General features: G+C 42.3%; 1 protein-coding gene across 1 annotated transcript; it reads right to left on the reverse strand.

The window, feature by feature from the left end:
• Nucleotides 1-13,730: 13,730 nt before the first annotated feature.
• On the reverse strand, nt 13,731-99,572 carry LOC141125122 (proton channel OTOP1-like). The gene is made up of 6 exons (XM_073612297.1): nt 99,149-99,572; nt 88,584-88,720; nt 32,051-32,109; nt 25,636-25,766; nt 18,913-19,766; nt 13,731-14,714 (listed from the first exon to the last, which is right to left on the reverse strand). Exons 1-6 carry the CDS (start codon nt 99,570-99,572, stop codon nt 14,544-14,546), a joined length of 1,776 nt encoding a protein of 591 aa, XP_073468398.1. The 3' UTR covers nt 13,731-14,543.
• Nucleotides 99,573-144,179: the final 44,607 nt, after the last annotated feature.

Consider the following 144,179-nt stretch of genomic DNA (forward strand, 5'->3'; position numbering starts at 1 on the left):
TGCTAAAAAAATATATACAGTATATAATGTTTGAGGTTTCAAAGTAATTTTCTTGCAACACAAAATACAGATTTTTACTTATAAACCAAATATGTTAATAAAGGCTTGGTCTTCAAGTAGATAACTTCATTTTCTGTCCCAGCCCCTATTGATTCAATACCTCTATGTAGTTCTGAAGATTACATTGCTGACATGTTTATGTTACCCGCATAAGTAGTGGGTGGCGTCCAGTGGCGGCTGGTGTTTTTTTTCTTTTGGGGGGGTAAACAAACACCACCCCCCTGGAAGACAGTCAGGACATCAAAGCCCCGCACTTACCCCAACTAGGAAGCGGGCGGGCAGAATGTCCGGCAGCTTTCTTCCTCCTCCTGTGGTATGGATCACGGTGCCATGCATTCCCCTCCTCCTCCTCCTAGGCGTCCAATAGGATCGCCTGACCTTTCAGCCAATTGGGAAACGGGTATCAGACCCGCGCTTCCTGATTGGCGGAGATGCGATTCAGTGTTAGAAAAGTGAATATTCATTTGCTTTTGGAGCATTTGCCCACCTGGGTGAGCTCTGCTCTCCGAGTCCATCCTATGGCTCTAATCAGGTGCTTCAAAAAAACACCCCGCTGCTGTAATTCAGGCACATGGCTTCCCGAAAGGGGCCGGACACATGAAAAGGGGGTGACTGTGGCGGGCGTGCATACATTAATGCTATGCGTAAATCTATCTATTAATCATATAGGGGGTAGTGTGGATAGAGGGGGCGCCGCCCGGGCACCCCTAATGGATGGGCCACCTCTGGTGGAGTCTTTGAAGAAGAAATCATTCTTGTTTGCTGCCAAATATTAGCCTCATGCACGAGTGACACCTACCTTAAAGCGGGGGTTCACCCACACCGCCAAAAAAAAAAAATATTAGAAGCCAGCAGCTACAAATACTGCAGCTGCTGACTTTTAATACATGGCCACTTACCTGTCCCAGGGTCCAGCGATGTCGGCAGGGGACGCCGAGAACCCGCTCGGTTCTCGGCAGCTGCCGCCGCCATCCTAGGTGAGGGAATCAGGAAGTGAAGCGTTGCGGCTTCACTTCCCGGTTCCCTACTGCGCATGCGCGAGTCGCGCTGCGCGTCCCTAGTGGTCCCCGCTCTCTCCTGGGAGCTGTGTGTTCCCAGCAGACAGCGCGGTCGGGACGGGAAGAGGCGTAGACTCCCATGGGAGTCTATGCCGGAAGTGGGTGCAAATACCTGTCTTAGACAGGTATCTGCACCCCCCTCCCCCCTGAAAGGTGCCAAATGTGACACCGGAGGGGGGGAGGGTTCCAAAAAGCAGAAGTTCCATTTTTGTGTGGAACTCCGATTTAATGCAGCGCCCACAGAGTTCCGACAATACATTTGGGTGTGGTAAAGAGGTGTTGACATGGTCTGTACACACCTCTCAATTCTAGGGGTGCAGTGCTTTATGAAATGTAATTTGTAGCTTTCATCAATCATTACCATACAAAAAGTTCTTCCAAGCTGCTCCCCAGCTATCATATTCTAAGAAAAAAGAAGGAAACCAAATGGTCAGGTGACCATGACTTTTAATGGATTTAGAGGTATTTATATTAGATGAATGTAGATGATTGATGAGGAGAACCCGGGTTGGTAACAATATTGCAAGATTGTTCTGCTCCAGTATACAAAACTCCATGAATTGGTGTTTGTATGTGACCGGAGTTCAGTTTTAGGTGTGATTCTTTTCACATGGTAATGGAAACCCTTTAAGCTCATATCATTGCTGACCATGCTGTCCTCTTACTGCAACTTGCACTGCACCCACATCCATATGACCAGACTATTGTGTCTGCCTGACGTTCCTGGGAGAATCGACCACACAATGGAATGATCGGGAGACATTCAATCCGTTGTACGGTCCATATGCAATGCTCTTTTATATTTCACAACATATTGAGATTCAGTTTCATCACATTCCTTCCGAAGTTCTATCAGGATTACCGTGAAAGCAATATAATAGAATGTACATAACAATGGCATTCACCCCCACCCATTTACTTTATGTGTTGTATTGTATACATTGCATTACCAAATACAGTAAAGATGGGAAACAGAGGATATATAAGCTAGGCTGTTTGTGAACTCAGGTGACTTTTCATTAATATATATCTGACATTTTATTAGCCAAAAGCAAACATTTGTTATATTGCAGCTCGCCAAATCTTAGATGTGATGGCTGCATTGGCTTTCTTTTTTAGCATTTAATTCCTTTATTTTCACCTGGTGATCTGTCCAGTAAGTCTGTTGTTTTTCAACAGAACAGGCTATTCTGTAGCTGTATCAGTTACAGGGATGAGCAAAACCATTTACCATTGACAGGGATACTTAGAATGATCAGGTTATATTTATTTATGTAAAACCTTTATCCTGAGAAAACTGTTTGCTGTAACTTCCTAGAGTGAGCTGGCATTTGGCTTCAATTTGTTAGTGTATCTAAATCTTCTAGTACATACAACCCCCCCCCCCCCCGACAATGCTACTGTTCATATGCACCTCCTGTGCTCCTTCCTCCAGAGTGGGTGCATTCTAATATAGGAGGTGTGTTGCTGGCCAGATCACCAAGTGAAAACATAGGGAAAAAGCCTAAAAAAGAAAACAAATGCAGCCGCCACATTTAATAATTTATAAGCGGCAATATATTACATTTTTGGTTTGGAGTTTAATACTGCTTTAAGGCACCACCATCATCTACACAGAGTGGAGCATATACAGTAACTTAACCTCTTCACACCAGCGGTACGCATATATGCGGTATCTTTTGGGGGGGTTGAGATGCATACCAGAATGTAAACAAAGCTGTGCCAAGAGCTCACGCCGCGTGGTTACTGGTGGGTAACGGAAAGCTCCTGATCTCTACTTGCGATCGGGAGCTTTCCAATCATGTGACCGCTGTGACAGCAAATTATGGCAGTAGCATGATCAGAAAGCCTGCCCTGCCTCCTGGCATCAGAAACCTCTTTAAGGGCCGGGAGGTGCCTAGGTTAAGGGGTTAAATGTATAGGGGTTTATTTAGAGAGAACATTTGGTGTTTTCTCAGTGAATACACATTGCTGTTCCATATTTCTGTAGCCCCAGCAAGCAGCTGACTGGGAGAGGAATGGCTGCAGTTTCACTGTGTCTGTTGCTCTGCTACTGCCCTTGCTGTTCACAGAAGACTTTCACATAGACACATCTGCAGGAGCCGCTGCTACTACAAAACATAGAGCAGCCAGTGCTAAGCCCGCCCTCCAACCACTAGGGGGCGGACTGAAGATCTAGACTGCTAGAGACTCTGGAGAGAAGTGTGGAGGGTTGTGGGAGGTGTAGTTTGATACATACAAACTAAGCCACTGTATGAGCTTAGCAAAAGGCACTACAAATCCCAGAATTAGAGTTCTGTGCAGAGAGGAGGAGTGTGGGTATTCCTGGGAGAGACTGAAGGCCAGTCCATAATGGGCACAGGAGCGCCGCCCCCCTAGTTTGCATGCGGGGAGCTGGACTCATAGCAGTCTATGAGTTTTTTTTTTCCAGCACACGATTAGAGCCTGAGGCTCTAATTGGCTTGAAAAAGGTTGGGCTCGGGGCACAGCACTTGTGACACTAGCGAATCAATGATCGCTATCGGTTTCCTGCTTCCCTGGAAATCATCAGGACAGGCGAGGAAACCGTGGCGTCATGACCTTGGAGGGGTGAGTGAAGACCTTGGGTGGGTTTGTTTGCCGCCCCCCCCCCCCCCAAAAAAAAAAAAAGTTTAGAAAAAATTTGGTGTTATCGCTCTCACTCTCTCATACTGGTCACTGGAAGTGCAACATGGCACCTCATGGCAAAGAAAAGGATCTGAAAAAATTGTTGCGCTACATAAAGATGGCCTAGGCTATAAGAAGATTGCCAAGACCCTAAAACTGAGCTGCAGCACAGTGGCCAAGACCATACAGTGGTTTAACAAGCCAGGTTCCACTCAGAACAGGCCTCGCCATGGTCGATTAAAGAAATTAAGTGCACGTGCTCAGCGTCATATCCAGAGGTTGCCTTTTGGAAATAGACGTATGAGTGCTGCCAGCATTGCTGCAGAGGTCGAAGGGGTGGGGGGTCAGCTTGTCAGTGCTCAGACCATACGCCATACACTGCATCAAATTGGTCTGCATGGCTGTCATTCCAAGGCACCTCAGGCTGCTAGCAGACGGCTCAAAGCACCCCTGAGAGGGAGAAAGGAGCACTGACGGCACTCTGGAACATCAGAGAGTGTCACAGATGTTGGTGGAGCCCGCTGTCTGGAGGTGAAGGACGCTATGCCTTAAAATATACACTCCAGTCTCCAAGTTATACTGGTTAAGCCCTGGAATGCCTAAAATAAAGCATGATTTTCCTCTTATGCTTTTGGGTTTAACTGCTGTTAGCATCTCCACTTGTGCATACCATGTAGGAATAAAAGAACATTAGGTGAGTGCAGTTATCATTAATAGAGATTGATTTGTAAAAAGCCTTAGAAAAAATGTATTGCTGGAGTTGAATCACTGTCACCACTCTAAATGTCAGGGCCTATATCGGAACCCAGGACCTCTGCTGCGTCTGCTAGTAACTCTTCTCGATGAGCCACCTGATATGCTGGACAGCATCCTGCCTGATTGCTTAGACAACTTTGCCTTTATGTCTTGTTTCTCTTAAACCTTCAACCCTTTGCTCCTCCCATGAACTTACTATTTAGGCCATGCCTTTGCACTTCCTGTTTACTAGATTATTGTGCTCTCTCCAGCCAATATCTGGTTCTTGTCACTCCTGATGCTGTTCTATCTTCGCTACCACTTATTACTGGCCTTTGCCTTGTTTCTCGACTACGCTTCTGCTTGATCCCAACCTGCAACCACTTGTAACTAACCTTTGGCTTGTTTACTGACTATGCTTCTGCTTGATCCCTACCTGCAATATCTACTACTGGACCCCGGCTTGCTCACCTTCTGATGGGGCAATCCTGAGGACCGCGACCTGGTACTAACACGCAGCAAAACCCATCTCCACCATCAGAAGCTCTGGTGTATACCGGTTAGTATTTAGACCCCGCACCTTGTGAGAGCCCTTGTCATCCACCAGGGTAACCTGCTTGTACCTATCCTGCTGGTCAATGGGAGTCTCTCTGCTGCTATAGCTGCTGGTCTCTGAGCCTGACCCCTGACTGTGACACTAAATCAGCGAGAAAAAAAAATCAAATTAGTTTCTCTCAGTTACTGCATTTTGCGCATCATCATTGCTATTTGCAGGACCTTATTAAGTCCAGAAGTCTATACTACTGGACATGAAGCCAAGGATTAGACAATATTTAATTATTGAATTAATATTGACTTATTGAATTAAGGGTTTATTATTTTCATCATTAAGCTACTGACAACAAGTTACTATGACTGCTGTAGGCTGAAACACTCCAAGACATGACGGACACCATAATTTCATATACTATAACATTTAATTTGATTTGATAAGGTATGCAACATGAAAAATATTAAATATCGCAGGTTTTATGTACACAGAGGTCTGGTTCATTTATTCTTCATCTGTTTACCCTCTGGCAAATCAGGTAATAAAGATGATTGAGTAACTGAGAATCAAAGTGGTGGGGAGTTAAGGAATGGTGAGTATGTGGTGCAGGTCAAGGGAGATATGAGGAGAACCTGTGGCTTTATCCTGCATGGTTCAAAGCAAAGAATTTCTCTAGCCCTGCTGACATCACTTGTTTAGCAAGACTTCCAGTGACCATTACTGTTTCACAGAGGGGGGAGATTTAGGCCCCTTTCACACTGGGGCGGTTTGCAGGCGTTATTGCGCTAAAAATAGCGCCTGCAAACCGCCCCTAAACAGCCTCCGCTGTTTGTCTTTCACACTGAAGTGGTGCGCTGGCAGGAGAAGAAAAAATCTCCTGTCAGCCGCATCTTTGGAGCGGTGAAGGAGCGGTGTATTCACCGCTCCTAAACCACTCCTGCCCATTGAAATCAATGGGACAGCGCGGCTATACCGCGGTAATACCGCGGCTATAGCCGCGCTATACAAGGGGTTTTAACCCTTTTTCGGCCGCCAGCGGGGGGTTAAAACCGCACCGCTAGCGGGCGAATACCGCGGTAAAACAGCGCTAAAAATAGCGCTGTTTTACCGCCGACGCCCCCTACCGCCCAGTGTGAAAGGGGCCTTACTAAAACTGGAGCACACAGAAGCTGGTGCAGCTGTGCATAGTAACCAATCAGCTTGTAATTGAACAAGCTGAGGTTAGAAGGTGATTGGTTGTTATGCACAGCTGCACCAGATTCTGCGTGCTCCAGTTTTAGTAAATCTCCCCTATAATGTATTAGTGGATGTAGAAACCTTTTAAACAATCTTACAGTGCTTGCGGTTAAAGCACCCAGATGCACAGGATATTTTTATATCCTTCACCATAAGGCCTCATGCACACTGTATGTTTTTGGCTGTTTTTACAGCTGCTGTTTTTGGCTACAGACATTTTTTTCTACAGTCAATAAACTCTCCAGCATGTTATCCTATGTGTCCATGCCCACATAGACTGTTATCAACTGTTTTTGGCTGGGGCATTTTTTGGCTGTAAAAAAAAACCCAAAACTAGTGGGTTCTGAGAGGAGTTTTTCAGCTGTAAAAACGCTCTAACGTCAAAAATCGTCTAAAAACGCCTAAAAATGCAGATAAACGCTCAAAAACTCACCAGCGGTTTTTAACAATTTTGATCCCATTGAAAAAAAAACAATAATCTAAGGCCTAAGTAAGGCTAGGATATATAGGAATTATATCACTGAAAATAGTTTACAAGGTAGACAATCTATATATAGAGGCAACTCGAATGATGTAAATTGGAACTGTGATGCAGGTGTGATGCTGCTACATGTATCGTAGTGCCGGAAAAATAAAATCAATATGTGAAAAAGATACACCAATATTGCAAAAGTATTGGGACAAAATGGCGCCTCCCGTAAAAAAAAAAAAAAAAAATTTTTTGAAATAGACCAAAAACCATATGTGAAAAGTGTTATCAGTGCAATATTAGTGAAGCTACCACAAATAATAAGAAAAATTATGAAATACAGTGAGAAATATCCTCAAAATTCAAAAATATTGTGACACTGAGCGCCTAAGGTGGGTTCAAGGTAAGGAACTATTTGTTGTGTATCTTATGCTAAATACTCTCCAGGCGTACCATACATAGTAAATAACAATCCCGGATTTCTCATACACAAAATATAAAATCAGATATTATATAAATCATAAATGGTGGTAGTTAATTTCTAGCGCGTAGGTGATTATATGCATAAACTCCGTGTAAACAAAAAAATTTTTTTAACCAAAACAGAACTGAATAAGTTCAATATTGTATATTTTTTCACTCCTTGGGAATTAATATCCGTGACTTCTGTGCTTGTAGTTCAAAGTGGTGACTTGAGGTGCTCGCCCCCCAGTGCTCCCCCACTCACCAGAATTAATCACCCCTGCAGGGGTACCGAGCGATAAAGTGGGTGCCTTGGGGTAGTTGGTGGTCTCTCCTCTTGAGTTGCTGTTGCTTTATTCAGTGCGATCCTTTATAAGTATTCCTGGTTAAGCTGTGTACTTCAGCGTGACAAAATCACTCCATATCTCCTTATCTGTAAACCTCTCCGGGAAACCGGAGCCAAGAGAGAGACAAAGAGGCTACCTTCGTGAAGTATGTCAAAAAACATACTTTGACATACTTCACGAAGGTAGCCTCTTTGTCTCTCTCTTGGCTCCGGTTTCCCGGAGAGGTTTACAGATAAGGAGGTATGGAGTGATTTTGTCACGCTGAAGTACACAGCTTAACCAGGAATACTTATAAAGGATCGCACTGAATAAAGCAACAGCAACTCAAGAGGAGAGACCACCAACTACCCCAAGGCACCCACTTTATCGCTCGGTACCCCTGCAGGGGTGATTAATTCTGGTGAGTGGGGGAGCACTGGGGGGCGAGCACCTCAAGTCACCACTTTGAACTACAAGCACAGAAGTCACGGATATTAATTCCCAAGGAGTGAAAAAATATACAATATTGAACTTATTCAGTTCTGTTTTGGTTAAAAAAATGTTTTTGTTTACACGGAGTTTATGCATATAATCACCTACGCGTTAGAAATTAACTACCACCATTTATGATTTATATAATATCTGATTTTATATTTTGTGTATGAGAAATCCGGGATTGTTATTTACTATGTATGGTACGTCTAGAGAGTATTTAGCATAAGATACACAACAAATAGTTCCTTACCTTGAACCCACCTTAGGCGCTCAGTGTCACAATATTTTTGAATTTTGAGGATATTTCTCACTGTATTTCATCATTTTTCTTATTATTTGTGGTAGCTTCACTAATATTGCACTGATAACATTTTTCACATATGGTTTTTGGTCTATTTCAAAAAATTTTTTTTTTTTTTTTTTTTTTACGGGAGGCGCCATTTTGTCCCAATACTTTTGCAATATTGGTGTATCTTTTTCACATATTGATTTTATTTTTCCGGCACTACGATACATGTAGCAGCATCACACCTGCATCACAGTTCCAATTTACATCATTCGAGTTGCCTCTATATATAGATTGTCTACCTTGTAAACTATTTTCAGTGATATAATTCCTATATATCCTAGCCTTACTTAGGCCTTAGATTATTATTTCATCTATTTAGAGGGCAGCGCCATTTTTATCTCCTTAATTATCTATTGATTCCTATAATTAGACCCTTAGGGGCACTAATTTGAGATAGGCAGCAGCCCTTAGATTGTCCTAAGCGCGGATTTTTATACATATACATTGAAAAAAAAACGCTTACAAAAACGCTAATGCTAAAAACACTGAAGAACGCAAAAAAACGCTATTGCAAAAACGCTGAAAAACGTTGAAAAACTCACTGCAAAGCTACTGGTGTTTTTATAAAATTATTATAACGTCCAGTGTGCATGAGGCCTAAGTGAAACACAGACTTACCAGATAATTATTTAACACCTGCTGGAGGCCCCTTTAAGCTGCCCAGCTGAGTGTTTCTTACTGCAGTCTGTTGATTTCTCCCTGGCATTGGACCCGGAGCAGCCCCCAAAAGCAAGAGGCATGCTGGCAAGTTAAATGGTTTTCACCCAGATTAGCCCTAGATTGTGGGTAAGTGTGATAGCAATATTTAATTGTAAGCTAAAGCACAGACTAATATTAATGGTTGAGTGTTTTTAATATCATTTGAAAAAAAAAAGCAAATAAACAGAATATAAAAAAGGAAAACATAAAATGTGCGATTACATATTTTATTAGAAATTATAGTTACCAATATGTTTGCATTTCAACTGTATTATAAGATTGCAGACACAGAAGTATATTATATAATAAAACACTGCTTGTATACTATATTAAAGAGTATGTAAACCCAACATTTCATATTCCTGATATGTGCCTGCTGTACCATGTACTTGTACGAGAAAGTTTCCTGTTCTCTTTGTATTGCTACCTTTATGTGAAATCCCTGGTGTTCCTGCCAGTCCCTCTGTTTTCCTATTAAAAACTGACCACACTAAGCAGGAGAGCGCAACGTGGTCAGTTCTTCAGCTACGCTGGGAACTCAGCCTGCTCTCCTCCAATGATCAGACTTGTGCTGACACACCACCCCCCACAGCCATTCACTGGGAAGATCAGTGTGCTGCTGCTTCTCTTCCCCCAGCTCTTATGCAGCTGAGAACAGAGGGAATGTGATCTCTTATAAAAAAGGGGGAAAAAGTATGTATTTTTTTTTTATATCTATACACAAATGTTTTCCTTTCATTTCTATTTTCAACTGAATGGGTTGTTTTACAAGGTGAGGGTTTACAATCACTTTAATAAAAATTAACATTCAACATTTTACATATAATTATATATAGTTAGTGAATAAACTGTGTTATAGTGTGCTACTAATGAAATCTAGACTTGCCACTGGGTGGTGCTATTATCACCAAGAAGAGGGGTGTGAAACCCAATTTCATTGCGGGTCATATCAGCGTTATGATTGTCCTCAAAGGGCCAGTTGTATCTGTAAGACTAGATGTCCAGAGGACCCCACCATCACAAGTCTATCACGAGTCCTCCGCCTTCTCTTACATCACAGTTCACCCTCCTTACCTTGTGCTGCTGCCAGGACGAAGGTTAAGGTGGGAAGCAGAAAGAGCAGGGAAGGGAGGAAGACCAGAAGAGGGCTGATTTCAGCTGCTAGAGTCTGCTGAATGCTGAGACCAGGGGAGGTGGAGACAGGGGTGGCCTGTAGCTGCAGGATCTGTAGGAGAAGTTCTGTCCTTCTCTCTGCTGCCGACTGCTGAGACAAAGGAGGGGAGCAGAGACGAGCCCCTCCACAGCTGCTCAGAGAAGCTCAGGATCTGATAGAGGAGTCTGTCCTCCTCTCTGCTGCTGATTGCTGAGACAAAGTGGGGGCAAAGAAGAGGGGGTGCCACAGTTGCAGGAGAGATGCAAGGGCCACATGAAATGGCCTGGAGGGCCGGATTCAGCCCACGGGCCTTCTATTTGACACATGTGGCCTAGAAGTACAGGGAGAAAACACAATAATCTTAAGGTGCAGAATTAGTGCTTAGTGGTGTCTATGATGACTCTTTATGCCAGTATTTTCCCCTTTTTGTTTTGTGGTCAGCAGCTATTACGAATGAGCTAAATTGAGAGATTTAATTTCCCCAAGATTTTGATAAAATTAAGATATTTCAGTAAAATGTTGTCATTTTGAATAAATGGATTGAAGTCTATGGGGAAGATGAAATTAAAGTGGTTGTAGTGGTTTTCAGGGGTAAAACAGGCATTAAATGTCTTAAGGAATATCCTTTTAATTATCCTGAACTTGTTCTTGTGCCAAAGCAATGGCCTCTTGTTAACCTTATTATTTTACTTTTTTTTTTTTTACAGAAAAAAAAATAGTGGAAAAAAAGTAAATTATAAATTATATAATACAATAGTACACAAAGATCAAAAACACAAAGAAGAAAAGAAAAACACAAATATAAAGAATAGTAAATGAAAGAAACTAAACTTCCCTAAACTTACTCACTAATTTTGTGGCAAAATACATGTTGTTGAAATTACTCTGCTCAGCCTAGTAACTGGTGTCCTATTTAACCACTTGCCTACTGGGCAGTTTTACCCCCTTCCTGCCCAGGCCAATTGTCAGCTTTCAGGGCTGTCGCACTTTGAATGACAATTGCGCGGTCATGTTATACTGTACCCATATGAAATTTATAAAAAAAAATCACACAAATAGAGCTTTCTTTTGGTGGTATTTATTCACCAATGTTTTTTTATTATTTGCTAAAAAAACTAAATAAGACTGAAAAGTTTGGAAAAAAAAAACCTTTTTCATAAATTATTATAAAATTTTGCAAACTGGTAATTTTTCTCCTTCACTGATGTGCGCTGATGAGGCTGCCTTGATGGGCATTGATAGGCTGCATTGATGGGCACTGATAGGCGATTCCGGTGACGTCATTTCCGAATACTGGAATGCAAATCGCGAGTTTTGGATTACATACGGATTTTATGCTTAACAACTTTGTATGATATGTAAGTGGAAAACCTATTGTTTTTAACACATTTTAAATAAAATTAAACAGATTTACACTATGGATACTTTCTAATTTCCTCCATGCTTAACCTGCTCGAGACATTTACTGGCTTGCTGGGAAGTTTAAGAAACTGCTCATCAGATTCACAGAGGAACCTTCTGTACACATTACAGGCGCTTAACCAACCTGGAGTTGGTGAGTAAGGGTACAGTAGGAGAGGAGCACATTTTCACCACCTGCACCAGGAAATTACAAGCACGGATTGCACTTTATGAAGATTGTGGCACATTGCCAATATATGGACACTTTTGTTTTGTTATAATTTTTTTCTTTTTGCACTAGTATGTTTTGTACAATGATATTGTGGTTTCACTGTGAAATATAATATGGTCAGTGAGCACATTTAAAAAAGTTTGTCAAGGATATAGACAGTGCTGTGATAACGCATATAATTTATCATTGAGAACACTACGTCTAATTTATCACAGCTGCAGACTAATAAAGTGGTGGTTCTCAACCCTGTGCTCAAGTACCCCCAACAGGCCATGTTTGCAGGTATTCCTTTATCATGCACAGGTGCTTTAAATCAAAGTCAATGGCTTGGAAAGAGAAATTCCCAAAACATGGCCTGTTGGGAGTACTTGAGGACAGGGTTGAGAACTATTGTATTAAAACATCCTTGTTATCACCATAGCACAGGAAATAATAATATACCGAGAAGCAGAATTTAGCCATGCACACCGGTGTAAAATATGTTCTATGGAGGATGTAGACTTTGAAGGCTTATATGCAAGTAACTGGGTATTCAATGGTTATGGGGGTCCGTGTACTGCCCTGGGGGACATGTATCAATGAAAAAAAAAGTTTGTAAAAAATGTTATTTTTAAATGAGCAGTGATTTATTGATGCTTAAAGGGAAAGTATAAAAATGAAAAATTCCTTTCAGTATAGTGCCTGGGGGGGTCCCCTTAGTCCACCTGTAAAGTGGCACATCTGTACTGTGTATAGAAGCTGCTGCAGCAATAATTGCATTTATAAAGCCCAAAAAATGACATTTTCCCTGCAAGCCTTCATTATTTTGTAAGCATCGGCTTGGGGAGACAGTGTGTATGATGAGGCCACAATGTAGTGCACAGGGAACAAGATTAGAGATTTCTTGGATAAATTCTGGTGTCTCTACCACAGGCTTTGGATTTCTACTTATGTAACGGTTGCGGAAAAATTGTTCTTTGGGTGTTGGTGGTGCCCTCACACCGTATCCCTATAGAGGTACTCTTGATGAAAGCAAGAATTGGCCTTGCTGTCAAAAATTGCAATGATATGTACCTGTCAAACAGGTGCCGAAAAACTGGTCTTTGGGTGTTAATTGTGCCCATGAAACTTATACCAAAAACATTCTTCCAGATGAAATCAACACCCACAACACTAGGCAGCCTAGAAGTCCTGCAGAGATTCCACATCCCAAAAAAACGTAATCGGCGACATCGGCATCAGGGGCATCATAGCTGCTGGTAATCCAGGACTGATTCATTTTGATTAGGAGCCTGGAAAGCATTGCACCTGCGATCAGCAGACATCGTACATTGTACAGCCACGCAGTTACACACTAGCGGGAAGCAATATTGAGAACTTCAAGCCAACAGCTACAAAGGCTGCCGGTCCTTGTGGTTTTCTATTCACAAAATGTTCTTTGCAGAGAGTGACAGAGAGCGAGGGGAGAAGATTCCCCACCACCTGTCACAACAGGGAGCCGGGGGGGGGAGTGCGGGGGTCAGTGGATTTGTAACATAATTCATGTTACAAATCAACTGAATATGAGCGTAACATGTAACATGTTACAAAAGGTAAACTTATCCTTTAAGGGCGGTGGACAGATTTTTATGTTAATTTTCCCCAAATATGGGTTTGGGATCCTTTGGTTTACTGTGTAGCTAAGTATTTTACCTCTGTTGTTGAAGTCTTGCTTTTAAAAATGGTGGATGAACATTACATCTGCAAATAAGACATTGGGTGGCATTTAATGGTTTTGGGAATAAGCCTAACACCTCTTCTTCCTCTTTGTCACACAACACCACTTACACAGAGATGAGTGAGCACCGCTTTGTGCAGCAGTACTGTGATCCCAAGCTGTTGTAATGATGTGTTTCTGGGGGCGTGTCCTTGTGATCCTGGGCTCATAGGAAGTTGATTGATTAACTTTGGGTATCATTTAACACAGAAGAGACCCGACCAACAGGATTGGAGGAGGATGTGGAGGGCAATGCTAGAGCATGAAAAGGGCGAGTATGGCTTTGAACCTTTTTGTTTGTTATAAGCACTATACGTAAAATGCACCTATCAATAAATAGTAAATATAATGCTGAATGGGAACCTTCCTTTGAATTGTTAAAAAGAATGTAAGACACGCACTTGTCCAGTTTAAAGTGAATCTAGTTTTTTTTTTAATGGTAAAACCCAAATCCAGATATATTTTTTAAACATTATGCTCTTGCCTGTTTTATAAAAGAACACTCTAGTCAAAAAAGAAAGAACAAATAAACTGATTTTAAATGCTTGCTATTTCAGCAACTAATCCTTTATTTCATCAGTGTTTTCTAATATGCTTACTTTACTCTAAAAGTGTGCTATTCTCTTTTCAGGGCCTAATTCACATAAATTATTTTTAACAGTTCTCAACTCTGGCTCCATATACATATATGAATATGGCCTGAATAATTGTTCTTTGAACAAATGTCCCATTCAGCACCAGGGCATATAATAAAATACCTGAGCTCCAAAGAAGATATATTGCAGATAGGGTTTGTGTCAATAACTCCCACAACTACAACTAGAAAGGTCTACTAGTATGCATGGGATAATTGTAAATTAAAATCAGGACATTTTTACATACGCATAGAAGTCACCTAAAATGCTGAAAGAATCCTGAGAATCTTTCTGTAGGGTGTTCATATGTTACAGTACACATCAAATAATGAATAGGCAGAATGCATTCTATAAAAAATGGAAAAGGGAAGAGCAACATCAATGATAATAATCCAGGGAAGGATTCCAAACACGGTAGCTTCCAGTCCATTATCATACTGCGGGCGGCAACCAAAGGCTGGTAGTATCCAGAGCTGGAAAAGAAAAGCGTTATATTACTGAGTCTTACCAATCCCCAATCTATACAACATCTATTTTAATGACCTCTGTGACAGAATATATTAAAGCTAGGTAGATGAGGAATGTCTGTGAAGACAAGGCCACAGAGCCAGCTACTGAACTCCATTAGCATTTGTATGCCCAAGCCAGAAAGTGACTTGGAACATTAGATTGACTTGACATTAGGAAGTACAGGCCTTGTTGCATTGAATTTTGAACGGAGCTCATCTTCTTTCAGCTGTCAGTTTGTAAAAATCAATTTTGGTTGCAACCTACATACACTATATTGTCAAAAGTATTGGGACACCTACCTTTACATGAACTTTAATGGCATCCCAGTCTTAGTCCATAGGGTTCAATATTGAGTTGGCCCACCCTTTGCCACTATAACAGCTTTAATTCTTCTGAGAAGGCTGTCCACAAGGTTTAGGAGTGTGTCAATGGGAATGTTTGACTATTCTTCCAGAAGCCCATTTGTGAGGTCAGGCACTGATGTTGAACAAGAAGGCCTGGCTCACAGTTTTTGCTCTAATTCATCCCAAAGGTGTTCTATCGAATTGAGGTCAGGACTGTGCAGGCCAGTCAAGTTCCTCTATCCCAAACTCGCTCATCCATGTCTTTATGGACCGTGCTTTGTGCACTGGTGCGCAGTCATGGAAAAAAGGTTGTGCTAAGTATATATTAATGAGTGATCATAGTCCAACAAGTGATCTGAATGATCCAATAAGATCAACAGTGAATTTTGAATTGAAGTTCAAAAACAAGCGGTGTGTAACGATATCCTCCACCAAGTGACGTCACCAACGTTTAGTCAAGATGTACTCTTACCCCACATGATGGGCCCTCAGATAATGGAAGGTCAAACTCGCTTAGGATGTATCTGCTGATAGCTACACATCACAGGAGTATGTGAAAAACAGTGCACAGCTTTCCTGGGAGCATCAGCCAAGTGCTTGATGAACAGCTGGAGAGTTGTGGACTGCCTGCACTACATCTTTTGGATGCCTTATCAGCAGATACATCCTAAGCAAGTTTGACCTTCCATAATCAGAGGGTCCATCGTGTGGGGTAAGAGTACATCTTGACTAAACGTTGGTGATGTCACTTGGTGGAGGCTATCGTTGGATACCACTTGTTTTTGAACTTCAATTCAACATTCACTGTTGATCTTATTGGATCATTCAGATCACTTGTTGGACTATGATCACTCATTAATGTATTCTTAGCGCAACTTTTTCTTTTTTTCCATTTATTTGTTGTGTCATGTCCCACATTACATTGTTGCTTATTTTATTTTATTTATGTAATTGATTTTTTCACTTTCACACAAGCGCATTATTGTTTTTTGTTCCCTTTGGTGCGCAATCATGTTGGAACAAGAAGAGATCATCCCCAAACTGTTCCCACAAAGTTGGGAGCAAAAGGTCTTAGTATGCTGATGCCTTAAGAGTTCCCTTCACTGGAACTACGGGGTCAAGCCCAATCCCTGAATAACAACCGCACACCTTAATCCCCCCTTCACCAAATGATTCGGACAGTGCACAATGCAAAGTCCATAAAGACATGGATGAGTGAGTATGGGGTGGAGGAACTTGACTGGCCTGCACAGAGTCCTGACCTCAACCCAATAGAACACCTTTGGGATGAATTAGTGCGGAGCCACATCATCTCGCCCACATCAGTGCCTGACCTCACAAATGCGCTTCTCGAAGAATAGTCAAACATTTCCATTGACACACTCCTAAACTTTGAGGACAATCTTCCCAGAAGAATTGTAGCTGCAAAGGGTGGGCCAACTCAATAATGAACCCTATGGACTAATATTGGGATGCCATTAAAGGTCACGTGTGTGTAAAGGCAGGCGTCCCAATACTTTTGGTAATATAGTGTATATGTAATGTACAGTAGCGATGGTCATCTCCATCAAGTGGCTGATGTGCACACTATTTAGTTCAATGTTATCCCACTAGAGCGTGTGCACAAGAAACCTCCAGAAACCTGCGAGAGGGGCCCCAGGATTATGACTGCCTAATAGCCTCCATAGAGTTTAATCTGGCACTGCTAAACCCAACCCATGTTTTATAAGCTTTATCATGCTATGAAAGTAAACATTTTGTATTCCCGCAACATTTCCTTAGCCCCGGTTCACACAGGGACGACTTGTCAGGCGACTTAGCCGCCTGACAAGTCCGTCCCGTTCTGTACTACGGAACCGTTCTAATAGGAGCAACGCAAGTCCCTCCGACTTAGAAAAAGGTTCCTGTACTATTTTTGGGGCGACTTCAAGCGACTTGCATTGACTTCTATACAGAAGTCATTTTGCAAGTCGCCGCTGAAGTCATGTGCAGGGCGCCTCGGTGAGTCGGCCTGCAAGTCGCGTTGCCCCTGTGTGAACCGGCAGCTAGTGGTCATAACAGCAGGTAGAACTTGAAAGACCACAAGGAAAGGAAGTATCCATGTTCAAAGAAACAATCTAACAAAATTGAACAGGGTTACAACTGTACATGCAATATTTCAATGCAATGACAGTAACTTGTGAAAAAAATGGTACAGTCCAAAGTTAAACTGATAATGTGGGTCTTTTTTCTTTTTTGCTTGGGCTGTGAGCACACAGCAGTACACTTGAACAAATACACTGCAAAATGTAATTTAAGGTCTTTATAAGACTACCACTGCAAAAATTGCACAGTGCAGTGGGGGACTGGCATAAGGCTGGCTTCACACTGAGCCATTTTCAGGCGTTTTAGCGCTAGAAATAGCCTTTAAATAACGCCTGAAAACCGCCTCCCATTCAATTTACATTTTCACACTGGGGTGGTAATTACAGCGCTCCCAAAAATGCCCTGCCCATTGAAATGAATGGGCAGCGCTTCCAAAGCACCTGAAAAGCAATTTAGAAGCGCGGCAACACAGGCACTTTTAACCCCTTCTTCGGCCGCTAGCGGGGGTTAAAAGCGCCCTGCTAGCAGCCAAAAAGAGCCGCTAAAGAGCTGCCCGGGTGCTGCAGTGTGAAAGTAGCCTAATGCCCCATACACACGATCGGAAATTCCCCCTGCAAAAGTCCGATGTGAGCTCTTGGTCGGAAATTCCGACCGTGTGTATGCTCCATCGGACTTTTGCTGGCGGAATTCCCGCCAGCAAAAGATTGAGAGCAGGTTTTCTATATTTCGGTCGGAAAAAGCTCCAATCGGAAATTCTGATCGTCTGTAACAATTCCGACATGCAAAATTCCTACGCATGCTCCGAAACAATTTGACGCATGCTCGGAAGCATTCAACTTCATTTTCTCAGCTCGTCGTAGTGTTGTACGTCACCGCGTTATTGACACTCGAAAGTTCCGAAAACTTTTTTGTGACCATGTGTATGCAAGCCAAGCTTGAGCGGAATTCTGTCGGAAAAACCATCCAAGTTTTTTCTGAAAATCCACTCGTGTGTACGGGGCATTAAAGTAAACCTGTTTCTTTGCCCTGATCAATGATCGTCTTACAGACAGGTTTTTGCTCTTTCTTGGGAACGATCCAAATGATCAAAGTATTACTCTGGCAGATAGTATTGTATTGGCCTCGGTTTTCAAATATAGTACCAAAATATTTGAATGTGGTTGTGGTAGCACCCATTTGTCAGCTCATATTTTACAACTGCAGTTCACAAAATAAGTGGCAGTGAGCCATGTGTGTTTGATTGGAAGCTCTTAAAACTACCAGCATCACCCTCAGACCCTAAACAAAACTCTAAATAGCCATAATCCTAAAGCCAGTTTTTCCTTTTCACCTAAATATTTTCTTTACCATATCAAACCTAATCTATAATATAAAAGCAAAAATGGGGATGCCTTCTCATTCATGATCTAATTAGTGTTGATGGTTAATTTACTATAATAAAGGCTATTATTATTATGGGGTATTTTATAAAAGTGGATCTAAACAAATCACTAAAATCTAATATCAACTTTAACATATAAATGGAATTTCAAAAGTCGATTTGAATCTTTTTTAAATCTGTAGCTTTCAATACCATAATAACTGGTAATCCTGCCATGAAGGTCCTTGTTAAGGCAGTTTCTATTATGGAATGACAACAGTTTGTCCCTTTCTCTGAATTGTGTTCCTTCAGAGTCCCCTCACACGTGCTCTTGTTGGAGATTAAAAGTGGCCATAATTTTTATGTACTTACCGATATGTTACAAAGAAACAAAAAAACGGTTATATTCTTTAGCACCGATTTCTTAAAGTCCTGAATTTTTAGGTTTGCGTGAGGCTTGTGTGTCTTGTCATTTGTAGATTGTTTATGTTGCAAAGAATCGTGCTGTTTGACCTCATGTCCTTTCCAAGTTGTGAATTCTGTGCTTTCGGCAGGCACAGAGATTTGACCCATTCCTATTGGTATCTCAATATGAGTAGCCTTTAAATCGCACTGTCCACGATGATTTATATATGTAATTATGAAAAGATTTTGTACATATTTTTCGATTATTACCAGAAGAGAGTAAGGTAAGTTGTACCATGTGTATGCTGGATGATTTTCTGCACTTATTATGGCCAAGATAGAACCCCATGAGACAATCCAAGAGCCAATGGCAGAACCTACAAGCATGTCAGCATCAAGTTTTACAGAAGGACTCTTCTCTTTGACTACAGGTTTTCTTTCAATTTTATATATGACAAGTCCAAGCAGGGACCCTATGCACATGAGGCTCAGAACTGCTATTGAATAAAAATAGTACACGCTTAGAGCCATTTCACTGCTGGTTTTAGAGACACCGATGTTCAGGAGGTAAGCAACAACTATGCCGACTGTTGCAGCCAAAACTATAAGTCCTAAGCTGGAACCAGTAAGCACACCGTTAAGTTTCAGTTTTGTTTTATGCTGTGAATGATCCGTCTTGTTCCCAATATTTTTCCATAGGACATACAGCATAGCAGATGCCAAAATCTGATATTCGATGTGGAATGGATAGATATAATAAATTCCTTTTTTAAAGTCCCCACACAGATTTGTCGTACAGTTACATTCTAAGTGTTCTATATCTGTAGAATAAAATCAGAATAGGATAAGAATGAAAGAAAAACACACACACAAACTCGCATCATAGTTGGCATTAAAAGTAATTATATATATATATATATATATATATATATATATATATATATATATATATAGCAAAGGCAAGCATTCAGCTAGATTTTTGGAGGGCCTTTAACGTATCCCTCAGTTAAAGTCAAAGAGCCATATATTATAATTCTATTATTTTTATTTTTTTTTACTAAAAGGAAAGAAAATTTGTAATGTTTATTTATTGTATGAATTGTTTTATGCCAGCACTCGCAAAAAGAACTAAAGTTGGAAAAAATGAATAGTACCCAAAGCTAATGTAGTAGCAGCACTTGTACAGCCGTGCCCAAAAGTTTTGAGAATGACACAAATATTCATTTTCACAAAGTCTACTGCCTCAGTTTTTATGATGGCAATTAGCATATACTCCAGATTGTTATGAAGAGTGATTAGATGAATTGCAATTAACTGCAAAGTCCCTCTTTGCCATGAAAATTAACTTAATCCCATTAAATAACATTTAAACTGCATTTGTGAAAAAGGTTTTAGGGCGCCCAAGAAAGTCCAGCAAGCGCCAGGACCATCTCCTACACTTGATTCAGCTGTGGGATCAGGGCACCACCAGTGCAGAGGCTTGCTCAGGAATGGCAGCAGGCAGCTGTGATGAAGCGAAGAACCTTGGAGGATGGCCTGGTGTCAAGAAGAGCAGCAAAGAAGCAATTTCCCTAGGAAAAACATCAGGAACAGACTGATATTCTGCAAAAGGTACAGGGATTGGACTGCTGAGGAATGGGGTAAAGTCATTTTCTCTGATGAATCCTTTTCCGATTGTTTGGGCGGGCCCGGACTGGCCATAGGGCAGACCGGGCATTTGCCCGGTGGGCCGGGGCCTGCCTACTCCTTGTCATGTTGATGATCAGGACACACAGTGGGAGGTGAGCGGTGACCACGGCTTGGACAGGGCTAACACAGGCCACGGCCGCCCCTCGCCTACCACTATGCGGCCATGCTTGTGTCTTTTCCAGCAGAACTAGCGGCTGCGTGGGCTGAGCTGTGTGTCTCTCTCACACACAGCTCAGTCTCAGAGCCGACGCTGACAGTTCCACTCTCCGCTCCTATGGACTGCTCCTTCTTCTCTAGCCATGGGCGTCCGCACAGTTGGGCAAGGAGGGGAGAGCTGCGTGCCTCTGTCAGGATGTTTCCCCCGCTCACCCCCCCTTTCTCATGTCGGCAGCATGGGAAAAGAGAAAGCTTCCTGCCTGTTCTTCTTCCCTCCCAATTGGCCACAGTGGAGGGCCAATCAGAAGAAACAAGAGGGGCATCATGGGAGCAGGCTACAGTCCCCAGCATGCACTCTGCTGGGGGGAAAAGAGAAAACCCGGAACCACTTAAGGACCACCCCACAAGCTGAGGAGAGCTACACTGTAGCAGCTACTACAGGAGACATGGAAAAAGAAAGAGAGGACTGTGCTGGGGGAACTAATAGCCCCAGTACCACCAGATAAAGCCACGCTGTACCCATATCACCAGAGAGACAGCCAGGCTGTACCCACACCACCAGAGAGAGCCACGCTGTACCACACCACCAGATAGAGCCACGCTGTACCTGCACCACCAGAGAGCCACGCTGTACCCGTACCACCAGAGAGAGAGAGCCACAATGTACCCGCACCACCAGATAGAGAGAGCCACACTTTACCCACACCACCAGAGAGAGCCATGCTGTTCCTGCACCACCAGAAAGAGAGCCACGCTGTACCCGCATCACCAGAGAGAGAGCCACACTGTACCCCACCACCAGAGAGAGAGCCACGCTGTATCCATACCACCAGAGAGAGCCACGCTGTACCCGCACCACCAGAGAGAGCCACATTTTACCCACAGCACCAGAGAGAGCAATGCTGTACCCACAGCACCAGAGAGAGAGCCACGCTGTACCCGCACCACCAGAGAGAGCCTCGAGAGCCACGCTGAACCAACACCACCAAGAGAGCCATGAGAGCCACGCTGTACCGCACCACCAGATAGAGCCACGCTGTACCCGCACCACCAGAGAGAGCCAGGCTGTATCCGCACCACCAGAGAGAGCCACGAGAGCCACACTGTACCCACACCACCAAGAGAGCCACCAGAGCTACGATGTACCGCACCGCCAGAGAGAGCAATGCTGTACCCACACCACTAGAGAGAGAGCCAGGCTGTACTGCACCACCAGATAGAGCCACGCTGTACCCGCACCACCAGAGAGAGCCATGCTGTACCTTCACCACCAGAGAGAGCCACGCTGTACCCACATCACCAGAGAGAGCCACACTGTACCAGCACCACCAGAGAGAGCCATGAGAGCCATGCTGTACCTGCACCACCAGAGAGAGCCACGCTGTACCCACACCACCAAGAGAGCCACGAGAGCCACGCTGTACCACACCACCAGATAGAGCCACGCTGTACCCACACACCCAGAGAGAGAACTGCGCTGTACCCGCACCACCAGAGAGAGCCAGGCTGTATCCTCACCACCAGAGAGAGCCACGAGAGACACACTGTACCCACACCACCAAGAGAGCCACCAAAGCCACGATGTACCACACCATCAGAGGACCATGCTGTACCCACAGCACCAGAGAGAGCCATGCTGTACCCCCTCCACCAGAGAGAGTCTCACTGTACCCACACCACCAGAGAGAGCCACTAGAGCCATGCTTTACCCACACCACCAGAGAGAGAGAGCCACGCTGTACCGCACCACCAGAAAGAGAGCGCCACACTGTCCAGCACCACCAGAGAAAGAGCGCCATGCTGTCCAGCACCACCAGAGAGAGCAGGTCAGTGTCACTAGGCAGTGTGGGCACAATAGAAGACAGATAGTACTAGCATTGTATGGCCACAATAGGACTGGGACACTGTAATATAAGATTCCTATGATATGTAATCATTGCAGTGCCCCTCTACAGTGCAGTCTCCTTTATATCACAGTGTCCCTGCACATTACACTGTGAAGGCTGTACAGCCACCCCCGCAAATGTCTACCAGACCCCCCCCCCCCCCCAAGTTGGCTGCTTAGTCTAAAATGCCCAGGCCTATTTTTTGTCCCATAACTTTGCATGGAGAAGAAAAGGTGAGCACTACCATCAGTCCTGTGTCATGCCAACAGTAAAGCATCCTGAGACCATTCATGTGAGGGGTTGCTTCTCAGCCAAGGGAGTGGGCTCACTCACAATTTTGCCTAAAAACACAGCCACGAAAAAAGGAATGGTAAAAAACATCCTCTGAGAGCAACTTCTCCCAACCATTCAAGAACAGTTTGGTGATGAATAATGCCTTTTCCAGCATGATGGAGCACCTGGCTATAAGGCAAAAGTGATAACTAAGTGGCTTGGGGAACAAAACATTGAAATTTTGGGTCCATGGTCAGGAAACTCCCCAGACTAAATCCCATTAAGAATTTGTGGTCAATCCTCAAGAGGCGGGGAAACGAAAGAAAAAAAAAAAACAAATTCTGTCAAACTCCAAGCACTGATTATACAAGAATGGCAGCCATCAGCCAGGATGTGGCCCAGAAGTTGATTGACAGCATGCCAAAGCGAATTGCAGAGGTCTTGAAAAAGAAGGGTCAACACTGCAAATATTGACTCTTTGCATAAACTGTAATTGTCAATAAAAGCCTTTGACACTTATGAAATGCTTGTAATTATAACTAAGTATACCATAGTAACATCTGACAAAAAGATCTAAAAACACAGAGGCAGCAGACTTTGTGAAAATTTATATTTGTGTCATTCTCAAAACTTTTGGCGACTGCTGTACTTAACACTGAGAAAGATGATGCCCTAAATGTGCATAATGTTATGGTAGGCCATTCTTTTAAATGGGTTGCCTAAAGTACCAAAAAACATAAAAAGCTGCATGCACAATTTTTAGCAACTCAGCACACCATAGCATACCATACGTGCGATAGCGTGCGTTACTGTAGTGCTGCTTTTCAGGTGTGCTTGGGAAGGTCAATTAAAGTGCCATTTAGAATAAATGCAGCATAACTATTTAACTCATAGCTAATCAAATGCATACATTTCTCATTTTCCTTATTTATGGTCCAAGTCAATGGTTTTTCTAGGGTCCTAAAAGACCTGGACCAGTCTCTGGACACCAAAACTCATCCGTCCATTTGTAGGAGTTCAGGAAGGATACATTTCTGCATGAAGGATCCAAACGTTTGGTTAAACCTGTTTGTTTTGATATTGTTTGAACTGTATACAGTACTTCTACATGAAGATATGTATTTGCACCTTGTTATGAATACTTATACAATGCATGTGTATTTTCTTGAAAAAAAAAAATTGAACCATAAAAATGTTGTAGAGTTTGTAGTATACAATGATAAACGGTGGCTGACTTCTTTTTCACCAATCAGTTCAATGGTATTAAAAAAATTCTCTTTTGAATAGATCTGTAATTTTGTAAATATGATGGTGTGACTGAACATAAAGTGCAAATATACGATATTGATAAAAAAAAAGAAGCAGTAAATGAACCACTTAAGGACTGCCCCACATACATATACTGCGGCATGGTGGCCCTTAAATGCAAAATCACCTACCTGTACGTGATTTCTTTAATCGGCTCTGGGGCGCGCTGTGACTGGACACAGTGGGAGCCAATCAGTGGTCCGCCGGCCACCCGCGATCTTTCGCTTGAGAGACAGAACGGCGGTCTGCCTATGTAAACAAGTCAGACCGTCGTTCTGTCAGACAGGAAGATAAAGATCTGTGATCCCTGCTAATCAGGAACACAGATGTGTCTCTTCCTCGAGTCAGTCCATCCCCCACACAGTAAGAAAGCACATCCAGGGAACACAGTTACCCCTTTGATTGCCCCTGGTGTTAACCCCTATCCTTCCAGTGTCATTTATACACTGTCAGTGCATTTTGTTTTAGCACTGATCACTGTATTGGTGTCACTGGTCCCCAAAAAGCATTACTTAGGGGTGGATTTACTAAAGGCAAATAGACTGTGCACTTTATAAAGTGCAGTTGCACTCTGCAAGAGTAGTTGCTCCTTATATCAGTAAATTAACAGAAGTTCTGCTGACTTCCATCATCCAATAATGTGCAAGAAAAAATGCAGTTTCTTTGTTTTTCTTGAACATGATTGGGTATTCTTTGCAAAGTGAAGCTTTAACTCATTTACTAAGCTCTGGTGCAACCGCACTTTGCAAAGTGCAAAGTCTACCTTTAGTAAATCAACCCCAAAGTGTAAGATTTGTCCGCTGCAATGTCGCAGTCCAGCTAAAAATCGCTGATCACCACCATTACTAGAGAAAAGAATAAAAAAAAATAAAAAGTCCCCAAATCTATCCCATAGTTTGTAGACGCTATAACTTTTGCGTAAACCAATCAATTTACACTTATTGGGATTTTTTTTACCAAAATTATGTAGCAGAATACATATTGGCCTAAACTGATGAAGAAATTCAATCTTTTTTTTATTTTTTTATTTATTAGATGTGTTTTATAGCAGAAAGTAAAAAATAAATATATATTTTTTTTTCAGAATTGTTGGCTTTTATTTTGTCTATAGCGCAAAAAATAAAAACCGCAGAGGTGATCAAATACCACCAAAAGAAAGCTCTACTTGTGGGGGGGGGGGGGGGGGGACATCAATTTTATTTGGGTACAGCATTGCATGACCGCGCAATTGGTTAATAAAAGAGTTGAAAACAAAATTATATTCAAGAAGGGTAATGTGCATATACTACTGTATATAAAATAATATATTATTGTTAATCAATTGTTTGGTAATAAAGACATAAGCATTGTGGTGGTGTACATTTAACACAAAACTTACTTAAAGTGATGTTCACAAAGCCAAGGGACTTCAGTCTTCCCATGTGCTCCTCCAGTTGATGTTCGGACTCTGTTGCTACCGCGCTAGCCCAGAGGAGTAAGTTTGTAAACACAGAATGGATTAAACCAAACCTAAAATAAGGTCATACAATAGGTAATTAGTAAAATGCCACCAAGAAAACGAGAATACTAGAAGATGTTCTAGTGGAGGTTAACAGAAGGCACAGGGACCCCCTGTTCACACACACAGTCCAGTAACTAAACAAAATCTTTTTATCAAGCTTCCATCCCACAGATGAACCACAGTGTATTAGGACAATTAGCTCTTGGTCAGATGATGGCAAAGGGTAGGTAGTTTCACATTGCCGCATGCCCACCTGCAGTATGGAAGCTTACTAAATGGTACCATTTATGTTTCAGTTCCAGAAGGAAATGTTTATTTTTCAGATCACATTTGTGTACCAATGTCTTTTAGACGTTAGAGGGTATAACCTAAAAACACATGTCAGTTTTTATTGCTTTCTGTGCCTCTGATAGGGAGATTTTTCCCTCTCTATTTGTCCTGTGTACCATTATCATTGAAAGTGAAAATAAAAAAAAATCACAAATTTTGGGTTTTCCCCCAAAAAGTAGGGGGGGATCTTCCAGTGGGGACCCTAGTTCTTGTGGTCCCCAAGGAATTTCCTTATTGCAGGGATTTCCTGTCACTTCCTGTTTGGCTATGGGACGGGAAGTGAAGGGAAATCTCCGCAATGGGTCACAGATGGTGAAAAACAAAACTAACAGGAGTTATAACCCTCCCTTACTTTATCCAAAATGAAAAAAAAAAGTTTTGCTTATAGTTCTACTTTAAATGAGCTAAACACATTCTGGGTGCATCAACGCAAGAAGTGTCATTTTTTTTCCTATACAAAGCAGTCACAGCCAAAATAGAAATAGCTAGCTATCGGAATACCTCAACAGTGCCAGTATCTGATTGGATGAAGTCGCAGACAACTGTCCACTTGGCTCGTTCGACTTCCTGCCTTTTGTTGCCAACAGGGAAATCCCATGGAACAAATTTCAGGTGATTCAGCATGAATGGACTGAAATTTGACTAGTATATGGCCAGCTTAAAGTGGGTTGAAAACCCACTTTAAAAAAAAAACAAAAAAAAACTAACAACTGCAAGACAAAGACATAATGAGCTAGTATGCATAGCATAGCATAACATACTAGCTCATTATGTAATACTCACCTGAGAGCGAAGCCCTCACTGCAGTGCCTGTACACAGCACGGCCGGCAACATCACTCCCGGGGGTTAAATCCGCATATCGCGGCTCCGGCGCTGTGATGGGCCTGAGCCACGATGACGTCACTCCCATGCATGCGCGCGGTAACGGCACACTCACAGAAAGCAATGGCATATACGTGCGATTGCTTCAGTTTGTGTCAGTGCACATGTGCCAAGCAGATGCAAATACAGGGGATATCTCCTAAACTGTGCAGGTTTAGGAGATATCCTGGGTAGTTACAGGTAAGCCTTATTACAGGCTTAGCTGTAGAAAAAAAGTGGTTTGTAAGGGTTTACAACCACTTTAAGTATGTTATATGTGATAAATGGAAATAGACGGCTTTCATATACTTATCCTCAAACATTCATCCTGATTAATAAAGCAGGGAGTTAAGCTATTCACATTCCATAGCAAAATGCAAAAAAGAATGAATTTCTCTGCAGGTTCCTTTAAGCATTCACGTATTCCATGTATCAGTAAACACCATTTCCTTCTTTATACAGCCTTATATCAAGTTACAATAACATTGCGTGAGTCTTTGAAAAAGCAGTTTGGGATACAAAAGTTCACATTGTGAAAGTTAATGTTCCTTTCGTCATGTTCTATCCTCATCTCTAGCCTGTATAATTTATTGCCAAGCCTTGTTCCTAGTCCCCAAAGATTGCACAAAGCACAGATTTCATTTAAGGAACCTACAATTTCTGACTTATGAGGGCTAACTGTAGCCAATTAATGACACCAAACTGTGTTGACAGAGCAACAGCAAGGAATTGCATTTATTCCCAAAAGAAGAACAGGCTTATTTACTAGCGACTTAACATAACAGGAAATTTTATTGTATGTGAGTATGAAATGTAACCCCTTAATGACAAATGCTGCATTTGCTATATACTGATTTTAACCACTTCTGGACTACCCTTACTGCTACATGGCGGCACTCCTGTGCAGGATCACGTATATATAGGTGATTCTGCACTTCTGCCGACATGGGGTGTGTGCGCTCTGCCGGCGGGCTGCTTCTGCTGTGATTAATTACAACAAAAAACGATCTGTGGATGCCAGCACCCGCCGATCGTCAGTAGAATACACAGAATTGATATCTGCCTATGTAAACAAGGTAAATCTCCGTTTTGACAAGAGAGAAGGGATGGATTTTTTGTCCCGGCAATGCAGAGAATAAAATTCATCTCTTTCCCTAGTAAAAGCAGGAATCTGTGTAGGCACACAGTTAACCCTTTAATCGCCCTAGAGGTTTAACCCTCTTCCCAGCCAATGTCATTAGTACAGTGACAGTGCATGTTTTTAGCACTGATCACTGTATTAGTGTCACTGGTTCCCACAAAGTGTTAAAAGAGTCAGTTTGTTTCCGTTTGCCCGCCGCAAAATGACAGTCGCTAATCGCTGCCGTTATTAGTATTAAAAAAAAATTCCATAAATATATACCATAGTTTGTAGATGCTCAATATATGCTTATTGGGATTTTTTTTTTACCAAAAACATGTACCAGAATAGGTATTGGCCTAAATTTATGAAGAAATTCGATTTTTTTTTTTCGTTTTAATAACAATTTTGTTATTGGATATGTTTTATAGCAGAAAGTAAAAAATATTGTTTTTTTTTTTTCAAAATTGTGAGTCTTTTTTTGTTTATAGCGCAAAAATAAAAAATGCAGAGGTGATCAAATACCACCAAAAGAAAGCTCTATTTTTGAGAAAAAAGGACATAAATCTTATTTGGGTACAGCATTGCATGACCGCAATTGTCAGTTAAAGTAACACAGTGTCATATCGCAAAAAATGGCCTGGTCATAAAGGGGGGCCAAGTGGTTAATTACAGCAACTGTTGACAAGAGATTAAATCTCATACAGTATCCCACAAAAGTAAGTACACCCCTCACATTTTTGTAAATTTTTTTTCTCTCTTTTCATGTGACAACACTGAAGAAATTACACTTTGCTACAATGTAAAGTAGTGAGTGTACAGCTTGTATAACAAAATTGGAAAAAGTAAATTTGCTGTCCCCTCAAAATAACTCAGCACACAGCCTTAATGTCTAAACCGCTGGCAACAAAAGTGAGTACACCCCTAAGTGAAAATGTCCTAATTGGGCCCAAAGTGTCAAGATTTTGTGTGGCCGCCATTATTTTACAGCACTGCTTGGGCATGGAGTTCACCAGAGCTTCACAGATTGCCACTGGAGTCCTCTTCCACTCCTCCATGATGACATCACAGAGCTGGTGGATGTTAGAGACCTTGCGCTCCTCCACCTTCCATTACAGAATGCCCCACAGATGCTCAATAGGGATTAGGTCTGGAGACACGTTTGGCCAGTCCATCACATTTACCCTCAGCTTCTTTAGCAAGGCAGTGGTCGTCCTGGAGGTGTGTTTGGGGTCGTTATCATGTTGGAATACTGCCCTGGAGCCCAGTCTCTGATGAGAGGGGATCATAATCTGCTTCAGTATGTCACAGTACATGTTGGCATTCATGGTTTCCTCAATGAACTGTAGCTCCCCAGTGCTGGCAGCACTCATGCAGCCCGAGACCATGACACTCCCAGCACCATGCTTGACAGTAGGCAAGACACACTTATCTTTGTACTCCTCACCTGGTTGCTGCCACATATGCCTGACACCATCTGAACCAAAAAAGTTTATCTTGCTCTCATCAGACCACAGGACATGGTTCCACTAATCCATGTCCTTAGTCTGCTTGTCTTCAGCAAACTGTTTGGGGGCTTTCTTGTGTATCATCTTTAGAAGAGGATTCCTTCTGGGACGAAAGCCATGTAGACCAATTTTATGCAGTGTGCGGCGTATGGTCTGAGCACTGACAGACTGACCTCCCACCCCTTCGACCTCTGCAGTAATGCTGGCAACACTCATACATCTATTTCCCAAAGACAACCTCTGCATATGATGCTGAGCACGTGCACTCAACTTCTTTGGTCGACCATGGCGAGGAATGTTCTGAGTGGAACCTGTCCTGTTAAACTGCTGTATTGTCTTGGCCACTGTGCTGCAGCTCAGTTTCAGGGTCTTGGCAATCTTCTTATATCCGAGGCTATCTTTATGTAGAGCAACAATTCTTTTTTCAGATCCTCAGAGAGTTCTTTGCCATGAGGTGCCTTGTTTAACTTCCAGTGACCAGTATGACGGAGTGAGAGCGATAACACCAAATTTAACACACCTGCTCCCCATTCACACTTGAGACCTTGTAACACTAACGAGTCACATGACACCGGGGAGGGAAAATGGCAAATTGGGCCCAATTTGGACAGTTTCACTTACGGGTGTACTCACTTTTGTTGCCAGCGGTTTAGGCATTAATGGCTGTGTGTTGAGTTATTTTGAGGGGATAGCAAATTTACACTGTTATACAAGCTGTACACTCACTACTTTAAATTGTAGCAAAGTGTCATTTCTTCAGTGTTGTCACATGAAAAGGTATAATAAAAATATTTACAAAAATGTGAGGGGTGTACTCACTTTTGTGAGGTACTGTATGTGCTGTTAGCAGCGCTGTGCTGCTTGCAGGACTTTTTTTCCCATCCTGCAAGCGCACCGCCCCAGTGTGAAAGCACTCGGGCTTTCACACTGAGGAGGCTTGAGAGGGCTTTTCAGGCGCTATTTTTAGCATTAAAATGCCTGAAAGGTGCCTTCAGTGTGAAAGGGCTCTAAGGCTGGATTCACACCTATGCATTTTTGGTGCTTTTTGCATTTTGCAGATTTGCACTACAGAACGTGTTCCATAGAAAACAATGTTAAACGGACTGTAGTGCAAATCTGCAAAATGCAAAAAGCACTAAAACTGCATAGGTGTGAATCCAGCCTAAAGCCACGTACACACAATCAGAATATCGTACAAAAAACACTGCTTTCAAAGTGATCGTACGATAATCTGATCATTAGTACACAGCTGTCTGAAATTTTCCAAAGGGACAAACACAAAAATCTTTCTCATACAATACTAGCTCATATGATTTTCATTTAATCAGTACAGTTTTCGACCGAAAATAAATTACAAATACACTGCAACACATTACATTCCGCATTTTTATTCTGTCTTACGAGAATTTTCGTATTTTAGTAATCTATTCGTTTTCGATATGGAGATTAGCATCCAAAAAAAACTAAAAATTATTTAGACCGATAATCTCATTGTGTGTACCAGGCTTAAAGCGGAAGTAAACCCATCCATAAAACAGTTACCTTTCCGGCACATACCGGAAATATAACACTCCCATTGGTTGTGCTCTCAACCAAACTGTTAAACCATCCAATGGCTGGTATCATAACTGATCACATGTGCAGCATCATGGCAGTTGTAGATTAAACAGAGGCCAAGATGGCAGCTTCCTTGGCTGAAAACGAGAGGAGGGTTTACTTCCACTTGAAGGGAGTGCAGAAAAAGGATGGCATGTGGTAATTATTGATTATCCTTCATCTTTTAACAATTCATAGTACTCATATGTTTGAATTGACCATAGCCTTGAAGTGTAGCTAGGGCCCAAACTTTTTTTTTTGTTTTTTTTTAGGTTTGAATATACAGTAGTAGGGAACTGTGGTCAGTATTCTTTCTTGCTGCCTGAATTCCCTTTGCACAGCTCAGTGTACACATGCAGCAATTCTTGGCGCTGGGATGAATGAGCTCCCATGTGCATGAGTTACGTCATTCAAGGTGGCTGAAGATCCTGAACCCAGAATAAAATTGGGTGAAGATATAGACATTGGCGAGGGAGCGAGGGAACGAGCGAGTTCAGCTTTAAGTAGTTGTCTTCACTGAATGATTCTGTTCTGGTCAAAACTATAACATTTTGGAAGTCCTGTCACTTTCTGTCCCAGTGGCCACCAGGACTATAGAGAAGAAATATCTCTCCAGAAGAGAGTTTATCCAAAACTAGAAACAAGTTTTTGGACAAGATACCACATGACATTATGATTCTGCTGTACAGTGTTCATCCAGCAACCAGTCAGATTACACCTATCATATTTCTAGTGCAGGTTAAAATGGATAGAAGCCTTCTGACTGCTATGGGCAAGTCCTTTTTTTTTTTGAGGGGGGGGGGGGGGGGGGTTCCTCTGCTGAAAACTGAACAGCAGTGCATTGTTATTTTAGTACAAGGACATTAACTTGCTCACCTTTCAAGTTTTTTGAAAGATTTGATCACATCCTTTGAATGACACCAGAGAAAATATACCTGTAATATATAAAAATATTCTCAGTTTTAGGATCTGATAAATATAAAATGAAAATATCAGTTCAAATTTTTACTTGTTAAATAATTCATCAAAAATACACATTGGGAAAATTATCTTTCTTGACTGAGTTAAATGATATGTATGTTTCTTGTATGTACATTATGATCTTTAAATAATATCACCATTGGATTATTTAGCCTCCTCCATTACTATTTACCATGTCAATGTGATCTGTGCTTTTGTTTTCATATATTTAAAGCAGTTATGGTGAAATATAAGCAGCGCACTCAAAAAAATACAGATATGTGTGCAAACAATCATCAAATAAACACTCTGCCTTCTAGCTTAGACTTATGCCCTGTACACACGATAGGATTTTCCGATGGAAAATGTGTGATAGGACCTTGTGTGTAGGCTCCATCACACATTTTCCATCGGAATTTCCGACACACAAAGTTTGAGAGCAGGCTATAAAATTTTCCGACAACAAAATCCGTTGTCGGAAATTCCGATCGTGTGTACACAAATCCGACGCACAAAGTGCCACGCATACTCAGAATAAATTAAGAGACGAAAGCTATTGGCTACTGCCCCGTTTATAGTCCCGACGTACGTGTTTTACGTCACCACGTTCAGAACAATCGGATTTTCCGACAACTTTGTGTGACCGTGTGTATGCAAGACAAGTTTGAGCCAACATCCGTCGGAAAAAATCCTAGGATTTTGTTGTCGGAATGTCCGATGAATGTCCGACCGTGTGTACAAGGCATTAGACTGCTGCTAGCACCTGCATAGAGTATGTCCACATAAACTCTCCTCGACAATATAAAGTGAAAAATATACATGCATCGCAGTCATATAGTGAAAAACATAACTATAAATGAAAAATCCAAACGAAAAATTCAAAATACAAAGTCTTGTGTATTAAAATTCAACCGCAGTGTGAACATAAAGTGACAGTTCATGTAATCTCATACATTTTTCTTCTCATGTGTTGGGTGCCCACCACCTTCTTATAAAGTGCCTGCTCATCTTCAGTATCTGACCCCACTACAGAGTCATTATAGCCTTAGTGTATTCCTCACTAGATGGTACTGGGACACTCCTTCCACTATCACCCCGTGAATCACGCTATTTCACTGCTTGGTTCCTGATCATCAATAAAACATGTTGTAAAATACAAATAGAGAAACCATAGTGCTCTCTACTTCCAGACATTTATTTAAAAGGGATTAATAACGCTCACATGGGTACATGTAAAACAAACATATGATCAGTTCACCAAAAGGCAAGAAAAAAGTAATGGGCTCCGTCCACCTATACGCATTATGCACGCATCATGGCTTCTTCAGCAGGTGGCTTTTTTTTACCTGTCTATCTTCTCCTGGGGTAGAGGGTTGTGAGGGAATATTGTTATCTCCTACTTTTAATTGCCATTTAAAAACTTTGTTTTTCTTATAATTCTTTGTGTCTCTTAAAAACTTTTTTTGTTTTTTCTCTTTGATATCCTTATCCCATTTTTCTGTTTTATTCTTTCATTCAGAGAGTCTAACAAAATCAGGGTTATCTTTCAATGACTCCACCTTTTTTTAACTCTGTAATATGGGTCTCAACTCTCAAGTAACCTCATTTTCCTCTGTTTCATTTTTAAAAGGAAACTGAGTAGATCTAAACCTTTAGAGTTAAAGAATTCATACCACTCCCTCAGAGCTTCCTCATCAATGAAACCGTCATTTGCTGGCACATCCCATCTTTCTTTTCAAAAGTGTAATTCAACCTCTTGAAGGATGTACTGAAGAAGCCCATGAGGAGGGCGTAACGTGTATAGGTGGACAGAGCCCATGATGTTTTTTCTTGCCTTTTGTGTCAGTGTGGTGATCTGATCATATGCTTGTTTTACATTTACCCATGCGATTTTTTTTTTTAATCAGATCATTTTTATTGAAAACAAACACAAAAAACAAAAAGCAGCAACTTTTTTCATTCCATCATACAGAGCAAATCCTATATTTTGTGAGGACACACAAGTGGTATAGTTGATGATGTAATTCTGCCTAGGATTCTATTGTGGACCAGGCGCAGTGGAGCTAGTCCAGGGGTGTCCAACCAGGGATCCCATATATTCTCGAATTTTCTCGGGCTACCTCGGTGTTTGTATGTGAGTTGTTCTCTAATAAAAGAGTCATTTACAGACGCAATACACTCCGTTTGTGTGGGTGCCGTTGTAGATAACCATTTTCTGGCAATAAATTTCCTAGCCAGGAATAGTGCCCTTAGAATGGCGATGTACGTGTGGGGCGTGCCATGCGATTGTTTTTAATCCCTTGTTCAATTTTAAATAAATGTTTGGAAGCAGAGAGCACTATGGTTTCTCTATGTGTATTTTACGACATGTCTTATTGCTGATCGGGAACCAAAAAGTGAAGTAGCATGATTCAAGGGCGATAGTGGAAGGAGTGTCCCAGTACCATCTAGTGAGGAAAACACTAATGCCGCGTACACACGGTCGGACTTTTCGTCTACAAAAGTCCAACGGACGCTGACGGACTAAAGCTGGCTGGTAATCCGATCGTGTGTGGGCTTCTCCGGACTTTCAACGTACTTTTTTAGCCTCAAATCCGACGGACTTTAGATTTGAAACATGCATCAAATCTTTACGTCGTAACTACGACGGACCCCGAAGTCCGCTCGTCTGTATGCTAGTCCGACGGACAAAAAAACGACGCATGCTCATAAGCAAAAACTAAACGGAAGCACTCGGTCTAGTAAAACTAGTGTTCGTATTGTAGGTAGCACATTCATCACGCTGCAAAATCTGTGATCGTTGAATGCAGCGCATTTTATTTCTTCTTTACGAATGCTCTAAAGAACGAAGGTGTTTTGCTGTTCATAACCAGAGTTCCCCCAAACTGATTTCTGGATTCTTTTTCTCTTTGATCTCATGAATGATATAGTATGCATTTTAAAAACAATGTTTCCATACTAATAATACTTTTTCCCCTTTTTTTTTTTTTTTTAGGTTTGTAGAGTTACCACAAAGAACCCATTATTCTTTTTTTTTTTTATAGTGATTATTTTTTAGTTTTTAGATAAAGTTAACCCAAAGCACCGTTTTTGGTTATGTAAATTTTTTTATTTTCAAGACTTACCACTTGAACATTATTAACATTAGTAATGTATTTTTGGTGTGTTTTTTCCAAATTCAATGAGATTGTTGTCCCTTGTTAATTTAACATTGTGTGTAAAATCAATGATTTAAAAGAAAACACATAAAGTCTTTTGCTAAACTCAAAAAAGATCCATTTATTCATGGTCAAAATAAAATAAAGAGGAAGTCAACGCTGGAAAAAGTCGGTGTACAAGAAAATTGGGATCTTGCGGAGTCCATATAAGAGGGAGCACAATCTGGTCCAAGAATCCCAGAGATCAACAGCACCAGCTGATGATCTAGATGTCCCCAGACTGTGGTCCTACAACAGCCTGCGTCTTCTGTCAGACCAGACTGAACCCAGGTCATCACTTTCTTCTCTTCCCTGCAGCCTTTCCTCCACGCTGCCCTGCAGCCTTCCCTGTAGCCTTCTTTTGAGGCTGTGGCTCTGGTGTTTCAGTTGTGGCAGGAGGAGGAGGAGGAGGAGGAGGAGGAGGGGGGGCTGCCTCATGTAGTTGGGTGTTTTGTGTTAGCGTGCCCTGCAGCCCCTTATGGATTGTTTCCCCAAATAGGCGCTCACAAATGAGGCGCTGCTCCCAATCCATCTGAAGAAGCCTGCTGGCTAAGTAGCAGCCATAGGATTCTTCCGCTTCGGGGGGGCTCCTTAAAAAACGGGTGGCCTCTTGCATGAGGCGCAGGGATGCGTCCTGTGTGACCATCCCCTTCCTGGCCCTTTTTTTGGGAAGGTGGAGGGGAGGCACTTGGGATTCGGTCAGGCTCCTACGGGGCCCAGCCACCTCACTTGGCCCAGCCACCTCACTGGGAGCAGCCACCTCACTGGGAGCAGCCACCTCACTGGGAGCAGCCACCTCCTGCCTGACACTGGGCCCAGCCTCCTCCAGGATGATGGTGAATCCGGCCTCCTCCAGGCTGTCCATGGGCCCGGTCTCCTCCTGCCTGCCACTTTCCCCACATTCCTCCTGGATGGACTCATCCTGTGTATAAAAAAAGGACAATAGTTTGAGTATATTTTTTTGGGTTCATCAATGACACACAGTTTGGCTTCTCATGAATAGCAAATTCAATGTGAATACTTCTCTTTAATAAAAGAGTCTAATCAGACACCCTAATTATTTCAAGCAGGTGCCAAACATATTTAGCCACTACTGTCAATTGATATGTATACACAATTTTGAGTGACAAATTATTTTAGACAATTATAACATCCAGTTAACATCATTAATATTAGTACAGTAAATATTTGTTAAAATAATTTACCTGACTCCAGATGGTCATATCTGGTTCATCCAGGATGGAAGACCCAGCTTGCTCCTCATCAGCCTCTGCTGGGGTGGAGGGAAGGGTGGAGGGAAGGGTGGAGGGAAGGGTTGAAAGTGATGGCCTGGCTTCATTCTGGTCATCCAGAAAACGGAGTTGATTGTAGTACCACAGCCTGGGTACATAAACATCATCTGCTGATGCTCCTGATCTCCTTGATTCCTGGATCTTCTTATGCTCCCTCTTATACATGTTCCTCAAGACCCCAATTTTCTTGAGCAATGTCTCCATTGTTGCTTCCGGGATGGTCGCCTGGACAAAGGACAGAAGTCTCTCCAGCGTTGACTTCCTCACATGCTTTGCATAATACTGAGGGTGTTTCACCTCCCACAAATTCCTCATCTCTCGATATTTCGAAATAAAAGCTGTAAGGAACTCTGGATCCTTAAATAGGGGATTCATTATATCTGGAAAAGATGAAGTCACAAGACAAAAAACACTTTTATTATAGGTTTCTGCTAACCCCTCATCATCTTCTCCCTATGTAGGCCTCATCAATCTATCAAGCCATATAGGTCGCTTGCTACAAAGTCATGACCATAAAACCCAAAAAATATATATCTAAAATTACCTTCGTTTTGTAACGTCCTGGTCCACTATCACCTAACACAGAACGTACGTACGACACGTGCGCAAGGCCCCTCTTTACACACTACGCATGTGTGAAACTCCGCCTGCGTCGCCCGCCCCTGACGTTCGAAATTAACTCATGTTCTCCGCCCCCTAATTCGACGCACAGAACGTACGTACGACACGTGCGCAAGGCCCCTCTTTATACACTACGCATGTGTGAAACTCCGCCTGCGTCGCCCGCCCCTGACGTTCGAAATTAACTCATGTTCTCCGCCCCCTAATTCGACGCACAGAACGTACGTACGACACGTGCGCAAGGCCCCTCTTTATACACTACGCATGTGTGAAACTCCGCCTGCGTCGCCCGCCCCTGACGTTCGATTTTAACTCATGTTCTCCGCCCATTTTTTGTTACGGCGCGTAGTGGAGTTAAATAATGGCGGAGACACCTGAAATGTTGACGACCTCAGGTAGTGGAGACAGCCCGGAGGCTGGAACGTCAACCAAATCTATGAGGCCTAGATTTAAGGCCTCTAATATGAGTTTTAAAGAGATGGTGGAGATGGTGGCCATTCTTCACAAAGACGACTATGATGGGAAGTATGGGCCGTACGCACGGCCAAATTTGCGCAAGGCCAAAATAATGGCGAAGGTCGTGGACACTTTGCAGGCATCTTTTGGGGTCCAGCGCTCCAGAGATCAACTGAGAAAAAGATGGTCTGACCTGAAACTCAGGGAGCCGGATCAATACCGACGTATCCGGAAAGTTCTTAAAAAAAGTAAGTACTTGTCGTGTTTTTCTCTTGTGTTTATTACCTTGTATACTGCTCCATGTGCTTTTCCTTCCTATACGATTTTCTGTTCATCGTTTTAAACGATCTTTTAATAAACCTTGTTACATATCTATAGATAGATCTATATATATCTATATATATATATATATATATATATATATATATATATATATATATATATATATATATAGATATATATAGATATAGATATAGATATAGATATATATATAGATATAGAGAGAGAGAGAGAGAGAAATATATAGAGAGAGAGAAATATAGAGATAGGTAGATAGATATAGAAATGTAAAACATTCTTTTTGAATATTTTAAGTTATCTTTATTTTTTTTCTTTACATTTAGTTAGATATTTAGAGATTTTGTTCCAGATATAGAGAGAGAGAGATCAAAAGATTATTAACTATATTTTGAGATATTGATATCTATCTATCCGATATGTCTTTATAATTTTAAATATTGAGGTAAAATAGGAACTCTACACAAACCACTTCACTACAAATGTTGGAAAATTACTATGTACTAAAATATCTGTGTGCTAAGTAGAATAATAATTTTTTGTTTCACATAGGGGAAAAATCACTCAGCCAACAAGAAGACAGTCCACCCCAAGCCAAACATGATTGGGAAATCAGCCCAAGTCCCACTGAGGATGTGGAGGAAGGAGAGGTGGGCGACATGGGCACCCCACCAGGTGAGTGTCTGACACACCAGCTTACGTTAATCTATGCATGGCTGCCTTTTGTTTAATGTAATTTGTCTACTCTATTTTAGGGGATCTGGTTGTGCTTGATTCAAGCAACAGCACCACCCCCGAGGATGTGGAGGAATTATGCTACATGGGCACCCCACCAGGTCAGTGTCTGAGACAACAGCTTTATTATGGTAAGGTAAACTATGTATGTGTGCATATTTCTAAAGACATTTTTTGGTTTCATTCCACTTTAGGTACAACAAGAAGTGACTATTTCACCTCTGAAAGTGCCCAACGGCTAATTGGTCAAATAATGGCCTGGAATAAAGACATCGATGAAATGCGTAATCGGCTGGATCGTATGCAGTAGGAAATGAAGGACATGATTGATGTTTTGGGTCGAATCTAAATGCCCTTTTTTAAACCCCAAAACATCAATCATGTCCTTCATTTCCTGTTTTGCTGACCCCATTCTGGGCCTTCTCTTTCTTTTTTTGGCTGAACATAAATGGCTGTTTAACCTAATTTAAAAAAGGAGGGCTGTTTCTCGTAAATACCTAAAAAATCCACAAAAAAATAAAACTTGATTTTCTCAAAAACCCCAAAAAAATAAAAAAAAATTGATTTTAAAAAACCAAAAAAAATAACAAAACTTGATTTTCAAAAAACCAAAAAAAAAAAAAAAAAAATTGATTTTAAAAAACCAAAAAAAATAACAAAACTTGATTTTCAAAAAACCAAAAAAAATAAAAAAAAATTGATTTTAAAAAACCAAAAAAAATAACAAAACTTGATTTTCAAAAAAAAAACAAAAAAAATAAAACTTGATTTTAAAAAACCAAAAAAAATAAAACTTGATTTTAAAAAACCAAAAAAAATAAAACTTGATTTTAAAAAACCAAAAAAAATAAAACTTGATTTTAAAAAAACAAAAAAAATAACAAAACTTGATTTTAAAAAAAAAACAAAAAAAGCCTGTTTGCGAAAATCAAAAAGCCAAAAATATTTTTTTGTGGATTAGGTAGAAATATTTAAATAGAATTATATTTTTCTACATGATTAAGATATCATTATATTTTTGTCTATGAACATTTTATACTAAATGCAGAACTGAATGCATAACAACCATTAATAAAAACATCTCCTTATAGGAATGAAATAAATGTGTGGTTTGTTATTTCAAGGCTCAGTATCAGTTTGGTTATAATTGTAAAAAAGTTGTTTACAGTGGCAATGGAGCTTATTTAGACATTTAAAATTAAAATACAGTTGGCACTACAACTGCTCGACCATAACCTAGGAGACAGCCCAAAAGAAAGGCAAGCAATAAATATAATGCAAGATTTCCTCAATATTTTTTTTATTGTAAAAAATTATATATCCTGGCCCATTGCAATGGCCCCCCTACCCATAAAATAATTAACATATTGCTGTCTAACTTGACGGGCACTTTGGGGGGCCAAGCCAGTACGGACAGTATCCAGGCCCGTAAGGTTGGCATCTATTTGTCCGGCCTCAGGCCCAACTGTGCCTATATAATTCGGAGAATGTTTGTTTAAAAAGTTGTGCAGAATGCAGCACGATAAAATGATAAAATTAAGTTTGTATTCCGCCAAATTAATGGCTGTTTGAAACAGGCGGAACCGGCTGGCCAGAATTCCAAACGCATTCTCAACCACTCTTCTAGCTCTGGCCAGCCGGTAATTAAAAACCCTCCTCTCCGGGGTGAGGGTTCTTTGGGGGAATGGCCTCATGAGGTGCTTGCTGAGAGCGAAGGCTTCATCGGCAATGAAGACAAAGGGGAGTCCTTCCACGTTATCCACATCAGGTGGCAATCCCAGGCCACCACTCTGGAGACGCTGGCAGAACTCCGTCTGGGCAAATACTCCTCCATCCGACATCCGGCCATTCTTCCCCACGTCCACATATAAAAAATCATAGTGTGTCGACACCACCGCCATTAAAACAATACTGTGGAACCCCTTATAATTAAAATAGTATGACCCCGAATGGGGTGGTGGCACAATGTGGACATGTTTCCCATCTATAGCCCCTCCACAATTGGGAAAGTCCCAACGGCTGGCAAAATGGGATGCCACAGTCTGCCATTCCTGTGGCGTTGAAGGAAACTGGGGAATCAAACAAGAAAACCAAAATCAATTAATTTGGAAGCTAACATTGCAAGAAAATTAGACAATTAAAAACATTATTCCCCAGCATCAGTATAACATTAAATAATTTAATTCTTCTGGAATAACTAATATGGAAAGGCACACTTATCAGATTGCTCACCCCCTCTGATGGAACATTGATTACATTTTAGGGGGTTGTGAAATCCCTAAAAAAGATTACTTTTAGGACACGCAGGAATTTAGGGACTAAAAAGGCTACAAGACTGCAGTTGTCGCACTCTGCAGGTGCAGTTGCTAACCAGCTTACAGTAAATGAGGTAATGTAAAAAGGCATTCATGTTGCAAGGAGTACACAATCACAGGCAAGGGCAATTAATGAAAACACTTTGAGGCTTGCATATGATTTGATGATGGAAATCAGCAGAGCTTCTGCTCATTTACTAAAGCACTGGAACAAATGCACTTGTAGAGTGCACATGCATTTTGCAAACTGCAACATATATTTGCTTTAGACAAATCAACACCACAGAACATTCAAGCAAATTTTTACGAGGGTGGGGGGGGGGGGGGTTGTGAAATCTAGATAATTGCTAATTAGCAGCACACTATTTGGAGTGAGTTTAGGTGGGGGTGGGTGGGGGGGTTGGGAAATCTAGATAATTGCTAATTAGCAGCACACTATTTGGAGTGAGTTTAGGTGGGGGTGGGTGGGGGGGTTGGGAAATCTAGATAATTGCTAATTAGCAGCACACTATTTGGACTGAGTTTAGGTGGGGGTGGGTGGGGGGGTTGAGAAATCTAGATAATTGCTAATTAGCAGCACACTATTTGGACTGAGTTTAGGTGGGGGTGGGTGGGGGGGGGTTGGGAAATCTAGCTAATTGCTAATTAGCAGCACACTATTTGGACTGAGTTTAGGTGGGGGTGGGTGGGGGGGTTGGGAAATCAAGATAATTGCTAATTAGCAGCACACTATTTGGACTGAGTTTAGGTGGGGGTGGGTGGGGGGGTTGGGAAATCTAGCTAATTGCTAATTATAAGCACACTAAATACACTCAAACAAAATACATTCAAAATGAGTAGACTAGGTGGATATGTTCCCATCACTTCATGCTGGGAAGGTTATTGAAGGAAAATATACATGCATGACAAAAAATAACAGGAAAAAAATCCAGCATGTGTGAGGATAAAAAGGGGACATTCACACTATATTGCAATGATGGTAAGTAGTGTTTGAAGCAAGAAATACATTACATTATCAAAGATTACATAAAAGAACATGTGATGCTAATAAAAGAAAAATATCTTACCTTAATATAGTCCTTCTGCAGGACCTGGATGATGGCAGAACAGGTCTCTGGGATAATGATCCCCAGAGCCTGGGGGGAGATGCCTGTCGAGAACTTAAGGTCCTGCAGGCTTCTCCCTGTGGCCAAATACCGCAAGGTAGCGACCAGCCTCTGCTCCGGAGTGATGGCTTGCCTCATGCAGGTATCCTGCCTGCTGATATAGGGGGTCAGCAAAGCCAACAAACGGTCAAAAACGGGGTCCGTCATCCGGAGAAAGTTCCTGAAATCCTCAGGATTATTCTCACGGATCTCACGGAGCAAAGGCATGTGACAGAACTGGTCACGCTGAAGCAACCAATTCTTGGTCCATGAACTCCTCCTCGCCCTGTTCATGGACTGGTCTTGGGCTGAAGAATAAACTACAGCACCAAGCACATACAATGCACGAGCTCGACGACGAGTACGTACAGGTAACATGGTTTCAAAACGGTCGGCTGGTCAGAACGCACTAAACAGAACGCACTGAAGAACAGCAAGGCCTGTGAAGAACGACCTGAAAATCAGGAACGAGCGGCCAATAAAACAAAGATTTCTCAATGCCAACTGACCAAACGCACTGAAAAGCAGATACAAACCTCACAAGCACAGACTGAACAACAGTTAAAACGAACTGAAAAATACGAGTCTCACAAGCGCAAATCGTCTCTCACCAAACTTCTACTAACACGAGATAAACACGAGATTAGCAGAAGGAGCCCAAAGGGTGTCGTACGGGCTATTGAACTTCCGTTTTATAGTCTCGTCGGACTTGGTGTACGTCACCGCGTACTAGGCTGTCGTACTTTTGTGTGGTCGTGTGTAGGCAAGTCCGTTCGTAAGAAAGTCTGCCGCAAGTCTGCCGAAGGTACGTCGGAAGTATGTCGGACAGGCTGTCGGACTTTTGTAGACGAAAAGTCCGACCGTGTGTACGCGGCATTAGGCTATGATGACTCTGTAGTGGGGTCAGACACTGGAGGTGAGCAGGCACTTTATAAGAAGTTGGTGGGCACTGAACACATGAGAAGAAAAATGTATGAAATTACGTGAACTGTCACTTTATGTTCATACTGCTATATATTTAAAGCAGAAGATGCAAAGTTTGCTTATTTCTTACCCCCCCCCCCCCCAATAAAAATCACTGATTAAGAAAAAATAAACAAATTAAAGGAAATAATAAATAATACAGAAATACTTTGGACTCTCTCTGCTCTCCTCCCATATTGACATCACTTTGCCTCATGGCTACTTCCTATTCTATCTGAGAACTCCAAAACCCATATAAATGCGCCCTGCACTGTGCTGGATTGCTCTCCCAATATTTTTTGACTATGAGAAAGAGGTGGAGGCCCAAAACAGTGGGGGCATCTACTCTATACATTGAGAGTGCAGAAGAGGTAGAGCTCCACAGGAGTAGATTGACAGGATCTGAGTTGGTCTGCTCAATATTCCTACTCTGTTGGCGCTATATAAATCCTGTATAATAATAATAATAATACTCTAAAATCCCCAGTAGCAGCTGGCTAGGGATTCTTTTGTTTACACCTACGGATTTGGTGGAGGCCATCTTTCTAACTTTTTACATGCTTTCTTCCTACTGCTATATGTAAATGTCAGGGACATTTCAAAATCACATTTTCCAGCTAATGTGCTTTACTGGATTTGTTCCTTTCAATAATTTATATGAAATTTCAGATTTAACCGCTTGCCGACTGGCTCACGCCGTTATACGTCGGCAGAAGGACACGTACAGGCATATTAACGTACCTGTACGTTGGTTGCCCTTTAAGACGCAGCATTGTGGGCGCGCGTGCCCGCCGCGAGCTCCGTGAGTGTGATTGCGGGTCCCGCGGACTCAAAGTCCACGGGGATACCCACGATCGTCTCACGGAGAGGAAGAAAGGGGTGTAAACAAGCATTTCCCCGTTCTGCCTAGTGACACTGACACTGATCACCGCTCCCTGTGATCGGGAGCGGTGATCAGTGCCGTGTCACACATAGCCCAGCCCCCCCACAGTTAGAATCACTCCCTAGGACACACTCAACCCCTACAGCGCCCCCTAGTGGTTAACCCATTCACTACCAGTCACATTTACACAGTAATCAATGCTTTTTTAATCGCACTGATCGCTGTATAAGTGTGAATGGTCCCAAAATAACGCCAAAAGTGTCCGATCTATCCGCCATAATGTCGCAATCACGATAAAAATTGCTGATCGCCACCATTACTAGTAAAAAAAAAATTATTAATAAAAATGCCATAAAACTATCCCCTATTTTGTAGATGCTATAACTTTTGCGCAAACCAATCAATAAGCACTTATTGTGATTTTTTTTTACCAAAAATATGTAGAAGAATACATACTGGTCTAAACTGAGGGAAAAAAATGTTTTTTTATATATTTTTTGGGGATATTTATTATAGCAAAAAGTAAAAAATAATGCTTTTTTTCAAAATTGTCACTATTTTTTTGTTTATAGCACAAAAAATAAAAACCACAGAGGTGATCAAATACAACCAAAAGAAAGCTCTATTTGTGGGGAAAAAGGACGTCAATTTTGTTTGGGAGCCACATCGCACGACCGCACAACTGTCAGTTAAAGTGACACAGTGCCGAATCACAAAAAGTGCTCTGGTCTTTTGCCAGCCAAATGGTCCGGGGCTTAAGTGGTTAATTGATTTCCATTTCATATTTTGATTACTACCGCTCATGTGCAGGAAATGCTGACTCTAAAGAGCCATGCTGTGGGTCAAACATAGGGAGCACAGGATAGATGTAGGTAATGTTTCTTTTTAACCACTTGACCACTGGATTTATCCCCCTTTATAACCAGGTCATTTTTTTGTGATACATCACTTCGTTACTTTAACTGACAATTGCGCGGTCATGTAGCGCTGTACCCAAATATAAATATTTTTTGCACTATAAACATTAAAAGACTGACAATTTTGAAAAAAAATCTATATTTTTTACTTTCTGCTATAAAACATATCCAATTAAAAAAAATTGAATTTCTTCATAAATTTAGGCCAATATGTATTCTGCAACAAGTATTTGGTAAATAAAAAAATCCCAATAAGTGTATATTGATTGGTTTACAAGAACGTTATATCGTCTGCAAACTATGGTATATATTTATGGAATTTTTATTTATTATTTTTTTTTATACTAGTAATGGAGGCAATCAGCGACTTATAGCAGGACTGTGATATTGCAGCAGACAAGCGGACACTGACTGACATTTTGCAGGAACCAGTGACACTGTGATCAATGCCACAAATATGCACTGTCACTGTACTAATTAAACTGGCTGGGAAGGGGTTAAACATCTAGGGCCATCAAAGGGTTAACTGTGTGCCTAGCCAGTGTTTTGTGTACCGTATGTGCTGCTTTTACTATGGGAAGAGGTGGATTTTTTCCCCTGCTTTGCAGGGACACAAAATCCATCCCTTCCCCACTGTCAAAACGTAGATCTGCCTTGTTTATATAAGTAGATCTCTGTTCTGTGTGTTTTACTGATGATCGGCAGGGGTGCCGGAGGACATCCAGTGCCCGGCACGCGCAGATCAGCTTCTGCTGTGATTTATCATAGTAGAAGCGGCCCACCGGCCGCGCACGTGTTCCTCTTAGGCCCCTTAGGCAGAAATGCAGAATCATGTATATATATATATATATATATATATATATATATATATATATATATATATATGATTCTGCACAGGAAAGCCACACTGCTACAGTAAATACAATAGGGCACTGCAGAAGTGGTTAAATTAGCTCCAATCCCATTTACCATATATTTATTTTTTCTCTGTTAATAAACTCTGTTTATTGCAAAGACTTGCAATGACAGAATACTTAGTAATTAATGCACGTAAGAAAAGTACAGAGGATGTGCCTTTTGCCTTTTGCAGTACAATAACAGTCCAGTAACAAACCAATGAACCATTATAATGTATTTACAACATCACATATAATTTAAATAACTGCAATCCTATAACAAAAGGAAGAAAGTCTAGGGCACCACACAAGCAAGGCTAAATAATAATATATATGTAGCCAGGTGCTTGGCTAGAGTAAGAGAGCAAATCTTGGAAATTGTGCTGCAGTTGCTCTCTGTGTGCCTTCCTAATATTGTTTCCCAAGACTGAATGGACTAGCACCATATCACCTCCACCCACTAGGAGATTCTGCCAAGGTAATGGAGCTCAAGAGACTTGTATGATGGCCACTTTAGATTGTGGGAGTTGAAGTTCAGAAGGTGAGCCATTCTGTGGAAGTCTATGGACCATTGGACTACAGTTCCTATAAAGAGACAGTGATAAAGAGGACAACGGAGCTGTATTTTGCCAGGCTGTGGACAGAGCGACTTCCTCTTGCAGCAAGGGGAGAGGAGTGTGCACATGTATTTTCTTGTGTGCACACCATCCAGGCACAAGCCAGTGGTCTGAGCCAGAGATCTGGGTCCTCTGTGCTGGGGACCAGAGAGAGAGAGCAGACCTGTGGGCGTAGAAATTGAAAGCTAAGCTACTGCAATTTAAGTTTGACCAACAGGAGGTGCTGTGCATAGTTTAGGATGCAATAGATGAGAAAGTAGTGTGGAGATAAAACCCTTAGGGCCCTGAGACCATAACACTCCAATAAGGGCATAAATAGATAACGTTAGACTTTGGGTCCCAAATTTGGCATGCAAACCATGCTGTAACCACAAGTCCTTGTAAAAAAATGTATGGAGAAAGTTACATTGTGGATGTAAGAAATCAAAGGGGTGTATGATCCCCTTACTTTAATACTCTAAATAATACTTAATAATCTAAAAGATTATTTTAGAAAAATCTTTAATAATCTAAAAGGGTGGCTAAGGCCCACTGTTTTTTTAAAAGGTGTTTAACTGAACTAAAATGAGGTTTTTCCAAAGAGATAATTCCAGATTGGTATCAGAGTATAGAGTGATCACCTTAGCCTCTCTCAAAACTGATTGTGCCAGTGTCAAAATAGGCAACTTCACTTATGGCCAACAAGAAGCTGGTCCACATGTATGATTGAGGCAAGATGGGCCTCTAACCCACATGGCAGATCTAGTGATACCCAGGCGTAATACCTAAGTGTTTTAGCTGTCCTGTTAAATAATAAAGGTATGTATCAGGGAGTGCCAAGCTCTCCTCATCCTTGGGCCGTAGCAGTGTAGCAAGTTTCAGCTTATTCATATCATTTTTAACACGCTAAAGAGAAGCCCGTAGCTGAGCAGGAACGTAGTCAGCGAAGGGGGGACATGACAGGGTGTTAAGGCAAGCCAGCAAGGTCAGGGTTAAAGTTGTGGCATATAGTTTTAATTAAGTGGTCATTATTGGTCAGAATTTGGTGCAAAGGGGGGGAGCTAGTAGCTAATAAAATAATGACAAGAGGGTGGGGCTGTAACAGTTCTTGAAGAACCTGTTGAGAGCATCATCCTTTGTCAGGTGGAGTCCTGCTTAACAATGAGTGAACTTGAGCAACTTTTGGCCCAGCTCAGGGCTGCTGCTGGGATTCATGGAGCAGATTGGATTCAGAGATAAGTGACAGCTTCTTTACAAGGGGTCCAGCAGAGTCCTACACAGACAGGACCTGCGCCACAGCGCGCTAGGAGGTCTAAGCCCCCTGAGCGGTTCACCCCTGACAGGACCCCTCAGGCTCTGCGCCGCATCGGGAGCCCACTTGCGGAACCTTCAGGCCCCCCTGCCAAACGCTTGCCTGTGTTGGACAGGGGTGAGCCTGGAAGGAATCCCCATCCTAGGCGGAGCCTGCAGGGGATGGGGTCTCCTAGGCGGACCGCGCCTCCCCCATCCTCCACCGACCGGATTCTGGATAGAGCGGCTGGCGTGGCTGGCGATGTTCCAGTCGGCACGCCAGCCCGGCGGGGAAGAGAGCACGCAGCGGGCCTCGGCCCGGATCGGGAGGCGGCCGATGGCTCTGGCAGTCAGAAGGAGGATCGGCGCGGAGGGATGGGCACATCTGCCCGAGGCAGAGCTCCAGCATCTGCGCGCACCTCCAGGCCACAGGTGGCGCCTGCAAGCCCAGCTAAGGCCAGGGCGCAGGAGGATGACGTCAGAGCTGTGGGACGTTCAGAGCGGCGCAGGCCGGCGAGCCTGTCGGTGGCAAGAGAGTCTACAGCAGCTGAAGGGGAGAGAGGACGGTCAGCATACAGGCAGCTTGCGGTTCTCGGGACGCCAGCAGAGATGCGGAGAGCAGAAGACAGCAGCGCAGAAGAGGAGGAACTAGAAGAGGATGTCGGTGACGCCGTGGGGGAAGTCGGTCCGGCGGCTGGAGGGGTTCCTGGCCCCATGCAGCCTGGTGAGTGCAATGCTGCTCTTCTTCCTTTCATTTCTGCCTCTGTGTTGTCAGAGTTGGGGGCCCAGGGTCAGGTTGGGGGGACTTCTGGGAGTGAGGGGACGGAGGTGCTCACGAGGGAGGTATTGCAAGGGGTAAAGGAGCTGCTGCAAAGGCTTGGCAGTGGGGGGGTGCCAGGGGGGGGCGGCTGCTGTGGGGGACACTTCAGAGAGGCAGGTGGAGCCGGTGGTAAACCCCTCTGCCCCTTCGGCAGTAGTGATAGCGTCGGATGTGCCACAAGGATCGAGTGGAAAGGCTACGGCGGAGAAGCCGCAGGAAAAAAGTGACAAGGAGGTGGACAAGGTAAGATTGGCGGATGCGGCTAAGTGCGAAGTATATGTATGCTTCGAAGGCCCTTTGGGTGCTCACCTCAAAACAGAAGTTAGGGAAAGGGTTTGGAAGGGGGAGTATGTGGAAATATTTTCCTTGCTCCCCCTCGACAAATTTAATTTGGATCGCGTTAAACCTGATGAGAGTAAAAAGGAGGACGAAGAAAAAAGGCGGTATCGCCTTATTCCTAGCACGTTCAATAATTGGTTGCAAGCTTTTGCGATCCTAGCCAGCGAAATTGTCGAGAAAGAGCCGGCGAGCTGCTTGGCCTTGTTCTGTTATTTGGACGCAATCGGGGAGGCGAATAGGGTCTATGGCGGCATGGCGTGGTTACGCTATGACGAACAGTTTCGACAGCGGAAGGCGGTCAGACCGGCTATTCGCTGGGATCACAAAGACATACGGCTTTGGATGAAACTGATGACCCCGGCTAGGAGCGGGAGTTTTTTCCAGGAGGGGCTGGCGGTGCTTCCACCTCAGGTTCGTCGGCCGTTAGAAAAAAGGGGGTTTGCTGGCAGTTCAATGACAGCTCGTGCCGATTTGGAGGGTCCTGTCGCTTCAAGCATGAATGCTCAGGATGCGGGGGCAGTCATTCCTTCACCAGGTGTTTCAAGGCAGGAAAGAACAAGGCAGGAGATGGGTCTGGAAAAAGGGAAGAAGTCAGTGATGGTGGGAAAGATGTTTCCTTTCCTAAATAGGTATCCGGACCAGGAGTCGACTCGACTCCTGTGGGAGGGATTCTCGGTGCACAGCATAGACAAAAGCATTCAGGCGAAGGCATAACAACACCAAATGTCGTAACAAGCGCACCACCGGAAGGGAGGAGGCTGACAGGTTGTTAATGGCAGTAACCACTCCCAAGTTGTCACAGTGGAAACACACTTTTTTATTCTGAAACGCCCTACCCCAAATTTCCACTGCCAGCACTATGGGAAACAATTCCAGAAGCGCTAAGTTGTGCAACCACCTGGCCTCCCTCCAAGTTTCGGGCCAACCACCGGCACTCCACTTACCCTGGAAGAACGCTCCGTATCCTCCAGACCCGGCCACATCCGTAAACAACACCATGTCCGCATTGCTAACGGAGCCCGACATCCACATCGACCTCCCATTGTAAGTTGCCAGGAAATCATCCCAGACCCCTAGATCAGCTCGGTGATCTCGGGTCAAACGAACAAAATGTCTGTGGTTGCTGACCCCCGCCATGGCCAACGAAAGCTGTCGGCAAAATATCCTTCCCATTGGAATGATTCTGCAGGCAAAATTTAATTTGCCCAACAGGGACTGCAGCTCCCTGACCCGAACCTTACGTCTGCTCCCCATATCCTTGACTTCCTGCCGTAAGGCCACAAGCTTCGCTTCTAGCAGAGGGCATTCCATGGCTACAGAATCAATCATTATCCCCAAGAAAACCAATTCCGTTGTGGGGCCGACTGTTTTTTCCAGTGCCAAGGGAATTCCAAAACGATCAGCTACCTACTGTAACGTACCGAGCAGCACCGCACACGCATTAGAATCCGAAGGGCCTATACACAGGAAATTATCCAAGTAATGGATGACGGAATTTAAACCGGATTCATCCCGCACTACCCATTCCACAAAGGAACTGGAGGTCTCAAACAGTGTGCACGAGATGGAGCACCCCATCGGCAGACAACGATCGACAAAATACAACCCTTGCCACCTGCAGCCCAGTAGGTGCATACTATCCGGATGGACCGGAAGCAGACGAAAAGCCGACTCCACGTCAACTTTCGCCAACAAAGTCCCCGGTCTGTACCTACGCACCCATGCTACCGCGGCATCGAACGATGTATAGGTGACCGCACAGGCCTGCGGATCAATACCATCGTTTACCGATGCCCCTTTAGGATGAGAAAGATGGTGAATCAAACGGAACTTGCCAGGTTCCTTTTTGGGAACCACACCCAGAGGAGAAACGATTAACCCCGTAATTGGCAGGGAAGAAAACGGACCGCCCATCCTACCCAAAGAAACTTCCTTCTGTAGATTCTCCGTTACTACCTCCGGGAAAAGGCGAGCTGACTGCAAATTATCGGAAATCGGCGGAACTTAAAGGATGTATTCACCTTTTAGAACATGTTACATGTTACACCAGTTTACAGAGTGTAACATGTTCTAGATGCTCCTTCTCCTTCTATGGGCCCTCACCCACACAGCCTCATCAATAATTCATAGGAGTCTGTGAATGTATAAATGACAAGTTCGGTCCGCCACTGCAGAAGACAGACTTGTAGTCTAAATGAACTGCAGTACACTGATCAGCACACCTGTAGTCCATCCACACTGCCTACAGCTCTGCAAATGCTGAATGCTAATCTAAGCCTAGGTTCACACTGGGCTGTGGGACTGAAGCCGTGCGAGTTCAGCTGAACTCACAGGATTTCACTCCCGCCTGTCAGTCCCGATTTTGGCCGCAATTACAGAGACATCTGTGCAGGTTTCTGCACAGATGTCAATATAAATCGTGGGCCAAAATCACAAAAAGTAGTACAGAAACTACTTTTTGAAATCGGTGCAGCGCCGCAGATGCGACATCTCACTGATTAGAATGGTGCAATTGCCGCCGATTTGACATGTCAAATCGCATGTCAAATCACACCAGTGCGAACCAGGGCTTAATGAGCATTAAACCAATACAATATGGGGGGCCCTTCTGCAAGGATGGATTTTTTTATTATGAACAAGAATTTTAGAGAAGGCAGGAACATAAATGGGGTTTGTGTGTATACAATATATATATTATACACTGCCTCTGTATGTATCAGCACATGGCTTTTTGTCTGTGTAATCTTATAAGAAAGTCAGAATAAACCTTTCTTCAACTGCAGCCTAGGAAACCTAAGCTCAGACACAACAAATTGATAAATTTCTCTGCTGTTGGAAAACTTTACTATAAACCAACCTTTCTCAACCTTTTTACCCCAGAGGAAATAATTTTCAGGTCTCGGGGAACTCTTGATAAAACCAATTCATTGGTGGTGAACAAAGTGGGAAGGATGCAACCATTACAGTGGTGGTCAGAATGCAACCCTTATGGATAGCTAAAAAAGATCATTGGCTTCATGCAACTGGCTTTACCAAGTGCTATTGACCTTGGAACTATATAAGCACCATCAATTGGGAGGTCAATCAGCCACAGCTCAAGGAACCCCTAGCAACCTCTGGATGGTTATTTATGTAGGTGTGATATTATCAGTATCCACATGAGGGCGGTGTCCCAATCCTACATGCTTAATTTATATTAAGATTCCAATTATGGTTTTTATTTTCTCACTGTGTAGAAATACACAGTGAATTTAGATTATTTAATACAAAAGCTTAGGTTGAGCAAAGGTCGTTTTTTATTGGCCGCAGAGCTGCATTTATTGCTTGGCATCGGCCATTGCCATAACAGCAGCGCAGTCGTAGCCCTGCCCCGCTGTGTCTGGCATTGGCTGTTGCCATAACAGCGGCCTTGTATAAATAGACTGATGGGTGACGGCGCAGCCCCACCCCGCTGAGGAAGTTCACAGGAACCTAACGCATACGGGGGAGAGCTGCGCATGACGTCACCCGCTGCTGCCCTTCAGAATCAGACAGACACATGTCTACATTTTATGCTGTACCTAATCGTTTTAAATGTGAGTAGTCCGTGTTTGGACACAAATAAATTTTAATATTATACAGTGAGCACTTAGCTCTTCTCCTTCTTTTATCATCTATGGTCTGGCGCCCTTACTGATTTTTGAGGAGTCTGGAAATGAGTGTGTGATTCGTTTCAACCCATTGATATATTGGGAACTGCTTGCATGACTACCTGTTAGTTCAGGAGTCTATGCTTTCAAGTGAGAGTAGAAACTAAGACCGGAGGTGGAGGGACTGTCACCTATTGTGGATTTTATCATCACTGGTGAAGGTTTTCTGGGACCTGATGTCCATCAACTCTCTGGACTTACTCTCATTATTATTCTGGGACTTGTTGTTCATCAACGTTTTGGACTGTTTAGTTTGCGCTGCACTTATACCCTGATATAACATTTGCCATTTTGGATTTTTGTGAAAATGTTATTCAGTGTTCAGCTTGCACAGCGAGGTTTAGTACTCCTTCCAGATGAGGAGTTAAACTTTGAATCAAATCAAAGGGAAAAAACGCTTAACAAAACCAACCTGAAAAGTGCAAGAGAATCTTAAAGCTGACAAAGAAGAACTGCTGCTTAATATCAATGGCTTATTGTCTAATACTGTTAAATGCATGTCTGCTCTCTCCCAACAATCTCATGAGCCATTACAACTAGAGGGTGCAATCAAGCATTTGAATGTTGGTTATGAGAGTTATCAAAGACTGTGTGTTAAATATACTGTTCTCTTTAAGGGGTACAACACTCAAGGGTCATTGGAAGAATTAAAGGGATTTGAGGAGCTTAATCTTGAAAGAGATAATTTAGTGGTGCAAACAAAGACAAAGGCAGAAGTGAGAATAACACAGCTTCATGAAACCAGATCTTATCGCTCTGCATCTATTAGATGCTCTACAAAATCTTCCAAATCCCTACAATCAAGATCTTCTGCACTCAGTCAACAATTCATAAAGGCCCGTGCAGATGATGAAGCTTCTAAAATTCAGGCAGCTTTCGCTCAAAAGAAAGCAGAAATGGAAGCTGAAGCCGCACGCCAGAAAGCAGAGAAAGAAGTTGAAGCTGCACGCCCGAAAGCAGAAACAGAAGCTGAAGCCGCACACCAGGAAGCTGAAGTCGCATGCCAGAAAGCAGAAATGGATGTTTTGGAAAAGCAATGTGAGCATGCCACAGCCATGGCAAGGTTAAGGGTCTTCGAACAAGCTGCTAGTGAAAGCGAAAGAGACAACAGTTGCAGACCCTCAGTTGTATCTTATGCCTCAGATTCTACACATACCTATCCAGAATGTTAACTCCCTGTCACAGCAACCAAAGCACTCAATCAAAGTCTCTTCTCTGCACCTACTGTACCTCAAGACAGTTAGCCCTTATATCTTCCAGTACATCAGACTTCAGCATCTCAGCAAGCAGCAGACACTGGTATGCATGTAACAGACTGTCCACCTTACTTTGGGACTAACCAAGTACCTCCTAGCAAGCACACTAATCCACAGTTACAAACCAACATGTTAATGAACTTTAAGCCAGTTCCAGCATTGAATGCCTTCGCACCAACATATGTTCCCAAGTCACTTAATGTCAATGCACCAGCCATCACAACTAACTCTGTTCCACCTGCAGTCATGCATCTAAAGTCTGAGAACAAGGACATGTCACAGTTTGCTAAATGCATGCTCCGCAGAGAGCTCACTAAGACAGGCCTCACCAAGTTTGATGACAAGCCTGAAAATTACAGAGGCTGGAAATCCACCTTTAAGGCCACAATGAGTGACCTAGACATCAATGCCACAGAGGAATTTGATCTGCTCATCAGATGGCTAGGTCCCCAGTCTACTGAACGCATCAAAAGGCTCAAAGCAGTTCATATTGACAACCCTGCTGCAGGCCTTAACACTGCTTGGGACAGACTTGAACGTACCTTTGGCAGCCCAAAGGCCATTGGAGATGCCTTATACAAAAAGTTGCAACGGGTAACCGAAACCAGGGGCTTATCCTTCTGGATAACTGGGGATAAAACACCGCCACCTAAGGTCTGCCTGTGACAGGACCTCAAGGTTCGGGCAATCCCTGGACAGGTAGGACAAGGCTTCAAAAAGTGACCTGCCTGGCCACAATACAGGCACAATTTCTCCCTCCTCCTAAGGGTTCTCTCATCTGCAGAGAGATGCGTGAAGCCTGAGTGCATGGGTTCATCTTCACAGACCGACTCAGTACCAGGAGGCATGGAAAGTGAGGGAGGCAAGGGTGGGACTGCAAGGTTTGGACACAAATGTACAGGAGTCTTCCGCATGCGCTCCTTAAAAGGAAGTCTTTCTCTGAGTCGGGAGTCAATGAGGATGGCAAACTTCTTCAGCTCAGTGGGTATATCTCGGGCTGCTATCTCATCCTTGATGGTATCCGAGAGACCATAAGAAAAAGCAGCCACTAGGGCCTCATTGTTCCAAGCAACCTCTGCTGCCAGCGTACAGAATTCAATGACGTAATCGGCAACAGTTCTCATACTCTGTTTGATGGACATGAGGCACTTGGCGGCAGCAGAGGAGCATGCAGGAACGTCAAATACCCTTTTAAAAGAAGCCACAAACTCTGGGTAACTCAAGACAACAGGTTTTTGTGTCTCCCATAGAGGGTTTGCCCAGGCCAAGGCTCTCTCAGAAAGCTAAGATATCACGAAACCTACTTTGCTTCTGTCCGTCTGAAATGCCTGGGGCAGCATCTCAAAGTATATCTCAACCTGGTTGAGAAACCCTCTGCATTGGACTGGATCTCCCCCAAATTGCTGGGGAAGTGGAGTGGAACCAGACATACCTCTTATAGACGTAATACTCGAGGCGGGTGTCTGCACAGAGACTGGAGAAGCAGCAGGGATGGTCTGCAACACAGGTTGTACTGGAGCAGCCACAGTGGGAGATTCCAGGTGAGCCGTGTGACTCGTGGATTGACTGCATCTTCTGAGTTCATGGCCTTCGCCTACTGTCAGAAACCATGAATCAGACTGAAACAGAAGTACAGTTAAATTATACTTGTTTAATAATATTAATAAAAAGTTAAACAGAGTAAAGGTAGTCAAAACATAGCCAGAGTTTCAGGAACCAGAACGGATATTCAGACAAGCCAAAACGTCAGGGAGCCATAGATAAGCGTAGTAGAACAGCAAGCAGGATCTGGAGCCAGAAGGAATGTCAGCCAAGCAAGTCTTTAACAGGAACACAGGAGAGCGTCTCTAGAGATGTGACCAAGGCGATGGCAGAGATCATCTGGGCTGGACGGCTTAAGTAGGCAGAACTGACAAGCAGGATATCATCAACAGGTGAGTCACTGTGGAGAGAAAGGAGCTGGCAATTAGCCGACATTTGAGCGGCCAGCTTTGAGAAGGAAGGGCTGAGCCAAGCCCTGACACTGAGGAACCCGCAGTCCAGCCTGAAAGTCCCCAAAGCCAACCTGCCCCTATATATATATATATATATATATATATATATATATATATATATATATATATATCTCATTATTGGTAGGCATTGTTGGCTGGATGTCTGTTTCTCTGGTCTAGTTCACAATGGGTGGGTGGTGATTTATCCCAGGTACTGATATGTATATTTATTTGTTATCAGAATAAGGATCCTTTGATTGACAGAACCATTGGATGATATGCACTTGTTGCAGGGATTACCTAACCTCTGACTGAATTTTGAGTGGCTCATGATATCTAGGTGGTTCATGTGTGTTTTCTACAATACAGCAGTGAGTTTGATGTGATCTTTTTTTGAACACATATGCATAGTGCTTTATCCTGGTATAGATATTGGATTCTTTAAATATAATGTGCTCTTCTCCTTTATTCTTCCAAGGTTTGAGCGTAAATATCATGTATCCTCTGATGTAGTTAGGCTTCCTTTCCTGTATGTTGGTGGCTGACTGGACATTTTTTTTCTTTGGTCTCCCCTTAGCTCGGATGCGCTAGACAATTTTGAGGTACACTTATAGACTTTGAGTGCTGTGGTGTTTTTTTTGGGGGGGGGCTTGTTCTTTCCTCCCCCTTTTTTTTTCCGTTCCATATTCTCTTCCCCTCTTTTGTGCGGGATAGGTAGCTATATAGCTTTATGTATAACAATGTATGTTGATAATGTTTATATTTGTCTATAGGTGTGGAGTTATACCCTATGGAATGTAGGCCTGAGGAAGCAGCCATTGCACTGAGAAACATGTTGGCAAGCTCCATACAACACCCATTTTACATTATGCTGTGACAAGTTTTTATATGATACCATTTGATGTTTTGTTACATATGTGGTAATTGTATAAATATAGGAGATTCTTTGTTAGCTCCCTTTATGTATTTGGATATGTATCTTCTATGTATATTGAAATAAACGTTTGTTTTTACGAATTTATGTGTATGCTTTATCATCAGGGAATCACCACTTAAATGTCCACTTTCTTACATTCTCTACTGTTTCCTTGTCAATTTTTAGGGCTGGGATTCCCTGTTAGAAAACAAGCCTGATTTGAGCTTGGGGCTCTGACTATATACAGTATTCCTACAGCACTTTACATAAACTATTAAAGTGTTATTAAACCCAGGACCCTGCATTCACTATATCTGGTCTCCCACAGTACACAGAACATGGAAATTAAATTATTTTAGTAAATGTAAACTGCTAAATACCTTTTCTCATCGGCAGTTAGAGCAGTCTTGTGACTTCTATCAGTGTCCAGCCAAGCACTGGTTAAAGCTTGTAGGAGGGGTTTTCTTACTGACCTATGATACTGCAATACCCCTGACCCTCTGTCTGGACAGTGCTGATTGACTCTGTGTGGATTACATGCACTCTCCCAAGAAAGAAAAAACCTCCCTAGCAATACACACCAAACTGAGCACGTGCAGCCTGACTCCATAGACTCTGAGTTATCAGGGGGCAGTGGAAGGAGGAGAGGATCAGAGAAGACAGGACCAAACAGCCTTTTTACACAATGCACAGGATTAACCCCTTAGCTTCCACAATGAGTATAACAAGCATGCTTTACTGCAAATACAGACTCATTTTACTGTTGTGGGTTTAGTGGCACTTTAACACTTTTATTTCTGAATTTCTTGATTTACAGCATTTTTTTTACACCTGCCTAAAACCTTTTACACAGTACTGTATATAAAAATACAAATCTATACTTTAAACACGATACATTCTCCTTAACAAGGTTCATTTGTGTGAAGCTGTAAGCAGGTGCCCTTTAAACATTTCTTCGCTAAAGCTAAGCTTTGCCCAGAGTACTCTAATTCCTATTCAGAGATCTAGAATTACAGCAGTTTTCAGTTTTTTCTATTCCTCCTGAAAATCTTGCCTTGAAAAGAATAAAAAAGGCTTAACAATAGTCCTTGTATTGACTCTAATATTAGAACTGGTATTCAATATAACAAAGGTGTATGCCATCATTGTCTGCATTTTATATGAAACACGATCACTTAGGAAAGATCGGCATTGTCAGGTAAGATAACCCATCCTACACTCTCAGCACAATCTTAAGTGTCTGTATATGTAGGAGAATCACTTCTACTCTTCTACATTGTCATTAAGCTTGCTAATATTGAGCTTTGTCACAAAAGATGGTTAGCCATTTTACTTTGGAACATAAACCTACAATTTTTTTTCCGTTTTATACCATTTTCAAAAAATGTCTATTCATTTCAGGTCATCATCTGGTGGGTCTACAGCAGCAAATTACTCATCTTCAAAAAGGCTTCCAGTACTCGTCATAGAGGACATCAGAGCCTCTCCTATCTTGTGAATCATCAGTGAATATAAAATATAAAACAAGAGCTGAACTAGATCTGTTATGCACATTATGTATGTGTCATTTTGTCAAAATAATTCATAAGTTAAAAAGAGAAATGAAAAAAAAAAGAAAGAATTGTTATGAAAAGTCTTTTAGGTTTTGCTTCTTATGGACAGAAGACAGCCAAGGAACACAATCGGAGAAGCACTGGTACTAAGGCACTGTACAGATGTCTACATCTAATAATGCCATGATTGCATTTAGTTCCTTTCTTACCTATACCTTTTGTAAAATGCTAAAAATTGTTAGAATGTATCTACATTTATTTATCTCCCTTTTACACGGGTGATCTGATCAGGTTCGCCTGTCAGTTTTTCAGGCGGACCTGATCAGAATGCATTCCTATGGACCGTGGGGTGTAATTGTGGGTGTAATGTTTTGCAGGCTCCTACTAAAAAAAAAAAAAAAAAAAAAAACACCATTTAAAATTGAGTTATTATGCTATTACGGTGTTTAACCACCTCAATACTGGGCACTTTCACCCTCTTCCTGCCCAGGCCATTTTTCAGCCTTTAGTGCTGTCACACTTTGAATGACAATTGCGAGGTCATACACTGTACCCAAATTTATTTTTAATCATTTTCTTCACACAAATAGAGCTTTCTTTTGGTTGTATTTAATCACTGCTGTTTTTTTTTTTCATTTTTTACCAAAAAAAAAAAGCCCGAAAATTTAGAAGAAAAACATTTTTTTTTCTTAGTTTCTGTCAGTAAATTTTGTAAATAAGTCATTTTTCTCCTTCACTGATGTGCGATGATGAGGCTGCACTGATAGGCATTGATAGGCTGCACTGATGTCACACTGATGAGGTTGCACTTATGGGCACTGATCAGGCGGCACTTTTGGGCACTGATAAGGAGGCACTCATTTGCCGCACGGACGGGCCTTTATAGGTGGAACTGATATGCAACACTGATAAGCACTCCTGGGAGGCACTGGTGGGCACTGATAGGTGGTGCGGATAGCTGGCACTGATGGGCACGGATAAGCGGCACTAATGGGCGGCACTGATGGAAAGCACTGATGGGCACTGATGGGAGGCACTGATGGGCAGCACTGATGAGCAGGCACTGATGGGCACTGAAAGGCAGCACTGACTCGCATTACTAATGGGCACTGATTGGTGTCACTGATGGGCACTGATTGGTGTTATTGATTGGTGTCTCTTATGGGTACTGATTGGTGGCACTGAGAGGCACTGATTTGTGGCACTGTGGGGCTTTACTGTAATCATTACCTGTCCGGGTGTTCCTTGCGAGGAGATGCCACTAATCATCTTTCCTCGCCACACACTCTGTCAGTGTGAGGTGATGAGAGCCGATTACTGGCACTTCCGCATCTACATGTGGCTGGCTGTGATTGGACACAGCCGATCACATGGTTAAAGAGCTGCGTTATCGGCTCTTCACAGAGATTGGGGTTGCGCCACGTCCTAGCAACACGGAGTGGCCACGATTGCCACACTGCACGCCCCCACGGGCACGCAAGAGCGGCTGTTCTGGGGCGCTGTCATAAGACGTCCTCCCAGAACGAGAGCCGCTGTCGTTTGACAGTGGGTGGACGGCAAGTGGTTAATATACTAATATACTTTTTAAAAATGTGTCCAAATATAGTAATAAGTGTGCAAAGTGTGGCCTTCCTGGCACATGTTTGGCACACAGTATGTGATTGTGTGAGGAAACTAATATTTTTGGACCTAAGATTAGTAGATAAATCAGTATAATGTTTAGAATGAATATTCCTTTTTGCTTCTTGTCTAAAAATGGTCCTGTTGGTTCCTGTTTATTATCTATTGCTAGGCAAATTTTAATTACAATATTTACATCTTAATTACAGGCAAAAAATTCACACTAACACATTGCATGAAAACCTTTCCTCTATATTGGAAGGGAAATCTCATTTAATAGAACTTTTCAATACTGAACTAATATATTTGCATAATGAATCCGTTTCCTCTTGCTGGAAACCTTTCCTGAATTCTTTACCTGTTCTAGACTCTATTAAAGTGAAGAAGGTTTAAAGAAGGTTTCTTATCTTAATGCATTCTATGCATTAAAATAAAAAGCCTTCTGTGTACAGCAGCCCCCCTCAGCCCCCCTAATACTTATCTGAGCCCCTACTGATCCAGCGATGTTGGACAAGAGTCTTGGCTGCCCGTGACTTTCTCTCTCCATTGGTTGAGACAGCAGCGGGGTGCCATCGGCTCACATTGCTGTCAATCAAAGTCAGTCAGCCAATGAGGAGAGAAAAGGGGCGGGGCCTAACCACGGCTCCATGTCTGAATGGACACACCGAGCAGCGGCTCGGCTTGGGTGCCCCCATAGCACGCTGCCTGCTATGGAGCCACTCACCAGGAGGGAGGGGCCAGAAGCTTCAGCGAGGAACCCGAGAAGAGGAGGATCTGGGCTGCTCTATCACTTTAAGCTACTGGACATTGCCAGAAAGCATGAAAAGTGAGTTTTAAGTTTTAAACTCCCATGCATGATTTTTACCTATAGGTAAGCCTTTATTAAGGCTTACCTATAGGTACTGTAAATATCTTCTAAACTGTTTAGGAGATATTTACTGTATGTGCAGCCGGGGACGTCACTGGCGCATGCGCTCTGAAGGAACAGAGTTCTGTGCCGTAAATGGCAGCTCCCACACGCATTCGCGGAAGTGATGTCATCACAGCTCTGACCATTCTCACAGCGGGAGACCGCAAACCTGGAAGGAAGACCAGGTGAAGATGAGAGCGCCTTCAGTGGTGACAGCACTCCGCTGGAGGGCTTTGTTCTAAGGTAAGTTTCACATAATGTGCTAGTATGTGAAACATACTAGCATATTCTGGCATTGCCTTGCAGGTTAAAAAATACTTATATTAGCATTCCTTTTATATTCTTACTGCATATTTTGTTGGCTTTCATAATTTATTTTCTGAAGCTTGTTCTTTTCTTTTTATTATTTATTACATACATGTTTATACTGTATGTATGTTTATAGTCATATATGTAACCAAGTACTGTAGCCTTTACATGTATTATGTACTGTACTGTCAGATCCTGCTTATTGTGTTCTTTTAATTTTATTTCTATAATTATGAATACAACCTAATAAAATGTTTTCCATTAAAAAGTAAAACTGGTGAAAGTGTCAGCTCACTATGCTATATGTTTTGTTCATAATTTTCTCATCAAAATGTTCAATTCATAAATATACTTTAGATATCATATAGGTGTTAAATTATTCATTGTCCCAAAAATTAGTTGTAATATATGTAAGAAACACTGTTACCACCTAAATGTAATTTAAAAATACTGTATGTATAAGTAGGCTTTTAATACCCACTTGTCTCACTGTCCACGCCAGTGATCTTTGTTATAGTCAAGGGATACCACTCATTAAAGAATCTTTTGCTTCAAACCTTTTGGGGAGTGATGGATGCCTGGTCCCTTTCTGTGCTCCGTGGTCCCTACTGCCAATCTTTATGCCACTACAGGACAGGGCAGATCAGATGTTTGACTGACAGCTCTGCTTAGCCCCAACACTGACCCAGGTCATGCTGATGTGGGCAGCTAGGATGATTACTCCCCACAGTAAGCCATGAGTAGACACAGCTTTTTCATTGCATTGCAGGGGCTCTACAAGCCCACTGATTATTCACACAGGGAAGGAGAAGGCCCTAGTGGTTGGCAGGATCATCAGGTCGTTTTCTAAATAGGTAAACTTTAATAAACAAACATTTTTCAGGGCAATGGCTGGGGTTGGCGCCTCAATCATCACGGCACCATGGTTGATATTACATTGTAATATTAAAATAAATAGTTCAACTCACCATAATGCAGAATCAGTGGGAGCCCCGAGCTTGTCACTTGCCACCATTGCCTGGCACCAGATGCAGCTTATCACTTGCCACTTCACCTGCCACCAGATGCAGCTTGTAACTTGTAACGTCACCTGCCTTTAGATGCAGCTTGTCACCTGCCACCAGATGCAGCTTGTTACTTGTCATTTTACCTGCCTTCAGATGCAGCTTGTCACTTGCCACATCGCCTCCCACCAGATGCGGATTGTCACTTGTCACGTCGCCTCCCACTAGATGCGGATTGTCACTTGCCACATCGCCTGCCACCTGATGCGGATTGTCTCCTGCCATGTCACCTGCCACCAGATGCAGCTTGTCGCTTGCCACATCGCCTCCCACCAGATGCAGATTGTCACTTGCCATGTCGCCTCCCACCAAATGCGGATTGTCACTTGCCACATCGCCTGCCACCTGATGCGGATTGTCTCCTGCCATGTCACCTGCCACCAGATGCAGCTTGTCACTTGCCACGTCGCCTGCCACCAGATGCTGATTGTCACTATCCTGCCACCAGCTGAAGCTTCCCACTGTTGCCTGCCACCAAAAAATACCAGATGCAGCTTGTCACTTTTTAAATGTAAAGGTAATTTCCTAGCAGGCAACAGTGACAGCAGATTTGGCAGTCTCTCCCCAGCTTTTCAGCACATGGCTTCCAGAGTGAAGGCGGGCAGTGAGAGATGATATAATCTCTCTGCTGCCCGCGGCTGCACAGTTAGGGTGGAACTGTGGTGATGCAGGGTGGGATGATGATGTCCGCCCACTGGCTCGCTCGCCCGCCCGCCGGCTTGCACGCTCACCCGCCTGGTGTGGTTTGGGAATTTTAAAAAATAGTTCACTGGAGAATGTGTATTTTAATGTGTCCAATGTGTTAGAAAACTAGTTTAGTTAAACGCTGAGGGTTTGATACTATTTTAAGTAATCAATATAAGGTTGCTAAAAAAAAGGGTAATTTTTATCTTCGCAATTACTAACCAAATTTATAAAATTGTTAACTATGTTAGGTAAAAAGATGGTTTGTGTATTTAAATAAAATGACTGTACATATGTTCAAATTTCTCTTTGCTCTAAATTTAAAGTGTTACTAAGCCCACAACAGTAAAATCGTCTGTATATGCAGTAAAGCATGCTTGTTATACTCACAATGGAATATAAGCATTGTGTAAAAAGGCTGTTTGTTCCTGTCTTCTCTGATCCTCCCTTTCTTCCACAGTCCCAAATCCATCTCCTGATAGTAAAGAACCTTGGAATCACTCTGCACATGCTCAGTTTGGTGTGGATTGGTAGAGAGTTTTTTTTTTCTTGGGAGGGTGCATGTGATTAACACAGGGCTAATCAGCACTGTCCAGACAGAGGGTCAGGGGTCATGCAGCCTCATAGGTCAGTCAGAGGAAAATGAAAACTTCTCCTACAACCTTTAAACAGACACTGATAGAAGTCATAAGACTGCGATATACTGCTGATGAGAAAAGGTATTTAGCAGTTTATATTTACTAAAATAATTGCATCTCCGTGTTCTGTGCACTGTGGGAGACCAGATATAGTGAATGCAGGGTCCTGGGTGTAGTAACACTTTAATTTAATTAAGAACAGTTGAATAGAAAACAATATCTGAAAGCAGCCAACAAACATTTCCTGCTTAGGGAGTCCACAAAGCCCGCCCTTTACAAGCAGTACGCCAGATTAACACATTCCTTGTGATAAATGGACCACACTTGTGACTGTCCCAAGGGAAGATTTATAGGCACATGTAGCCATCAGAGGTTTTTGACATTGTAATCGGAGATTTTCCAGCTCTTTATAAGATCTCCATGTGAATGTGGAGGATCCTTCACTCTGCTAAGAACAAGAGGGAACAAAGTACTGTGTGCAGACATCATCATTGGCAACTATCATGGCAAAGGCATATGCTCCCCAAATTCAGTTTAAGGGGAACTTAATTGTTTTTGAATGAATTGTATTGAATATATATAATATAATTATATATATATATATATATATATATATATATATATAAAGTTTTTGGGACTGCAATAGTTATCTTTTTTAAGCTTTCTTTCTTTCTTTTTTTAATTTTCACCTGGTGATCCTGTTAAGTCTGTTGTTCTCTCAACAACACAAGCTGTAGTGGCAGTTAGTGGGTTGAGACAAAACATTTACCACTGACAGGGGTGCTTAACCACTTGCTTACTGGGCACTTAAACCCCCCTCCTGTCCAGACCAATTTTCAGCTTTTAGTGCTTTCGCACTTTGAATGACAATTGCGCGGTCATACAACACGGTACCCAAATGAAATTTTATCATTTTTTCCCACAAATAGAGCTTTCTTTTGATGGTATTTGATCACCTCTACGGTTTTTATTTTTTGTTATCAATTTTTGCAAACAGTAAATTTTTCTCCTTCGTTTATGTACGCCGATGAGGCGGCACTGATGGGCACCGATAGGTGGCAGTGATGGGCACTGATGGGTGGCGGTTATGGGCACTGATGGGTGGCAGTGTTGGGCACTGATTGGGCACTGACTGATGGCAGCACTGCTAGGTGGCACTAATAAGTGGCACTTGTGGGCATTGATAGGTGGCACTTGTGGGCATTGATAGGTGGCACTTGTGGGCTTTAATAGGTGGCACTTGTGGGCACTGTGGGCACTGGCAGATGGCACTTGGAGGCACAGATGAGGCATCTGTGCCTCCTTCCTCTTCGGGACCGATGTCCCTTTGACATGAGCCGGTGATCGGCTTTTTTTTCCTCCTCACGCTGTCAGCGTGAGGAGAAAACGAAACCGATCACCGAGCTTTTGTTTACATCATGTGACCAGCTGTCATTGGCTGACAGCTGATCACATGGTAAGGGGCTGGGACCGGCCCCTTACTCGGATCTGTGATCACCCGAGCCTCCGTGACTCGGTGATCACAGCGCGCACACCGCGCGCCCTGCAGGGTGCGCGCGGTGCGCGTGCATAGGGGAGGACGTCATATGACGTCCTCCCGGAGATTGAGGTCCGCGCTGTAGCCGTCATTCGGCTATGGCCCGGACCTCAAGTGGTTAAAAAGATCAGCTTTATTTAATTGATGTAAATCCTTCATCTAAAGTGTAGGCACCCTAGGGCAGGAAAGGTGGTACTGACTGGATTACCAGGTGAAAACAGAGAGAAAAAAGCCTATAAAAGAAAACAAATGCAGCCACTACCAATTATTTGGTTTTGGTTTTAATACCACTATAAGCTGAAACTGAACTTTAATTAGAAACTTGGACTGAGCCCTAAGGAATGGAATTAACGCTCTGACTCATTCCCCTGTGTATGTCAATTTCAGCTTAGGCTAGTATAAACGTGTAAACTCTGTAAACATTTCCCATCAAGATTTTCTCAGACAAGTGGATCGTGCATTTGATTGGTCAGGTTCATATCTCAGTGTGATGTCCTGGTCTATATCAGTAGAGATCCTATGACCCCTTCTTTTTCCTGTAAGAGATGGTAAAATGATCACCCACCTTCCTTTAATTTTCCAAAGGCCTAGGCTTGGATTCTTTTGGTTTGTTTGGAGAAAATTGATTTAGCTGGGTCCAAGGCATATGGTCAGCTTTCAGCCTCTTTTCCTCTTTCTCTAAAATGTATACCCATGGGGGTGGGACCCTTTACATTGTGAAGGGGTGTGTAGCAATTATGACCACTGGGGTATAGGACGTATGACCATGGGTGTGTAGGAAGTATGACTGGAAATATGAATGGGAGGGTAAGGAAATATGCATGGGAGTGTGTAGGAGGTACGACCAGGAGTGTATTGATAGCAAAACCAGGGTGTATAAGAAGTATCAATCCATGGATTAGAAAGTATAACAAGGGGTGTGTAGGAAGTATGTTAAGGGGAGTAGGAAGTTTGACCAGGGGAAGTATGATGATTGTTGGTATGTAGGTAAGTACAACTGGTGGGGGGGCATGTAGAAAGTATGTCTGGAGGGTATAAGAAGCAAGAATGGGGGTGTATGACCAGGGATGTAAAGGAAGTATAATTTGGGGTGTATAGGAAGTATTAATGGTGGTGTGAGGAAGCATGACAGGGATGTGTAAGACATGGCTATAGGTATACAGAAAGTATAAATGTCTAGGGTGTAGGAAGCATGGCTGGGTGTGTATAAGAATTTAGCCCATGAACACATAGGAAGAATGAACAGGAGGAGTAGAAAGTATGAATGAAGGTGTGTAGGAGGTAAGTCCTGGTATTTTGAATGTGAGATTGCTAATGTTTTCTGTCCTTTGTCCAATTTCAATTTCGGAAAATTATTAGATATAATGTAAACCTTTGTTCACAGTAAATAAACTTCACCACAGTAGGACTAGCAAAAAAAGAATTTTGATTGGTTGATTGAGGTTGCTACCTTGCCCACTGCTCTGTACCTTATTAAATAAACCTAACAGTGTTTTTCTAATTCCGTCACTTTTGTATAAGGAAACCAGCAAGAACTGGGTGGCCTACAGATAAAAGATTAGGCTAACAAAACACTTCTCATTGTCAAGGTCTCTGGGGAAAGAGCCATACAATTTGCTGAAAGGTATTCAACCTTTGTTGTTTTCCTATTTTGGGAACATGGTAACACTATTATTTCTCAAGGTTGCCTTTGACTACTTCAGGGAACTTTTTCAAAGAGTGTATCATGTAGCAAGGATCACACTGAAGACTTCTGTCCAAGGGTCATGTGTTTACATGCATCAGAGTTCCTCTTGGGAAGCTTATGTTGATAGTATTGTGATGATAGGACATACTTAGGCTGCCATGATAACTATATACAGCTACGATAAGTACAGTGCCTTGCAAAAGTATTCACTCCCCTTGGCATTTTTCGTGTTTTGTTGCCACACAATCTGGAATTAACATGGATTGTTTAAAGATTTGCATAATTTAATTTACAGAACATGCTCACAACTTTGAAGATGTTTTTTTATTGTGAAGCAAACAACAAATAGGACAAAATAACAGAAAAAGTCAATGTGCATAACTATTCACCCCCTAAACTCAATACTTTGTAGAGCCACTTTTTGCGGCTATCACAGCTCCAAGTCGCTTTGGATAAGTCTCTATGAGCTTGCCACATCTTACCACTTTTGCCCATTCCTCCTTGCAAAACTGCTCCAGTTCCTTCAAGTTGGATGGTTGTGCTTGTGAACAGCAATCATTAAGTCTGACCACAGATTTTCTATTGGATTGAGGTCTGGGCTTTGACTAGGCCATTCCAACACATTTACATGTTCCCCCTTAGACCACTCAAGTGTTGCGTTAGCAGTGTGTTTGGGGTCATTGTCCTGCTGGAAGGTGAACCTCCGTCCTAGCCTCAAATCACACACAGAGTGGTACAGGTTTTGCTCAAGAATATCCCTGTATTTAGCACCATCCATCTTTCCCTCAACTCCGACCAGTTTCCCAGTCCCAACTGCTGAAAAACATCCCCACAGCATGATGCTTCCACCATATTGTTTCCCTGTGGGGATGGTGTTCTTTGGGTGATGTGATGTGTTGGGTTTGCGCCAAACATGGCGTTTTCTTTGAAGGCCAAAAAGTTCAATTTTAGTCTCATCAGACCAGAGCACCTTCCTCCATACATGTTGGGAGTCTCCCACATGCCTTTTCGCAAACTCAAAACGTGCCATTTTGTTCTTTGCTGAAAGTAATGGTTTTCTTCTGGCCACTCTGCCATAAAGCCCAACTCTATGGAGTGTACGGCTTATTGTCCTCCTATGTACAGATACTCCAGTCTCTGCTGTGGAACTCTGCAGCTCCTCCAGGGTTACCTTAGGTCTCTGTACTGCCTCTATCATTAATGCCCTCCTTGCCCGGTCCGTGAGTTTTGGTGTGCAGCCGTCTCTTGGCAGGTTGCTGTTGTGCCATGTTCTTTCCATTTGGTTATGATAGATTTGATGGTGCTTGTAGAGATCATCAAAGATCTGGATATTTTTTTATAACCTAACCCTGGCTTGTACTTCTCAACAACATTGTCCCTTACTTGTTTGGAGAGTTCCTTGGTCTTCATGGCAGTGTTTGGTTAGTGGTGCCTCTTGCTTAGGTGTTGCAGCCTCTGGGGCCTTTCAAAAAGGTGTGTATATATAATGACAGATCATGTGACACTTAGATTGCACACAGGTGGACATCATTTCACTAATTATGTGACTTCTGAAGGTAATTGGTTGCACCAGAGCTTTTTATGGGCTTGATAACAAAGGGGGTGAATACATACGCACATGCCAATTATAATTTTCTGAAAATTACTTTTATGTATATATTTTTCTAATTTTACTTCACCAACTTAGACTATTGTGTTCTGACCCATCACATATAATTCAGATTAAAAAAACATTGAACTAAAGGCTGTGATGTAACAAAATAGGTAAAGAGCCAAGGGGGGGGGGGGGGGGGGGGGTGAATACTTTTGCAAGGCACTGTACAAAGTTTGAGTTGTTTCAGTGGGATCGTCCTAGATTTTTAACCCCTTCCCAGCCAGTGTCATTAGTACAGTCACAGTGCATAGTTTTAGCACCGATCACTGTATTAGTGTCACTGGTTCCCACAAAGTGTCAAACGTCTCAGTTTGTGTCCGATTGACCGCCGCAATATCGCAGTCCCGCTATAATATTGCTGGTTGCCGCCATTACTAGTATAAAAAAAAAATAATATTCCAGTATATATCCCATAGCTTGTGGACACGCTATAACTTTTGCACAAACCAATCAATGTACGCTTATTGAGATTTTTTTTTACCAAAAATATGTAACGGAATACATATTGGCCAAAATTTATGAAATAATTTAATTTTTTATTTTTTTTTTTTGTTTTATAGCAGAAAGTAAAAAAGATTGTTTTTTTTTTTTTTTAATTGTTTATTGTGAAAAAAAAATGCAATGGTGATCAAAGACCACCAAAAGAAAGCTCTATTCATGGGGAAAAAAAGGACATAAATTGTATTTGTATCCAGCGTTGCATGACACAATTGTCAGTTAAAGTAACGCAGTGCAGTATCGCAAAAAATGTCCTGGTCATGAAGGGGGGTACATTTTCCGGATGTCAAGTGGTTAATGTGCTTTCTATTACAAAATATGGCAAATTAAAATGATTGTAAGGCTTCATATTTATTTATTTTTTTAAATAACAAACATGTCATACTTAACTGCTCTGTGCAATGTTTTTGCACAGAACATCCCAGATCCTCCTCATCTCGAGTCCCTCGTCAAAGCTCCTGGCTCATCCCCCATGCTAAGTGCCCTCATAGCAAGCTGCTGGCTAGGGAGACACTTGTGTATGCTCACTCCTGAGCCCTGCTTTGTGTGTCCATAAGACACACAGAGTGCGACTCAGCCCTGCCATTGACCACTGACAGGGGTAAGCAATGATCAGCGTTTATTTATGTAAAACCTTTAACTTGTTAGTGTATCTAAATCTGCTAGTGCATCTAAAACTCCCCTCCCCCCTGACTGACAATGATGCTGTCCAAAGGTGCCTGTGTGTTCCTTTATCCAGAGTGGAGGCACTCTAATACACTAATGCAGGAGGTGTGTTACTGGTCATATCACCAGGTGAAAACAGAGGGAAAGAAATTGAATGCAGCCACCACATATAAGGATTGGTAAGCTACAATAAAATACATTTTTGGTTTTGGGTTTAATACCGCTTTAGGGCCCCTTTCGAACTGGCGGTAGTATTTAGTGCTCCCTTGGAAATTAATTTGCAGCTATTACTGCCAAGCAGCAAATCTGCATTGCGGTAATGCACCACAACTTTGAGTTAGGCCCCATTCACACCTCAGCGTTTTGTAGCTTGAAGCTCCTAAATGCTGGAGGAGAAAAAAATCAATTATTCTCTATGGAGATGGTTCACATTTCCACTCCAAGTCGTCTGAAGCCAAACGCCTGAAGCTCAAAAAAGTTCTGGAGCTTCGGGCAGATTTTAGCATTTTTGGCATGTTTATTCCCATAGAAATGTATTGAAACACGCCATTTGCACCTTTTTGTGCGCACTTGTGCGATTATCTCAGATTAAGAATTGTAAAACATAAAATAGCAATAATATATGAATAAATAAATGCAAACTAAATTCACAAATAACTAAAAATCATCATAAATAAATAAAATTAATTAATAATATTTAATAATACATAAACAAATGATAATAATAATAATAACAATAGTAATTTATTTTCTTTGTGTTAGGGTTAGGGTGTTTAGTTATTTAATATTATTATTTGAACAGATTTTTTTTAAGGGTTAGGGGTTAAGATTAGGGGTTATTTATTTATTTACTATTACTTAGTATTCATTTATTGAATTTATTTATTATTTTAACATCTTGTTTGATAATGTAATGTTCGGGGGTTGTAAATACTTTAAATGAAAAAGTTCTTCAGAATCCTAAGAGCATCGTGAGAGAATCATGAGAGAATCATGATTTTTATTCTAAGTAAAAAAATTGTAATTCTTATCTTTTCCAGAATCGTGCAGCTCTACTATAAAGCTACTGGCACCCGTGCTTCTTTGAGCCTTGAACCACTGTCACCACATTCAGGGGTGCTCGAACCAGAGCCGCAGGGGAAGCCCTCTCATCAACTCAGAGGGCTGAGTATGTGACACACTAACCCCTAATCCTAACCCTAACCCCAACTCCTAACCCTAACCTAACCTTAACTCAAAAAACGAAATGAAAATAATAAATAAATAAATGAATAATAATAATTACAATTACTTGGTCTTTGTTCTGTCATCACTTTTCTATATGTTTTAGCACATCACACAGTCACACAGTTCCCTTTTTTTTTATTCAACTTTATGTCAAGTTTGGCTGTAAGACTAAAAATGGAGGAGAAAAAGGGGCGGGCCGTGCTGCTGGGTGACGCTCGTGAATGGCCCGGTGCCCCTGTGAGTTTCCCCTCCCTCTAATGCTGTGTCAGATCGCCGTGCAAATGTGTGTATCATCACCACCGCATAACGATGTCTCACCTCCTCTTGTGTCGTCAGGCCTGTGTTATCGTACGTTTCCCCTCCCTCCCATGCTGTATCAGATCGCCCCGCAGCCAGCCACATAGGGATGTCCCGCCTCCTCTTGTGACAGACGGCACAGTGATCCAATGCTAGGAATCACTGTGCTGTGTGCCATAGGAGGCAGGACATCGCTACCGCGGCTGCACGGTGATCTGACACAGCGGGACATCGATCTCACATGCGGTGAGTGAACTACCGGTACTTGTACTGTTCTGCTCCACTCCAATAACTGCCACATATATGTATGACATTTGCAGAAACAAAATATTGACATGTTATACCAGATAATGTGTGTATTGGGACCAGAGCTATGGTTGGTACAGGTTCCTACCTGTAGCTCTGGTCCCAATACACACATTATCAACAGGAGTATTATGGCCACTCAACAGTATTTTTTTCCCCAAGTGATCCTGTTATTTTATCTTTCTTTCAAAGTGGTATTTAGTTGGTTGAGACAAACTGTTTGACATTTACAATGGCTACCGTATATATAATGGGCACTGGCAGGCTATATACCGGTATAATGGACACTGGAAGGCTGTATATAATGGACACTAGAAGGCCGTATATAATGGACACTGGCAGGCTATATACCGGTATAATGGACACTGGAAAGCTGTATATAATGGACACTGGAAGTATATAATGGCAGGCTGCATTTCATGGGCACTGGTAGAATGTATATTATGAGCCCTAACACAGGCTGCTCTATGCAAACAGTCATATCATCACATTCTGTAATATCATCAGCCTGCATTAGGCCTCAAACTATACAAGTCTTTTTTTTATCCTGTTAGAAATGGATCCCAATACTTCTACCGGTAATCCTGGACCAAAAGAAAAACGCAGGTCATACGAAGCTGGTTTCAAACTTAAGGTTGTGTCAAGAGCAGAAGAAAGCAATAACAGTATTGCAAGTAGGGAATTTTGTGTTGATGAAAAACAAGTGAGGGACTGGCGGAAAATGAAAGCTGACATTGAAAAGATTCCAAAGGAAAAAAAAACTCAACGTGGTTTAAAAACTTCATATGGGGCTCAAGAGACTGAATTGCATAAATGGGTTATGGAGTGTCGTCAAAATGGTTACTGCGTAACACGCATGGGAATTCGCTTACATGCCCTTCAAATGGCTACAGATGACAAATTAAAAGCACCGGGCATTGAAAATTTTGTTGCATCAGCAGGATGGTGTACCCGCTTCATGAATAGGTTTGGCCTATGTTTGCGGCAAAGAACAAAGATTTCACAGAAGTTGCCAAAAGACCTTGATGAAAAAGTGATGTCATTCCATTCATTCATCATAAAACAAAGAAGGATCCATAACTATGACCTGGGAGATATTGGAAATATGGATGAAACACCTATGACCTTTGATCTTCCAAGCAACAGAACTGTGGCAAGTTTGGGAGCCAAAACTATTTTTCTTAGAACCACAGGAAATGAAAAAAAAACATTTCACAGCCGTTCTGTCATGTTTGGCTAATAGAACTAAGCTGCGGCCTGTTATTTTTTTTAAAAGAAAGACCTTGCCTAAAAAGGTCAAATTCCCAGCCCGAATTACAGTGCGCGCACATATTGAAGGCTGGATGGATGAACACGGAACAAAAAAATGTCTGGAAGAAATTTGGAACGGATGACTAGGAGCAGCCTTAAAGAAAAAAGCATAATTGCTAGTTTGGGATATGTTCAGAGCCCACACATCTGATGACATAAAAAAATTGGCAAAATCTTCTCAAGTTACTTTGGCCGTTATTCCAGGTGGGCTTACATCTGTATTGCAGCTGCTAGACGTGTGTTTAAATAAATCTTTCAAAGACCGCGTGCGAAAGATGTGGCATGAATGAATGTCATCTGGTCAAGCCCGACTGACAAAAGGTGGAAATCTGATGAAGCCCGACATAGAATTAATAGCATCGTGTGTTCGTGATGCATGGGAGGAGATTCCGGAGGACATGGTGCAACGCGCCTTCAAGAAATGTGGCATTAGTAATGCTATGGATGGCAGTGAAGACAGCGCTTTGAGAATGACAGTAGTGACGGTGATGACTGCAAACTCCGTAATGATGACAATGTCTATGCTGATAACCTCACACCAGTTAATGCTGAAGCTCTGTTTGGACATACAGATGATGAGGAGGAATCCAGTTTTGAAGGATTTTAACTCTTGTGTTTTAGCTTGGTTGCTGATTGAGCTAAGGTTTTTGTACTTTAAAAGTTATTGTTGATACCATATAGTTTTTATTGACCCTCTTTTCCACTTACAGAGCTAGTTTACTGTTTTTCTTTCAAATAAATATTCAAAAACATTATTGGTATCTATTTTTATTTTTGAAATTTACCGGTAGCTGCTGCATTTCCCCCCCTAGGCTTATACTCGAGTCAATACGTTTTTCCATTTTTTTGTGGTAAACTTAGGTGCCTCGGCTTATATTCGGGTCGACATATACTTGAGTATATATGGTATGTTCAGCCAACCCCTACCCTGTCCGCTTTTAGGAAAACCCTGAACTCACTTATTAAAGGAAGCCTACTCCACCTCCACCTAAGAACTGTACCAGAGCCACCTCCATCAGATCATACCCGACAGCTATTATCTTTTGTACCACCTCCCCCTCCCTTTAGATTGTAAGCTCCATGAGCAGGGCCCTCCTAATCCTTCTGTATTGTAAGTGTACTGCCCCCCCCTACATTGTAACATTGTAAAGCACTGTGTAAACTGTTGGCGCTATACAAATCCTATATAATAATTGTAGCGGGTGTCTCACTCTATAACCCACGACCCCGCCGAACTGGCCAGAACAATGTACACAGGCTTTCCAGCCTGAGTTAGGGAGAGCCGCCTGCCAGCAGCTGTAAGAGGGATTTTTCACCCCCTCTTCTTCCTGTTTCACTGACTAAGTCTGTTGTAATATGAGCTGACACACACAGAGCTGTGCATTCAGTAGCCTCTCTTGTGCCCCTATTGGCAGGGAGAAGAAAGCCAATTAAAGGCACAGTTACAGCAGCCAATCAGAAAGACTGTACTGAACTGCAGAAAGAGCTGTAATGGATTCTGGGACATGCAGTTCCCTTACAAAGTGGCTCTATAGCCTGGTATTCAGAAAGGAACTACAAAAAGCCCAGGATGCTCTGCTGACAGCATTGTAAAAGATTCAATTTTGTGTCCTGAGGAAAAGTCAGTCAGCTCTGCGGGAGAGAAAAGACCAGACCTGAAGGAGAGATGCTGGCTCTCAGATGATCTCCCTGCATGATTCAGGCCTCCACTGCCACTGTCTCTTCCAGGACATTCGTTTGGGCCTTGATCACAGGATTTGGTGAGAAGGCATTTCTGTCCATCTTCAGGGAACAGAGACACTGCACTACAGAAGGAGTTATTTGAACACTGTATACAGAAATCGTTGCTGGTAGTCATCTTGCTGACACTTGTAGTACCACAGGAATAAAGGATAAGGCTATCTATTTCTGGTACATTGTATACAGACACCATTGTCCTCTCACCTTGTTGAACAAAACCCTGCCTGTTTCACCTGATAATCTGGGCCAGTTGTGTTGTTTGGCCCGCTACCCAGGAGTTAAAGCTCACCAAGGAAAGTGGCTCGCTGAAGACACCAAAGCTTATCTTTCCTTCAAAAGGACTGAAGCTGTTGGGGCCATACGGATCCACACACACATATTCAGGGCTCTGCATATGCATTGGGTGTGTGGGACAGTGTATCTATAAAGTTAAGCCATTACTTGCTAACTTGAATAGGAGGGCTGACACAAAGAGAGTCATTCCTCTGCTCCCATCCTGCCTGGACTCATATAGCCAATCTGAGTGGAGTTAATCAATCTAATTTGAAGTGCCATATTGTGCTTTATTTACCATTAAAATGTATCTCTGCTCTTGGGGACATGCTCAGGTTTGAAATTCCTTGAAAACAGCTTGAATATGGGATTGAGGGCTATATTCTCTTAAATCTTAGTTATTGATCTCTAGCCGATTACTTGATTATATATTGTTACTGTCTGTTATCCTTCCACAGAAATATTGCAGTAAAGACAATTTCTGTGTTTTATTAGAACGTGTGTGTTTCTCATTGGTCATTGCACTTACACTTGTGCCAGGTGTGACAGAGGGGGCTGAGGCTGTTATTAGGGTTGAGAGGCAGAGTAACGGACTGAATATACTTAAGCAACCCCTGCGGGGGGTATCGTTTAGGGTTGCCATCTGTCCAGGATTCACCCGGACAGTCCGGTTTTTACATCCTCTGTCGGGTTTCTCACTGCCTAACACCCGGACACCAGGGCACCCCTAAAAACTCTTCCAACACCCCCATAGCAACCCCATAAAAGCTTAATCAGAATCTTGCTTCCATAACATGTATCAGATGTTCACCTATCTTTACATATTTGTAATTGTCTGGATGGAAACAGCCTTAGTTACAAGGGACTTGTTTCTCTCTGTGGAGGGATACAGAACCTCCTGACTGCATTTTCCGATGCTTTGCTTCTAGTCCCGGCTACTGGAACCCTGTCAGGACTGCTCACTCTGGCAGACCGATCTAGTGGAGAGGAGCTGTGAGTGTGTGTGGGTAGGCAGAGGAAGGAGCTGCATGGACTGTGAGTGAGTAAAGAGGGGGACAGAGAGGGGAGGAGAGAAGCTGGCTGCCCATTACCAGGCTACATATGTATGTATTCATCTCATAGTATGTTGTGGTTGTGTCTAGTGTATGTATTTATGCATGTTTGTGTGTATCTGAGTGCATCTATATATCTCAGTGTGCAAATATATGTGTGTGTATGCATGTTTATAATTGAGCATATGTACAGTATATACCTGAGTGTGTGTATGCATGTATCTGAGTGTGTATATATCTGAATATGTATATACAGTATGAGTATATATATATGTAACTGAGTCTATACATTTGAGTGTAAATATGTGTGTATGTAACTGAGTGTATACATCTGAGTGTGTATATTGTATATGTATCTGAGCGTGTACATGTGTGTATGCATCTAGCTGATTATATATATATATATATATATATATATATATATATATATATATATATATATATATATATTATGCAAAGGTAAAACCTCAGCATTATTAACAGCGCTATTGTTTAAAATGAATAAGTGCAATAATGAAACATAAAGTGAGACAGCAAAGATCCTAATCCTGAATACCATCACCAATCCACCTCGTGAGCACCCCTTTGATGATGCACTCACCACAATGATGAAAACAATGAGCCTGATATCCCCAAGGAGCTATGCATAAAATAGAAATAAAATAAAACAGATGTTATTAATGGACCAACATCTATCCAACAAGTATAATAAACAGCAAAAGTGCAGCGCTAATAACATATGTGAAAAGTTAAAATTGAGTTCACCAAGTGACATGTAAAACAATTAGTGAAAAAACATATTACAAATAACAAATAAAACTAAAATCACAAATGTATGTGAAAAAAAGTCCAAAAATTCTTGATAAGTCCACAAATAAAGTAAATAAATGAAGAACACCCATCCAAGAGAGGTTTGTGACAAAAGGTGCCTAGATATGGTCCACCAAAACGTGTGTGAGTAGAGTCTGCTTACCAGACGGCGATGACTGCTATTATGGCCGCCACTCTGCTTGTTTTTTCCACATGCTGCATATCTTCTGCAATATTGTAAGTGTGACTCCTTGTTTACTATTAAATTTTTATATCATACAATGTTGCGCTATGGAGGTGTTCTCTTTTGTATTTTCGGTCTGATGGAGTGTTAGAACTACCGATCCCGTATTGTACCTTGGGTTTTGGGAGACCATAATCCCTATGCTGGGCGAGACTGCCATAATAGCAGTCATCGCCGTCTGGTAAGCAGACTCTACTCACACACGTTTTGGTGGACCATATCTAGGCACCTTTTGTCACAAACCTCTCTTGGATGGGTGTTCTTCATTTATTTACTTTATTTGTGGACTTATCAAGAATTTTTGGACTTTTTTTCACATACATTTGTGATTTTAGTTTTATTTGTTATTTGTAATATGTTTTTTCACTAATTGTTTTACATGTCACTTGGTGAACTCAATTTTAACTTTTCACATATGTTATTAGCGCTGCACTTTTGCTGTTTATTATACTTTTGGAGGTCAGATACAGGACTTTTTTAGGGTGCTGGCAGCTTTTCTAATTATTTTTTAATCTAAGCGCAGCTTTTACCCAATTTGGGTTTTTTCTCTTATATCTATCCAACAAGACACGACAAGAATATACATAATAACTGGTGACATGTAATGTTATATAATGCTATAATCCTCATAACAACACTATTAGCATATCATTATTAAAGCAATCCTAGAAAATAATCTAAAATTGTGTAAATAGAGTAAAAGATCCTAATAAATCAATATACCTATAAAAATCACAAAATGCAGACCTAGACAGTCTACAAAGATAGTGATATTAGGATCTAAGGAAATATAAACTCAAGATTGCAAACTAAGTAGTTGCATTCAACTGTAATTAAAACACTGTAATGCTTACTAGCCCAAACATACAATCAAATCTAGCCTAATATAGGACAGCCTAAATAAATAAGCTAAAATGTGGTTAAAAAAACAAACAAAATAATAATAATAACCCAGAACTATGCAATTTTTTTTGGATCAGTGTTCCACACATATCCATGCGTTAGAACACTGTTCCTGCATAGACATGCAACAGCACATGACCAACCTTGCCAACAGGGTATCTAACACTGAATGGTAAGGAGACGTAACGGTTATGAAGCATGAGAATGGTTTGCACACTAATGCCCCGTACACACGGTCGGATTTTCCGACGGAAAATGTGTGATAGGACCTTGTTGTAGGAAATTCCGACCGTATGTGGGCTCCATCACACATTTTCCATCGGATTTTCCGACACACAAAGTTTGAGAGCAGGATATAAAATTTTCCGACAACAAAATCCGTTGTCGGAAATTCCGATCGTGTGTACACAAATCCGACGGACAAAGTGCCACGCATGCTCAGAATAAATAAAGAGATGAAAGCTATTGGCCACTGCCCCGTTTATAGTCCCGACGTACGTGTTTTACGTCACCGCGTTCAGAACAATCGTATTTTCCGACAACTTTGTGTGACCGTGTGTATGCAAGACAAGTTTGAGCCAACATCCGTCGGAAAAAATCCTAGGATTTTGTTGTCGGAATGTCCGAACAAAGTCCGACCGTGTGTACGTCGCATAAGGCATTTTTTAAAGCCACTGACCGGAACAGTTATATCCCTATACAGAGAGGTCATCATCCTTTGTGACTATGCAATATTCCAAGGGGTCAGTTCATGAGGATTCGTCGGAACTGCTCTTTGGATGCGGATTATGCCATTCAAGCACAGCAGCTCAAGAGTCGGTTTGTGGAAAAGGGATATAATGCCCAAATTTTAGATGAAGTGATCAATGAGGTAAGCCGAACCTCGCAGGATTCGTGTTTGGTGCCCAGAGAGAGGTCTCGGGATGATAAACACGAATGGGGTTTTATAAGTAATTTTCTAGGGCAATACAGGGATATTGAGTCCATTATTAAGAGACACTGGGACATCCTTAGATTGGATAAGATTTTAGGTAAGGTCCTGCCAGAAGTCCCTCCTTTTATTTATAGGAGGACAGCCTCCTTCGGTGATAGGGTGGTCAAAAAAGGTGTTGGATCCTCCAACTAGACCGCAAATGTTTTGGGATAGGGCCAGCTTCTTTGCCTGTAGGAAGTGCAAGGCGTGCCAACAAGTCCATACCCATATCAGGGGGTTGAGTAGATTCAGATCCACGTCTAATGGTGTGGAATTTGAAATCAAGGAATTAATTTCCTATGCATCCACCCATGTTGTATATGTCTTGGAGCACCCTTGCGGCCTAATGTAATTTGGTAGGACCAAACGTACATTGGGCAAGCGGGTCTCGGAGCACATATACAACATATTAATTGGGTATAAAGATCATAGTGTTTCTCTCCATTTCAGACAAAAACATGGTGGCAACCTGGCTGGACTTAAGTTCTGGGGGATAGATAAGCTACATCCCATGTGGAGAGGTGCTAATTTGGTCTGTGAGTTGTCTAAACGGGAAACCCAATGGATTTTTCTGACCAATAGATTGAGTCCGAAGGGTATGAATATTGATTTAGATCTGAATTGTTTTATCAGTAATTATTAATCCTGTATGGTTGGGATATGAGGGTAGAGGCATAGGTCTGTTGCCTTCTGATCCTCTCCTTACCATTCAGTGTTAGATACCCTGTCGGCGAAGTTGGTCATGTACTGTTGCATGTCTATGCAGGATCAGTGTTCTAACGCATGGATATGTGTGGAACACTGATCCAAAAAATCGCATAGTTCTGGGTTATTATTTAGGGATGAGCCGAACACCCCCCTGTTCGGTTCGCACCAGAACATGCGAACAGGAAAAAAGTTCGTTCGAACATGCGAACACCGTTAAAGTCTATGGGACACGAACATGAATAATCAAAAGTGCTAATTTTAAAGGCTTATATGCAAGTTATTGTCATAAAAAGTGTTTGGGGACCTGGGTCCTGCCCCAGGGGACATGGATCAATGCAAAAAAAAGTTTTAAAAACGGACGTTTTTTCAGGAGCAGTGATTTTAATAATGCTTAAAGTCAAACAATAAAAGTGTAATAGTCCTTTAAATTTCGTAGCTGGGGGGTGTCTATAGTATGCCTGTAAAGGGGCGCATGTTTCCTGTGTTTAGCAAGGGGACAAGGGGACAGATCCCGGCCCCCCCCCTCCTGTGTGAAATGGTAATGGGGTACTTACCCCTACCATTTCACTAAAAAACTGTCAAAAATGTTAAAAATGACAAGAGACAGTTTTTGACAATTCCTTTATTTAAATGCTTCTTCTTTCTTCTTTCTTCTACCTTCCTTCATCTTCTTCTTCTTCTGGTTCTTCTGGTTCTTCCTCCGGCGTTCTCGTCCAGCATCTCCTCCACGGCGTCTTCTATCTTCTTCTCCTTGGGCTGCTCCGCACCCATGGCATGGGGGGAGACTCCCGCTCTTCTCTTCATCTTCTTCTCTTCTTCTTTTCTTCTCTTCTTCTCTTCTTCTCTTCTTCACTTTCTTCTCCGGGCCGCTCCGCATCCATGCTGGCATGGAGGGAGGCTCCCGCTGTGTGACGGCGTCTCCTCGTCTGATGGTTCTTAAATAACGGGGGCGGGGCCACCCGGTGACCCCGCCCCCCTCTGACGCACGGTGACTTGTCGGGACTTCCCTGTGACGTCACGGGGAATGTCACAGGGAAGTCCCGTCATGTCCCGTGCGTCAGAGGGGGGCGGGGTCACCGGGTGGCCCCGCCCCCCGTTATTTAAGAACCGTCAGACGAGAAGACGGCGTCACACAGCGGGAGCCTCCCTCCATGCCAGCATGGATGCGGAATGGCCCGGAGAAGAAAATGAAGAAGAGAAGAAGAGAAGAAAAGAAGAAGAGAAGAAGATGAAGAAGATGAAGAGAAGAGCGGGAGCCTCCCCCCATGCCATGGGTGCGGAGCAGCCCGAGGAGAAGAAGATAGAAGACGCCGCGGAGGAGATGCTGGATGAGAACGCCGGAGGAAGAACCAGAAGAAGAAGAAGATGAAGGAAGATAGAAGAAAGAAGAAGCATTTAAATAAAGGAATTGTCAAAAACTGTCTCTTGTCATTTTTAACATTTTTGACACTTTTTTAGTGAAATGGTAGGGGTAAGTACCCCCTTACCATTTCACACAGGGGGGGGCGGGATCTGGGGGTCCCCTTGTTAAAGGGGGCTTCCAGATTCCGTAAAGCCCCCCGCCCGCAGACCCCCACAACCACCGGCCAGGGTTGTGGGGATGAGGCCCTTGTCCTCATCAACATGGGAACAAGGTGTTTTGGGGGGATACCCCAAAGCACCCTCCCAATGTTGAGGGCATGTGGCCTGGTACGGTTCAGGAGGGGGGGCCGCACTCTCCCCCCCCCCTCTTTTCCTGTGGCCTGCCAGGTTGCGTGCTCGGATAAGGGTCTGGTATGGATTTTTGGGGGGACCCCATGCCGTTTTTTTTTTTTTTTTTGGCGCGGGGTTCCCCTTTAAAATCCATACCAGACCTGAAGGGTCTGGTATGGAATTTAGGGGGACCCCCATGTCATTTTTTTTTTAATTTTGGCCGGGGTTCCCCTTAATATCCATACCAGACCTGAAGGGCCTGGTATGGAATTTAGGGGGACCCCCACGTCATTTTTTTTTTTTGGTTCGGGGTTCCCCTGTGGGGAATTCCTATGCCGTTTTTATCAATGAACTTCTATGTGTATTGTCAGACCGGCAATGCAATAGCCGCGAGTAGTTTTAAATGGGTTTTTTCCTTCGAAATATCATTTTGCTGTCAGACTGTTCTAAACACGGGAAACATGCTCCCCTTTACAGGCATACTATAGACACCCCCCAGCTACGAAATTTAAAGGGATATTACACTTTTACTGTTTGACTTTAAGCATTATTAAAATCACTGCTCCTGAAAAAACGGCCATTTTTAAAACTTTTTTTTGCATTGATCCATGTCCCCTGGGGCAGGACCCAGGTCCCCAAACACTTTTTATGACAATAACTTGCATATAAGCCTTTAAAATTAGCACTTTTTATTTCTCCCATAGACTTTTAAAGGGTATTCGAATGCCGCGAACACCCCAAATTGTTCGCTGTTCGGCGAACTTGCGAACAGCCAATGTTCGAGTCGAACATGAGTTCGACTCGAACTCGAAGCTCATCCCTATTATTATTATTTAGTTTTTTTTAACCACATGTTTGCTTATTTATTTAGGCTGGCCTACATTGGGCTAGATTTGATTGTATGTTTGGGCTAGTAAGCATTACAGTGTTTTAATTACCGTTGAATGCATCTACTTAGTTTGCAATCTTGATAGTTTATATTTCCTTAGATCCTAATATCACTATCTTTGTAGACTGTCTAGCTCTGCATTTTGTGATTTTTATAGGTATATTTATTTATTAGGATCTTTTATTCTATTTACACAATTTTAGATTATTTTCTAGGATTGCTTTAATAATGATATTCTATGCTGCAGTGGTGTAGTGGATAGCACTTTCACCTAGCAGTAAGAAGGGCTGCTGGTTCGAATCCCAACCACAACACTACCTGGAGTTTTCTAAATTCTCTCTAGTATGTATGAATGTGAGTTAGGGACCTTAAAGTGTAAGCTCCTTGAGGGTAGGGACTGATGTGAATGTACAATGTATATGTAAAGCGCTGCATAAATTGACGGCGTATATAAGTACCTGAAATAAATAAATAAATAGTGTTGTTATGAGGATTATAATTATGGATTATATTATGTCACCAGTTATTATGTATATTCTTGCCGTGTCTTGCTGGATAGATGTTGGTCCATTAATAATATCTGTTTTATTTTATTTCTATTTTATGCATAGCTTGATTCAGTCCAAGGTACTGGGGTTATATTTAGGGTTACGTTAGTTATAAGGGCCAGTATTTACTGCGGATCACTCTGTGTGTGTATTTACATGCGCTTTTTGATCCCTTTGGTCTTTGCCGGCAGCAATGACACTTGTGACGCTCCTCTTTCACCTGTAAGGTTGATTACCCGCCCCGTTAGGGTACTTAATGGATGAGCTGTTCCGCATGGCCACGTCCTCCGATGAAGACATGATGACGAAACACGTTAGGGCGTGACCACGCGGCTCTCTTGTCAATCACAAACGTACGTCATCCCGGGTCTCACCGCGGCCAGCGAGTTCAGGAATTCCTAGGAAGTGGTGAGCTGACGTTACGAAGTGTTGTACAAGCTTCATTCAGATACGCTGTATTTATTTATTGATCTTGTAAGTACATTATGTATGCGGGGGTTGAGTAGTAAAATAAAATACAGTATTACGCTATGCAGAGCATTCTCTTGTGTTTTTTATGGTGAATCGTTTTGAACTGGGCCGGTACTGGACTCATCTCTGGCAATCCTTGGAAGAGTGTCCAATTTCCTCCTTGGAGATATCAGGCTCATTGTTTTCATCATTGTGGTGAGTGCATCACCAAAGGGTTGCTCAAGAGGTGGATTGGTGATGGAATTCAGGATTAGGACCTTTGCTGTCTCATATTTCTGATGATATTGGGGCACCTTACACGGCTTTAAGTACTTTTGCACAGACTGTTTATCAAACTCACCTCAGGAGTTTGTTTATAGCTCACTTTATGTCTCATTATTGCACTTATTCATTTTAAATATTAGTGCTGTTAATGCTGAGGTTTTACCTTTGCATATTTTTTTTATATATTGTGATTTTTAAAATAGCTGCTTAGTTTACGACGTCTACTCTTTGAGCGCTGGGTTTGGTCACACTTGTTGAACTGATGAAGGCCATTGAGAGGCCGACACACGTTTAGAGGGGAGGAGCCGAATCTGTGAAGCATCGTGAGTGTAGATTTGCGGTGAATGAAGTGATGATTTGAGACATGCTGTTTTAAAGTTTTTATCTTGTAAGTGGATTTGCTTTGGGTGTTTTTAATAAACATGCAAACAGAGTACACTATGGCACTTGTGTTTGTTGTTTCATGTCCATAAACCTACGGAAGTAATAGCGTGATTGAGCACTTATGAGAAAGTGAAGGAAGGTTTGTCTGGCAGCAACACAAATGCTGATTACACACACAGAGGAGCAGTCTGGAGACTGTAGGATTACCATTGGAGAGTGAAAGTTGATCCATTGTGGTGGACACGAGGAGTGATTTGTCTATGCTTTTACATTCATCTGTGAGGTGAGCAGGCACTTTAGTTGGTGGAGGTGTGCACTGGATATTGGTCCTTTTGAGGACGAACACACACAGTGGTGATTGCTTTGGAAGCATTGACACAGATGAACTGTTTTCAAATTTTTTGACATTTTCATTTTTTAATTAAAATTTTTTTTTGATCATGAAATGTTTAATATAAACTTTGTATGCACATTGTTTAATGAGACACAGCGTTGCACTATTTGACTGCGTGTGTATGCATGTGATTAACCACTTCAGCCCCGGAGGATTTGGCTGCTCAATGACCAGGCCATTTTTTGCGATACGGCATTGCGTCGCTTTAACTGACAATTGCACGATCGTGCAACATTGTACCCAAACAAAAATTGATGTCCTTTTTTTTAAGGATGCACTGAATGGGTTTTTGGTGCCGATACCGATACCGAAAATAAATCTTCCTTGATCCCGAAAACCGATACCGAAACAGCACCGATACAGAAAGTGACTGTTTTTTAAAATATTTTTATACAGGAGATGGTCAGCGACTGGGGACATGGTACAGGAGATGGTCAGAGACTGTAGACATGGTACAGGAGATGGTCAGAGACTGAGGACATGGTATAGGAGATGGTCAGAGACTGAGGACATGGTACAGGAGATGGTCAGAGACTGAGGACATGGTACAGGAGATGGTCAAAGACTGTAGACATGGTACAGGAGATGGTCAGAGACTGAAGACATACTACAGGAGATGGTCAGAGACTGAGGACATGGTACAGGAGATGGTCAGAGACTGCAGACATGGTACAGGAGATGGTCAGAAACTGGGGACATGGTACAGGAGATGGTCAGAGACTGGGGACATGGTACAGGAGATGGTCAGAGACTGCAGACATGGTACAGGAGATGTCCAGAGACTGCAGACATGGTACAGGAGATGGTCAGAGACTGGGGACATGGTACAGGAGATGGTCAGAGACTGGGGACATGGTACAGGAGATGGTCAGAGACTGCAGACATGGTACAGGAGATGTTCAGAGGCTGCAGACATGGTACAGGAGATGGTCAGAGACTGGGGACATGGTACAGGAGATGGTCAGAGACTGGGACATGGTCAGAGACTGCGGACATGATACAAGAGAGGTCTGCTCTAATAGAGGGGGGGGCTGCACTGAGGGGGGTCTGCACTAATAGAGGGGGGCTGCACTAATTGAGGGGGGTCTGCACTGATGGAGGGGGATCTGCACTGATGGAGGGGGTCTACACTGAGGGGGTCTGCACTGATGGAGGGGGTCTGCACTGAGGGGGTCTGCACTGATGGAGGGGTCTGCACTGATGGAGGGGGTCTGCAGTGATGGAGGGGGTCTGCACTGAGGGGGTCTGCACTGATGGAGGGGTCTGCACTGATGGAGGGGGTCTGCACTGATGGAGGGGGTCTGCACTGAGGGGGCCTGCACTGATGGAGGGGGTCTGCACTGAGGGGGTCTGTACTGATGGAGGGGGTCTGCACTGAGGGGGTCTGCACTGATGGAGGGGGTCTGCACTGATGGAGGGGGGTCTGCACTGATGGAGGGGGTCTGCACTGAGGGGGTCTGCACTGAGGGGGTCTGCACTGATGGAGGGGGTCTGCACTGATGGAGGGGGTCTGCACTGATGGAGGGGGGTCTGCACTGATGGAGGGGGTCTGCACTGAGGGGGTCTGCACTGATGGAGGGGGTCTGCACTGATGGAGGGGGTCTGCACTGAGGGGGTCTGCACTGATGGAGGGGGTCTGCACTAATGGAGGAGGTCTGCACTGAGGAGGTCTGCACTAATGGAGGGGGTCTGCACTGAGGAGGTCTGCACTGATGGAGGGGGTCTGCACTGAGGGGGTCTGCACTGATGGAGGGGGTCTGCACTAATGGAGGAGGTCTGCACTGAGGAGGTCTGCACTAATGGAGGGGGTCTGCACTGAGGAGGTCTGCACTGATGGAGGGGGTCTGCACTGAGGGGGTCTGCACTGATGGAGGGGGTCTGCACTGATGGAGGGGGTCTGCACTAATGGAGGGGGTCTGCACTGAGGAGGTCTGCACTGATGGAGGGGGTCTATACTGACTCTGCTGGGGGCACCTGATGCGAGGACAGACTCTGCTGGGGGCACCTGATGCAAGGAGGGACTCCCCCTTTCCCTCTCCCCCTTTCCCTCTCCATCCCTCATTCATCTCAGACTTTAAACACACCCTCTTGAGCCACGCCCCATTTAAGCCACACCCACTATTTTACGTAAACCACGCCCATTTTTCGCCATGGCGCGCTTCGCGCGCCGCACTTGTATATTTTTTGCTAAGCCACGCCTACACACGAATGCCCCACCCCCTAATTATTGTACGGCTCCACCTACAGCCAAAAAAGTGTCCCACATATTTTTTTTGCAACTATGCCTATGTCCCCAGTAGTACAACCAGTGTCCCCAGTAGGGCAGCCAGTGTCCCCAGTAATGCAGCCAGTGTCCCCATTGCAGTGTAGCCAGTGTCCTCAGTAGTGTAGCCAGTGTCCCAAGTAGTGCAGCCAGTGTCCCCAGTAATATAGCCAGTGTCCCTATTGTAGTGTAGCCAGTGTCCCTAGTAGTGTAGCCAGTGTCCCCTTTGCAAAACAAAAAAAGAGTGGCAATTTTGAAAAAAACACAATATTTTGTACTTTTTGCTATAATAAATATCCCCAATTTTATTTGAAAAAGCTAATTTTTTCCTCAGTTTAGGCCGATATGTATTTTACACATTTTTGGTAATAAAAATCGCAATATTGATTGGCTTGTGCAAAAGTTATAGCATCTACAAAATAGGGCAAAGATTTATGGTATTTTTATTTATTTATTTATTTTTACTAGTAATGGCAGCAATCAGCGATTTTTATCGGGACTGCAACATTATGGCGGACAGTACGAACACTTTTGACACATTTTTGGGACCATTGGCATTTATACAGCGATCAATGCTATAAAAATGCACTAATTACTGTGTAAATGTCACTGGCAGGGAAGGGGTTAACACTAGGGGGTGATCAAGGGGTTAACTGTGTTCCCTAGAGAGTTATTCTAACTGTGGGGGGAGGGGATTGACTGGGTGAGGAGAGCGATCGTTGTTCATACTTAGTATGAACAACAGATCGCTCTCCTCACCCCTGACAGCACGGAGATCTGTCTGTTTACATTGACAGATCTCCATTCTGTCTCTGTGTGGAGCGATTGCGGGTGCCCGGTGGTCATCGCGACCACCAGGCACGCGCACCGGCTCCAGCGTCGTGCCACCTAGTGGTCAAAAGGCAAACTGATGTACAGTTACGTCAGTTCGCCCAGGGGAGCCAACCTGCCGGTCGGGAAGGGGTTAACTGAACATATTTATATATCTGAGTAAGTAATTAATATCCTCCATTGATGTGAACATCTGATAATTCATACAATTACTAATCATTTCCCTACTGTATATACATATACCTAAAAAAATTAACATAATACTATATACTGTATATATACCCTACAATAGGTTAATAAAAAACAATATTTCATAAGTGTACATTTGATTAATTTATGTAAACACTCATTCATTCATTAATACAGTAGCAAAGTGCACTACGCAGGTGTACAGTGATGCGTGATCTCTCTCGAAATGCTGTGATGCAGTGAAAAAAAAAATGCAATCAGTCTGCACATTGCAGTGGGAATTGGACAGAGCCAATTGTTTTATGTGTATCCTACTGGTGACTGGCTTTTTTTCAGTGCAGAAAAATGCTAATCACCGCAGTACGTGTGAAATGGCACTTACATTTAACAGGTGCTGCTGCCTGTCAAGTTCTGCAAGTAGAGTTAAAATTGCCACAGTGACAGAAGTACAGTAAATACCAATGCTAATAGTGCTGCTGTCTCTTATGTCTAAAACAGGATTATTTCTAATAACAGGCAGATTACGTTTTTGCCTAGAGTAGTGTGTGGTGTGAAGGACTGGAAAATAAAATTAGTTCAGATAAGCAACAAGAAATAAATAACAAAGTCCAGATTTTTTAAATATGTTGGGTTACAAATACTTAAATCTCTTGATGTATATGCCACCTCATGTATTCCTATTATTTACAATTAACACTTTTGTACCACCCCCCTGACTTCCTCCAGATATATACTCTCTCCCAGCATGCACAGTGGCCTGAAACTCCTACTGATTAGCTAAAAAGAGATATGCATATTCATAACTCAGTCTCACTGCAGCTCATCACACTAATGCCAAAGGCAACAGTACCCCCTATTGACAGAAGGGAGGAACCACAGTTCAACCAGGCTTAGGAGAAAACACAAATGATCACAAAGTCTATGAATCAGCCAGGTTAGTTACCACCTAGCACAGCTAAATTTACCAAAATCCCCTGTTTAAGACACGGGTGCTACACTTTAATTGAGTGCTGATAGTACAGCTTTAAGGTGCTCTGACAGCAGAATTTTGCAACTCTTAAAAAATCTGAAAAAAGAAAACGAATACTGCCACCACACATAAGGACTATGCAATATATTACATTTTTGTTTTTTGGGGGTTTTATACACTTTGAGCATGATGGTAAATCCTCACAGCTGTAACACTATAATCTGTATACCATAATTAGGAGAATCCATCTAAGAATGTTCTCTTATTGCATACCTGGAAAAAGGTGTGAACATTATGGGTGACCGGGTATATCCCCTCAATTATGGGCAAACATTCTGAATATCCAACAAAGTAGCCTAACTTCAGAGCGTGCATGACTATTGTGGTCGCTGCAAACAGGACTATGCCACCTAGGAAGACAACAAGAAAACATATGTGACAATTTTTTGTATGATCATTAATGGTGTGAATTGAATTTACCTATCGTAATTTTTGCCATTATTTAATCCCTGCAAACTGGGTTACTACATTACTTTGTACCCATAAACTAGTTCAGGTAGGATTACAAGCACCTGGAACCCAAACTTAGAGGCATTGAAGTGCTTGTAAATGAAGAGGATAAGTAATGAGCTGAACTTACTATAATAAGCAGTTTCTCAAATGTATTTAAAGTGTAATTTGCTATTGTAATTGGTGATTAGAACTGTACTTCCCAGCAAAAGAAATTACACAGGAACATAATCCTTTGCCTCTTGAGATGCTGTCATTTCAATCTCATTCTGCCTAGGAGAATTTGTACGTGAGTTACTGGAATTGATATTGCCTAGGGTATGTCTCATGAGATCAATGACAATAAGTCAATGTCAAGTATGGTAAAAGTTTTAATAGAAAATTACTTTCTGACTAATTATGTTAATTGTTTTATTTGTATAAATCTATATTGTGTATCCTTTTTTATATATAAAATCTTTGTTTTAAAAAGAAATGCTTAATATAACTTACATCCATCACACAAGGTTTATCAGAGCTTTATGAGATTTCTAAAGTGAATGTACAGAAGACGCTGTTTGCCTTCAGACTCTCACACTATGATTCAAACTCCTTTCAACCCTGTCCTAATATAGCAGACAGAAATAAGGAAGGATGCATTTAACTCATTTGATGTGCTACTGTGCTCTGTAAACAATAGGTTCTTTAAAAAAAAAAAAAAAAAAACATATCTATAGATCGATGGTATATCTTTAAATATACTTAAAGGAGTTGTAAAGGCAGAAGGTTTTTTTATCTTAATGTATTCTATGCATTAAGATTAAAAAAAAACCTTTGGTGTGTAGCAGCCTCCCCAGCACCCCTAGTTACTTACCTGAGCCCCATCTCTCTCCAGCAACGTCCACAAATGTCTAAGCCGTCCGGGACACTCCTCCTGTTTGTTTCTTTTATCTACTTTTTGTAAATTTCTATACATTTCTATGATCAAAATTTCAATAAAGATCTCATAAAAAGAGAGATAAACCTTTAAAAAATAGGCAAGAGTTCCACCAGCACAATAATCACATGTAGCACTTCATGCTACAATTGTGCTGCAGCACTGTACTGCATCTACAGTCCCTCTGCACAGTCCCACTTGTTAATCCTCTCTGTCAGGTCTACCTAATGCAGCTTTCTGTGATAGTGTCACAATGATTCTGCACTGTTCCTGAGTTTAGAGCAGAGTTGCCACTCTCATGTTAGCTGTGCCTGCTTGAACTAAGGCTTGGTTCACACTAGTGCGAATTGGATACAGGTTTCCCCTCATATAATTCGCACAGCAGGAGATTGTGACTGTCTCTTTATGGAGCCAGTTCACATATCCCTGCAGCAGCTCCGATGCGATCTGCACAGGAGCCCTGTGTGTCTTATTGTCTGTTTCTGTCCGTTTTTGTGCGTCTTTTTGTCCGAGCTGAAATCGGACCTGAAATGGTGAACAAGGACGCACCGGAGTCTTGCTGTGAGCCGCTGCATGCTTATATGTGAACCCAGCCTAAAGTAGGATAAAAAAATGTTGCAGGCAGACATGGTTATCAACCTTTTCACTGCAGATTCACACGCTTGTAGCTTGCCAATCGGCACCTGGCTACACCCAGTCCTGCCCACTACTTTTTTTTAGTCTGGCCGACTGCTGCTGTTGCTGAAGGAATGTAAAGGAAGTTTTCTGTTTACTTTATAGGGCTTGTGCATCACACAGTAACTGGATTTGCCAATTATTTAGGCTGTCATACAAAAGCCTTTAGTTGTACTATAACCACCCTCATACAACAATACAGTAAAAAAAACAGCAAAGAGGATGACTCATTGGCAGCCAGTGTGCCCATGCATGGCTATGATCAAGCTGTCAAAGTTCACAGTCACAATACACAGAGCCAATCAGAATGACTCTGTATCTTGTGATCATTGTGAACCAATCACAATCATAACAAGTGTAAACACTGTCTGTGTTTACAAACATGCAGCCCATTCACAACAGGGAAAGGAGAGTGGAAGACAGAAATAAAAAAACAAAAAGGGGGAATATAGCAAATTTAAGGTTAAATTGGGGAATTTTAAAGTGTCGCTGACCACCAATTATTTTGGGGAAGGAATGAAATGTATATGTAAGCAATTATACATTTTTGATGTTTTTTTCTATACAGTGATTTTTTTTTTTTTTAAAAGGGAGGTTATTAATTACTATCAACAGAAATCTCAAAAAAATTATATAAACTTAATTTGGGTACAGCGTTGTATGTCTGAGTGAGTAACTGTCAGTCAAGCTATTACAGCACTGAATTGATTAGGAAGGGGTATTACTGGCTGGCACTCCAACTGGCTAAAAAATATTACATTATGAGAAGAAGCCCTGATTTATGGACTACCAAGGACCAATATTTCACTATTACTCCAAATTACCAATCAACATATATAATAACAACCAATATAAACCTCTGGAGCTTTTCTCTTTTAGAAAACCTGTTTATTGATACAAAAATTAAAACCAATTATTCTGGAACATTAAAAGAATACCTGCAGATTTGTTTTACTTAGCCTTAGGGCTTTATTGCTATTGTACAGTGCCTTGAAAAAGTATTCATACCCATTGAAATGTTCCACATTTTGTCATGTTGCAAGCAAAAACATAAATGTATTTTTGGGGGATTTTATGTGATAGACCAGGGGTATTCAAACTTTTTTCAAAGAGGGCCAGATTTGATGAAGTGAACATGTGTGAGGGCCAACCATTTTGCCTGACATTCTTTGAACCATTAAAATTTGCTTGAGCACTAATACACTGCCCAACAAGAATTATCCTGCCTTTGTGGCTGTGTGTGAGTAAAGAGATGAGCTCGGGTGTGTTATTTGGACATACCGTATTTATTGGCGTATAAAACGCACCTTCACTTTAAGAGGGAAATTTCAGGAAATAAACTTAAATTTTAAATAAAAAACTGTGAAGCAAAATAAGGGTCAGTGCCCATCTGCAGCCTCACAAGTGCCATGAATGCAGCACCACCATTGCCATGAATGCAGCACCCCCATTGCCATCAGTGCAGCACCCCTATTGCCATCAGTGCAGCACACCCATTGCCATCAGTGCAGCACCCTCATTGCCATGAATGCAGCACCCCCATTGCCATCAGTGCAGCACCCCCATTGCCATCAGCGCAGCACCCCCACTGCCATTAATGCAGCACACCATTTCCATCAGTGCAGCACCCCCATTGCCATGAATGCAGCACCCCCATCACCATGAATTCAGCACCCCCATTGCCATGAATGTAGCACCCCCATTGCCATCAGCGCAGCACCCACCATTCCCAGGAATGCAGCACACACCATTGCCAGGAATGCAGCACCCACCATTGCCATGAATGCAGCACCCCCATTGCCATAAATGCAGCACCCCCATTGCCATGAATGCAGCACCCCCATTGCCAGGAATGCAGCACCCACCATTGCCAGGAATGCAGCACACACCATTGCCAGGAATGCAGCACCCACCATTGCCAGGAATGCAGCACCAACCATTGCTATGAGTGCAGCACCCACCATTGCCATGAATGCGGCACCCACCATTGCCAGGAATGCAGCACCCACTATTGCTATGAATGCAGCACCCAAAAGATTACATTTCTCAGCGGTCTCTTTAATACAAAGTCCCGCCTCCTATGATGGACAGAACAGTCATCCAATGGCAGCACAGGAGACGGGACTTCCTATTACAGAGGCAGCCCTGTAAACAGGAAATTCCCCGGTGTGTATGGCACTCGTCCCGCTTCCTCCCTGTCCCCTCCAAGGCAGCCAGCATATATATCTTTTGTGGCTCCCAGCGCTGTGAGATCGTTGGGGGCCACAAAAGATATATATGTCCGAATAACCAGGCGGGCCATTCAAAACCGGAACACGGGCCGCGATTGGCCCGCAGGCCGGACTTTAGACATGCCTGTGATAGACCAACACAAAGTGCTACATAATTGTAAAGTGGAAGGAAAATGATAAATGATTTTCAAAATGTTTTAAAAATAAATATGTAAAAAGTGTGGCGTGCATTTGTATTCAGCCCCCTTTACTCTGATACCCCTAACTAAAATCTAGTGGAACCAGTTGTCTTCAGAAGTCACCAAATTAGTAAAGAGAGTCCACCTGTGTGTAATTTATTCTCACTATAAATACAGCTGTTCAGTGAAGCCCTCAGAGGTTTGTTAGAGAACCTTAGTGAACACACAGCATCATGAAGGCCAAGGAACACACCAGGCAGGTCAGGGATAAAGTTGTGGAGAAGTTCAAAGCAGGGTTAGGTTATAAAAAAATATCCTAAGCTTTGAACATCTGACAGAGTACTGTTCAATCCATCACCCAAAAATGGAAAAAGTATGGCACAACTGCAAACCTACCAAGACATGTCCATCCATCTAAACTGACAGCCTGGGCAAGGAGAGCATTAATGAGAGAAGCAGCCAAGAGGCCCATGGTAACTCTGGAGGAGTGAAAACAATACACAGCTCAGGTGGGAGAATCTGTCCACAGGACAACTATTAGTCGTGCACTCCACAAATCTGGCCTTTATGGAAGAGTGGCAAGAAGAAAGCCATTGTTGAAAGAAAGCAATAAGAAGTCCAGTTTGCAGTTTGTGAGAAGCCATTTGGGGGACACAGTAAACATGTGGAAGAAGGTCTGGGACTGTATGTGTGTATATAACCCAGTTTTTTATATTAAGTCACATTAATTATACAAATCAAAATTGTTCAGCTATATATGCAAAGATGAGACCAAAAGTAAACTTTTTGGCCTAAAAGCAAAACGCTATATGTGGCGGAAACTAACACTGCACATAACCCTGAACACACCATCCCCACCGTGAAATATGGTGATGGCAGCATCATGTTGTGGGGATGCTTCTCCTCAGCAGGAACAGGGAAGCTGGTCAGAGTTAATGGGAAGATGGATGGAGCCAAATACAGGGCAATCTTAGCAGAAAACATGTTAGTCTGCAAAAACCTTGAGACTGGGGCAGAGGTTCACCTTCCAGGAGGACAAGAACCCTAAACATACAGCCAGAGCTACAATGGAATGGTTTAGATCAAAGCATATTCATGTGTTAGAATGGCCCAGTCAAAGTCCAGACCCAAATCCACCTGAGAATCTGTGACAAGACTTGAAGATTTCTGTTCACAAATGCTCTCCATCCAATCTGACAGAGCTTGAGCTATTTTGCAAAGAAGAAAGGGAAAAAATGTTACTCTGTAGATGTGCAAAGCTGTGCATACCCAAAAGGAATTGCAGCTGTAATTGCAGCGAAAGGTGGTTCTACAAAGTATTGACTCAGGGGGACTGAATACAAATGCACGCCACACTATTCAGATATTTATTTGAAAAAAAAAATTAAAAACCATTTATCATTTTCCTTGTACTTCACAATTATTTGCCCCTTTGTGTTGGTCTATCACATAATATTCCAATAAAATACACTTACGTTTTTGGTTGTAACGTGACAAAATGTGGAAAATGTCAAGGGGTATAAATACTTTTTCAAGGCACTGTAACTGCTGTTCTCTCAATAAAAACCTTTGAACAAGGAAAAGAATACCTGTGATATGCCTGTCTGCTGCAAATAGAACAGCATACTATAAACTAAGCTAAATACTGTATATACATGCCTGCCTGGACTCAAAACTCATGTCAATCCTAATTTTTTTCTATATATGTATGTTAGTTATAAGTCTCTGAGAAGAATGGGTGTAGATCACGCTGGACTGACTCTATCAGTTAGTGTTGTAGATTGGTAGGGTGTGCACAGAGGGAAAGAATTTGTTTCCAGAAGTCCGTGCCCAGTTTGGAAAAAGGTGGTGATGAGCCCTGTTATGGGCTTTGGCTGCTACCTTGGTGTGCGTCCTTAAAAAGAGGCCAACACGTTTCGGGGGACTAGAGACTCCCCCTTCATCAGGGATGGACAGTTAGAAGTCCTCAGCGCTGGCTGTGTGTTCAGAGGCAGCAATCAGCGGCTGCTACCTCCACACAGTGTCAGGATGCACCTACCAGCAGAAGAATCCTGAGGCGCAAAAGAGTGCACATCCCTATTGCGCATAGGAATCGGGCTATGGCGCATAGAAGTGCGCATGCGCAAACTGAAGCGCAAACTGGAGCCGTCGCTCACCATCAGGCACGCCGGCGCTTGTGCGCACCCATGACTGACGCCGGCGCTTGCGCGCACCCGTGACTGACGCTGGCGCCAGATGAGCCTATTTGAATCAGCCAGTTCCTTGGCCCGGTGCTGCCTTGTCTTCAGCTTTAGTGTATCCTGTGTTACTGAGTTCCTGTATCTGATTCCTGTTATCCACCTGGCTTGTCCTGACTATTCCTTGAACTCCACCTGCATCGACCTCGGCTTGTTCTGTGACCAATCTCCTGTCTACTCCTTGGCACCTGCACTTCTGATCCGGTTTGACCTTGCTTGCTTCCTGACCACGATCCTGTCTGAACCCAGTACCTGATTCTGCCAGCCGTGTTTGACCCTGCCTGCCTGACCTTGCTACTTGTTGCTGTCATCTGCACCAGCTGCCTACCTATCGGTGACCTTGCTGTGGCCCTCCTGTGACTTTACCAGTTCCTCCAGGACCAGCCGCCCTGTCACCAACAAAGACTTCTTGGCGCTCGTGCGACTCTGTACTCTGGCGCCTTCTGTCTACACTATCAGGGGCCCTGAGTCAGAGTGGTAATGGAGGCCTTGCTCGCCCATTCAGGCTCTTCTACCAGGTATGTGATACACAGCCAGTGCTGATGACCTCTAACTGTCCTGCCCTGATGAAGGGGGAGTCTCTAGTCCCCCGAAACGAGTTGGCCTCTTTTTATTGCTGAAACTTCAAATAAAATACAAATTAATTACCACTTTGATCACTGGGCGCTCCTTTATCCTTGTTTCTTATAAGTTATAAGTCTCTGGCAGGCGTATTACAGTTCTTTTAAAGTAGCATGCTAATTGGTTTTAATTTATATATCGATAAACAGGTTTTCTAAATAATAAAAGCTACAAAGGTTTATATTGGTTGTTATTATTTATTTAGAATTTTCGGTTCTTGGCCGTCCATAAATTTGGATTTCTTTTGATAGTGTGGTATTTGCCAGTACCAGGGACTCCAGAATGAATTCTTCTGAGAAAGTTGAGTGACCATTTTATGTATATTGACTAAGGGTTAATAAATATGTCAATATGCAGTAAGTATGTACATTTATGAGAAAATCATAGCAACCAAATGCAGTATTGGACAAATACAGAATTACCTTTACATGATTTATAAAATATAACACATTCCATTACATACAAATACATTATATATTAAATAATTAAAATGCATTCTTGTATAGTTTTTTTTCCTTATAGGCAATCCACCATCTGACCTCCATCTTTACATGAAATGTCCCTGAACTATCCATTCAGGTCCTTTGTTAGATATCAATGCTGCAGGCTATGGATTTTAGATGGGTTCCCCAAGGACAAGAGTGTTTACAGCTACTCTAAGATTTGTGATCAAGGATACAGAATGTACAATAGGTTAATAAATACATACTGTATATTTGACCTTGCTGAACACATTTGTCTGGTTCATAAGAAATCATGCCAGTGATGTATTGCATCTGAAAAAAATCTAAAAGTTTTATTGTTTAGAAATCTCTGTAAATGATTGTTTTTTCATGTGTAATTAGCTACTGAAAATCACTGTAATCCTTCAATGTACACTGCGTAGGAAATCCAATAAACCTGTATCGACCTATTTCTGATTGTAGCTAGGTCCCTTTAAAACTACCTGGACCTCATTCCAGCAAGCCTTTGCAGTGGTTTCTGGTACTAGTACCGACATGTGCACCAGAATAAGGTAGTTATCTACTACAACCACTTTAAGATTCTGTCATGGTAAATAATTACCATCAGTTCACAGACTTGAAAACTGGCAATAATTAAGACCAACAAGCTTCATACCAACTGTTGACTCATTTCCAACCTATTATGCTGCAAGTTGTGAGATTTCCCAGACAGCTGCTGAATGTAAACAAGGGGGGAGGATACTTGATGATATTGTTACCTATGACAATGCCCATATTTGAAGTCACCAGTTTCATACCAACCGAGGATTAATCCTCAGCCCCATTCAGCTGCCGGCCAGGAGATTTTCCAGACAACAGTTTAATGTAAATAAAGGGTGCAGAGATACTGGATGATATCATTACCTATGGCAATGCCCATATTTGAAGTCACCAGCTTCACACCAAGTGATGATACATCCCTTGCCCCATTCAGCAGCCTGCCAGGAGATTGCAGCTGAATGTAAATAAAGGGCCAGCAATACTGGATGACATTATTGCCTATAGCAAGGTCCACGTTTGAAATCACCAGTATCATACCAACCAATGACTTGTCCCCGACCCATTCAGCTACCCTCCCGGAGATACCCTGGCTGAAGGCTAAATGTAAACGGAAGGGGAGGATGTCATCATTACCTAAATATGGCAATGCCCATATCTGGGCAAACGAGCCACATGGGAGGCAGAGCTGATGGGGAACTAGTCTCAGAGTTGCCCATCATACTCCATCCACCCAACTCCATACCCACTTACTGCCATATACTGTCGATCATAGGTAACATGAACCTGGTGGGGCACCAGTCTCAGGGTTCCTCATCAGGTTCTCCCCTCCCCACTACAAAATTCCTTCACCATGAACCTAAAAATGTGATGGGTGCAGTGGTCGGGGAGGAAAAGGAAAGGAAAACTGGCACAAATTATTAAAAAATATAATTTCTTAAAATGTTGCTGTATATTTCTTGCTATTGCCATAATCTACCACCATAGAACAACCCAAAGTGAATTCTCCTTCTCCTGATAATTGCAGCAATATTTGTAAGTTAACTGTTGTGTACCCGTAGTAGGACCCAGAAACAATAGAGAGCAAAAACACACTCACACTGATACTGAATTAAAAAATGGTTGTTTTAATCCAACCTAAAATACACCCTGACCCTTGACTTTGGCCTTAGACACTGTCCATGACTTTTGACCCTTGACCCAAACTCTAACCCTAACACTGACCTTGACAAACCCTAATGTAGCTATTTTATCTTCTTTTTTTTTTACACACACTTCTTTGTTTACACTTTTTTCCTTTAGCAAGGAGAAAAACATACAATGTATCTCTTTCTCCCTTCAAGAGGGAGCCAAGAGTGCTACAATAATGAGTGTCTGCAGGGAATAGTATAGCATGGTGGAGGTTCCTTGCAAGTTTGGGGCTGCATTTCTGCAAATGGAATTGGAGATTTGATCAGGATCAATGGTGTCCTCAATGCTGAGAAATACAGGCAGATACTCATCCATCATGCCATACCATCAGGGAGGTGTGATTGGCTCCAAATGTATTCTACTGCAGGACAACGACTCTAAACATACAGCCAATGTCATTAAAAACTTTTTACGGTGTAAAGAAGAAAAAAGGAGTCCTGGAAGTGATGGTTTGGCCCCCACAGAGCCTTGATCTCAAAATCATGGAGTCTGTCCCAGCACTAATGAGGAATAAGAAAATAACAGTGGCTATTTAGAGTGAGTAAAAACATGAAAACCTGAAACTTTCTGGAATTCCATCCTACAGCCTAGATTCACACTGACAGCGGGTTAGAAATCACACGAGTTCAGCTGAACTCGCACGGATTCATACCCGCATGTCAGTCCAGCTTCGGGAGTGATTTCAGAGACATCTGTGCCGGTTCCTGCACAGATGTCTATACAAATCGTACCCGAAGCCGCCAAAAGTAGTACAGGAACTACTTTTGGGAATAGATTCGGATGTTGCCATTGCTGGCAGTAGCTGCAGATTTGGCATGACATGTCAAATCGCATGCCAAATCGCACCAATGTGCACCTAGGCTTAGCCCGGATTCAAATTGCTAGCGACTTTAAAGTCAGACACCAGCGTGATTTCAGCACGACTTGTATGTGACTTCTTTAGCAGAAGTCAATGCAAGTCGTACGAAAGTCTAACCAAAAGTAGTGCAAGAAACTTTTTGTAAGTTGGAGCGACTCAAGCCGCACCAATTTGAATGGTTCCATTGCATAGAATAGGGTCCGACTTCTGAATCGACAAGTGCTCCAAAGTCAGAACAATTGTTGCATCAGTGCGTACCAGGCCTTACCTTTTAACTATAAAAAGGATCATGTAGGGATTGAGTACATCTCTGGGTAAAGCAGAATAGGCCTTGTTGTTTTTGTTAGTATTGCACCGGTGAAGAATACAATATCACAGAGGTAGTCAGACATTGTAATAATTATTTGCTTTGACTTACATCTTAGCCATCTGGCCCCAGCATGTCCATCTTTCTCTGTGGAGGCCCATTTCTTCCTGTCGTTAACACAGATATAAAATGTCATCCATACCACCTGGATCAGCATCAGGACGACCAGGAAGGTGAGCCGATTGCTCTCAGTCAGTCTGATGATTTTTAAATAGACCGCAAGCATCAAGAAGAGTCCAACAATAAAAATATTAACTCCATACTGACTGCTAGCAACCTCGCTATTTTTATGCAGCTGGCCTTGGGCATCCTTATTCGCATCAATAATGAGGTCATCGATCAGAGGAGGAGGTGGTATGTCTTCTAGTGCATAGGTAGAAGCATGGCACGTCACATCCATTATGTCACGCAGGTTGTTATCCATTGCCCCGTTCACTGGCTCATGATGAGGGTTATAAATCATATCCACAGGCATGATGAAGATGTCTCTGTAGGGTTACCACAATTCCTGCAAGGTCATATATAATTTATTGGTCAAACAAATGTTTTCCACTATTAACAGTGAGTTATTAAGTCCAACTGAACCTTTAGTTTAGACCAGCTTAAAAGTGCAAAGTTGTACACTTTGTTTGCTATAAGAAGCAGTCATAGCTTGAGTAGCCTGCCTCCTGCCAGAAGGCAGCAAGAAGGACCCTTGCTCTCTGTATGGAACCAATGGTCTCTCTGCAGAGGTCTGGCATGGAGTTCCTCTATGTAAAAAGGTTGAGAAAGCCTCAGATATACTAATCATTTCACTGTATCTACAATAACTATGATTTCTATAGGTTTTTCTTTCTATGATGAATGATGGTAATGTTGGTCATACATAGGTAGAGCTTTTATTATAACTGCACAGTATCCAATGATTACCCATTTCCCTTTTTTTCATACTCAGGTTAGCCAGAGTTGGTTACTTCTCAGTTGAAGTGGGTTGAAGGTATCCTGCCACTCTCACAGATGGATCACTCAGTTGCAGTTGGCCCACTTGAACATGTATTGCAATATACCATATGCAAACTTATGCAGCGTACACACGGGCGGACTTTTCGACGGACTAATGCCGCGTACACACGAGCGGACTTTATGGCAGACTTTGCCCAGCGGACGGGATTTCGTAGGACAATTCGATCGTGTGTGGGCTCCAGCAGACTTTGTTTTCTCAAAAGTTGGACGGACTTAGATTTGAAATATGTTTTAAATCAATCCGTCAAAATCGAGTCCGGTCGAAAAGTCCACTCGTCTGTATGCTAGTTCGACGGACAAAAAGCCACGCTAGGGCAGCTATTGGCTACTGGCTATGAACTTCCTTGTTTTAGTCTGGTCGTACGTCATCACGTACGAATTCGACGGACTTTGGTGGATTGTGTGTAGGCAAGTCCGTTCATTCAGAAAGTCCATCGTAAAATCAGTCGAAAAGTCCGCCGGGCAAAGTCTGCCATAAAGTCCGACCGTGTGTACGCGGCATAAGTCCGGTGGACTTTTCAACGGACTTTCCGACTGACTTTCCGACTGATTTTCTAATGAACGGACTTGCCTACACACGATCAACCAAAGTCCAACGGATTCGTACGTGATGACGTACGACCGGACTAAAATAAGGAAGTTCATAGCCAGTAGCCAATAGCTGCCCTAGCGTCGGTTTTTGTCCGTCGGACTAGCATACAGACGAGCGGACTTTTCGACCGGACTCAAGTCCGTTGGAAAGATTTGAAACATGTTTTATTTCTAGGACCGTCGGACTTTTGGGGAAAAAAAGTCCGCTGGAGCCCACACACGGTCCGACGGAGTCTGGTCTGCCGGACCTAGTCTGTCGAAAAGTTCGCTCGTGTGTACGCGGCATAAGACTTCCTATTTCAGGGAAACATTTTTTAGATGTGCATAAGGGTGCAGGGGTTAATTGAGAATATTAGGCAATACCTTGTGGTCACACCACTCAAGCTCTTCATATATTTTTATTATATATTTACATAGTTACATAGTTGGTAAGGTTGAATAAAGACAACAGTCCATGCAGTTCAACCTGTGTAGGTGTGTGTGTACACTGCATGCTATTGCTCAGTCTGTCTTCCACTAGGACCCCTAGATCCTTCTTCATCTTGAAAGCCCCTAGTGGTTTCCCCCTCTAATGAGTAACTTGTGTTTATATTTTTACCCCCCCCCCCAAGTGCATTACCTTATATTTTTCAATGTTAAACTTAATTTTCCATGCAGTAGCCCACTCCATTACTTTATTCAGGTCCTCTTGTAAAGTTCCTTTATCCTGCTGTGTTGTTATTGCCCACATATCTTTGTTGAGATTGAGCTACTTATCCCACACTCTATATCATTTATAAATACATTAAACAGAATTGGTCCCAGGATAGAGCCTTGGGGTACCCCACTAACCACTGTAGACCATTCCGAGTATACGTTATTTATCACAACCGTTATTATACAGGATTCATATAGCGCCAACAGTACATAATAAAGGAAGACAGTTACAGTTACAATACAATGCAATACAAGAGGGATAACAATCTAAAAAGGAGGGTCAAGTGATACTAGAGGTAATAACTGTGGGGGATGAACTGACAGAGAATGAAAGAGTAGAGTTTGTTAGGTAGAGGCAGGATAGGCTTCCCTGAAGAGATGGGCTCAAGGGTCAACCAAAATGGAGACAGAGTAGGAGACAGTCAATTAGTTTGGGGTAAGGAATTCTAAAGAATGAGAGAGATGCTGGAGAAGTCCTGGAGGCCAGCATGGGAATAGGTAAAAAGGTAGCTTGAGAGTATATATATGTAACACCTTACTTGCCCGTCTCCTTAGTCTGTGACTAAAACTTTGACAATCCTATGGAAATACAGACTTTCTGAAGTTCAGCATTTGCATAAGGCTAGGCACCCTCCTTCACATCAGTGCTGGGACTTGGCCATAGACAATCTGCCACTGAGCACTACATTGCAGGAGAATGGGAAATGTGCTTCTTCACCCCATGCCTATACATTCACATTTTTTCTGTTGTTCAGACAGAAATTGGTACGTCTACTGTCACTTGTACTTTGCTTTCTCTAATGATGTAACAGGTTTATTTTCAAACTGCAAACATTTTTGCTATGAATATATATATGTGAAAAAATTAATGGAGCAATGGAGTTCTACATTGGCGGTAAAGATTTTTCTAGCTAATGTCTAATATCACTTTCTCCATACACTTTCGCAAATGGCACTCAAACCGTAGAAAAGAAAATAGCTAATATATGGATATTTCAAAGGAAACCCATAATACTGAATGATGAAATACTTGTAATGCCATTCCCAATGTCCTTCTACTTCCCTGGCTATGTTTCTGCTTGTCTTTACTACCTAGCGGGTTTAGTGACCTGGAGCTTCTAAGCAGGCTTAGTACCAACTTTACAGGGTACATGCTTCATGTCATTAACAGAAGTGAAGTGATGTAGTGAAGTTTAAGGATCAGCATGATAGCCAGGCAGTTAGCATTTAAAATAGCAATGGAAACACAGGTATTTGTCTCCCGATAGGCTTGATTTAAAGCAAAACTAAACCCATTAATTTAGCGGTTTAAAAAAAAACGGTTACATACTCAGCATTCCAGGAATGCTAACTGTCACATCTGCTTGTGCATTCAACCAAATTATCAAATCATCAAATGGCTGGTGTCATAACTGATTACATGTGCAGCATCATGGCAGTTGCCGATCAAGCAGAGGCTAAGATGGCAGCCTCCTTGGCTGAAAAGAATAGAAGGGTTTAGTTTCGCTATAAAAATGATGTACCACTAAAACAAAATCAGAAGTGAGAAGTACAATCTACCAATATGATGTTAAATGTGTCATTTTGTTGTGAATGTAAGATTATAACATGCCATTAAGGGGCCAGTCACGTGTGGTCACAATGTGCTGCAGTACATGTACTTTCATGTGTTGAGATGCATTGTGGAGCGCAGCATTAGGCAGCCCATTCAGAATGAATGGGTTGTAAAGCATCTTGATGAGTATTGATGGCCATTTTTTGCAGTGCATTGTACCGCAATGTGAATCATGTGTTGTGGTGTACTGCAGTGCTTTGCAGCATAGGTGTGATTTGGTGGTGTGAGTTCAGGCACCATTAAAAATGATCAGCAGCACCACAGTGCGCCAATGCATTCATCCCTCACAGTTACTACCTTTTGTTTCACCAGCCCTTCCCTATTAGATTGTAAGCATGCAGGAGCAGGGCCCTCCTATCCCTCTTGTATTGAATTGTATTGTTGCTGTATTGTCTCCCTTTATATTGTAAAGCACTGCACAAACTGTTGGCGCTATATAAATCCTGTATAATAATATAGCATTGTCACGTTTTGCGGTTACATGCACATTTCACTGCACATTACCACAATGTGCCTGTGTAAAATATTAGATATCAACAAACACTGTAATTGCCTACTAAATCTGTATGTTTAAAAAATACATCTGTGAAATAGAGATATCTGACATTGATGTGCATTCAGTAGCTCTATGTTAGTGACCATTTCAAGCTTATGGAGGCTTAAAGAAAACATGTCAGAAATATGGGATGTTCCTTTGCTAATCCAACTTTAAAGGGTAACTCTACTTTTGTGGGGAAAAGAAATAGCAAATAAAGAAAAAATAATATAGCGTATACAATTGCGACACAGGTCATATTGTAATTGAGTGTTATTAAACAATTACCTTTCCTTTTCAATCTGCAGCACTATAATTTTCTGAAAATGCAATGCAATATGGCTACCTGGAGGTGTTCTGTACACTGATTGCCCCCCCCCCCCCCCCCCCCCCCGGAAACATAATTTCCTGCTTGTGTGATTGGCTCACCAATTTTCCCAGAAGTCTACACTAAGATACAAGTCAGATTTCAAACATCCCCTGCAACAAAAATGTAATTTTTGGTAAGATACTTTCAATATTAAATAATGTCTAAAGGGATGCAGACCCAGCAGCTTTCTTTATTAGAGCACTGCAGGTGCACAGCTGATTGGTAATTATGAAACCACTCCCATTAGACTCACTTTCCCACATGGACACAGACAAACACACAGGGATTTCTTCAGAATAACAAAAGGTAGGAATCTGCAACAAAGTTTGTTTAAAACCTTGTAATGTACATAGATCACCCAGAGGGGAATGTTTTTTTTTAACAAAAGTGGAGTTACGCTTTAAAGGTTCAGTCTGCAGGACTATCATCCAGATCCTGGCTTCACTATGAGTTATGAACTCGGAACAAACATAGAGCCAGTAAAGTCTTAAGTGCGTGAACTTCCATCCTGCATGCTGGTTCTAGTCCAGCAATGAAATAGGCAGGTGAAGTAAGTATCAGGATGACAGCACCAAAACTTGCACCTATAAAACCAAAATAGTAATGGTAGCTTGTTTTTATCTGTACAGGTTCCCTTTATGGATTACAGTTAGATGTATTCTTTCATGGGAATGCTGGACAGAAATGTTGCTGTGTGGCTTCAGTTCTGACAAGTTCTATAAACTTTTATATATTTATCCAAGAGTGTTAACAAAAACGTTTAAGTCGACCAGTTTGTGATTGTGTTAATTGTTATCCTATAAATATTCAGTTGATAAAAGAATACCAAAAAGTTTTTAAAGAATAGTCACAAAAAAACTGCACAGAAGAAATTCAGAATGAAGCATCTTACTTACCTATTAGGTATCATGCACCATTCCCAGTGATTCACCTGGAGGAGTAGAGCTGCTTTATGTGTTCTGAGTAATTACTGGTTTTGATCCCTTTTAAATAGGCTTCCTGGGGACGTCAGCGTTGTGACTTCGCCTACAGTAGGATAGAATTGCACAAACGTAAAATCACACATCTCTCTTAAAAGTCTAGAAGTACAACAAATGGCTCCACCTTTTCCATAAAAAAAAATAAGACAATCTTATATATATTTCCTATATATAATCCTATATATATTTATATATATATGTGTGTATATATATATATATACACACACATATTATATATATATATATATATATATATATATAAACAGTATATCACAAAAGTGAGTACACCCCTCACATTTCTGTAAATATTTTATTATATCTTTTCATGTGACAACACTGAAGAAATGACACTTTGCTACAATGTAAAGTAGTGAGTGTACAGCTTGCATAACAGTGTAAATTTGCTGTCCCCTCAAAATAACTCAACACACAGCCACTAATGTCTAAACCGCTGGCAACAAAAGTGAGTACACCCCTAAGTGAAAATGTCCAAATTGGGCCCAATTAGCCATTTTTCCTCCCCGGTGTCATGTGACTCGATAGTGTTACAAGGTCTCAGGTGTGAATGGGGAGCAGGTGTGTTAAATGTGGTGTTAATGATGAAAATATTTGCCAGCACACCATGGAACTGCGTAGATAGCGTCCAAACGTGTAATTTATTGCATGATCACAACACAAGGAGAGTGCAACGTTTTGGAGTCACACAGGACCCCTTCGTAAGGCATGCCTGACCAGTATCCAGCTGTTGTTGCTGCAGCACCCATATCAGTGAGCTCATCCAGGAATGTGTGCGATGGGAATATGAAGTATTAAATGTGGTGTTATTGCTCTCACTCTCTCATACTGGTCACTGGAAGTTCAACATGGCACCTCATGGCAAAGAACTCTCTGAGGATCTGAAAAAAAGAATTGTTGCTCTACATAAAGATGGCCTAGGCTATAAGAAGATTGCCAAGACCCTGAAACTGAGCTGCAGCACGATGGCCAAGACCATACAGCGGTTTAACAGGACAGGTTCCACTCAGAACAGGCCTCACCATGGTCGACCAAAGAAATTGAGTGCACGTGCTCAGCGTCATAGCCAGAGGTTGTCTATGAGAAAAAGACGTATGAGTGCTGCCAGCAGTGCTGCAGAGGTTGAAGGGGTGGGGGGTCAGCCTGTCAGTGCTCAGACCATATGCCGTACACTGCATCAAATTGGTCTGCATGGCTGTTGTCTCAGAAGGAAGCCTCTTCTAAAGATAATGCACAAGAAAGCCTGCAAACAGTTTGCTGAAGACAAGCAGACTAAGGACATGGATTACTGGAACCATGTCCTGTGATCTGATGGGACCAAGATAAACTTATTTGGTTCAGATGGTATTTATAAGATAGAATGAGTCCAGAGACGGGTAACAAAAATGGTGAAAGGTCTGGGGGATAAACAGTGGCGTAGCGTGGGTTGTCAGCACCCGGGGCAAGGCAAATAATTTGCGCCCCCTAACCTGCGGACTTTTAGCTATCCCTGAGTCCCTTCAAATACAATAGTACTGACCTACCTGATTACTATACTGACCACTACACTGAGAACTACACTGTCCACTACACTACATTGTCCACTACACGGACCACTATACTATACTGTCCATTATACTACACTGACCACTGTACTGACCACTATACTATACTGTCCACTATATTACACTGACCACTAAACTGACCACTATACTGTCCACTATATTACACTGACCACTATACTACACTATACTGACCACCATACTACACTGTCCACTATACAACACTACACTGTCCACTAAACAACACTACACTGTCCACTATACTGTCCACTATACTACACTACACTGTCCACTATACTACACTGACTACTATACTACACTATACTGACCACCATACTACACTGTCCACTACACTACACTATACTGACCACTATACTACACTACACTGACCACTATACTACACTACACTGTCCACTATACTACACTATACTGACCACCATACTGACCACTATACTACACTACACTGACCACTATACTACACTACACTGACCACTATACTACACTGACCACTATACTACACTATACTGACCACCATACTACACTGTCCACTATACTACACTATACTGACCACTATACTACACTACACTGACCACTATACTACATTACACTGACCACCATACTACACTATACTGACCACCATACTACACTGTCCACTATACTACACTATACTGACCACCATACTACACTGACCACTATACTACACTATACTGACCACCATACTACACTGTCCACTATACTGACCACCATACTACACTGTCCACTATACTACACTGTCCACTATACTACACTATACTGACCACCATACTACACTACACTGACCACTATACTAACCACTATACTACACTGACCACTATACTACACTGACCACTATACTACACTATACTGACCACCATACTACACTACACTGACCACCATACTACACTGTCTACTATACTACACTACACTGACCACTATACTACACTGACCACTATACTACACTATACTGACCACCATACTACACTGTCCACTATACTACACTACACTGACCACTATACTACACTATACTGACCACCATACTACACTGTCCACTATACTACACTACACTGACCACTATACTACACTACACTGACCACTATACTAAACTACACTGACCACTATACTACACTGTCCACTATACTGTCCACTACACTGACCACTACACTACACTGTCCACTATACTACACTATACTGACCACCATACTACACTGTCCACTACACTACACTGACCTCCATACTAAACTACACTATACTAACCACTATACTACACTACACTGACCACTATACTACACTGTCCACTACACTACACTGTCCACCATACTACATTATACTGACCACTATACTACACTATACTGGCCACCATACTACACTATACTGACCACCATACTACACTGTCCACTACACTACACTGACCTCCATACTAAACTACACTATACTGACCACTATACTATACTGACCACTATACTATACTACACTAACCACTATACTGACCACCATACTACACTACACTGTCCACTATACTGACCACCATACTACACTACACTGTCCACTATACTGACCACCATACTACACTACACTGACCACTATACTATACTACACTGACCACTATACTATACTATACTATACTGACCACTATACTACACTACACTGACCACTATACTACACTGTCCACCATACTACACTACATCGATCCGGATGAGGAGGAGAACACAGCGGTGGCTCACATGCTTCTCTCCCCTGCGCTCTGCTTGCTGCCATGTTCAGTGTCCAGCGCCCTGTGATTGGGCGTATGGGGGGTCATGTGCGGAGGCGGGACTTCAGGAGCGATCGAGGACAGGCCAGCCCTACGCCTCACATGACCCCCATACGCCCAATCACATTGCGCCGGACACTTAACATGGCGGCCGGAGCCCGGGGACACAGGAATTAGAAATTAGGAGGAGGCAGCCAGTGACACATACTGGCGCCCCCCTAAATGTCGCGCCCGGGGCCACAGCACCCCCTGCACCCCCCACCCTACGCCACTGGGGATAAAACATATAAGTAGAGACTTCAGGAACTTAATATGTACAGTGAGGAGGAAAGAAAGAATAGGGGAGACATGATTGAAACCTTTAACTACATCCAGGGTGTGAATAAGGTTCAAGAGGGCAGTATTTTCAATATGACACTAAAACCAAGAACACAGGAGGAAGAGTCAAAACTAAATAAAAGAAGTATTATATAAGAGTAGTTGATGCTTAAAATAGACTTCAAGAGGTAGAAACAGTAAGTGAATTTAAACATGCTTGGGACAAACATAGGTCTATACGAGTGGCGGCCCATCCATAAGGGGCACCCCTGCAACCCCCTAATCCATGCGCTCGGCCCCTAATCTACATGCAGGGCACAAGATGGATGGATTTCAATGGGATTTTTTTTTTTTTTGAAGCACATGATTAGAGCCTGTTGTGTGACAGCAAATTAATATTCACTATTGTCTTCCTAATTCTCCTCCCGGCCAATCAGGAAGCAGGTCCAGGTAGTTGGCAGGCTCAATGGACTAATTAGCTTTTTGCTGCCTCTTCAATGTTTCTTTGTTCATGACATCATAGAGCCTGGAAGTGGAGAAAAATCTCTCCAACTGAGATATATACAGAAATAAAAACCTTACAAAAATTGTAATGCTTTCCAGTTCCATCCAAAATTTAAAAAAGTGGGTTTTTTTTTAGTGAGGCTTTATGCCCTACAGGGCATATCTACTATGTCCAAGGTCTTCATGCAGGTAAACTCCAGACCAACATATAAAAACACTACTTAATTCATTTATGTATTTCTTCAACACTCTTTTATGGAACCATTTAACAATTTCTTTAGTGTATTTACCTCAAATCTGCCTGAGTTGTCCTGTGCCAGGTAATAGTTGAAAAGAAGCTTGCAGTGAGAGTATCTGCTCTTTATGATGGTGTTCTCTAATATTCCAAAGAGCTGACAAGATAGGACAACGATATAGATCAAGTGTCTCTCAATCTTTACTCAGTCAATGAACCTTTTCAAATTCTGCACAGTCTCAAGCAGGCCCGTACTGGCCATTGGGCACACCGGGCATGTGCCCGGTGGGCCGGGGGCCTCCGGGCTGCATGTCACGTCTCAGCTGCTAGGGGCGGCTGTGCTCATCCGCGGCCGGCCTATCTGCAGCCAGCTCCGCGGCCGGCTCCGTGGAGGCGGCTGCATGTCTTTCTGCCAGAGTCCCGGGTCCCCACTCTTAAGGCAGCTGGGCTGTTCCTTGTGCAGGTGTTCCAGTCCAGAACATCGGCGCCGCTCACCACGGCCGGCTCCGCGGCCATCCGGCCTGCCTCCTATTCGGCTCTGGACAGAGGAAATGAAGATCAGGTCCTGTGGCCGTGAAGGGGGAGGAGCTGGAGGAGACCCCCACTGCCTGGTGTCGTAAAAGAGCCTGGACTACTAGAAAGGTAGGTGACACTATGCCAGACTGTCTGCCAATGTTTTTCTTTTTTCTATACTGCCTGCCAATGTTTTTTTTTCTATACTGCCTGCCAATGTTTTTTTTTTTCTATACTGCTTGACAATGTTTTTTTTTTTTTTATACTGCCTGACAATGTTTTAAACTTATCATGATGAAAGCATGCTTTGGTCAGTCTCTCTTAGAGACCCCTTTCACACTGGAGCGGTGCGGGCCTTAGTGGTAAAGCGCCGCTAGTTTTAGCGGCGCTTTACTGCTGTTACCATAAGGGGTTAAAAGCGCCCGCTTAGCGCTGCTTTCAAAGCGCTTTTAAGGCGCTTTGAAAGCGGTACCCATTCAATTTAATGGGCAGGGGTGGTGGAGGAGCCCTGTATACACCACTCCTGCACCGCCCCAAAGATGCTGCTTGCAGGACTTTTTTTCCTGTTCTGCAAGCGCACCGCCCGGATGTGAAAGCACAGAAGAGGCAGTTTACAGGTGCTATTTTTAGTGCAAAAAACACCTGTAAAGCACCTCAGTCTAAAAGGGGTCTTACACAATGTGACTGATGCTGAACAAAGGTAGAAGGATCCCTTTCACACCTAGACCGCCCCGCGGTAGCGGTAAAGCGGCACTCATTTTAGTGGCGCTTTACCGGCACTGCAGCGCCACTTTGCGGCGGTTAAAAGCTCCTGAAAAGCGGCACTGCCAAATTGCTTTGCAGGCGCTTCGGCAGCGCTGCCCATTCATTTCAATGGGCAGGGTGTTTTGGGAGCGGTGTATACACCATTCCAAAACCACCCCAAAGATGCTTCTAGCAGGACTTTTTTCCCCGTCCCACAAGCGCACCTCCCCAGTGTGGAAGCACTCGGCTTTCACACTGGGGAGGCTTGAGAGGTGCTTTTCATCCACTATTTTTAGCACTAAAACGCCTGAAAAGCGTGTGAAAGGGGTCAAAGTGATGGCATCACTCAGGCATTGTGTGAGAGAGGAACAGTTATTGTGCCCAAAAGGTGTCCTGCATTGAGCCCACGTTCACACTGGGCTGATTTGGCATGCGATTTGACATATCTCATGCCAAATTGGTGGCTATTGCCACCAATAGTATCGTCCGCATCAGTGTGACGCCGCACCGATTCTCAAAAGTAGTTCCTGTACTACTTTTGCCGACTTCGGGAGCAATTTGAATAGACATCTGTGCAGGAACCTGAACCTTACTGATCTGACTGATTGGCTCCATTGGAGGTCAGAGGACAGATTTGTTGTCTAATAGACCCCAGATCTCTCCATAAGAGGAACTGTCAACTGCCCATGCTATTACAAGTGATGGTGTTCATGCCTTGTAATAGCAATAAAGTTGATCAAAAAAAAGTTAAAAAGGTGCAGCGTTAAAAAAAAAAAAAATTAAGTAGAAAAAATTGCAAAATGAAAAAAAAAGTTAAGTTTAAATGTTTAAACACACAGGTATGTCCCGCATGCATATTAGACGCCGATCGCACCACACATGTGAGGTATCACCGTAAACATAGTGAGAGAAATAATTCCAGCACCAGACCTCCTGTGTAACTCTAAACTGGTAACTTGTAAAGACTTTAAAAGCATTGCCTATGGAGATTTTTAGATTTTTAGGTACCGTAATTTGGCCCTGTTCCATGGGCGGACTCAATTTGAAAGTGTGACATGTTTGGTATCTATTTACTCAGCGTAACATTATCTTTTATAATTTACCAAACACTTGGGTATTATATTGTGCCTTTGTGCATTAAAAACCATTAAAGTGTATTTTTTCCCAAAAATTTGCATTTGAAAAACCGCTGCACAAATATCATCTGACATAAATATATGCAACACCCACTATTTTATTGTCTAGATATAATGTTTGGGGGCTCCAAGTTGTTTTCTAGCAAAAAAATGTAGGGGAAGAGTGCCAGAATTGGCCTTGACTGGAAATTGACAATTTGGCATTAGGAGAGTGTTTACCTGACCAAGCTGGGCCTTTCATTGTCCAGTCATAAGCTGGGAGAATTGAGGTGACCATGCTGTGTTGCTTAACGGCAGCAGAGAGGTCAGGCAGACTGTGCTACAGTATATGGTAGGGCTGTGTAAATCACAGGAGTGCATGGAAACAAATTCAAATCTTTGCAACAAAAATCAGTTCCTTTTTATACAGTAGATAGATAGATAGATGTGAGATAGATAGATGTGAACTAGATACATAGATAGATATGGGAGGGATAGATAGATCTATTCCATATCCGTCATCAACCTGCCCCCGCAAACGCTGCCCCCCCCCCCCCCCCCACACACACACACACACACACCCGGGCTGCTCAGTCTAAAATGCCCGGGCCTATTTTTTGTCCCAGTCTGGGCCTGATCTCAAGGCACCTCATTCTAAAATGTAGAAATCTGAACTATTAGTTTTACATCGCAGGAGCATCCCCACACTTAAGACACCCAACTTTAGAGGTGATATATTCTTTCAAAGCAAATAACTAGTATTTCAGCATTTCATCTTCCTCAATTTCTCTCCCCCATGCAGCTAACATGACCCTATTGCTAACAGAGAGGGTCAGGAAGGTCAAACAGGGATGCTGTGCAGATGCCCAATGTCCTCCTTATCAACCAATGACATAAGCCGTTGTTGGGATGCTGGCGGCTGGCCAGCACAGTGCCCAAGATTGGAATGAAAACCTGTGGATTTGTGTAACAAAGAAGCGTGTTTGATTCACCCGCTGGTTTGTACACAATTTTTGGGCAGTTTGGGGCCCAGAAGGCACCCTGGTTGATATAGAGTTTGCAGAATTGCACAAAAGTTACCTATATTGGCTATTTAGTTACAAAGTACAGCAAAGTGCTCAGTATGTGGGTTATCCGTCTCATTTCCATTACCTGCACTGAAAGCAAGTACCTGCTTGGACACTATTACTTTTTGTAAATTAGGTCCACAGTCTTGGATGATGAATCATGTACAAATTCAATGGAAACTAAATCTGCTGTAGACCATGTCAGCCTGTATTGTATTAAGGAAACAAGCATTGAAAAACATGGCTGAAGGCCTTGAAACGTGACCTGTCCATTAATAGCAAGTGTATTAGGAAAAAGCTTGATAAGAAGGATATGTCGCTATATTATTTGATGATACTTTATAATGTACGGTCTACTTATTTTTTCTATAAAGTGCAATAAAGGGGGGCAGATGGAAAAAAGGGGTTTTCACCCTTTATATTAAATAACCCTTTAAATAAAAAGTCAATACAAACCTGATGTTTCAAGATTCATATCAAAGGGTTCATATACTATGTTAAAAACATGACTGCAGGTCATGAAATATGACCCACTTAACAATAGGAAGCACATTCACAAATATTTAGAGTCATTATAATTAAGAAATCTTTTACAGATATCCCATACTGTTTTTCATGTGTGGGCTACCTTGGGTACCTGTGAGTTTAATGCAACTGATAGTGTCAGAGGAAGTGGTTCTTAAAATTATAGTGACACTAAACAATAGCTTTATTCTTCAAATACACTATTTTGCCAAAAGTATTGGGACACCTGCCTTTACACACACCTGAACTTTAATGACATCCCAGCCTTAGTCCGTAGGGTTCAATATTGAGTTGGCCCACCCTTTGCAGCTATAACAGCTTCAACTCTTCTGAGAAGGCTGTCCACAAGGTTTAGGAGTTGATCTATGGGAATGTTTGACCATTCTTCTAGAAGTGCATTTGTGAGTTCAGGCACTGATGTGGACGAGAAGACCTGGCTCGCTGCTCTAATTCATCCCAAAGGTGTTCTATCGGGTTGAGGTCAGGACTCTGTACAGGCCAGTCAAGTTCCTCCACCCCAAACTCGCTCATCCATGTTTTTATGGACCTTGCTTTGTACAATGGTCCAGATTATTTGGTGAGGGTGGGGATTATGGTACAGGGTTGTTTTTCAGGGGTTAGCTTGGTCCCTTAGGCTCAGTGAAGGGAACTCTTAACCGCTTCAGTCCCAGAAGATTTTACCCCCTTCCTGACCAGAGCACTTTTTGCCATTCGGCACTGCGTCGCTTTAACTGACAATTGCGCAACCGTGCGACATTACACCAAAACAAAATTGACGTCCTTTTTTTCCCACAAATAGAGCTTTCTTGTGGTGGTATTTGATCACCTCTGCGGTTTTTATTTTTTGCGCTATAAACAAAAAAAGAGCGACAATTTTGAAAAAAAAAGCAATATTTTTTACTTTTTGCTATAATAAATATCCCCATAATAAAAAAATGTTTTCCTCAGTTTAGGCCGATATATATTCTTCTACATATCTTTGGTAAAAAAAAAAATCGCAATAAGCGTATATTGATTGGTTTGTGCAAAAGTTATAGCGTCTACAAAATAGGGGATAGTTTTATGGCATTTTTATTATTAATTTTTTTTATTAGTAATGGCAGTGATCTGCGATTTTTATCGTGACTGTGACATATCGGACACTTTTGACACTATTTTGGGACGATCGGTGCCATAAAAATGCACTGACTACTGTGTAAATGACACTGTCAGGGAAGGGGTTAAACACTGGGGGGGGGGGGCGATCAAGGGGTTAAGTGTGTCCTAGGGAGTGATTCTAACTGTGGGGGGGAAGACAGGAAGCAGTAGACTGCTTCCCGACGAAAGGAAGCAGTAGATCCCTGTCATGTCACTAGACAGAATGAGGAAATGCCTTGTTTACATATACATCTCCCCGTTCTGCAGCTCAGTGACACGATCGTGGGACACCAGCAGACATCGAGTCTGCAGGTCCCATGGACACAGTCACACTGTACGCCACAAGACTCTTGATGATGTCAGAAAGAACATGGCGGTGCGGAACAGAGCTGTGGTTAGTCATGAGTGGACCTCAGCATGACATCGCTGGATTTGCTGGATGGGAGAGTATTTGATACCAACCTAAGGTAAGCGGGGTGAAAGTGGTCACAGATTAAAGTGCTGCTCCTTTTAGAGCAGGTGTATAGTGTTACTGTTTTCCAATTTTGGATCATTTATAGGTGCCCAGCAGCTGTTTTGTGATTAAGTAGACCCTTTCACCAAAAGCACAGAGTTCTCTCTATTTTTTACAAGGCTTCCTTTAACTGGCTGAGGTGGAGATGTTGGCAGATGATGTCATCCACTTCGGTCACATGATCCTGCAGCTCCAGCTCCCCTGTGTCAGTGGAGGAACAATGGCTGAGACATGGGAGCCTATGGGTGATGCCACTTCTTCTGGGACTCACAACCCTTGTTGAGAGCTGCTTTACACATGGTAGCCAAAGCTGCAGGACCAGGCCTAATTGGATTATAAATAGTAAATACACAGATTTATTTTATACAGGGTATGCAGGATAGGTAGGAGGAGGGGGGAAGGAATGTTTTGAATAACAGTTGGTGTTAGTATGGTTAAAATCATCATACAATATCCATGTGATTAAAGGAAAAGCAGTAACTCCTTTCCTTATAGTGTTTGTTAACCCCCAAAAATATATATATTGATCCTGTTTCTGTAAAACATTTTGTACAGCACAGTACTTGTGCTGAGGAATTTGCCCCCCTGTAACACCTGTAATACCTGGTTGATTCTGCCAGTTTCTGCCTTCCCCTATGTAAACTGACCACAGTTTATCGTGGCTGCTGATCCCTGACACCATGGTCAGTTGACGTGCCTCCGTCATTCACAGCCTGCTATCTGCAGCTCTCCTCTCTGCACCTATGTCCTCCTCCCCCCTCCCCCCTCCCCTCTCTGCCTGTCAGCTCTGTGTGTGAGCCGCCCCTCCCCTTCTATCACTATTCCTTGCAGCTTGCACATTACTGCTTCCAATCACTGCCAGCCCCTCTGCTAGGATTATATGATGTATATACTATATGCCATTCGTTAATATTCTTTTTATAAGTACCATTCTTTTTATCCCCGATCAGTGGCCATGTGACCACCCGGCGCTGTCTTCCTTCAATGTTTGAGAGGGAGGTCACATAACCGCCCGACAGCCGTCAGAGGGAGAGCTCAGCCCCTCCTTCTGGAATACATACAGCAGAGAAAGACAGCGATGGGCTGTCACATTACCGATGATCGGGGAGAACGAAAAATGGATTTATAAGAAGAATCTTAGAAAATGGCATATAGTATATACATCATGTAATCCTAGCAGAGGGGCTGGTCGTGGCTGTGTGCACTGCCTTAATAACCACTTTAATATATTAGTTGTTTATTTTTCTAATAAGTTGTTCTCAATTTATAGTGATTATACATGCATTACTCATCAAAGGTCTCCTGAAGAAGCCATCGTATGGTGAAACATGTAGAGCGAGAAGTTACTGCTTTTCCTTTAATCACATGTATATTTTATGATGATACTATGATGATTTTAACCATGTTTAAATAAATTTTGATATTTTTTTATATACCTATGTTGTATTTTTTTTGGCATCTTAAAGTACCATCCTTTCTTTCTACTAAATTCTTGTAAGTGTAGGGATGTGGTGCCATTGGCTTTCTAACGACCAGCAATCAATAATATATTGAACAGTTATGGGGCGTACACACGATAGGATTTTCTGACAACAAATGTTTGATGTGAGCTTGTTGTCGGAAATTCCGACTGTGTGTATGCTTCATCGGACATTTGCTGTCGTAATTTACGACAACAACTGTTTGAGAGCAGGTTCTCAAATTTTCCGACAAGAAGACTTGTTGTTGGAAATTCTGAGCGTGTGTACACAATTCCGATGCACAAAAGTCTACGCATGCTCAGAATCAAGCAGAAGAGCGGCACTGGCTATTGAACATTTTTCTCAGCTCGTCATGTTATACATCACCACGTTCTTGACAATCAGAATTTCCGACAACATTTGTGTGACCGTGTGTATGCAAGACAAGTTTGAGCCAACATCCGAAGGAAAAGAATCCAAGGTTTTGTTGTTGGAAAATTCTATCGTGTGTACATAGCATAAGTGTTATGCCCCGTACACACGATCGAACTTTCCGACAACAAAACCGTGGATTTTTGTTCGAAGGTTGTTGGCTGCAACTTGTCTTGTATACACACGATAACACAAATGTTGGCCAACAATTACAAACGTAGTGACATACAAGACGTACTGTGTGGTTTTTTTCAGCTCTTTAGCGCCACCCTTTGCTAATTTCATGTTAGTAGAAGTTTGGTTAGTGTTGATTTGCGCTTTTCTTTTTGCGTTTTTCATTTAGCATTATTTTAATTATTTTTATTCTTGATATCACTTGAAAAAAAAAGCCTTTGAAACTTTGTTTGCAATAATTCCATCAGTATCACCAGCAAAGCAGCTTCATTATTATGCCATTAACCGCTTCAGCCCCGGAAGATTTTACCTCCTTCCTGACCAGAGCACTTTTTGCGATTCGACACTGCGTCGCTTTAACTGACAATTGCGCGGTTGTGCGACGTTGCACCCAAACATAATTGACGTCCTTTTTTTCCCACAAATAGAGCTTTCTTTTGGTGGTATTTGATCACCTCTGCAGTTTTTATTTTTTGCGCTATAAACAAAAAAAGAGCGTCAATTTTGAAAAAAAAAAGCAATATTTTTTACTTTTTGCTATAATAAATATTCCCCAAAAATATATAAAAAAACTATTTTTTTCCTCAGTTTAAGTTGATATGTATTCTTCTACATATTTTTGGTAAAAAAAAATTGCAATAAGCATATATTGATTGGTTTGCGCAAAAGTTATAACGTCTACAAAATAGGGGATATTTTTATGGCATTTTTATTATTAATTTTTTTTTTACTAGTAATGGCAGAGGAAAGAAAGAATAGGGTAGACATGATTGAAACCTTTAAATACATCCAGGGAGTGAATAAGGTTCAAGAGGGCAGTATATTCAATATGACACTAAATTAAAGAACACAGGAGGAAATTTCAAAACTAAACAAAAGAAGTATTATTTACAGTAAAAGTAGTTGATGCTTAAAATAGACAGTAAACAGTAAGTGAATTTAAACATGCTTGAGACAAACATAGGTCTGATATTAGATTAAAAAAAAAAACACTTGGCGTTTTGCTGCCTCTTCAATGTTCCTTTGTTTGTGACATTACAGGGAAGTGGCGAAAAATCTCTCCAACTAAGATATATACAGAAATAAAAAACCTTACAAAAATTGCAATTCTTCCCAGTCCCATCCAAAATAAAAAAAGTGTTTGTTTTAAGTGAGGCTTACCTCAAATCTGCCTGAGTTGTCCTGTGCCAAGTAATAGTTGAAAAGAAGCTTGCAGTGAGAGTATCTGCCCTTTATGATGGTGTTCTCTAATATTGACATAGCCATTGTGGCAAGCCTCCATCCCTAATTACATGTAATGCAGAGAGAAATTGGTCATGGGACTTTGAATGAGGCGTGTCACAAATGAAAAAGTAACAATGTAAATCGCATAAAAGGGTACATAAATAATAATATTTATTTTACAAGTTGAAACATTTCATTATCTCAAGGTACAAAATACAACTGGTATAAGAACCGATCCCAAAAAGGCCATTCTATGCTGACACATGACAAATAACAAATAAAGCTTAAAGGGGTTGTAAACCTTTCTGTTTTTTTTTCACCTTAATGCATCCTATGCATTAAGGTGAAAAAACATCTGATAGTTACAGGCCCCCCAGCCCCCCGGTTTACTTACCTGAGCCCTCGAAAGTCCCGCGTCGAGAACACTCTGGCTTCTCGGCTCTTCTCCGCCTGGTCTTCTCGGCTCTTCATTAGATAGATTGATAGCAACGCAGCCATTGGCTCACTCTGCTGTCAAATCCAAACGACGCGGCCGCCAGGGGGGCGGGACCAAGACATACACTCTGTGTCTATGGACGCAGAGTGTATGAGACGGGAGCGCGCCCGCAAGGTAACCCCTCAGGACAGAGCTTCCCGAGGGGGTTAGCTATTGCGGGAAGGAGCCGAGAGAGCCGCCGTGGGACCCCAGAACAGGAGGATCAAGGCCACTCTGTGCAAAACGAGCTGCACAGTGGAGGTAAGAACAGTGGAGGTAAATTAACCTTTACAACCCCTTTAATTCATAGAGATAAATACATAATGATGTATTAAACCATACGAACCAGATAATCATTAAGTAATAATGTGAGGGGAGGTGGGAGGACACACCTGATCCACACTGAATCTGAAAGTATAAATGTACACATGTAAAAAGTGTAATGATTAAATGTGACAAAGTGCTTGTATCTGAAAATGTGTCCTGCCCCAAGTGAATAAGTCCCAAATGAAAAAATGCCCTACTCCATAAATACCACCTAAAATGGGTGTATATTAGTAAAATAGGCAATGTAAAAAACAGGGGTGAGCAAGTGCCCAATAAAAAAATGCAAAGGAAAAAAAAAAAAAAAAAAAATATATATATATATATATATATATATATATATATATATATATATATATATATATATATATATATAAACTTACTGGTGTAGGGTGATTGCCTGAGTGAACAAAAATCAAAGTGTCTCTGCAGTGGAGACATGAGAATTGAAATGCTGGACGTTTAACACTATAAATACCCAAGATGATGGGCGGGTCCCCGCCAACGTCATGCAAGCACCAATGAGGAGAAAGGAAGGCAGAATGGTAAATCACAAAATCCATGCGAACACCGGAAGTGAGTCCACTGCCGCCCTAGCCCCAGCGCTTTTTACATGTGTACATTTATACTTTCAGATTCAGTGTGGATCAGGTGTGTCCTTCCACCTTCCTCTCCTATTATCACTTAATGGTTATCTGGTTCGTTGCATAGCTGCACCCTTGCTTTGGGTGGGGGGGCCCTCGCCTCAGCCCTGGACCTAGCATTGTATCCGGCGTCCTCCGTTTCCTCTATCAGTGGCTGGACTGGCTCTCTGAGCTGGCATGTGAATATGAGATTCCTTGCCCTTTTTTTAGACAATTTATCTATTCATCAATATAAATATGCCTTTTTTTGTCTAAACCTAGGTAACTTTTTACCAATACACTATTTTTCATTTAGATATATCTATTTGTGGCATTGTACTCCTGATGAGTGAACAAATCCACGAGACGTGCGTAGAGTTCACATCATGCCCTCAATCTCTCCATTTCCATAAGGAGCACTCATCATGTACCTATGGTTGCAAACATCATTATGTATTTATCTCTATGAATTAAGCTTTATTTATTTGTCATGTGTCAGCTTAGAATGGCCTTTTTGGGACCAGTTCTTATACCAATTGTATTTTGTACCTTGAGATAATGAAATGTTTCAACTTGTAAAATAAATATTTTTACTTATGTACCCTTTTATGTGATTTACATTGTTACTTTTTCATTTGTGACACGCCTCATTCAAAGTCCCATGACCAATTTCTCTCTCTTACAGGACAATGATATAGAGGAAGTGTCTCTCAACCTTTATTCAGTCAAGGCACCCTTTATAATTCTGCGTGGTCTCAAGGCACCCCACTCTAAAATGTAGAAATCTGAACTATTAGTTTTACATCGCAGGAGCATCCCCACATTTAAGACACCCAACATTAGAGGTGAAATATTCTTTCAATGCAAATACACGTTTGAACACTGCTAATAACTAGTATTTCAGCATTTCATCTTCCTCAATTTCTCTCCCCCATGCAGCTAACATGACCCTATTGCTAACAGAGAGGGTCAGGGAGGTCAAACAAAAATGCTGTGCAGATGCCCAATGTCCTCCTTATCAACCAATGACATAAGCGGTTGTTGAGATGCTGGTGGCCAGCACAGTGCTCAAGATTGTAATGTTGCACAATGAAAACCTGTGGCTTTGTGTAACAAAGAAGTATGTTTGATCCACCCACTGGTTTGTACACAATTTTTTGACAATTTGGGGCAATTTTTAGGCATTTTTCCATAGCACCCCTGAAGAACCTAGAAGGCACCCCAGGGTGCCTAGGTGCCTAGGCACCCTGGTTGAAAAAGGTTGACATAGGGTCTGCAGAATTGCACAAAAGTTACCTATTTAGTTACATAATACGGCAAAGTACTCAATATGTGCACTAAAAGCAGGTACCTGCTCCTACACTATTACTTTCCTATAGTTTTTGTACAACAGTCTTGGATGATGAATCATACACAAATTCAATGGAAACTAAATCTGCTGTAGATCATAATGTCAGCCTGTATTGTATTAAGGAAACAAGCAGTGAAAAACATGGCTGAAGGCCTTGAAACGTGACCTGTCTATTAATAGCAAGTGTATTAGGAAAAAGCTTGACAATAAGAAGGATGTATCGCCATATTATTTAATGATACTTTCTAATGTATAGGCTACTTGTTTGTGCTACATAGTGCAATAAAGGGGGACGGATGGAAAAAAGGGGATTTTACCCTTAAATAACCCTTTAAATAAAAAAGTCAACACAAACCTGATGTTTCAAGATTCATATCAAAGGGTTTATATACAGTATTAAAAATATGACTGCAGGTCATGAAATATGACCCACTTAACAAACATTCACAAGTATTTAGAGTAATTATAATTAAGAAATCTTTTACAGATATCCCATACTGTTTTTCATGTGTGGGCCACCTTGGGTACCTGTGAGTTTAATGCACCTGACAGTGTCATAGAAAGTGACTCTTGAAATGAAAGTGACACTAAACAATAGCTTTATTCTTCAAATACACTATATTGCCAAAAGAATTGGGACGCCTGCCTTTACACGCAATTGAACTTTATGGCATCCCAGTCGAGAGGCAAATGGAGAAGTTTGGCAACACACAGTGGATGTACAGAGGAGGCAAAAGTACACAGTATGAAACAATTTCATGAAAAATTGTTTACATGGTCATTACATAGTGGATGTGTATGGATTATACACTATATTATCAAAAGTGTTGGGACGCCTGCTTTTACACACACATAAGCGTTAATGGCTTCCCAGTCTTATGCCCCGTACACACGGTCGGATTTTCCGATGGACAATGTCCGATCGGAGCGTGTTGTCGGAAATTCCGACCGTGTGTGGGCGCCATCGGACATTTTCCATCGGATTTTCCGACACACAAAGTTGGACAGCAGGAGATAAAATTTTCCGACAACAAAATCCGATCGCGTCAATTCCGACCGTGTGTGGCCTGTTCCGACACACAAAGTGCCACGCATGCTCAGAAGAAATTCCGACACGGGACAGCTCGTTCTGGTAAACTTAGCGTTCGCAATGGATACAGCACTTTCGTCACGCTGCAATGTTCAAAATGGTTTAATACAGCGCACTCTTTTCTTCTTTATAATGTGACAAGAATTAAGTAGTTTTGATGCTCATATTCACACACACTTCTCACAAACTTTTCTTTGTGTTTTTTTAATGGGATTCCCTCAATATATTGTTATTAGTTGTCACATCTGACAGTTTTATATTTTTTATGGTTTTTTTTTTGGATTTTAAGCCTTTTTTTTTCTTTAATGTTTGGATTTTTTCCAAGGCTGATCTTTGTTCAATGTTATTTTTATTTTTACTCCAGAATATTTTTGTGTGTGTTTTGTGTGTCAAGTTACCCCAACACCATTATTATCTTTTATTATTTAATCTCCAGGAGATTTTTTGTTGTTGGTGTCCCTTGTTCATTTCACATTGTATATTTGAAATGTACCTGAATCCTCACAAACAAACTGTCATTTTTGAAGGAAAACACATAGGAGAGTATAATTCAAAACAAAAATCCTTTATTAAGGGATCAGAACCAAACAAAGAGGAAGGCAACACTGGATCAACAGCAGAAATTAGCGAAGCCTGGGACCCCCACAGCAGACATCAATTCTTCAACATCAAAATTGGTGGCCTGAGGAGTCCATATCTAAGGGAGGGCAGTCTGGTCCAGGATTCACAGAGACTCGGATAGCAGCAGATGACATCTGTGTCCCCAGGCTGTGGTACCACAAGAGGTTGCATTTTTTGGCCGACCAGACTGGACCCAGGGCAATCACTGTCTAGTCTTCCTTCCACGCTTCCTTCCGGGCTGTGGCTGTGCAGTTGGAGATGTGGCAGGAGGAGGAGTAGGACCTGAAGGAGGAGGAGGACTGGGGGGACCTGGAGGAGGACTGGGAGGACCTGGAGGAGGACTGGGAGGACCTGGAGGAGAGGGAGGAGGAGGAGGAGGACCATCCCAAAGCTGTGTGTGAGGTGTAATTTGGCCCCTCATACCTTTCTCCAGAGCCTCTGATATGAGGGCCTGACACATGGCTTTTTGGCCCTCCTCCATCCTCTGCATTTTATATGCTATGAATGCAGCAATGTTCTCCTGCATGGTGTGTGTTGCTCCCAGGACCTCTGTAGCCCTCCAAAAGAATCTGATAGCCGCCTCCTCTAGGGCACTCGTCCTACTGCCACTTTCTGTTTTCAGGGGGGGTGGAGGGACCTTGATATCAGCCAGCCGGCTTGGCCCGGCCACCTCCTGGCTGAGACTTCCCTGTGTATGAAAAAGGGACATGGTTGTAATGTTTTGCATCATCAATCACAATCCTAAATTAGTACTCCCAACTAACATCTAGTTAACATCATTGATTGGACAAGCAGAAATATTTAGAGGAATGCTATACCTGGCTCAATCTGGGCTCCTCCACATGTGGCCTGGAAGGCCCAGGTTGGGCGTCAGAAGCCTCAGCCGGGGGGGGAAGGAAGCGTGGAAGGAAGACTGGAGAGGGATGGCCTGGGTTCCGTCTGGCCTGCCAGAAAGTGCAGCCTGTCGTAGTACAACATCCTGGGGACATAGATGTCATCTGCTGCTCCGGATCTCTGTGAATCCAGGACTTTCTTGCGCTCCCTCAGATATGTGCTCCTCAGGCAACCAATTAATATCTTTAAATAAGTGATGTCTGCCGTGGGGATCACCTGCTTCACAATTTCACACAATTGCTCCAGTGCTGCCTTCCTCTTTGCTTGGTTCTTGAAATGGGGGTGGGTAATCTCCCACAGACAGGGCAGCTCACTTAGCATATCAATGAATAGTGACATGAAGTCAGTATCTCTCATTAAGATATCCATGTTCACTGCAAGACACAACACAAGACAAAGCCTAATGTCAGACAAAACTCTCCTAATCTTGTTACAATATAGGCCTCAATCTAGAAGCAGTATAGGCACAAGTTTGTCTCTTACCTTCGTTCTTACGATCGGCGCGTCCAATGCTCCTTCCTCCGCTCACAGATCGTACGTAATACGCACGCGTGTTACGCTTTATACACACTGCGCATGCGTGTAACTCCGCCCGCCCCTGACGTTCTTTCTAGTCTATTCCCCGCCCCTTTTCGTTCGGCGCAGTGGGTGAAGAGCATGATGGCAGAGTTACAGCAGGTGCATGCTAATTCTAGCAACGAGGAGGAGGAGGAGGAAAGCCCGGATCCAGGCACGTCCCGATCCAGAAGAAGACGTTTTAAGGCCACAAATATGTCGTTTGGGGAGATGTTGGAGATGGTAGACATCATGAGGAAGTCCGACTATGACGGAAAATATGGGCCTTACCCCCACCCCAACATCCGAAAGGTCAAAATCATTGGTAAAGTGGTCCGGAGTCTGGAGAGGAATTTCGGGGTACGAAGATCTAAAGATCAGCTCAGGAAGCGGTGGTCGGACCTGAAGTTGAGAGAGCCAGAGCAGTACCGAAAGATCCGGAGAGTGCTGCAAAAAAGTAAGTAGTTGTGCTGTGTTCCTATTCTTTCTGTCTTTATTACGTTCGTTCTGCTCCATATGCTTTTATTAATTGTAACGTTTAAAAGGGCAACTTTAATGTTCATGGGCCCATTATTCGTTCGTATCAAACATTTTTATTTCGGCCTCTAGAACACCATTGTTTAGGCCATATGCATTTTCACACATTTTTTGGGGCCTACTTGGATGCCAAATATTTGTTTGTGTAGATGGGTTTGTTACTAGAATGAAACGACAACTAGATTCTGTGTAAGGAGAGGACACAGAGCAGCTGTTTTCACATCTGGACACTGGAGCACTAGTGTGGGACCCCAGAACACCATTTTTATTAGGGGGGGCACACAGGTGCTCCAGTGTATACTATAGGGGGGTCTCCATCTGTGAAGCTTGTACCAAACAGGTAAAGTATTGCAGCTTGACAAAGGGCAATAAAAAAAATATACATCTTGGAACTCGGCTAAAATAGACAATTGTACCCCACTTCCAAGCAATGTTTCCTATTTCTAGTTCTGCCATCAAATATCTGTGTGCTAATTATACCATTTTTGTTTTACATAGGGGAGAAAAGACTCGGAGGACACCCCTCATCCGAGGAGACCACAGACCCCCCACCTATGGAAGAAGGTGAAATACCCCCAAACGAAGAAGAAGAGCAGGAGGAAGAAGAAGACGTGGTGGAGATTGGCACCACAACAGGTGAGTGTCTGCGACCACAGACTCAGGTAAACGAGATGGATGGTGGCAGATTTTTAAGACCTTTTTTTTGTTCTTTATCTCTTTTTAGGTGATCGTGATGTGAGGGATCCTGAACGCTTTACTTCAGAAAGTGCCCAGATACTGATCGGGGAGATCATGGGGTGTAATCTCCAATTGCAAAACATCCAGAAACAAATCAGTGATGTTATTAAAAAAAATAATAACATCATTGATGTTTTGGGGCGAATTTAAACCCCACAAAATCACCTGTTTTATTGTGGTCCAATCTTCCAAAAATTTTTTAAATGTTTAGAAAAGCCAAATTTGGAGGATGCACACAGTGTGCCAACATGTGCTATCTGCCATCACGGGAGATCAATGGACGCGTTTTGGGGGTGCAACCCCTTCCTCAATTATAAAGTAGCGGTGAGGAAGGGCTTTCTCCCCCAAAACACGTCCCTTGATCCCCCGTGATGGCAGATAGCACATGTTAACATTCGTAAATTGGTGTGCATCTTCCAAATTTGGCTTTTCCAGGGGTGATTTCCCCCCATCTGAACGCTATATCAAACCCAGTTCCTAAATACTGATGTCTGATATAGCCTTCAGGTTTTACCTAATGTGAACTTTGTAAGTTCAAGTTTTTTGGCTTTCTTGTTGGTTTTACACAGGCCTGTTTTATCTGAAATGGACATTTCGAGTTTTGATAATGCTACTGCAAAAATTGTTATACAACAAACATGTTGGTTTGTTTTAAAAACCTTTCGTAAATGCACATGTGATTGTGCAGGTATAAAAAAGTGCCTTACTCAAGAATGTGTGGATTATTGTCTCAACACTACAACACTTTTGGGGTGATGTAATTGCTGTTTTATGCAAAAATGGGGGTTGTTTCCTAAGGGAAAATACACTTTGCACTACAAGTGCAGGTTCAGTGCAGTTGCAAGTGCACTTGTAGTGAAATGTGTTTTTGCATTTAGGAAGTACCAGCCAACAGTGTTTTTTATAAGGTTACCCAATCACGACATTTTCTGCACTCAACACATTTCTGTCAGGGTCAGCTAAAACAAACACAAGCAGTAAATGGCCACAAAGAATTTCTTTTGGTTGTTTTTTATTTGAAAAAGGTGTCACAGATTGTCTGGCATATTGATAGCCCCCCTACCCGCAAAGAACTCCAGGTATCGTAACCGGACATCATGGGCATTCAGGGAGGGCAAGCCAGGACGGCCGCTTTCAAGCGCCGTCAGTGTTGATGGATTTGGGATTCCGGCCTCAGGCCCAACTGAGCCAGCATAGTTGGCTGAATGTTTTCGTAGAAAATTATGGAGAACACAGCAGGCAAGTATTATATGGTTCAGTTTATACTCCGCCATATGGATGGGTGTCAGAAATAATCGGAACCGGCTGGCCAGGATTCCAAATGTGTTCTCCACCACTCTTCGGGCTCTGGCCAGCCGGTAATTAAAAACCCTCTGTTCCGGGGTGAGGGTCCTCATCGGGAATGGCCGCATCAGGTGGTCCCCCAGCGCAAACGCTTCATCAGCAACGAACACAAATGGGAGACCTTCAACATTGTCCTCTGGAGGTGGCAAGTCCAAGCTGCCATTCTGGAGACGCCTGTAGAACTCCGTCTGGGCGATCACTCCACCATCGGACATCCGGCCATTCTTCCCCACGTCCACATACAAGAACTCGTAATTAGCCGACACCACCGCCAACATCACTATACTATTAAACCCCTTGTAATTATAATAGTACGACCCCGAGTTGGGTGGTGGGACGATGTGGACGTGTTTCCCATCAATTGCCCCTCCGCAGTTAGGAAAGTCCCACCGCAGGGCAAAGTGGGAGGCCACAGTCTGCCATTCCTGTGGCGTGGAAGGAAACTGTTGAGGAAAAAACAATAAACATTACTATTTTTTCACAGAAACATGGCAAGCAGATTAGACACAAACATTATGGGGCAACCTCCAGATAGCATTTATTAAGGGGAATTTAACAACAACAAAGTATAAGGTACACCTATCATATTCCCCCTCCCCCCCCCTCTCATGGGCCATTTCTAACATTATAGGGGGGGAACTCTTGGACAGGTAACCCTCTTCACTTCATTTAGAGATGAATGCCTAAATAATGGGTATTACTTGGAACAGCCCCTCCTTAGTTACACTATTGGCAGCCCACTGGACAGGTAAGAAGTGTCATAATACAAAGATATAAATACACACTGTACACATTTGAGCACATTTGGACATTCTGCTATTACCTATCAAGATCATAATAGGATACAAGAACTTTAAACAGTACCATTGGAAAGTATACAGGCAGGCCCTTGCACTACATGCTTTGGGCAATTCATCCATAAATCTGAGCACTAAAGAGATGGGTATAGTGTGTATGGGTTTGGCAAAGTCAGCAGATAGATGATTGAGGATAGATAGAGAATTGGGATCAGCTGACTTAGCAGTTGGGGGAGGGAGGGTTACAAAAAATTTGGGGACACCACAAAAAAAAGCCTCTGGCCCTCTGCCTGAATTTAAATAAAAATAACATTTCCAAACATTTTAGGGGGTGTTTGGGGTAAAGCACTACTATGGAGCTGATAAAATACATTGTTAAGTGACTACATGAGGTGAATATAGGGCCAGGAGACCATGCTGAGGAGGTTATTGAAGGGCAAATATGTATGAAGGACCTAAAATAATAATTATATAAAAATCCAGCATGCATGAGAACAAAGGGGACATTCACAGCATATTACAATCATGGTAATTAGGGAATGAGGAAAGAAATACAATATATTAGCAAACATTCAATACCATAAAATGTGATATAAAAGGATAAAAATCTTACCTTCATATACTCCTTCTGTAGGACCTGGATGATGGCAGAACAGGTCTCTGGGATAATGATCCCCAGAGCCTGGGGGGAGATGCCTGTCGAGAACTTGAGGTCCTGCAGGCTTCTCCCTGTGGCCAAATACCGCAAGGTAGCGACCAACCTCTGCTCCGCAGTGATGGCTTGCCTCATGCAGGTATCCTGCCTGCTAATATAGGGGGTCAGCGAAGCCAACAGACGGTGAAACACGGGGTCCGTCATCCTGAGAAAGTTCCTGAAATCATCAGGATTATTCTCACGGATCTCACGGAGCAAAGGCATATGACAGAACTGGTCACGCTGAAGCAACCAATTCTTGGTCCATGAACTCCTCCCCACCCTGTTCATGGACTGGACTTGTGTCAAGGTCAGGACCCCAACACCAAGCCCCCGCACAGCACGAACTCTACGAAGAGTACGCATACGAAACATGGCTAGAAAACGGTCGGCTGCTCAGAACGAAGTAACAGAACGCACTGAAGAACAGCAAGGCCTGTGAAGAGCGACCTGAAAACCAGTAACGAACAAACAAGAATACAGTGACTAAAGTCACGCGGAACTTGCTTGCACGCACTGAAGAGCAGATACAAACCCACAAGCACAAACTGAACGGCAGAAAACGATCTGAAAGCCACGAGTCTGAAAAAGCGCGAATCGTCTCTCACCAAACTTTTACTAACACGAGATTAGCAAAAGGAGCCCAAAGGGTGCCGCGCTTGGTTCTGAACTGGCCTTTTCTAGTCTCGTCGTACGTGGTGTACGTGACCGCGTGGTTGTCGATCGGAAATTCCGACAACTTTGTGCGACCGTGTGTAGGCAAAACAAGTTTGAGCCAACATCCGTCGGAAAAAATCCGAGGATTTTGTTGTCGGAATGTCCGAACAAAGTCCGACCGTGTGTACGGGGCATTAGTCCGTAGGGTTCAATATTGCGTTGGCCCACCCTTTGCAGCTGTAACAGCTTCAACTCTTCTGGGAAAGCTGTCCACAAGGTTTAGGAGTGTGTCTATGGGAATATTGGAAAAAAAATTATTATATAGATACCTGCGCTATGGTGTACAAATAATACAATAGATAATCAATGAATTACCCTTACATAAATGTGACAAGGCTGCTGCTGACGTGTAAGGTAAAGAACCCCAAAATGATGATACAAATTGTTATGCTCAGCACTGCTCCAATATTCCTAATAATCAATAAATCATAAAATATAGTGCAATAAATACATAAAGTGCAAATGTGCAAAACTGTATCAAGTCCTTTCAATACAAAATACACGTGTAGACTCTTGTTGTGAGGGTTCGTGTGCCACTCTGTGCTCCCCTCCTGGGTCCCCACTCACCAGCAATAAGTTATAAACACGCAAGGTCTTTTCCAACAAGGATCAGGATGTCTCCTTACACCATCGGTTGTAAAAGATTCAACAATGAACCAAGATGTCTCCCCCTTATTATTCCATTAATGGATCTCCATTGCAGTAATATGAACAATATATGTGCCAAATGAAGAGAGATGCACATAGCGTAATATTTCTAAACTTTATTTGTTTAAAATCATAAAGAAATGCACTTACATCAAAAGAAAGGCATACAGACAAAAATTCATTTTTTGTCCAATATATAATTGTTTCAATATAACCGACTATAACAAAGAAGTACGTCTACTTGAAGAGAGACTCTGTGAACAAGGTTATTACAAATCATTGGTCAAGAAAGTTCGTCATCAAATTAGGTGCCTTAAAAGAACTAACCTCCTAATCAATGACTCCCTTCCAGATATAAGACCATCAAATCAACCAGTGTTTTCAACCAATTATAGTTCACGATTCTCAGAAATAAAAAATATCATCACAAGACATCTTCCCATTTTATATAGTGATGACAGCTACAAAATCATTTTAAACAATGGAGTTAGATATGTTCAGAGAAAATCACAAACAATAGGCAACACGATCTCTCCTAGTATGTATACCTCTAATACTACCACCCAGACCTGCTTGAATACCATTAAATTGTTCAGATGCAACACCATTAGGTGTTCCACCTGTAATCTCTTAGGAGATTCTCACACTATGATCTCATGTTCTAACAAATTTTCCTGGACCATCAAACAGTTGGTTAATTGTCTTACCAAGTTTATAATTTACATTATTACCTGCACAGCATATAAGTATCAATAAATAGGCAGAACTACCAGACGCCTCAATGACAAAATGAAAGGTAACCTGTCTGGGGGTACTCGAGGACAGGGTTGAGAACCACTGATTTAGAGCACTGAGCTAAAATCGAGCTCCAGACAATCCTATTCTAATTGTGGGCATTTGAGGGAAACCAAGTGAGTATTAGAACCCCTGCTTGTCTTTTTTAGGTTGGGCTCTGTGTCCCTTTTCTGAAAATTGGCTTCACTTCCTGTTAGATAGCCAAACAGGAAGTGAGGGTAAAACCCTACCAATGTCTTACTTTGGGGACACACAGGTCAATCTAACTAGTGTCCCCATTAGGCAAATTGGACTCTAGCACTTTGTTGTGTACACCCCATATTATTAGGTATTTTGGGGTTTATTAAAGGCAAATCCACTCTGCAATACAAGTGTACTGGCTGTAAACCTGAGGGGAAGCACTGGTGATTTTATCATCCAATCATGTAGAAGAAAAGATTCAGTTTTTTTATTTTCCTTGCATGTCCCCCTCGGATCTCCAGCAACTGCAATTTCAAGTGTACTTGTAGTGCAAAGTGGATTTGCCTTTAATAACTAAACCCCAAAGTCCAAGATACCTAATAATTTGGGGTGTACAGAGCAAAATGCTAGAATGCAATTTACCTAATGGGGAAACTATTTAGATTGATCTGTGTGTCCCCAGGGAAAGACATTGGTAGTGTTTTACCCTCACTTCCTGTTTGGCTATAGGACAGTAGGTGAATAAATCTGAAGGAGAAAGTGGCAAAATTTGGGAGGTGTCTTCATCCTGTCAGGGGTGCAGACATCCCCAAAAACTGACAAGACTTCTAATCCCTCTGCACTCTATCCCCAAGCAAAAATAAGAAAGGATTTCATTTAGTTTAACTTTGCAAAGACACATTCCTAAGTTCAACTGTGATGCATGCCAATGGCCCATTTAGACCTTGTTTTACCACTTGATATCTGCGCTATAGCCGAATGACGGCTACAGCGCGGACCTGAATTCCCGGGGAGGCCGTCATATGATGGCCTCCCCTGTGCACGTGGCCCGCGCGCGCCCTACAGGGCGTGCGTGGAGCGCGCTGTGATCACCGAGTCACTGAGACTCGGGCGATCACCGATCCAAGTAAGCCCCTTACCATGTGATCAGCTGATCACATGATTAAAACAAAAGCTCTGTGATCGTTTTTTTTTTCTCCTCGCGCTGACAGTGCGAGGAGAAAAAAAACGATCACCGGCTCATCAGCAAGGGACATCGGTCCCGAAGAGGAGGAGGCAATAATGCCCCATACGTGCCACCAGTGACAGTGCCCACAGTGCCCACCAGTGCCACCTATCAATGCCCATGAGTGCCACCTATCAATGCCTACAAGTGCCACCTATCAATGCCCACAAGTGCCACCTATCAATGCCCACCAGTGGTGCCAATCAGTGCCACCTAGCAGTGTTGCCTATCAATGTACCAGATCAGTGCCCATTATTGCCACCAATCAGTGCCCATCACTGCCACCCATCAGTGCCCATCACTGCCACCTATCAGTGCCCATCAGTGCCGTCTCATCAGCATACATCAATGAAGGAGAAAAATTGCCCTTTTTAAAATTTTATAACAAAATATAAAAAAAAAAAAAAAGTTTAAATTCAGTCTTTTTAATTTTTTTTAACAAAAAATAAAAACCGCAAAGGTGATCAAATACCACCAAAAGAAAGCTCTATTTGTGGCGAAAAAATTATAAAAATTTAATGTTGTATGATCGCGCAATTGTCATTCAAAGTGCGTCAGCGCTGAAAGCTGAAAATTGGTCTGGATAGGAGGGGGGTTTAAGTGCCCTGTAAAAAAGTGGTTAATATAAAACACCAGGTGCCTTTCACTAGAAACATTTGTTAGTCCAGTCCTGGAAACCTGCATCTGCCTTACGATTAATTTACATCAAAATATGGATTCATGCAGCTAAATGCACCAAATGCATCTAGATGCGCGACCGCTGTCTATGCGAAATGCACGAGTGCTGTGTGCGCATGCGCGAGTGCTATGTACCCGTGGCGCATATCTGGTTCCCGGAAGCTGCACACGGGAATGACATCAAGCCCCTACAGGAAGTTGCTTGTACTGCTGCTAATTTCTTCCCATCACCATGCCCTGCTCACTGTTCTCTGAGGAAGAGATGATCCTTATTTGCAAATTAAGAAAAACATTTTTAACATGGGGTGGTGTCTGTGTGGGTACCTAACACATTCAGACATATTAGGGCCAGTTTAGACAGGATCTGATTTACCTACCAGCATGTTTTTAGAGTGTGGGAGGAAACCAGAGTACCTGGAAGAAACCCACGCAGGCACAGGGAGAACATGCAAACTCCAGGCAGATGGTGTCACTGGCGGGATTCTAACCAGCGAACCTTTTTGCTGTTAGGTGAAAGTGCTAACCACTACACCACTGTGCTGCCCAATTTTATATCTATAGATGGTTCTTGTTTCCACCAGCAGAGAGAAGTTGGGTAGATGCCACACTCCCAATTCTGGAGGCATAATGATGTCTAGCACATGGGTCTTCAAACTATGGCCCTCCAGTTGTTTAAGAACTACAATTCCCATCATCCCTAGTCATGTCTGTGAATGTCAGAGTTTTACAGTGCCTCATGGGATGTGTAGTTCCGCAACAGCTGGAGAGCCATAGTTTGAACATTCCTGATCACTTTAGCATGTCTTGAAAAAAGATGGTTTCTCATGTGCCTTGTATAATGCCCAAGAAATATTGTTTGGAAAATACAAGTGGGTCATGGCACATCTATATTCCAAATTTGATACTTAAGATGGTCATGCATTATGCAATCTGATTGGCCAATCTCTGTACAACTCGATATTTAGGCAAAATAGGTAATAGGAAGACGCACTTGAACAATTTATTCAAACTATAGGAAATCAAATAGGCTCTTGCACTAAATCTAATTTTTTAAGATCTAACTGATTGCAGTGTATGGTCACCTTTAAAGATCAAGATCGGAAAATATAAATTTATTGGGTTTAGAAACACTTCTCTGTTCTTGTATTGAAATATTTGGGTAAAAATAGAAAAAAACACAAAGATATATTAGAAGTAATAGGAATGAGATTAGCATCAAAAGGGTTAATTCACTGAGTACACCTACTAATTGCCTAACAAGACACATCCAATGAGATGAAATTAACCAATTGTATTGGGCATGCACTATTATCAATGAGAAAACCGCAGTTACCCTAGCACCAGTTGCAGTTTTTATATTTATTATCGTGTTGCACGTCTGCGTGCGCCGGTTCGCGTGATCAATCGATGATTTTTCCGGCGCAACAATTAAAGTGTGAACCGGCGCAGCGCATTCGTCTTAGTAAATCACCCCCTATGTATTACACAGAGAGTAGCACTATAGACTTAATTGCATTGATAAAATTCACTTCCAAACACAACACCCATTATAATTAATCACATACACCCGCTACCTTTCCACATCCAATGAGTGACTACCAATGATGCTTAAATACTCCCCATATGCATGACTAAGCTCCGGGGGCAGAGTGAAACACGTTGGGGCATGGCCTGGTTGGAGTCCAGGCTGAGGTTGCCACTCTACTCACCATTCCAGGACACCTAGATGCGAGACTCTTAGGGGCTACCCCATTGTTTTCTGAACCCTTAGTTCTAGTGAAGGGAGCTCTTAGGGCATCAGCATACCAAGACATTTTGGATAATTTCAAGCTCCCAATTTTGTGAGAACAGTTTGGGGATGGCCCCTTCCTGTTCCAACATGACTGCGCACCAGTGCACAAACAAGGCCTGAAAAAGACATGGATGAGCAAGTGCATTAAGTTTTTCACCTTAATGCGCTAGGGTCTCTTCTGTTATAAAAACCCTGCCTGTCAGCACATTTTAAATATCATGACTGTATTACCACTGTAGCGCTGACAACCTTTGTTTCTAGCTCTATGTGTATTATACAGTACATAGGTTGTGTTAGTGGCATCTTGTGGACAATTGAGAAAGTACAATACGTTTACGTTTCATGATTAAGTGAAATGACATGGAAGTGATTCATTGTTTACTTCGGAACTTTAGCTCTGACCCACCCACAATGCTCCTGGACAAGGTGAGAACTGAACTGCATTGTGGGAGGATATAAAAGGGCAAGGAGCGGCCATCTTAGCTCTCTTGCGCCTGGGACGCGTGGCCTGCCAGCAGAACCCTGTGGGTGTGTGTCTTCTACAGGGTTGCGGCCTACTTTGCGAAGGAGCAGAGCAGCTGCAAGGATCCTGCCATCGCATAACAACATGCTGGAGCAGCAGAAGTGATCGTTCCGGAGACCCGTGGGGAGATAACCGAGGACTCCTGGTCGTTTGGGAACGGAACAGTGTGACGGCGTGGTGGTGCCTCCATACAGACTGAGAACTGCTGAAACTGAGAAATTCACCTACCCGGATCCTGTGTGGTGAGAGGGTTAACGCCCAGAAATTTGTTTAACTATTACATACACAGTTAGAACTGTTACAGAGTGTTGCTGGGACTGATAGTTCCACGGAACAAGTGAAGTTGGAGAACTTTACACCTGAATAGACTTCAGTATTCAAGAACGGATGCTAGATGCTTGTTTCTTCATATAAGAACACTTAGTCAATCTGTTGGATTACAATTATTTTAGTGTGATACATTACGCTGCGCAACACCCAGGAGGAACCCCTTGTGGATTACAATTATAAAAGCTGGCGAAGACTGAAGAAGTCCGGACTACCTTTTCATTGCAGGGCCCTGCATTTAGTTACAAAGGATAGTGACTTTAAGGTCTAGAGCAGGGGGAGCTCCCGGGTACAATTATATATAATTAGATATATTCGTGTCTGTTACTGATTGTCACAACCATTTCTTATACTGTTACACTACGTTGGTGTGATAGTATAGTCATTGTAATAATTCTTTATATAAATATATTATTTACCCAAAGAAAGAAGTTATTTTTGGTTATTACTGAAGTTTGTGTGCAGTGTTGTAATTTCTCCTGCAGGTGGAGCTACCAGCACCCAGGTAGAGGTAACTATAACTGTAAGTGTATATTGTGGGTTAAAGTTGATATTCATATAATTACAACACTGCACAACTGTACATTTGTGTCAAGGGGATTGAACAATTTAAGAAGGGTGAAGAGCATAGAGGACAGGCCCGCTTAAACCAGCAGCTCCACCGAGAGTTATTGCTACACCACTTTAATTCTTGACTCTCTATACATACTACAACTAGGGATGAGCCGAACACCCCCCGGTTCGGTTCGCACTAGAACATGCGAACAGACAAGAAATTTGTGTGAACATGCGAACACCGTTAAAGTGGTTGTAAACCCTCTACAACCACTTTAAACTACAGGCAAGCCTATAATTAGGCTTGCCTGTAGCTGCACTGGATATCTCCTAAACCTGCACGGTTTAGGTGATATCCCTGTATTTGCATGTGCCAACGTCATGCGGCACATGCGCACTTAAGCCAACTGAAGCAATGGCACGTGCGTGCCGTTGCTTCAGTTGTACAGTGCCATTTGTGGCAGCTCCCGCGCACGTGGGAGTGATGTCATCGCGGCTCCGGTCAATCACAGCGGCAGAGCCATGATACCCGGAAGCAAACCCCGGGCGACATGTCGGCGGCCTGAGGGGGAGACGAGGATGGCTGCGGGGGCTTAGTTCTCGGGTAAGTAATTTCACAATTTCCTGCTCAATGGTTGCTGATAATTAAGCTGTCCCTCATTATTTTAAGGTAGGCTCCGACAAATTGTTAGCTCTCTGTCTATTTTCAGTGTACACAAAATCATACAGTATGTAATAGAAGAGTTTTATTTATTTTTAAATGATTGTACTGAGGTTTATAAATGTATGTTAGACTCTTACTTGTGGCATAGCAACCTAAGTATATTTTATAGCTACAAGAATGCTTTTATTTTATTTAACCACACCCTTAAGCCCCTCCCACTGTCAACACAATTAGGCAACACCCACTGTTCGCCGCATTACCGACACAATGAAAACCATGCCCTCTCTTCACTGCAGCACACACACTACGCACATCACTTTTTTTTTTTATCAAGCAGTGGGGCCCAATTTATGATCTTGCACATAGGCCCACTGATTTCATAAAATGCGCCTGTCCTGTCACAGGCTGGAACAGGTCCAGGATGACCTGGGCTCAATAGAAGTGAGTCAAATGATCTTATCCACATAGGCGTGCGCACAGGGTGTGCCAGGTGTGCCCAGGCACACCCTAATCACTCTGTGCAGCACAGATTCCCCCTATTGCCCCCCCTCCATTTACCCAACAACACTGCCGGCTTTCCTCCTCTCCTCTCCCACTGGCTGCTGCTGCGGGCACACACAGGGGGATGTTTTAGGATGAGTGGGGAAAGGGCCGGTAAATATGTAATTTACCGACCCCTTCCTTTTCTAAATGATCACAGTGAGTGATCAGTAGCGTGTGTTTGAGCTTTGGGGTGCACACCCTTATGCAATAGGCTGCGCACACCTATGCATGTCCATCAGACTGAGAACCTCAAGCAAAAAAAAAGCAGTAGATATCTCAGGATTGAAGGTGACTATTGCAACAGAAGCTGGTTTAGTTATTTTTTTGTTTTAATAGACTATTCATTTTTATCTTTTTATATGTAGCTGAAATTCTGCTTTACATAATTTTATTCACACCCACCTGCATCTATAGTTATCACTTGCTTCTATGGGGCGGTGTTGCAGTTCCATTTTGATATCCCTATTTTGTTTGGCTGCTTAAATCACCAGCCAGTCTTGTACTGTAAATCTTTGAGGTACAGCATTAACAAAATGGTTCCTAAGGAAGCAGTGTCCCTAGCAACCGCCAATGTCCCCAGCACATTAACTTATATGGCCGGGAATCTCAGCAGGGATAGCGATGACATCACGGCCCAAATATGGCTAATTGGTTAATGATGTCAACACTATCTCCACCATTTCCCTTATATACAGTAGCTGATGACAGCTGGGAGCTGTTATTCAGCAAGGATTACCATTGGGATTGGACGGTGGGCAGTGGGTATCATGACTGACAATGGTTTACAGGGGACTTTATGTGAATTTGTAATTTTTTAATAGATCATTTGTGTGTCTTTATTTCTAGGTTACTTTTTTTTTTTTTTGAAATGGGTAGGGGTACTAGGTACACATTGGTGGGAGGTATTTGGGGCCCTCATTGTTTTTAAAGGGGTCTTACAGATTCCAATAAGTCCCCAGCAGACTTTAAGGGTTTTTTCCGACAGATGTTGGCTCAAACTTGTCTTGCATACACACGGTCGCACAAAGTTGTCGGAAAATCCGATCGCTCTGAACGCGGTGACGTAAAACACGCACGTCAGGACTATGAACGGGGCAGTAGCCAATAGCTTTCGTCTCTTAATTTATTCTAAGCATGCGTGGCACTTTGTACAGTTGGTGTAGTTTACGCAGTTAAATGCCCATGTAATTTAATTTATGTTGGTAGAACGGTTAGGGCATTAAAAAAGCGTATTGAAGAACACGTGAGGAATATAAAAAAGGGGTTTGATACGCATTTTTTACCTGTACATTTTAGAGATGTACACAACAAGAGTACAGTAGGGATGCAATTTTGGGGCATTGAGGCACCCAAACGTCACTGGAGGGGGTCCAATTATGTTAGGGAAATCAGCAGAAGAGAATCCTGTTGGATATACCAGTTGGGCTCCCTGACCCCTGGAGGGTTAAATAAAGATTTTGATCTTAGATGTTTTTTAAGTAACCATTGAGCACATATATATTTTTAATATATCCCAACATCATATCACACCAGTATGACTACTAGTCATGTGCATTCGTTTTCGTCCGAATGCATTTTTGTCCGAATTTCAGGTATTTTCGTTATCGTTTTAACAAACGATAACGAAAGTGCAGAATCCGAAAAACGAAAGATCCGACATAAACAAATGCTTTATTTTCGTTTTCGTTGCTACAACAGTTTGATATAAATAGGAGATTCGACATGATGATGACAATAACAATCTGTGTCCATCAAACCTGTGGTCGAATGTGCCTAACCTTAACTCTATTAGTCCAAGATTATTCTACATAGAGAGAAAAGATTCGACATAGAGAGAAAAGATTCGACGTAGGGGGGAAAAAATTTGACGTAGGGGAGAAAAGATAAATAAAAATAATGATGATGATGAATGTTATTGGCTGATTGTAACCAAAGAGGAGGAGCAGTAAAATAGCTAGAACTAAGTACACACTTACTTTGGCTTATGGTGTCTGTTGAAAGTTCTAAGAAGATTCGACGGAGCAGGTAAACTATACGGCGTCGTACAGTTTAGCTGCTCCGTCGAATCTTCTTTAAACATTCGACAGACACCATAAGCCTTCAATGACAGATTCGACCTTAATTTGGATTTTTGGACGAATGCAATTTTTAACGAAAAACGAAATAAATAAAAACTAATTTCGGGAGTAACTAAATAAATTTATTTTTCGGACAAAAACGAAATTCCGAAACGAAATATTTCAGTGTGCACATGTCTAATGACTACACACATAGGAATGGTGAAGCCAAGGAATATATACTGCCCCTTGTTGGCTATATACAACCGCTTATGAGCATATCCTGTTAATATCCATATTGATAACACTATCTTATGGGTTAGGTATACCTTTTTGTACTATATAATGTTTAACCAGTGTTTGCTAGCAATATACTGTTTTTATATATATATTTTTTATATATTTTATTTTTTATTTATATTTAATTTTTTTTCTATTGTGGTTTTAAGTATATGTATTAAACTTTGATTATGTATGCTCATATAGACGAGTTATTATTCGTATGAGCTTTGGATTTTTATTAAAATTTTTTATTTTTTTATTTTTATTCTTAATTTTTAACCTCTTACATGTAATTCTATATTATATTGTCGTTTTGTAGATTTACTATGTTACATCTCTCACAGCAACTGGTTTACATAGTGGGTGCCGATCTAATCGTCCCACGTCCTTCCTGAGTAGTTTAACGTAGTAATATGTTTTTACTATATATATCAGGCAAAATGGGGAATCCATGGCTATTATCTTTTGCCATTTGTATCCATCTATTTTTGCATATAGACGTTTCTCCTATAGAAACACATTGATTGCTTACTAGAGTGTCAGCAGGCCACAACAAAATGGCCACAGAGAGGATATATTAATTGACAGGTTCACCGTCCATTAAATCACCCCCTGATGAAGATACAGAATACCCCTTGTATCAAACACGCGTGGTGGAAGGGGACAGAACAGAACGTTATACATACAACCTGTTGGGACAGATTAGCACGCCACCCCATACCGGCCGCTGTTGCCCATTCGTCTCTGCTGCTTTAGTGTGGCGCCCTTAAGCGCCTTGTTACTGTGAGTACCCATTGCGGGATTTGTTTATGATTTTAATAAATTTAGTACATAATGCACCATGAAGTCCTTTTTATGTTGATATATTGAGGTACAAACGGGACTGCTGTGAGGAACAGAGGCACCAGTGCAAATCTATCCAGGACCCTGCATATAACATTGAACCCAGAGAGGTTCTAAGGCGCATTCTGACCAAGCTTAATTGCAAGGTCGCACGCCCTAAGGTGAGGGGCTATCACCTGGGGGGAGCACTTGTATGAGCGCACAGCACTTTAGTTTGTGTTCACAATAACACATGAATGGATTGTGTGATCTGTGGACTGTTAATTTGATCATTGAACAGCAACACAGCACTGAATTGCATAGAATCACATGGATGCAACACCAAATCGTATGGATGCATTTTTTTGTATTTTTTTACTTTTTATTGTTTGAACATTGCACTAACACCATATTGCATAGATGCAGCACTGAAATGCATGGATGCAACACTAAATCGGACTGTTAATTTAATCATTGCACAGCAACACAGCACTGAATTGCATAGAATCACATGGATGTAGCACCAAATCGCGTGGATGCTTTTTTTTGTGTTTTTTAACTTTTTATTGTTCGAACATTGCACTAACACCATATTGCATAGATGCAGTACTGATATGCTTGGATGCAACACTAAATCGCATGGATGTTTGTGTTGAATTATCTATTAATGTTTGAAAATTGCACAAGCTTTGTGGAATATTTGCAATACACAGGCTTATTGGAGCACTTCTACCTATTTATTCATTCATTGAAATTTATTGCACAGTATAGTATTAATAGATTTTGTATATGTTAAGCACAATATTACTTTATTAATATTTTAGTGGAAATTTCTTATTTTTTTATTTTGATAAGCGCAAAGGTGTGTACAATTTGGTTTAACTATTTTGCATGGTTATGAGACATGCGTAACGTTAGCAGCTGATCATTTGCAAAGATATACTATTTTGGAGACCAGATTTGATCAATTACCTGGAGGCTCACAGGACTACAAATTAACATTCTGTGGCACTTTGTGCATTGGATTTGTGTACACACCATCAGAATTTAAACGATTGGTGACGATTCAGGTACATTTCTAAAGTACAATGTGAATTTAACAAGAGACAACAACACCAAACAATCTCCTACAGATTAAATATAACAACATATCAATGGTGTTGTGGTAACTTGACACACAAAACACACACAAAAATATTCTCGAGTAAAACTAAAAATACAAGAAAACAAAGATCAGCCTTGAAAAAAATACAAACCAAAAAAAAAAATCTGCCTTAAAACAAAAAAAAAGCAAAAAAATACAACACCAAAAAAATGTTGTCAGATGTGACAAATCAAAATATATTGAGGGAATCCTGATAAATAGTAAAGAAATAAGTTTGTGAGAAGTCTGTGTGAATATGAGCAGCAAAACTACTTCATTCTTCTCACATTATAAAGAAGAAGAGAGTGCGCTGTATTAAACCATTTTTAACATTGCAGCGTGACGAAAGTGCTGTAAGTTTACCAGACCGAGCTGTTCCCTCTCGGAATTTCTTCTGAGCATGCGTGACACTTTGTGCGTTGGAACAGGCCACACACGGTCGGAATTGACGCCATCGGATTTTGTTGTCGGAAAATTTTATATCCTGCTCTCAAACTTTGTGTGTCGGAAATTCCGACGGAAAAAGTCTGATGGAGCCCGCAACACAATCCAACAACACAATCCGACTGCACTTTTTCCGTCTGAAAATCCGACCGTGTGTACAGGGCATTAGACTTGGGAAACTTAACATTAATAAATCACCGGGACCGGATGTCTTGCATCCAAGGGTACTTAGGGAACTCAGTCAAGTAATTGCCAGACCACTGTTCCTCATTTTTACTGACAGTCTACTGACTGGAATGGTACCAGCGGTTTGGAGAAAAGCCAATGTAGCACCAATATTTAAAAAGGGCTCAAAATGCATCCCTGGGAATTACAGACCAGTTAGCCTAACATCAATAGTATGCAAGCTCTTGGAGGGGATGATTAGGAACTATATACAAGATTTTAGTAATGAAAACGGTATCATTAGCAGTAATCATCATGGATTCATGAAGAATCGTTCTTGCCAAACCAATCTATTAACCTTCTATGAGGAGGTGAGTTGCCATCTAGATAAAGGAAGGCCCATAGACGTGGTGTATCTGGATTTTGCACAAGCATTTGACCCCTCTCCATAAATGTTTACTGTACAAAATAAGGTCCGTTGGCATGGACCATAGGGTGAGTACATGGATTGAAAACTGGTTACAAGGGCGAGTTCAGAGGGTGCGGACGATAGTAAGCTAAGCAGGGTAATAACTTCTCCACAGGATGTGGAAACCTTGCAAGAAGATCTGAACAAATTAATGGAGTGGGCAATTATATAGCAAATTAGGTTTAATGTAGAGAAATGTAAAATAATGCATTTGGGTGGCAAAAATATGAATGCAATCTATACACTAGGGGGAGAACCTCTGGGGGAATCTAGGATGGAAAAGGACTTGGGGGTCTTAGTAGAGGACAGGCTCAGCAATGGCATGCAATGCCAAGCTGCTGCTAACAAAGCAAACAGAATATTGGCATGTATTAAAAAAGGGATTAACTCCAGGGATAAAGCAATAATTCTCCCACTCTACAAGACTCTGGTCCGGCCGCACCTGGAGTATGCTGTCCAGTTCTGGGCACCAGTCCTCAGGAAGATGTACTGGAAATGGAGCGAGTACAAAGAAGGGCAACAAAGCTAATAAAGGGTCTGAAAGACATTAGTTATGAAGAAAGGTTGCGACACTGAATTTTTTCGTGGAAGGGAGTTTAAGAAAACACGTGGCCACTCATTAAAATTAAAAGAAAAGTTGTTTAACCTTAACCACTAGCCGACCAGCCGCCGCAGTTATATTGTGGCAGGTTGGCTCAGCTGGGCAAATCGCCATAGCTGTACGTCGCTCCTTTAAGACGTCATAGCATGCGTGCGTCGCCACAGTCGCGCATGCTTCCAGCCCCGTGTCCCTAGAGACAATGCGCGTGCCCGGCGGGCGCGATAGCTCATGACAGAATGAGAACCTGGGATCTGTGTGTGTAAACACACAAATCCCGGTTCTCTCAGGGGAGAGGCGAGAGATCATGTGTTCATACTAAGTATGAACACCGATCTCTCTCCTCCCCTAGTCAGTCCCATCCCCCCTACAGTTAGAACACACCTAGGAAACACAGTTAACCCCTTGATCGTCCCCTAGTGTTAACCCCTTCCCTGGCAGTGTCATTTATACAGTAATCAATGGCTATTTTTAGCACTGATCGCTGTATAAATGTCAATGGTCCCAAAATAGTGTCAACAGTGTGCAATCTGTCCGCCGCAACGTCGCAGTCCTGATAAAAATTGCAGATTGCCACCATTACTAGTAAAAATAATAATAATAATAAAAATGACATAAAACTATCCCCTATTTTGTAGACGCTATAACTTTTGCGCAAAACAATCAATATATACTTATTGCAATTTTTTTACCAAAAATATGTAGAATACACATCGGCCTAAACTGAGGAAAAGATTTTTTTTTTTTTTTTTTAAACTTGGGATATTTATTATAGCAAAAAGGACAAAATATTGTTGCTCTTTTTCTGTTTATAGCGCAAAAAATAAAAAACGCAGAGGTGATCAAATACCACCAAAAGAAATCTCTATTTGTGGGAAAAAAAAGAACATAAATTTTGTTTGAGTACAATGTCGCGCGACTGTGCAATTGTCAGTTAAAGCGGTGCAGTGCCGTATCGCAAAAAATGGCCTGGTCAGGAAGGGGGCAAATCCTTCCGGGGCTGAAGTGGCTAAACTACAAAGAGGGTTCTTTACTGTAAAATTCCCTTCCGCAGGCGGTGGTCTCAGCGGGGGGGCATCGATAGTTTCAAAAAACTATTAGATAAGCACCTTAACGACTGCAACATACAGGGATATACAATGTAATACTGACAAATAATCACACACATAGGTTGGACCTGTGTCTTTTTTCGACCTCACCTACTATGTAACTATATAACTATGTTGGCATTCATGGTTCCCTCAATGAACTGTAGCCGTGCCGGCAGCACTCATACAGCCTCAGACCATGACACTTCTACCACTATGCTTGACTGTAGGCAAGACACACTTGTCTTTGTACTCCTCAACTGGTTGCCGCCACACACACTTGTCACCATCTGAACCAAATAAGTTTATCTTGGTCTCATCAGACCACAGGACATGGTTCCAGTTATCCATGTCCTTAGTCTGCTTGTCTTCAGCAAACTGTTTGCAGGCTTTCTTGTGCATCATCTTTAGAAGAGGCTTCCTTCTGGGATGACAGCCATGCAGACCAATTTGATGCAGTGTGCAGC

Source organism: Aquarana catesbeiana, linkage group LG01 (assembly GCF_042186555.1).
Source record: "Aquarana catesbeiana isolate 2022-GZ linkage group LG01, ASM4218655v1, whole genome shotgun sequence".
Taxonomy (NCBI): domain Eukaryota; kingdom Metazoa; phylum Chordata; class Amphibia; order Anura; family Ranidae; genus Aquarana; species Aquarana catesbeiana.

What these genes read in the sequence shown, in the direction of transcription:
- LOC141125122 (XM_073612297.1), bottom strand. Translation starts at nt 99,572, where the DNA reads ATGCCTGTGGATATGATTTATAACCCTCATCATGAGCCAGTGAACGGG. An exon ending in TCTTTCAAAAAACTTGAAAG is followed by an intron (nt 25,767 to 32,050) that starts GTGAGCAAGTTA and finishes ACCTTATTTTAG; the next exon opens with GTTTGGTTTAATCCATTCTG. An exon ending in TGTTTCTTTGTAACATATCG is followed by an intron (nt 14,715 to 18,912) that starts GTAAGTACATAA and finishes TTTCTTTTCCAG; the next exon opens with CTCTGGATACTACCAGCCTT.